This window comes from Hyalella azteca, unplaced genomic scaffold (genome assembly GCF_000764305.2).
Source record: "Hyalella azteca isolate HAZT.00-mixed unplaced genomic scaffold, Hazt_2.0.2 contig39, whole genome shotgun sequence".
Taxonomy (NCBI): Eukaryota; Metazoa; Arthropoda; class Malacostraca; order Amphipoda; family Hyalellidae; genus Hyalella; species Hyalella azteca.
Genome location: NW_025930401.1, coordinates 1 through 144179, shown reverse-complemented (window position 1 = coordinate 144179; position 144179 = coordinate 1). Strand labels below are relative to the sequence as shown.

Here is a 144179-nt window from a genome sequence, read left to right as displayed (position 1 = left end):
TGTTGATGATCGTGATTTATAAAACACGAGCTGCTCGAATAAAGATCCCAAAAAATTCGGGACGCAAGATTAGCTTGGAAATATTCAAATTAATTGAGTCAGTCAGCAAGCTAATTCCAGGTTTGAGATTACTCGGTTAAATAAGAAAATAGCTGGATCGTCAAGAGTTTTGCACTACGTGGACAAGTGTAGAGAAATGCTTTTCAGGACGCGGTGAACTGGCAATCGAGAACGCAGCCCAAGTCATCACGTCTGCGCAGGCGCTGGTGCGGCAGCAGCGGGAACTTCTTCGGCCTTCTTCTCTTCACCAGTCACCAAACTCTGCACGGGACAAAAAATTTGTGGTAAAAGTAACAAAACAATAAACGCCAAGACAACACTTCAGCAAAAGCAGCGACATTCGAACGCTGACATTTTTTTTTCTTATGTTATCTTTGCATGGACGGAAATATAATATTTAATGAAAACAAAATAAGGAATTAAAATCAGTCGTTTGCTTAAATCGCAAGTTAACCAGAAATTTAAAAGCAAAGGAAATAACACAAAAATTAACCACTTCTTTATAAGAGAAAACAGTGAAAATTTTCACTGTTCCCTCTATCACGTTTTATACTGGACTGAACTTCTTTTTAACTCAACATTGTGTTATGAACTGACGATGGAGCTGGACTCCGAAACGTTTTCTCTTATAAAGAAATGGCGAATTCTTGTGGTATTGTCAATTAATTAAAAATAAGAAATTAGCACAGATGTTGGAAAAACGATGAGGCTGAGCACGAGAACTTACGAGAGCAGCAAGGTGGTCCTCGAGCTTGATATCAGTTTGACAGAGCGAGACATCGAGAGGCAGGCCAGTTATCCGCTGAGGTCCATCAGCGGTGATGAGGACGGTGTATTTGAACTGGGCTACGAGCTCGCCTGGCTTCTCCCACAGCACGGGATACGGTGTCACCAGCTTATGGGTCACGCACTCCATTACGCCCATGCGGGCTTTCTTCTCGTCATCAAATACGCGCAGATTGAAGGGCATATGACCGAGCTCTTTGCTCACCTAAAAAACACAAGCATTTTCACTATAAAAAGAATTTTAATGTTGACTGTTGGAAAATTCAACAATAACTTTAGCAGTGGGGGATGGGATTAGCAGTGGTGATGGAAGAAACTACTAAGAATACAAGTTTCATGAAGTTATTAGTGCCTGCATTTCAATTTAAATCTTACGAAACTAGGTAACTGCCTGTACCGATAAATTTGAGAAGATTGAAGTTTAGAAGTATTCACTGAAAGCATTAGCAAACTTTAAGCGTCGGAGCGTGTGACACGACTGTAAGCACCTCAATAAACGATTTTCTTGAGTATAGATCTGAAGACGGATTTTCTTAAGGTAATTTGATCACAATACAAACAGGCTTATCACGCACCTTTCTGAAGAATTCTCGAGAACACTTAAGTTTGAGGCTGTATACTTCATCAGTTTTCTTGTAAATAGAAACTCTGGTGTCCATTTCCTTTCCCTGCAAAAGAAGGGATCATGAAGCATGAATCAACAACCATGAATCATTGATGGAAAAAGGAGACATCAGCTGGCCCCTGGCGCTTGTGGCTCATCATGGGGCATCAGGATGAGATAGCTTGCGCTCTCATCATTGCAGTTAACAACTTAACAGGTGCATTTAGGACACGAAATTCACAAAATAAGTAGAAATTCATAGATATATCAGACGACTGAGATGAATATTATTCCCTAAGCTTGTTGGAATGGGAGACTTGTCAGTATCCAACTGTAGGATTATTCAGAAGTGAGAATTTAACGGCAGAAAAAACTTTGAAACAAGAGAAAAATAAGCATGCTCAAATTTTCTTCTTTCCCTATGAGACTAGAAATCAGCAATGGTTTCCTATACTATACTTTCCCAAGGATGTAAATTTTGGAGCGAATTAAAAAATAAGAAAGAAATGTAATTGAGACAATTGTGCTGATCATGAAGAACAACAATAATAACATTTACGAACACACAAAAAAAAAAAAACGCAGTGAAACATACCTGTCCCTTGCCTGTAGAGATTACGACATCAATAGCATAGACCTCATTCAGTTCGATGGTCGCTCGCTCCACATCTTTGCGTACACTGCCAACAGGTAACTGCTGAATCATCTTGTCTCCATCTATGCGGTTCTAGAAAGGAGTAGCATGAAAAATTCTAGATAAATGTTTTCCAATGGAACTTATGGAAGTAAATATTTAATAACCGTTCACTACAAATAAACATCCCTCAAAAATGAAAAAAGCTAATATACATCACCATTAAATGAATTTCTAATGAAGCCACAAATTTCTTTGAGCATCCAGGGACAAAAAATAAACAGATCAAAATCTATAGCAGATCTGTAAAGTTACCTGTTGCAACTGGAAGGATAGCATTCCTTCAATAGGATTGCATTTGTACACATCAGCGATTTTTGTAACAGCGCTGGTGATGGCCGAGTTCTCTGTGCCAGGCTTCATTAGTTTAAGTGCTGCCTCTGCTGCATAGTGAGCTGCAAGCATCACTTCAGCCTTCCGGCCAGTTATCTGTTGGCAGAAAAAATTGGTAACACCTACTCAACGGCTGTAATCTGTACTTAAATAGGTGATCATTAAATAAATTAAGTATAAAACTCTAAAAAAGTAATCAACTTCATCCTATTTAATTTCTTGGTAATTTTGAAACCACTTTCTTTACAAAACTTCTCTTTAACATTGCTTCTTGTTGTTTGTCTGCTACAAATCTTATAATCGATATTTAACACACTTCTACCTGTCCAATTGACCAGAAATTTTGCACACTTGCGTAAAGTCGGAGACATTGCATGAATCAATTGACGGAATAAATTATTTTAAATTGTAATAATATGCGTTTAAAAATTGTTTTTTTAAAGACAACACTTCTGAACAATCCAGTATCTTGGATGTTACACATGTACAATGAATTTCTAATTTCATTTTCATATATTGAAAAAAAAATTATTCTTCAAATTTTTTTAAGATATCAAAATTTTGTAAATTTTCAAAATTATTCATTCTGTCAATTGATTCATGCATTGTCTCTGACTTTATGCAATTGTGCAAAATTTCAGATCAACTCGACAGGTCAAATCGTGTCATATATGGATTATAAGATTTGTAGCAGACAAAATAATTTTTTCAATTTTGAATTTTTTTTTATTTATAAAATTATTTATTCTGTCAATTGATTCATGCATTGTCTCCAACTTTATGAAAGTGTGTCAAATTTCAGATCGATTGGACAGGTAGAAGTGTGTTAAATATCGATTACATACAAGATTTGTCGCAGACAGACAGACAAACAAACAAGAAGTGAAGTTAAAGAGAAGTGTTGTAAAAAAATTCTAGAAATACAAAAAAATCATAATTTTTCAATATTTAAACATAAAGTTAGAAATTCATTCTACATGTGTAACATCAGTGACACTCGCCTCTTTAGAAGCGTTGTCTTTAAAAAGTAATTTTTAAATGAATATTATTTGGGTTTAAGCTACCTGCAAGATACTTGCAATAACAAAATGAGAAGCAGGAATAAAAGCTAAGGAAATCTGTGATGTATAATTTTGTGGATTGCAGTATCACACTCAAATTTGAAACAATAATAAGTTTTCTAAGCAAAAACACAAGAAAAGAGATTAGAACTTACTTTATTATCCTTGTTTGCCCCCACAACAAGACTGTGCGCCACAACCGAGATGAAACCATCAATGTGGGCTCCAAGGTCCAGCTTGACCAAATCCCCATCCTTGATGGCAACATCGTCCTCAGACTTGGGAGGTGAGAAGTGATTGATGCAGTTGTTGATGGAGACGCATACTGGGAAAGCTATACCTTTACTTAGGTCCTTATCTTTCCTGTAAACCTGGCAACATGATACAAACATTAGATTTTCAGCAATCCTATTGTAGATCAGTAGTTAGCATATTAATGTTGATCAACATGATTTTTTTTAGTTTTAAAATATCTAATCAATTATTATGATCAACTTCCCCATTTGCATCAACTTCTACCTTGAAATATTTCCTGCAGCAATCAAGTGACTATTGCTATTTGTACAGTGACTAGTGCCGAGTGTGAGAAAATAGTAGAGAAAAATCAGAATCTCTTACTGATATACCATGCACTACCTATAGCTTCAATGGATCCTAACAAAATTGACATTAGCATCTTCAGATTGAAAATCCAATTCAGGGCATATATATATAGTTCTGAAGAAGCATTTCTAGCATTACAGAAAACTATGAATTAATTGTTCATAATTTAAAGAGTCTCAATTAATGTGGCAGCTTGATACAAAACATACAAAGTACTCAGAAAGTAGTGTTCAATAAAATCAAATACCATTAACACCAAGATTGAAGGTTTGGTCTAACTGTTCACTTTGAATTAAGCATTCATGAATCACTGAAAGTCTACAATTTTCTTTCTGAAAATAAACTTGGCTAATTTCTTCACACAACAACTGATAACTACCTACTCAAGATAATATATATACACCTTATCATAGTATAAAAAATTATTTAAACTTTAGAATAGGAGCCAATTTGAAGGCAAGCTAGCTAATAAAACTTTCAGCCACCAAAATAACTAAATTTGAGAACATGGTGGCAGTGCACAGGTGCAGTAATTATCTTTATTTTGATTTGCAAAAAAGCAAAATAGTTTTTTTTTTGAGCAGTGCCAACTGAAAAGAAAAATCATGCAGAAAGTAAGCTTACCTATGCTTTATTGAAGAAAATCACACCAGCATTACAAAAATATCTGCATACATGATACAGATGGACATCAAATGATCTTCAGAAAGAGGTTAGTACATTAAAAAAAAAGACAGCAACAGCACTTGACAAGTTGACATTCTGGAAGGGTGGCCGGAGCCTGGTGAAACTAAGCTACGGGGCTGCTCTTAATGAAAAAGTCATGCCTAAGTCCAGTTTACTCAAGTGCCCAGTCCAATAGTCTGTCAACTTTGTAAAGGTAGGTATAGAAGAGAATTCTACTTTGAGCCATTTTGTGATTTTTTTTTATCAACGTTATGGTGGCAATGTAGCCAGGGCAAGTTTTCACATATTACCTCACTCAAATTCCACATTGATTGCCTTGCTTGCAAGCCACCCTTCCATTAATAACAGGATTCCAGAAAAATTTAAAATAAGTTGAATCCAAAGTTGATATGAATTATAATATATAAAAACAAATAGGCTAGTAGATGTTGAATATGGTTGGTAACAATTTCAAAAAGCTTAAAATAAGATTGATAATAACCTTTTTGAGTTCATCCTGAATAAGCTTTTCTCCTTCTCTGCAAATGGCTTGTACAGATGCACCATCAACACAGCTGGTAATGAGTTTTTCTAGTACTCCTGTAAAAAAAGTTAACATTAACCATTCATTCATAATTTCATGTAATTCACAAATAGGCTATCCATAATAAATCCTCATAGTAAAGTTACTGACTTGAAATTAACAATCAGCGTAGTGAGCATACTAGTACTGAACGCAATACTTTCATGTCTACAAAATCACCCGGTATGCGTACGCAGCGTACCAGCCACACTCACATCAGCAATTTATCCACATTATTAATTTAACAACAGGCGCAACATTTAGCCAATACTTACTATTTACAATTTCAGCTCCAGTTTTGTACTTAGTTAGAACGCTATTTTGAGCGATAGTCGGCTCCTCGGTGTCACTCATGTTGAATATATTTTCGATAACTTCAAGCCTTCTACCACAGAAAGTGCACGTGCTGTCATGGCGGGAAACAAAACATTGCCATAAAGGAATTTTGTTGTGTTGCCAAACAATTCGGGAATTTCCTTGATTGGCGAAATTGATCTCAGGAAAAATATATAAATAAGCAAAATATGCATTATTGGTTTGCCATAAGCTACTGTGAAATTATTAGAAAATCATTAGAATATATTAAGATATCAAAAGATAATGGACGAATTGAATTTCGACTCGGATTGGTTGAAAAAAATGACAAAAGAAAGTGAACCTGTCGCAAAATAACCCAAGTTAATACAAGGTTTGAGAAGAAATTATTATTTTCATTGTAAAGTAAATTTACAATACATATCTTGCAAAATAGCTCCGTAGTGGCCTAGGCGGTCCGGCCGTAAATTTGTCCGAAGCCTGGCGGTTATAAGAAAATTTTTATTATAATTTATTATTATTTATTTTATACACCCGATAAATTTAATATAATGTGGCTTAAAAAAGACGCAATAAACAAACAGTAATTTCTGTGGTTCTTTTTGAACAGTACTCATGATATTGCTAATTGTTTGTGTAATTGAACATTCGCTGACATCCTGTGCATCCAGGGAGGGATGAGCCGCCTGTCCTTAAAATCTAGTGACGACCCCAGGACTATCACGTTGGCAAAGTTCATGACATTATTGTATAACAGATGTAATCTCGTAATTGAAAGCGTAGCCAATGTAGGCGCGAAGGCCGCNTATATCCGCCTACAAGATGATTTACACCATGTAACCCATTTTACCGAATTTTCCAATAAAAAGCACTAACATTCATCGTTTGATTGACCTTGAGATTAGGCCGAGCCTAGTAGCGAATTCCAAACGGACCTACTGCAAAACCCCAGCATCTTCCGTGTAGTACAACAACAAACACCTGTTACACAAGAATGTCTGATGCATCAACAACATATTCAGGCCATATTTTATAGAATTTCATGCATTTAAAAATGACGATAATAATAATTTATATACACGAACATAAAATTATTAGGAGTGATTTCAAAGGCACGGCAGGTACCCCTCAATAAAACGTCCACGGAACGACGAGCGCGAGTACACCGCATAACCTCGGCTCAAAACGATTGCCACCAAAATCTAAGGATCTATACCTAATGGAAGAATCGAATTTGAGCTACTTGCTTTCGCCTCTTGAGCAGTTTGTTGAATGTTTACCTATATGTGAGTTTTTCTGTCGCACCCTGTACTCTGCACAGGCCATCATTCGGGTATTCTAATATGTTACATGTACCGTGCATGTTCCAATTTTTATTTTTAACGAGTTACCATGTGAAAAAAAAAATAAACCAGCTCCTACAAAACTGAATAAAGTGTATAAATATCTCTGCATAATTTAGACGCTCTAAAATTTCAACGTTTTCATTCAAGTCGGAAGCAGTGCAGGTGAATGAAAGTTTGAGTGAATAATACGTAGCTTGTGCGTTTTGTAGCTAGCGTATCAAACGGCAATTGAGTAACATTTCATTTGCTAGGTATGATTACAACAGACAACCGGTTCGGCCGACTCTGCCGAACCAATCTTCCATGACCACCGACATGAGTTGCTGCAGGCTGATTATCCTTGTCAAGAAGTTGCTAACAGTATTTTATAATCCATCTGAATGTTTATCATTTAAGACTTTTAGTATTTTACATTCATTCCATTCAGAAGGGTTTGACTAATGGATTATCGTAGTTCACGCAGGTGAACGAAGTTAGTTTTCATCTTCAATTTTATTATTATTATTATTATTATTATCTTATTATTATTTTATATATTTTATATATTTTATATTATATATTATTCTTATTTTATATCTTAAACTTTATATATTTTACCATATTCTAAATTTAGGACACGTTGTAGATTTTAGCGTTGGGTCCGTTGTTTATGGATTTATGGTGTACTGTAAGTAATGTAGTCACCGGTACCACGCAACGCTATATACCTCATCGTACAAGTAGTGATGATATTATCCCTGAGTATTTGAAGTTTTAGTCAGTAACGGAATATATCTTGAAAACTGTATGATTATTGCCTAATTACAGTTAGTACCATGAATTCATAATTGCGGAAGAATCTAAAATATTAAGCATAGAGAAATATGGACTAGAACTAGATTATTGCAAAAAATGCATCATTCACTTCATGTCTTCAACTTTATTATATCGTGATTTTAAAATGCAATATGCTTAATTAATTACATAAAATCTATGTATAATTTCGAAAATAAAAGTGGACGAGTTGCGTGGATGAGAATCCAAATTGATCACTAAATTAAATTTTTCATCTATAAAAACATAGTTACTGCTTACAATCGCAAGTAAGTTAAAGTCAAGACGTTTCATTATAACATAACATAACATAGTGATCTAGGCGCTGAAGTGTAGGCCTGATGTGGCCTGTCGCCGATTCCTTTCCTTTTCGTGCCTTGTTTATAGATCTAATATCGTTTCATTTGACCGGATCTTTTCATGACNTGGCTGTGTTGTGCAAAGCGGATTTACTGTTAGCCGGAGTTGCCCACAGCTCATTGATCTGAGGCTATGTGTAGCTATTGCATGCTGATGGTTGGCGTTGCGCCCAGGGCCTGTTAACGAGTCAATTTTGTTACCCACGGCTGCGCTCCCGTCCAGACCAGGGAACAAAGAATGTACTCTGAAGTTATCCGCTGGTGCGGATTATAAAAATATTGCCAAGTACACGTAGCGATAAATTTTAGATCACGAAAACCAATATATAACTAAACTGCATATAAAGAAACGCTTGCAAAAAAAACTGCCGCTGACGGCTAGCTATTATTGCAGAGAAGCTGATAAGTGCATGCCCAAATTGTGGGTTGATTTTCATATTAATTTGTATCGAATTGGCATAGAAGTGATTTTCCATTCACTTTTTCAGTCTGAATTTTACCTCTACCATAATTCCATTCCATTATTATGTCTGTTATTTATTATTTCAAGAGAAAACCTCACCCAAATTTTTTCATGAACCGAGTACTGCTTTTGATGCGCACAATGATGGCGATGTAGCCCACTAGGATTAGAGCGCACGGAATGGGCGCCTCCATCAGAAAGAAGAAATCACGCATCCCGAAACTTTGACCTTCGGAGCTGACGAAGTCGCACTTAATTGTGTCTACGTTGTAGCCAAACTTGCCAAAAAACGCACCAACCTGTCAAATGGTTTAGTTATGTTACTCCAAAGTAAATCGAATTACAAGAATAAGTACGAGTGCTATCAGACCATCTCAAAATGCACCTTATGTAAAAATTACACGATTACTCTCGAATTAATGAATCTAGGACTAAAAATAAGGAGAAGGAAGATATTTTCGAATAATGTACGAGGTCATGAAAATTGACAATTTTCATTTTTTTAGCGAAGTTCGACAATGTCTCAGTGACGAATATATTCTTTACCTGCCCTTATATGAGAATTTCAGAAATGTTTGAGCTGTGTTAAGTTCCGTATAAGTTTTTAACTCAAATCAAGAGAAACTTGCGGCAACACAAAATATTTATGGAAAACCTGGCACTGCAGTTAAGAAGGCGCCTGCCTATCCGTAAGGTTAGGTGCCACAGCGTGTTCATCCTACTCTCATAAAGTATGGTCCGGAAGACGTCGGAGTTAAAAGGAATTACTTCTACTTCATCTGTGTAGAATAATTATATCGAGAGCGCAGCCGTGCACCACCAATTTTGTGCACCAATAAGCCCTGAATCGAACGCCTTGGACCTCTCCGGACATCCACCATCAGCCGTGAACCACTCGGCTTTGTCTTCCTCCGGCCTCGCATAGAACCTGCCGTGCACCACCAGGCCGCGGATCGAATCTGACTTCCGGGCATCGTTAAATTACGTAATTTTACGTTCACCGCATCTGAGGTTAGGTTTCAGATAGTATAGTTCTGTTCTAAAATTTATCGTCCTTCGACAAGTGGCCGTTCGACCGAGGGCTGGTTCGACCCACGGCCTAGATACGGACGGCTTGAAGTGTTGAAGGCTACGTTCCGGAAGGCAGGAATCATGATGGTCCATTACATCCAGGGCAGTGGTGGTCTTCGGCAGGCGACCAATTATATCTAATTAATGAATAGCAGGTAAAGTTCTGGTCGAAAATTTATAATTGTTTCATTCCAATATTCATATTGTTGACTGTTGTAGCGATTGCTCATCCACGATCGTCAATGAGAAAGCTGAAAGGGAAACTTTTTACTAAATGTGTTCAACCGCTAGTTTAGAAAGTTACGTAGTTGGTGCTGTTGAAACTGCTTATATTAATTATTTCACTGCAGAAGCTATATCGAAGTGGGCTATACTAATTTCACCTCGAGGAGCGTGGGCATCTGCATGCAAATGCTCAGAATCCATATCAAGAGGCAGTAACACGCAGACTTTTTGGGAGTGAACCAGCGGTAGCCGCCTTTCTGCCAGCGAGCATATCGACTGATCGTGATGAACCTAAAGGGAAGAAAACGGTTACTTTCTTTTGGGAAAATTTCATAATAATGTAAGGTTGTTCTCAAAGTTTTTGAAGCTAGAAATGAAGTTACCTCACGCTACAGAGCCTTGCTGTAGTTTCTCGACTCTGAAAATACAAACTTGGATATTTTTTAAACAAAATAAGGCTTGCAAGTAATTTTAACTCGTTCAAATTCTAACCACATATCGAGGTTTTATTAATTTCAATTGCATGTTCCGTTAAACGGCAATTGAGTGTTGATAATCTGACTCAACGAAGCTCGAGTTCAGAGCACGGAGCGTTGCAATTTACGTTGCTAAGAGTTGGTGAAACTTGAAAGAATCGTCATATAAAACAAATTATTATGTTAAACATATATAATATTTTTGTGATACTATTAGATATTTAAAATATTAGTATTTTTTATAATTTATCTTATTATCGTTATATTATACATATGTTATATTGTACATTATATACACGCAACAGACGTTATTGAAATGCACTGATAATATAATATACTCTCATTATATATACGAAGAGGCACAATTTTCAACACTGATGATCGATTTTCCTGAACTAAAGATACTCAACTTTCGAGAGCCATTAGCCCGATGGTGGTCCACTCGGAAATGCAGGTTGTGTAGCGGAAGAAAGCTGAAAATTGACACTTGTTCTCAAATCCATGTGCTAGAGGAGCTTCGAGATCCTGTGGATGTTTGACACTACATAGTTTTTAGCAAGATTTATTTGTTTCGTTTCTTCAGTTAAAATTGAAGAAACAAATTCAGAGTACAACTTCGTTACAAATACTTTCTACAAGCCCGGGGCTGCAGACCTTCAAATTGTTGAAAATTATTTCATTTTATCAGAATATTTTTAATTGAAATCTATGAAGCCCAACAAACTTAGAAAACGAATTTTAATGACGAAATGTCAAAGTTTGTCATGACATCGCATCGGAAAACACTTTAACTTACCAGATCTGATCGGAATATGATGAGGTATATTGTGAAAATAAAAGGCAGACACAAGACGCTGTAGAACAAGTCAGCAATGGCAAGATTCAACACAAGAACCGACGATGCTGTCGTTCGAATTTGTTGCTGACGCAATCCCAGACTCATTTGATGAATAAGTATGAGAATTGTGATTCCATTGCCAATCCCGCCAACGGCGATGACTATCATAGTCATACACATTCCAAACAGAAGAGTGGTTCGCAGTAAACCATCTCCGGAACACTTCACGTCCTCTTCGATGGAGCTGTTATGTGAAGTACAGTTCATGTTCAACGTCTGGTTCATTCCATCACAATCTTGATCGTAGGGACCATACGTGGACGTCACGCCACTTTTGGAAGTCGCATTTGGTTCTTTGGTTTCAAATCTTTGTAGTCCGGCATTATCGGTACCAAATTGATGAGTTAGGTATCGGTACTGAGTTAATTTTGATGTTAATATTGAATGATTATTGTGAATTTGGGCATTTTCGTCGATTCTAATATGATCGTTCAAAATGTCGGTACTTTGTGGATGAATAAAAATATCACTGATAATGAGAACAGCAGATTGGTTTGAAGAAGATACCTGATGTGCTTTTGGAAAAGTCCATAACAAAGCTAAAAACACATACACAAACCACTGCATGGCGTATGCAATAGGAAATATACGAGCTACAGATTTTGGAAGCCAGCTTGGGAAATTCTGTTTCGGAGTGCGCTCGACGAGTGCTGAAACTGGCAATTAATGGACAATATTTTATTAGGGCAAATTGAATACTCCATTTCAAATGGACGATTCTCGGACAGAACTACCTTTTATTTATCTAAAGGGTTTCATTTATAGAGTATAGCATATGATTAATGGTGTAGCAATTGTATTATTTACTGTAATGATTCCACCTTCTCGCTGCACGTGCTGAATGAGAGCCCTCTTAGAACACAGATTTCGTTCGACTGCACTAGAGATAACCATCGGACTCAACAACATTCGTCAAGCCATCAACTGATTCATATCAGTTGTCAAATGACTTATCTAAAGTGGAGATTAAATAAGTTAAATAAGATTGAAGTGTCGTTTAAAACTCATCGATAATTGGCCAATGTGTTTTAAAATTAGATATAATGTTTCGTTCTCTTGAGGCTTAATGTGACAGCCATGATATTCGAGATTACTCCTACATGTAAAACGAACACATGGACGAGTTTATAAAAAAATTCCACTCAGCCTTTTTCATACTTTTTTTAACACTTCTATGTCCGGATAAATACCGTTTTTAGAATATAAGGTCATCAAAGTTGAATAATATTCTCTAAAGACCCATCTAAAAGTAATCAATAAAATTTTTTTATTGATGTTCTGGTTTTGTTTTTCCTTTATTTATTTCTTAAATGTTTAAAAGCTTATCTTCGACAAATTAAAATTTGCTCTTTAAATTTATGTAGGTAGGTGGCATATGGCAACTGTGGCATATCGTTGACAAAATTTTTCGAAATGAAGAAAAAATTTTTAAAACAAGTATCGCAACCGGGCTTCCAACGTCAAAAATATCAAAATTCGTCACTTATAATAAATTTTTTTGAACATTCATGATAACCACGTAAGATGAGAGGCGATATTAGTAGAGCAGATTCGTTGTTCAAAAATGCATGCACAAACTTGTGTGGGGTCTCGAAAAGGGCACCTGATCAAGACTAACATTTCAAATAGATTTTGTTAATGACAGACGCCGTAAATCTCTACGATAATTCTATCTCAGAAATATGAAGTTTCAATTTTGAGCATTAGAGCACTTGTCACCTCATCAAATTCCATAAGCTCAAAACTCTGTAGTTGTTTCTCTTTTTTAATAAAAATATTTCACTACTCAATACTTCAATTAAACCTTCTTAGAAAGAATACTCCCAGTCGTTGTAAAGGTGGATTTTATAGCGAAAATGGTACTAATACTATATTTACATAAAAATTCACATAAGCTTTTCCGCTTCATAATTCTTGATTAGGTTTATTTACCACTATATATTATAAGCACTGAGCTTTGATTATTTAGCTGTCCTTTTTGAGCTATTTATTTTATGGGCGTCGAAATCACTGAAAACTTGTGGAGTTGGTAAAGAAATTAGTGGAGAAACTGAAAATAGGAAGCGTCCTCTAATAATTCAGTTCTCGCCTATAACGTTGATTTTTGCAACTGCACAATTTAATAAACCATAATATGATGTTTTTATTCTCAGTTTCCAGCTGATATGCTGAGATGAACTCTGATTCGCTGTTTTGCAGGCTGCATCAATTTGCCTAATTTGTTAATTTGCTTGACTCTTGAGCAGTGGTCAGAGAACCTTCAAGCAGTAATTAATTACTTGTTGAGCAGGCGCATTCGTAAATGCCATCGGGTATGAAAGTGAAATTTTACAACGAGTGAAGATACGTCGCAGGTCATCGTGCTCCATTATACGAGCGATAACAGCAATTCTCGGTTTCACGGAATCAACTCGGTGTCGCCGTGAAAGTTAAAACCGGTCGAAAAACGGTGAAAAAGCTGTCTGTCCGCGTTCTAGTGGACGGCAGTCCCGTGAAAAGAAACCATTTTGCTTTTTTTCAATGTGGTAGAGGTTTTTCGAGTTAAATTAAAAAAAAAATAAAGTGGCGCACAGTGTTTTTCAGGCTGGCCGGCCACTGAAATGCCGGTAAGACCGTTTTACTGCGATTTCTCGAACTGCTTGCTCTCTGAAGGAACTCTCGCAACATCTAAAATGAGGGTCTAACAGGGGCTTTATGAAGGTGAGGTCACGTTTGCTACCGTGCTCCCGGACCCTGCAGTGTTCGATGAAACTTGATCTAACTTGTGAACTTTGAATCGAAGTATACTTGTTTGAACGATTTCTCCTCATTTTCAGGAACACTCAACGTGCAACAGATATTCAAGACATCATTCGGCAGGAATGATGTATAACAAACGGGAATAACTATGCTCTATTGATAGATAAATTAATTAATAATTGCTATCATGGAAAAACAGCAATATTATGAATAGATGATTGCAGCCACGAGACACATATACTGCTCGTCGAGCTCAGTGTGTTATCTCTTCGACCCACCGGACCTGCATGGGAGCGAACTGAATGAAAAATACTACAATGCGAACTTCCTAGCACGACGTCCCTTGAGCCTCTAAACTTCGAACGAAAAATATATCTAAGTAAATTCTAGTAAAGTAAGTAAAAATTCTAAGTTTGGAAAGCGAATTCAAATTTTTAGCTCAAAATCACATCCGTGAATAAGAGTGTAAGAACTAATTTGTAGTTGTGAAACTAATTCCGAATAATTCTGCGAAATTACATAGACGTTTTCAGGCATAAAAAAAAATTTACTCAAACCGAGCAGAAATTGTACTAAGGTGTTTGCACACGGATCGATCATTCAGGCGTGGGCGCTCTACTTGAGTTGCTGATGTCTGTCCGGAAGAGGAACAGTTCCAACGAGGTGGTATCTAAGATACCCAGTGCAATGAATTGCAGCACATGCACGGTTTCAAAGAAATATTATAGATTAATTATAGTTATGAATTGATGAGTGGAGTTTCCTACATCAAACTGTGCCGCATATTGAGTGGTCAGACAAGGACGAGGATGGCGGGTTAATTATACATGTTTGTTATCAGGCTTTGACGTCATGAGATAGGCGCACTCTGGTTCGATTGTATGTGTGTTCTAAATGTGTTCACATTTTAAAGATAATATTTATAGGTTTGTCACTGTGAATTTAAGCGGAGGCATATGATATCGAATAGGCTTCCATTGATGTAAAAATATGTACAGCACAGGAATTGAGAGGTAGAGCGTCGAGAAAAAGTGTTCAGTGTAAAAATAAATTTAAAATAGCTTTGATAATTATACAGGAAACCCATCGAAAATACGATAATGAGGGAACTGTGTAACTTTATTTATTATCTTCATAAAACAGCGGTGCATGCATGGTAGTATTTACTAATTTTTCAATTGAATGATCGGAAAAATGCACGACGATTGAAACCGTCAGTCAATGATAACATGTCCCTTTGGTTATTATTAAGTGAATGCTGCTGCTGAGGCCTCTCGTTTGTGACTCGGTCCATCTTTAAAGTTTTATCTGGAGTATTTTTGAATACCAGAAATTCTCACGTAATATAATTTTCATTATTAGTAATTTAATTTTTCTCTAATGCCGAAACCGTATTTAAAATAAAATAAGTTCAATTCATCATCACGTCAATTAAACCTTACCGGAATGAAGCTAGTGTTCCCAGCAGTAGTATATAAGTAGTTGGTATAATGCATTGTTGTCAAAATTAATTTAGCCTTCAATGTTCATTATAGTCCATTATAATAGATTTCTTTCTAGTAGAAATTTCTATATATAGTTTCTAGTAGAAATTTCAACCTTTATACTCATTCACGAGTCCGTTCACAGCTTACAATAAAAGTTTAAAAGCGTATATATATATATATATATATGTTCTAAAAAGCACGGAATAGGCTTTACTGACTGTATTCTATGCTGCCAAAACCCCTTTCACTTCGTGCCAGCAGTCGAATTTGTTTAGCTGAATTATTACCATATATGATTTTAAGATCATCAAATGTATTGAATAGTATATCAAACATACTATGATATTAGTTGAAAACATTTTATTCACTAATTCCTGTATGTCGCTTAATCATTTCGGCAGATAATTCTATCGAGTAAAATAGCAAAATGAACAAGGAGGAATATCATGTCCCGTTTCATTTAATTCTATGTCTGCATTGCGTAGCTACTGAAAAACAGGAGATATTCGGTTACCAAGAACAGTGCATGTTATCTGCAACATTTCAGTCGTATTAGTGGTTACAAAAATAGAGATACCATTGAACTACATTATCTCCGCTTCGATTCCCACTGTGAACGATTGAAAATCGCTCACGATATTTTTATACGTTTTTATTATTGCTTATTTCAATATTTTTATCGATGTGACAAATTGTACATATTGGTGTTAATGAAATCCCAGTGAGGCCGGTTGCTTCACAAAGACTTCCTACCTTCTCTGCTTCAGAGAGAAGTGACGAGGGCAGGCACATGCATGGCGCTGTATAAGTCCGTTCAGAAACATTCAACCGAAAGCTTCGGCATTAGTCCGTTTCTACAGTTAGTGGAGGTTTATAGTTTGTCGGAATTGTCGCTAAGGCAGTGCATGATGCACGGCTGCGTACCCAATACTGTCGTGTACCACCAGACGGTCACTTTTAGCTCACAGCATCTGCAGGGGGTTAGCTTTCAGATAGAATAATCCTTTGTCATTTTACAACACTTCACCTTAAATTCAGTTCTTGTTTGTTTGTTTGTCTGCTACAAATCTTATAATCTATATTTAAGACACTCCTACCCGTGGTTGAACTAATACATATAGTTCAACCATATGTTTACTGTCTACCTTTATATATAAGTGAGTTTTTATGACGCACCCTTTATTCTGCACAGGCCAATGAGGCCGAGGCCATCACTCGGATATTTGTTAAAAGTACAGTGCATGTTCCAATTTTCATTTCTAGCTAGATGTCATGCAAAAATAGATCAGATGTATACCTCCGTGATAATATCGTGCAAAACTGAATAAAATATATTGATATCTCTGCAGCATTTTGTTATTTTAGATGCTCTAAAATTGCAACGTTTGCTTTCAAACGGAAGCGGTGCAGACAAAAGTGAAAGGTTGAGTGAATAATAAGTAGCTTGTGCATCATGTGGCTAGCGTATGAACCGGCCATCAAGTTAGATTTCATTTGCACGTCTCGGACAAACTTACGGCTATAATTACAATAGGCGACCGGTTGGACCGAGTCTACTGAACCAATCTTCCAACCACCAACATGAGTTGCTGCAGGCTGATTATCCTTGCCAAGTAGTTATAGTTGCCACCAGTATTTTATGATCCGTCTGAATGATCATCAATTTAGACTTTTGGTATTTTACATTAACTCCCTCTAGAAGGATTTGACTAATGGATTGTCGTAATGCACGCTGGTGAACGAAATCCATTTTATTGTTATTTGTTTTGCAATTAAAACGTGTAAATATGAATTTAAGAAACCAATTCGCCCAATCCCCTAATCAACAAACCTCTTCCTTACTTATCTCTCCTGATGAACTTTCGCCTGCTTCTATACTCTTATTCCAAACAATTAATAGCCCATTAATAGCTCAAAGATCAAATTATCCCAATACTATTTACTCTTTATCGTAGGTAACAGTAAGTCATTTACGCGTTCAGTAAATTCGTCACTTGGCAGCATCACGCGAGACAGGCTAGAGATTCATTGAACTATATAAGTTTGACCCACGACGATGACGATTTTTCGCCGTTCTGCGCATCTCTGGAGTGACGTCACTGTGGGCACAAAATGTGAATAGTGTAGATCAACACATTGTTTTCAAGTCATCTTTGAAAACATTAAAAAATGGACCTCATCGAAATGGCCCAAAACATTATTTACTGCATGCAACTAGACTTGTTTAAGCAAAACCGGTGTTACAAATCAGTTTGACGTCACGAGGTGACGTCACAACGACCAAGATGTCTTCACAGTTGGAATAACAAATGACATCCGCAAGGCGCAGCTGCACGTGGGAAAAACTTGTATTAGTTCAACCATGAAAAAATTTACCTAATTAAAATGGCATACGAGTCTCGATCATAGTAATTATAAATCTTAATATAATTTCCAAAATAAAAGTGCATGAGCTGCGTAGATGAAGGCCAAAATTTATTACAAAATTAAATTTTTGAGTTATAAAAACATAGTGACTGCTTACAATTATAAATAAGTTAAAGCCGAGACGTTTATTTATGACACGATAGAAGCATAAGATGTTGTTAGCGCCATGATCTACGCGTACACGATACGCGACAGATTTTACCGTGGCATTTAGCAAGAAAGTGTCCGCTGGACCTTTTTAGAGGAATGATCGCGCTGCTCACAATCAGAAAAACTTCTTTTACGGCTAGGGGAGGTGAGGAATAGGTAGTCATTTCCAGGACCGCGCACCGAACGATCACTCGTAAACGACCATTCAGAGTAGACAGACCGTTTCGGGCGTAGTTGGCAGGACAAAACATAACTATGCTGAGTCGCTTCGTTGTCAGGGATTCCGGTGAAAACGCGTGACTCGTTGACGCATATATCGTGCCGAGTGTGAGTATGGAATAAGTGTGAAATGAAGAAATTAGATGAAAACTCGCTATCGCTTGTCACTGCGTCACAACTCTGTGCAGGCAACGATATTTCGATGACGGATCTCTTTTCATCGCACCGCTCCACGGAAATAACACTCACCACAAGTTCTCTCTTATCTGCCTTGTTTAGATTGATGTTATGCTCATGTGGCCGAAAATAGCAAGGTGTCAACGCGTGCAATAATTGTTTAGCAGCTTTGCTGTACCGAGGCATAGATTGGGCGTAAATAAAGTTGTTGGCGGCATACTGGATCCAGTAGAAACAGTAAATGTAGATCCCTATAATTTGATTGCATGGTTTGCCGAGTTCTTCTTCTGGAACGGCCACGTTCCACACGCACACTGTGCCGACACACACGAGGTAAACGATGATCAGCCTGAAGCACATGCCCGTTGTTTTGCTGTTGCGCATGGCGATCTTCATGCGGCTCTCACTAGTCCTGAAATGTAAGAGGCGTGGGTCAAACGAATGTGTCTATGTGGATTCACGGATTTCAGCCAAAGGGCAAAGTTAGGTTTTAGGTGACCATCTCTTTTCCCGCCTTCGCTACGGTACCAATCCAGACGGGTGGATAGCTAGAGGTCAGCATAGCCCAAGTCCACAGTGCGAGAATGTACCTTCCCGAGGTACACTTTCGGAAGGTACAAAGAATGTACCTTCCCGAGCGTAACGCTGCCGGGCATCTTCACGGCTTTTGACACAAAGCGCCCACCACAACAGCGCCGTTCAGTCATAGCACTCACAGGCCACTGGTTCACAGCGCCGGAGCAACTCTGGCCGGAGCGCAACAGGCCCTACCGCAACAGGCTGCTACAAAGTTTGGCAAAGCTGGCCTCCGGCATGCGCCCCCTACCAGGGAAGGTGGGAATAAATAATGTACTCTGAAGTCGTCCGCTGGTGCTGATAATATAAACGTCGCCAAGTACACGTCGCGATAAATTTTATATCACGAAAACCAAGATATAACTAAACTGCATATAAAGAAACGCTTGCAAAAAAACCTGCCGCTGACGGCTATTATTGCAGAGAAGCTGGTAAGTGCATACCCAAATTGTGGGTTGATTTTCCTATTAATTTTTATCGCATTGGCATAGAAGTGATGATCCGTTCACTTTTTTAGTCTGAATTCTACCTGAATTCCATTCCATTATTATGTCTGTTAAAAATGGAATTCAGGAAATGTCAATCCTTTCTGTAAAGGAATAAAAGAATGATGTCATGAGATGGCGTTCAGTAAACTTAAGGCTCATCAACCAAAGGTAATTCAGGAACGAAACCTTGTAACTGAGTTTCAAGAAAAGAATCTCACCCAAATTTTTTCATGAACCGAGTACTGCTTTTGATGCGCACAATGATGGCGATGTAGCCCACTAGGATTAGAGCGCACGGAATGGGCGCCTCCATCAGAAAGAAGAAATCACGCATCCCGAAACTTTGACCTTCGGAGCTGACGAAGTCGCACTTAATTGTGTCTACGTTGTAGCCAAACTTGCCAAAAAACGCACCAACCTGTCAAATGGTTTAGTTATGTTACTCCAAAGTAAATCGAATTACANTATTGTAATTTTAGAGAGGTTTGAACGTGTGTTACGTACTTTACAACTCAAATTGAAAGAAACCAACGGCGTCACAAGGTATTTCTGCAACAACATTGCTGGAAAACCTGGCACTGCAGTTAAGGGGACGCCTATCCGTAAGGTTAGGTGCACGCAGCGTGCTCATCCAACTCTCATTAAGTATGGAAGACGTCGGAGTTAGAAAGAATTACTTCTACTTCATCTCTGTAGAATAATTATATCTAATTAATGAGTACCAGGTGAAACTCTGGTCTGAAGTTTATAATTCTTTCATCAAATATTCATATTGTAGACTATTGTAGCGATTGCTCATCCATGATCGTCAATGAGGAAGCTGAAAGAGAAACTACAGTATTTAGTAAACGAGTTCACCCGCTATTGGAAATTTACTTAATTGGTGCTGTTGAAACTGCTCATAGTAGTTAATTCAATGCAGAAGCTATATCGAAGTGGGCTATACTAATTTCACCTCAAGGAGCGTGGGCATCTGCATGCAAATGCTCAAAATCCATATCAGTAGGCAGTAACACGCAGACTTTTTGGGAGTGAACCAGCGGTACCCGCCTTTCTGCCACCGAGCATATCGACTGATCGTAATGAACCTAGGGAGAAAACAAATCTTTAGATTATAGAACACCGTCACGAAAATGAACGATCGTGCTGAAAATTATCACATGAATTTTATTTAGAACACTCGTAGTATTATTTAGTATATCTTTTTATTCAAAAAGATAAATTTTAGCTATAAAACGACTCTTCTCAGACTTTATGAACTGCAATAGAAGTGGTAAATGGTAAGTTCACAACAATCATAATAAGATGGAAAAAGTTGAAGTTTAAATAGTTTTTCTACATGAGTTACAATAATCTCTGAACACATACAGCTTACAAATTAAGGGGAGCGCAGCTATGCACCACCAATTATGTGCACCAATAAGCCCTGAATCGAACGCCTTGGATCTCTCCGAACATCCACCAATCAACCGTGAAACACTCTGCTTTGTCCTCCGCCGGCCTTGCATAGAACCTGCCGTGCACCACCAGGCCGCGGATCGAATAATTTTCATAAAGAAATATTGTTACATAAACATAGAGATGGACTGATGAAGCATAAAGCACTGCAAGACTGATAGATCCCAGCAGTAAAAAGCGCCTCGTGTGAAAGATTGCGCAGTAAATACTGCCGCGGCATTTTTGACGCGGCAGTATCTACTGCCCTGTGTGAAAGGGGCCTTACGACTGATCGTGATGAACCTAGGGAGAAAACAAAACTTTGGATTGTGGAACACCGTCACGACAATGAACGATCGTGCTGAAAATAATCATATGAATATTATTTAGAACACTCGTATTATTTAGTATATCTCTGCTTTTGATTCAAAAGGATACATTTCAACTATAAAACGACTCTTCTCAGACTTTATGAACTGTAATAGAAGTGGTAAATGGGAAGTGAACAACATTCATAATAAGTTGGAAAAAGTTGAAGTCTAAATAGTTTTTCTACGTGAGTTACAATAATCTCTGAACACATACAGCTGACAAATTAAGGGGAGCGCAGCCGTGCACCACCAATTTTGTGCACCAATCGAACGCCTTGGACCTCTCCGAACATCCACCAATCAGCCGTGAACCACTCGGCTTTGTCCTCCTCCGGCCTTGCATAGAACCTGCCGTGCACCACCAGGCCGCGGAACGAATATGACTTCCGGGCATCGTCAAATTACGTAATTTTACATTCACGGCATCTAAGGTTAGGTTCCAGTTAGTCTATCTCTGTTCCAAAATTTATCGTCCTTCGATGAGTGGCCGTTCGACCGAGGGCTGGTTCGACGCACGGCCTAGATATATGATTGTCCAGAAGTGTTGAAGGCTACGTTACGGAATGCAGGAATCATGATGGTCCATTACATCCAGGGCAGTGGTGGTTTTCGGCAGGCGACCCAAATTAAGAGTTATTTATTTCAGAGTAGTACGTGCTTCAACTTGAAAATCGGCTATAGCCTGTACGAAATCCCTTAATTCAAAGTTCAGATTTATAACATAAAACAGTCTTTTGACGAATAAATGGCGCGGAGGAAATTTTTGGACACCATAAATCGTTTTACTTGGTCCCGTAGACATATGGGACTTTACCGTTGCACCCTAGGCGCGTAATATTATTGCGAAAAATGGCTAGTGCACAATATTGACGGCTATCACTGATTACTTGCCAAAGATGTCAGCATTCAGATTATAAAATTTATATTGCATCCAGCTTTATGAATTGATTCGTTTAATATAAAATACGATTTAAAAAATTTAAATTCAATAAGGATTAGCTGATTGACTTAATAATTAAATAATGTGGTGCTGAAATTCATATTCAAGTCAGCAGTATAATGAAATGTTATGATCGATAACAATACCCTGAGTCCCTGACTTGAAACTCGCCTTTCGAGAGCCATAAGTCCGATCGTAGTCCACTCGGAGATGGCGCTCGTGTAGCGGAAGAAAGCCGAGAATTGACAAATATTGGTCTCAGATCCGTGTGAGAGCGGGGCTTCAAGATCCTGAGGACGTGCGAAAACTTTATTCAGTCGTTTGTTATTACCAATGGCGCAATTTTGCTGCGAATGATGGCATCACGTATGCACCTGCGGATGTTCAAGATGTGAACATGCTGATTATAACAAATTCTTTTCGTACGTTAAATTCGCGAGATGCAATTAAGTTATAATACATGGAACGAAATGCCGTAAAAAAATTTCATATTGGCACAACAACTTACTAGACCTGATCTGAATATGATGAGGTAAATTGAGAAGACGAAGGGCAGACACAAGACGCTGTAGCACAAGTCAGCAATGGCAAGGTTTAGCACAAGAACCGACGATGCTGTCGTTCGAATCTGTTGCTGTCTCTGTCCTAGAATCATTTGATGAATAAGTATGAGAATTGTGATTCCATTGCCAATCCCGCCAACAAGGATGACTGTCATAGTCAATTCATGCCCAACGTCTGGTTCTTCTCACAACCACCAGCGCATGGATCGGGTTGGGACATCGCGTCAGTGTTCATATTTGCACTTGAGTTTTTGAATTCAATTCTCTGTAGTTCAGTTCTTTCAGAACCATTATTTCGAGTTGTAAATTGAAGAGGCCCCAGGGTAGTTATTGCTAAACTCTTTGTTGTTCTTTGGCTATGCTGGAAGATTATAATATATTTATTAAGTGTAGTGAGGAGATTTTGCTTCAGGATGATAGTATCTCCGGGGATGAGAGAATTACCTTCTGACGGAGGATAGGCGATCATGAATGCGTTTGTGGACACCTGCATTAGCGCTATAGAAATACGAAGGTGACCCACTGCATCACGCCTGCTGTTGGAGATGCTACGAGCTGAGGGCGGTAGAAGGTAAGGGGAATTTCTGCGTAAAAACCGCGTTTGACGAGAGTCGTACTTGGAAATTTTACAGCATTGCTTTTTCAGTCCGAGGGAAATTATTTCTGCATCTCCTCTTACCTGATATCTTGAATTTATTAATACCGCTAAAGGGAATTGCAAAACAATGAAAATTTAGAAATTGAAAAATGATTCGTCTTTCCTGATAAATAGAAAAGAATAAATAAAAATATTTCGAAATGCAGTCTGCCCAAACAATCAATCACTTTAATAAAAAAACTTCCCTTTACATCCTATGGGAGTGTGACGGCAGTGCGTTTAAATTACTATATTTCACACACATAGTAGCTTTAGCACCCTTAGCACAACACTTATTAGCTTTCACTAATAAGTGTTGTGCTATGCAATGATCCGAACTCAATATATGCAGCCTTCTAATCCACAAAATCCCTAATTTTGGTAATTTTTTGGAACTGCGACGATCTCGGAAAGGTTTCTTGCACAAGCATTTTCGCATCAAACAATAAAACAGATACCAAACTTTATCATTTTAAACAACATGCAGGATACCCTAAATTTTATCACTATCAAGTTCAGCCAAGTGGACATATTCTCATCTATACTTTAGGCAAAGGATGAATCCATTACAATATTTTCAGCATCGTGATTGAAATTACTTACTTTCACGTTGAAATTTATGCATTTTCAGTAACATTATTCAACTTAACAGAGCGTTTTTGAGTGACCATTTCAACTCAAGGCGGATAATTTCCTCTCAAAAGCTATTTGAAACAAATTTTTGACCAAGTTGATCTGTATGAGCGTCTGGTAAACTTATATTAAATGTGAAAGAACCTCCGAACATAGAAATGTTTCAGGACAATCGTAATAGTTAATGTCAGACGTTGTATAATTTTACAGGTCTAATTGACGGCTTCATTTATAACGGTGAGACAGTTATCAGAAATACTTACAGCGAGATTTATTTAACTCTTAGCATCAAATGGTAAATAAATAGTTCATCGTTGATGGCCTACTAATCACCCAATTTAAATATAAGTTTCCCAAATCGCTGAACGTGTTAACGGATAGACCTCTTATAACAGAGTTAGCGCCAGACTGCATCCGAGATAACCTGAGCATTTGATTGCCCTCATCATCAAGTCTTATCAGCTGAGAGATGTCTTATCTCAAGTGGAGATTGAATAAGATTGAAGTGCCGTTAAATAATTTGAATAACCGGCCAATGTGCGCTCCATGCGCAGAAATTAATGCTTTAAATCTGATATTAAATAAGAGGCTGGATATGAACATTGGGAGCCTTCAAGATACCTTTACGATACATACATCTTAAATATTTTATTTCTGAGGTTCATTTATTTGTGAGATCAATTATCGATTGTGTTGTTTTGGTGTAATCGTTTCTAATCCTGAATTTTCATTTAGGATTCAAATCCGCTTCACCTGAAATCTAATTAAAAAATATAACGCAGTACTCACTGCAGTGAGTGACATCTAGAGAACTTATTTTCTCGTCGACGAAAACGTGAACCAGACGTACGGACGGACAGACAGACATGACGAGCACAATAGGGCCTTTTTCCATAAATGAGAAAATGCGCTAAAAATGGACCTGTGATCACATTTTATAGTTAGAAGGCCTCTCGACCTACCCCGACATCCCGATTGGAATAATAAGGCAGAGAATTTAATTTAGAATTTGTGTACTGAGTTTTCTGTACGAACGCCATAGGTAAAAAAATGTTGATATCATAAATAATAATAAAAAAGAGTCTCATGGTCACATATGCTGTGAAATGACGAGCGTTTAGCATCGCCGTGTTCTTTTCCTACTTTTAAATTGACTAATCACTTAACTCCTCACGAGCTATCATATCAAGTCATAAGCATAACCATTTCTCATTCCTACTTATTTGTGCATTTATTGTACGCTTGAAAAGCCTATGAAAAATATTTATTTGTATGACCAGAAGGAGGTTCGTGGCGTATATGGAGTTTGGCAGACATATGGAAATCCTATAAAAAAATCCTCAATTCATCGCAACCGAGGTTAATTATAGCTCGCTGCCCGCACTGAAGCGATTAAATAGATTATTCCCGCTAGCTTTGTATGGACGTGCTTAGCAAACATGAAAAAATATCAAGTAAACGTTAGGAAAGGGATATTAAATACATCAATTAAAACGATTGAAAGTCATTGGAAAATTTACCCATTTACATTACCATATATTTTTGACCGTAACGATCGATAACGGCGAGAAGGAATGTGTTTTTGTTGAGGACATGGCAAATTTCATCGTGGAAATCCAATCAAAGACGAATTTACCAAAGCACCAGAATAAGAAACTTCGTCGGCCATTGAGATGTACTTTTAAAGGAATATTCCAGGATTATTTCTTATTAAACAGTCTTAGTCTGAAACTTACGAAAGTTCACCAAATTATGAAATTTTTCCTGTGAGATTTTTCCATATATTTCTTTTGTGTACAAACGTTCTAGACCCTCAATGTAGGCCAGATCTATATATCTGAGCGAAGGCCAAATACCTTCCGAAGCCAGCAATCGCCCTAGGTTCTTCAGTAATTTAGTACGTTATTAATTATTTAAGTTTATTTTTTATAATGTTCTGCAATATTGTTTAAAACTTAGATTACTTTAACAACTCTATATGATATTATTGTTATTATTTAGAGAGAAATCATTGCAAATTTGCAAGACACTTTCTCATTGAGAATAACCTTACGAACAAGCTATATTTATATATATTTCAACAAAAGTCAAATTTAGCATATTCGCAAAAGTCAACATTTGCCAATTCAACGGAGATATTTGTCAATTCCCTGATTTTGCTTCTTCAAATGATATTCATTTAATCTTCTTTTGTTCTTGGATAACAATATTCTTCTAGGATAACATTTGATAGTGATAACATCGACAAGTGGTGTCTCTAGCCCATCGTCTCCTCGTGACGAAGCTCTTCTGCCATTAATAGTTCAGTAGTAAATATCAGGTTCAAAACATTTAGAGTCAGTCATCACACCCCTATATGGTGGGATGGCTTGGTTCCGAGTTTAACCGTAAAAATGAAATTTACGGACGCCGTGAAAGGGATGCAGGGTGATTCGCTTCTCGAGGGGACAATTTATCTGTCCAGTCTATATGGGGGTGATTAAATTCAACGTGCACGGATATAAACATATCATAATATCATCACATTCAGCCCTTCTCTTCGCCGTTCTGCAGCCTCTGATTGAACTTAAATGCAGGTCTGGAGAGGTTGACCTATAGTGTCGGCGTCGGTATTATTGAGGAGGTACGTCCATGCTAGGTTTAATAATAAGTCCAGCAGCTATCTCAATCAATCGTCAGCTATAGAAAGATCGGGTTCCATAGGCCGGATCCCTTGTGAATCAAGTCACGAAAAGTTCAAGAATCGGCAACAGGCCATGGGCCTATTTCTTCAACGCCGACACTTCTATTCTATTCTATAAATCCTGAAAGACTGATTGTGTACTGACGGCTCTTTGGTGTACTGAGATTTCTCTCGTGAATAGGTTCGGTTATGTGCAATATAAATATGCTGCACCGTTATGATTGGCCTCGGTAATTGTTTTGACGACTTGTTGCTATTGGGCTGGGTGATTTACTACCATGCAGGAAATATGTGCCAAAGGCTTCAATCGAGCTCAGAATTCTATAAGCTTTGTAGCGCATTTTCTCATTTATGGAAAAAAGGCGCTATTGTGCTCGTCATGTCCGTCCGTCCGTCTGTCTGTCCGTGATTTTACGGACGGACGGACGAGAAAATGCGCTCTCTGTCACTGCAGTGAGTACTGAGTTACATTTTTCTTCTATGTCTGTCAGCGAAAAGGAATACGAAGTGATGGGGGAATTTGGTATTGCTGGCCTCCAACGCGCACCCCGTCGATATGAGATAGAAGCTCAGAAATCATATTAGTATGAACCTTTAGCTGCCTCTAACATATTTAACCACGCCATTATGATCGAATAGAGTGGTGCCTCAGGATTTTATTAATCAATGGCAAATGCCTATATAGCAAAAACTACTGAAAAAAGCTTTTGATTGAACATTTACTCGCCAAGGTAATATACTGTACATACAGAATTATATCAGTATTAAATCTATAACATTGATTTTCAGCAAGGATTCTCATAGAGAGCATAGTGTACTAATTTCAAACTCACCAAAGTAAAAATATTAGGACAGAGCAAGTGCTAGCTTGGAAGAAGTATAATTTGTATTTCAAACGTTAGGCCATCATGCCTGAGAATTCTGACAGGAAATCCTAAGTCACGGCGTCACTGCCCTACGTTGGCGAAGACATCAATTTACAATGATTTCTATTTACAATGATTTATTATATATTTGCATGGAAATAACATTCACCATGTGCCCTTTCTTCAGCTCCGTTTTCATGATAAGGTTTTGCTCGTCTGGCCGATAATAGCAAGGTATGAGAGCGTGTAACATTTGTTTGAAGGCTTTATTGTATGGAGGCATCGATCGGGCGTAAATAAAGATGTTTGCAGCATACTGGATCCAGTACAGACAGTAAATGTAGATTCCCATGATTTGATTGCACGGTTTACCAAACTCATTTTCTGGAACCACCGTATTCCACACGCAGACAGGGACAACGCACAAGAAGTAAACGGCTATCCGGCTGTAGTAGAAATTCATTGTTTTTCTGTTTCGCTTGGCGATCTTCTTGTTGAACTCACTAGTCCTGAAGTGAAAAATTCGTGGGTCAGATCAAATCTTGCTATCCAAACGAGCTTAGTTTAGAAATACTACACTGAAATAAAAATACATTGTTTTAAGTCTTGTACGTAGTGAATCGAGCAAAGATGCTCAACGAGAACTTAAAAAAAAGATGATTGCTGTTAAAATTATGATTTAGTGAATCGAGCAAAGATGCTCAACGAGAACTTAAAAAAAAAGATGATTGCTGTAAAAATTATGATTGCGTGAACGATTATTGCCTCAATAAAAAAAGATGATTGCTGTAAAAATTATGATTGCGTGAACGATTATTGCCTCAATTTTGTTAGAATTTGACAATCAATCTCAACTTGATTTCAGTAAAACAAGAGAAAAATTGTACAAAATAGAGCACCATTTCCTGAATGTTCAAAAATTATCGCCTTGCATTTTGCTGGAGCTAACGAATAAAATTTTCCCCCTGCTAGGTCATTTATCTCGTAGTTAATAATTTATGATAACATTGACATATAAGTTGATACCTGGCAGGTTCTGATTTGGTACTAAATCAAGTACAGACCGTGAGAATGTCGGGTGTTTATATAAATAACATGTTGCAGAAAAATAAGCTCATGTTCACGAAGCCTACGCAATATGCATAACAATAAATTGTCGTGATCAAGTGGTGACAGAAGCTGCTGGAGGCGATCCATCGTGGTCTAGCTGGGACTTCTACGTCCGAAACAAATCCTAGAGATACTAAGAATACCAAGGATACTAAGGATCGCAATGTGACCGTTACACGGTCCTCTTTTTAACCCAATGAGTGTTTGCAAGTGTTCCAAAAAATATTTTTAAAATTTACAAAAAACTTAAAAAAATTAATGAGCCAAAATGTGTTTAATAAACTGCTCAAGAAGTTTAAAAAGTCAAAAGAGTTATCAGCCGTTCCGCTACTGCGGTAACCTTGCGGGAACCCAGGCATTCGGTGTACATATGTTGCGCGTTTCTGTTCAACGATAAATATTGTTGAAAAATTTAGCAGCATCAGTATAATATTCAATAAATTTCAAATAAAAATTGCTGTTTACGCCTAAATAGAAAGTCACTTGATTTGCTATGTCAACCATGCACTTAGTTTCTCACCCAAACTGTCGCATGAACTTTGCCCTGCTCTTGATGCGCACGATGCTGGCGCTGTAGCCCACGAGTATTAGAACACACGAAACAGGAGCCTCCATCAGAAAGAAGACGTCACGCATTCCGAAATTTTCAGGTTGGTCACTGACAAAGTCGCACTTTACAGTGTCAGTGTTGTAGCCGAATTTTCCGAAAAACGGGCCAGCCTGTTCAAGTAATAACGTACAGGGGTAAGTCATAATATGGGAAATACCCGAGAAATCAAAAATATATTTTAGTATGGTGTCGGTCCACCTTTTGCGGCAATTACATCCTCAATTCTACAAGGTATTGATTCATACAAATTGTGAATTTTTTCCAAAGGAATTTTAACCCTTTCTTCAGACAAAATTCCGTCCAGCTCTTTAAAAACGATGCCGGCGGGAATAGGCTTCTGACTTGCATCTCTAAATTCGACCATAAATGCTCGATAATATTCAGGTTTGGTGATTGTGGTGGCCAAATGAGACGCTCAACTTCATTAGAATCTTTCACGTGAGGCTGTCTCGAATTAAACGTAAACTCGGCCAGAGGTTGAAAATTAAGGTAAACAATGATTTGTCAGAGAAGCTTACATTTTCCACAGCTTGAATAACAAATTCTGGAGGTTTTTACATCACTCTGAACGCATTGAAGCAATTGTATTTGAAACCATAGCTTTTCTAATTGCAGGTCTCGCATAGAATCCAGATCTGGGCAGCTGTCGACGGACAGTCTTTATGGAAACTGGGTTCAGTAGGTGCCCATTGAGGTGCAGTAATTTTAAGAGCCGTGGTTTTTCGATTGTCCCTCACAATTCGATATAGGTAATGACGGTCTCTCTCAGAAAACTTTGACTTTCAGCCAGACCTGTGCTTTGCTGAGGACGTTTTTCCTTCTCTTACAAAAGTAGTCATTACTTTTGAGAAAGCACCTCTAGAAACGTCAAGCATTCGGGAAGTTTCTGTCACACTAGCACCTGCCATATGGGTACCAACAATTTGGCCTCTTTGAAAGGCAGAGAGATTTGCCATTTATAGGTTGTAGGTTATGTAATAGACATGGAAATTTACTAGAAATATCTTTGCAGGGATAAAGTATTGATTAGCATGCAGCAATAAACAATAAAACGTAAAAATATGTCACGATTTTACTGTTGATAACATGTTCGAAAATTACGATATCAAAATGTCAGGTGTTTCCCTTATTTTGTCCAACACCTGCAGTTATTTTCCGTCGCAGTGCAAATGGCGTATATAATTGACCTGAAACATTGGTTAAATGTATTTCAAAAGTCTCACAATGACAAAAGATAAAGGTTATATTGTGCAAGTAAGATCATTATTACCGATTTTTCACCGAGGAAAGAAAAAAAAATCGGAGGGTGAAGCGTATTTCACCTCGAGAAGCGTTGGCAGCTGCAAGCCGACACCCACTATCCATATCAGGAGGCAGTAACACGCAGACTTTTTGGGAGTGAACCAGCGATAGCCGCCTTTCTGCCACCGAGCATATCGACTGATCGTGATGAACCTGCGGAGACAAGCAAATCTTTGGATGATGGGACACCGTCACGACAGTAAACGATTCCGCTGAAAATTATCGAAAGGATATTGTTTAGAACACTCAAATGGATAGTATTTCTACTTCTGAATCATGAATCAATAAGATAAATTTTGACTATAAAACGACTCTTGTCTGATTTAATGAACTGCAATAGAAGTAGCAAATGAGAAGCAAACAACGTTCACGATAAGTTGGAAAAAATTGAAGACCAAACAGTTTTTTCGATCCATGTGAGTTACAATTATCTCTGAACCCGTACAGCTTACAAATTTAGAGTTATTTAATTCAGAGTAGGACGTGCTTCAACTTAAAAATAGACTTTCGCCTATACAAAAACCCTTAATATTATTGTCAAAGTTAAGATTTATAACATAATACAGCTTTTGAACTAATAGAGGGCGTGAATACAGTCATTGGAGACATCAATCGTTTAACCTGGTACCGTAGACCAGTTACCGTTTCATCTAGGCACCCAATATTATTGCGGAAAATAGCTAGTGCACAATATTGACGGCTATCCCTGATTACTTGCCAAAGATGTGAGCATTCAGATTATCAAAGTTATATCCCATCCAGCTTCATGAATTTATTCGTTCAATATAAAATATTATTTCAAAAATTAAAATTCAATAAGAATTATCCGATTGACTTGTTAATTAAATTATGTGGTGCTGAACTCCATATTCAAGAACGCAGTATCCTGAAATGCCATGATCGATAAGTATACCCTGACTTGAAACTCGCCTTTCAAGAGCCATAAGCCCGATCGTAGTCCACTCGGAGATGGCGTTCGTGTAGCGGAAGAAAGCCGAGAACTGACACTTGGTATCAAATCCATGTGAGAGCGGAGCTTCGAGATCCTGAGGACGTGCGAAAACTTATGCGTAAAAACAGCGTGTGACGAGAGTCGTACTTGAAAGATTTACAGCATTGCTTTTTCAGTCCGAGGGAAATTATTTTTGCATTCTCCTCTCACTTGATATCTTGAGCGGTGAGAGATATCCCTCTGAGATATCTTGATATCACACTTGATATCTCCTCTCACTTGATATCTTTTTAGCATTAAATTATTTAAAGATTCAGTCGGCCCAAACAATCAATCAGGTTAATAAATCAATCCCCTTTTCATATACTGTGTTTGTGTTGACGGCGGTGCATTTATTAATTATGATATTTTACACGCAGAGTAGCTTTAGCACCCTTCTAAATTAACTATCTTTAGCTTTCACTAATAAGCGTTGTGCTAAGCAATGATCCGAGCTCTATACATGCACCCTTATAATTTCATAGAACCAAAAATTATCGTGAAGATAACCTGCTGTGAAATAATTTTAGTCAAAAATATATCGAAACAAAATTGGGCATATAAAAAAGATGAGAGAAATTAAAATCTGTCTCGAATCATTCAATATGAGCTTCATGCCTATCCTTAATCAGGATTTACAATTCAAATTTCGCTGTATTCCGCAAAATCCCTAATTCTGTTCAGTTTTTGGAGCTGCGCCGATGACGGAAAGATCAGTTGCATGTGTATTTTCACATGAAACAATAATAAAACAGATACCAAACTTTATTTATAATTTCAGACAACTGGATACCCGTAATTTGATCACTATCGAGTTAAGCCAAGTGGACATATCCACGTCTATACTTTAGCATGGATCCTTCTCATGCAAAGGATGATTCCAATACAATATTTTCAGCATCATAATGGGAATTACTTACTTTCGCGTCAAAATTTACATATTTCCAGTAACATTATTCATCTTAACAACGCTTTCTTGAGTGACCATTAACTCAAGGCGGATCATAATTTCCTCTCACAAGCTGTTTGAAACACAGTTTCGACCACGTTGATCTGTATGGGAGTCTGGTAAACTTCTATAAAAATGTGGAAGAACCTTCAAAGACAGAAATGTTTGAGGGCAATCGTAAATGCAACAACCATGATCAAAATAGTTTAATTACTAAAGTAATGCATAATTTTACAGCTCCAATTGACGGCTTCATTTATAACTGTGAGACAGTTATCTGAAATACTTACAGCGAGACTTATTTAACTCTTTGCATCAAATGACAAATAAATAGTTCATCGTTGATGGCCTACTAATCACCCAATTTAAATATAAGTTCCCCAATCGCTGAACGTGTTAACGGATAGACCTCTTATAACAGAGTTAGCGCCAGACTGCATCAGAGATAACCTGAGCATTTTATTGCCCTCATCATCAAGTCTTATCAGCTGAGAGATGTCTTATCTCAAGTGGAGATTGAATAAGATTGAAAAGCTGTTAAATAATTTGAATAACCGGTAAATGTGCGTTTTATGAGCAGAAATTAATGCTTTAAATCTGATATTAAATAAGATGCTGGTTATGAACATTGGGAGCCTTCAAGATACATTTACGATACATACATCTTAAATATTTTATATTTAAGGTTAATTTATTTTGTGAGATCAATTATCGATTGTGTTGTTTCGGTGCGATCGTTTCTAGTCCTGAATTTTCATTCAGGATTTAGATCCGCTACTCCTGAAATCTCATTAAAAAGTGGACACGTGACCACATTTTTATAGTTGAAGGCCTCTCGACCAACGTCGACATCCTGATTGCAAAATTAAGGCAGAAAATATAATTACAATTTGTATGCTGAGTGTATGTACGAAAGCCATAGGTAAACAAATTTTGATATCATAAATAATAATGAAAAAGTGTTAGGTACATTTGCTCACATATTCTGTGAAACGACGAGCGTTTAGCATCGCCGCGTACTTTTTTCTACTAATAAATTGACAAATCATAGAACTCCTCACGAGTTATCACTTATCATATCAAGTCAAATAGCATAACAATTTCCCATTCCTACTTATTTGTGGCGTATTGCGTACATTTATTGTACGCTTGAAAAGCCTATGAAAAATATTTATTTGTATGGCCAGAAGATGGGTCGCGGCGTATAGGATATGGCAGACATGGAAATCCTTTATCAATAAAAATCCTCAATTCATCGCAACCGAGGTTGTAGCTCGCTGCCCGCACTTGAAACGATTAAATAGATTATTCCCGCTAGTTTGTATGAACGTGCTTAGTAAGCATGAAAAAATATCAAGTAAACCTTGAATAACGGATATGAACATCAATTAAAACGATTGAAAATCATAGGAATTTTTGCTCATTTATATTTACATAGATTTCTGACCGTCACGATAACGGCGAGAAGGAATGTGTTTTAGTTGAGGACGTAGTAGCAAATTTCATCGTGGAAATCCAATCAGTCAAAGACGAATTTACCAAAGCTTCAGCATAAGAATATTCGTCTCGTCGGTCAATGAGATTTACTTAAAAGTAATATTCCAGGATTATTTCTTACTATAAACAGTCTTAGTCTGAAGTTTACAAACGTTCACCAAATTATAAATTTTTACCTGTGAGATTTTTCCATATACTTCTTAATATTTTGTGTACAAACGATCTAGAGTTCTAGACTCTCTATGTAGGCCAGAGCTTTATTACTGAGCGAAGGCCGAATACTTTCCGAAACCAGCAATCGCCCTAGGGTCTTCAGTAATTTAGTACGTTAATAATTATTTATCTTTATTTTTATAATGTTCTGCAATATTGATTAGAACTTAGATTACTTTAACAACCCTTTATGATATTATTAGTATTTAGAGCAATCATTGCAAATTTGCAAGACACTTTCTCATTGAGAACAACCTTACGAACAAGTTTTATTTATATATTTAAACAAAAGTCATACATGTATATGGCATATTCACAAAGTCAACATTTGCCAATTCAACGGAGATATTTGTCAATTCTCTGATTTTGCTTCTTCAAATGATATTCATTTAATCTTCTTTTGTTCTTGGATAACAATATTCTTCTAGGATAACATTTGATAGTGATAACATCGACAAGTGGTGTCTCTAGCCCATCGTCTCCTCGTGACGAAGCTCTTCTGCCATTAATAGTTCAGTAGTAAATATCAGGTTCAAAACATTTAGAGTCGGTCATCCCACCCCTATATGGTGGGATGGCTTGGTTCCGAGTTTAACCGTAAAAATGAAATTTACGGACGCCGTGAAAGGGATGCAGGGTGATTCGCTTCTCGAGGGGACAATTTATCTGTCCAGTCTATATGGGGGTGATTAAATTCAACGTGCACGGATATAAACATATCATAATATCATCACATTCAGCCCTTCTCTTCGCCGTTCTGCAGCCTCTGATTGAACTTAAATGCAGGTCTGGAGAGGTTGACCTATAGTGTCGGCGTCGGTATTATTGAGGAGGTACGTCCATGCTAGGTTTAATAATAAGTCCAGCAGCTATCTCAATCAATCGTCAGCTATAGAAAGATCGGGTTCCATAGGCCGGATCCCTTGTGAATCAAGTCACGAAAAGTTCAAGAATCGGCAACNGGTGTTTCCTTTATTTTGTCCAACACCTGCAGTTATTTTTCCGTCGAAGTGCAAATGGCGTATATAATTGACCTGAAACAATGGTTAAATGTATTTCAAAAGTTTCACAATGACGAAATATAAAGGTTATATTGTGCAAGAAAGATCATTATTGCCGATTTTTCACCGAGGAAAGAAATATATATTTCACCTCGAGAAGCGTTGGCAGCTGCAAGCCGACACCCACTATCCAAATCATGAGGCAGTAACACGCAGACTTTTTGGGAGTGAACCAGCGGTAGCCGCCTTTCTGCCACCGAGCATATCGACTGATCGTGATGAACCTGCGGAGACAAGCAAAACTTTGGATGGTGGAACACCGTCACGACAGTAAACGATTGTGCTGATAATAATCAAAGGAATATAATTTAGAACAATTGTATTTATAGCATATCTCTACTTTTGATTCAAAAAGATAAATTTTGACTAAAAAACGACTCATGTCTGATTTGATGAACTGCAATAGAAGTAGCGAATGGGAAGTTAACTTTATTTATTTATTTATCTTTATCGTGTTCACGATAAGTTGGAAACAGACCAAACAGTTCTTTTTCGATCCAATTGAGTTATAGCTTACAAATTTAGAGTTATTTATTTCAGAGTAGTACGTGCTTAACTTAAAAAATAGACTTTCGCCTATACGAAAATCCTTCATATTATTATCAAAGTTAAGATTTATAACATGATACAGGTTTTTGACTAATAGAGAGTGTGAAGTCAGTCTTTGAAGACATCAATCGTTTTACCTGGTACCGTAGACCTGTTATTGTTTCACCCTAGACGCCCAATATTATTGCAGAAAATGGCTTGTGCACAATATTGACGGCTACCCCTGATTACTTGCCAAAGATGTGAGCATTCAGATTATCAAAGTTCAAAGTTATATCCCATCCAGCTTCATGAATATATTTGTTTAATATAAAATCTTATTTCAAAAATTAAAACTCAAGAAGGATTATCTGATTGACTTATTAATTAAATGAGGATAGTGCTGAACTTCATATGCAATTAGGCAGAATCATGAAATGCCATGATTGATAAATAAACCCTGACTTGAAACTCGCCTTTCAAGAGCCATAAGCCCGATCGTAGTCCACTCGGAGATGGCGTTCGTGTAGCGGAAGAAAGCCGAGAACTGACACTTGGTATCAAATCCATGTGAGAGCGGAGCTTCGAGATCCTGAGGACGTGCGAAAACTTCACTCAGTAATCTTTTATTATCACAAATGGCACAATTTTGATCCGAACGCCAGGCTCAAGCTAGCACGCACCTCCATGATGATATTCAAGCGATAACAAATTCTTTTCGCTGGTATTTTAACATGTACATTTGTGAGTATCAATTAAGTCATAAAACAATTCAAGGAACAAAATTTAGCAGCAAAGTACACCTGGGCGCAATAACTTACTAGACCTGATCTGAATATGATGAGGTAAATTGCGAAGACGAAGGGCAGACACAAGACGCTGTAGCACAAGTCAGCAATGGCAAGGTTTAGCACAAGAACCGACGAAGCCTTCGTTCGAATCTGTTGTTGCCTCTGTCCTAGAATCATCTGATGAATAAGAATGAGTATTGTGATTCCATTGCCAATCCCGCCAACAAGGATGACTGTCATAGTCAAACACATTCCAAACAGAAGAGTGGCTCGCAGTAAACCTTCTCCGGAACACTTCAAGTCTTCTTCGCTGGAGCTGTTATGAGAAGTGCAGTTCATGTCCAACGTCTGGTTCATTCTATCAAAATCTTTATCATACCCAACGTCTTGATCATGCCCAACGTCTTTATCATGCCCAACGTTCATGCCCAACGTCTGGTTCTTCTCACAACCACCAGCGCATGGATCGGGTGGGGACGTCGCGTCAGTTTTCATATTTGCACTCGAGTTTTCGAATTCAATTCTCTGTAGTTCGGCATTTTCAGAACCATTATTTTGAGTGGTAAGTTGAAGAGGCACCAGGGTAGTTATTGCTAAACTCTTTGCTGTTCTTTGGCTACGCTGGAAGATTATAATCCATTTATTAACTGTAGTGAGGAGATTGTGCTTCAGGATGATAGTATCTCCGAGGATGAGAGAATTACCTTCTGACGGAGGATAGGCGATCATGAATGCGTTTGTGGACACCTGCATTAGCGCTAGACATACGAAGGTGACCCACGGCATCGCGCCTGCTGCTGGGGACGCTAGACCTGAGGGCTGTAGAAGGTAAGGGGAAAGTTGCGTAAAAACAGCGTGTGACGAGAGTCGTACTTGAAAGATTTACAGCATTGCTTTTTCAGTCCGAGGGAAATTATTTCTGCATTCTCCTCTCATTTGATATCATAACAAAGCTATCTTGAGTGACCATTAACTCAAGGCGGATCATAATTTCCTCTCACAAGCTTTTTGAAACACAGTTTCGACCACGTTGATCTGTATGGGAGTCTGGTAAACTTCTATAAAAATGTGGAAGAACCTTCAAAGACAGAAATGTTTGAGGGCAATCGTAAATGCAACAACCATGATCAAAATAGTTTATTACTGAAGTAATGCATAATTTTACAGGTCCAATTGCATGACCACTGTTAGAAAAATGACCGTTAACGGTATTACCGGCGTTTCAGTGGCCGGTCGGCACTTGAAAAGAAACACCGTGCCACCGTTTTTATTCCAATTTAACACCAGAAATTCGTAAAACATCTGATAAAAACGGCGAAACAGTTTATTTTCACGGGGCGACCGGCCACTATAAAGGACGCCGGTGGGACCGTTTTTTCACCGTTTTTTCTTAACAGTGACGGCTTCATTTATAACGGTGAGACAGTTATCTGAAATACTTACAGCGAGATTTATTTAACTCTTTGCATCAAATGACAAATAAATAGTTCATCGTTGATGGCCTACTAATCACCCAATTTAAATATAAGTTTCCCCAATCGCTGAACGTGTTGACGGATAGACCTCTTATAACAGAGTTAGCGCCAGACTGCATCAGAGATAACTTGTGCATTTTATTGCCCTCATCATCAAGTCTTATCAGCTGAGAGATGTCTTATCTCAAGTGGAGATTGAATAAGATTGAAGTGCCATTAAATAGTTTGAATGACCGGCCAATGTGCGATCCAGGCGCAGATATTAATGCTTTAAATTTGATATTAAATAAGATGCTGGATATGAACATTGGGAGCCTTCAAGATACATTTACGATACATACATCTTAAATATTTTATTTTTAAGGTTCATTTATTTTGTGAATAAATGAAATCGCATTAAAAAAGTTCGCTACACCTGAAATCGCATTAAAAAGTGGACACGTGACCACATTTTTATAGTTGAAGGCCTCTCGACCAACGTCGACATCCTGATTGCAAAATTAAGGTAGAAAATTTAATTACAATTTGTATGCTGAGTGTATGTACGAAAGCCATAGGTAAACAAATTTTGATATCATAAAAAATAATGAAAAAGTGTTAGGTACATATGCTCACATATTCTGTGAAATGACGAGCGTTTAGCATCGCCGCGTACTTTTTTCTACTAATAAATTGACAAATCATAGAACTCCTCACGAGCTATCATATCAAGTCAAATAGCATAACAATTTCCCATTCCTACTTATATGTGGCGTATTGCGTGCATTTATTGTGCGTTTGAAAAGCCTATGAAAAATAATTATTTGTATGACCAGAAGAAGGTTCGCGGCGTATAGGATATGGCAGACATATATAAAAATCCCCAAAGGTGAGCAGTAGCGCGCTACATGTAGCGGCCGCTACATTTTCAGTAGCGGTAGCACACGGATATAAACATATCATAATATCATCACATTCAGCCCTTCTCTTCGCCGTTCTGCAGCCTCTGATTGGATTTAAATGCAGGTCTGGATAGGTTGACCTATAGTGCACATGTCGGTAGTCGGCCCAGGGTGGCCCAGTGGTTAAAGTTCAGAGTACCAGGATTGGTGCAGAGAGGCGCGGGTTCGTTCCCAGCTCTGTGCTCCAGTTTCTGGTCAGAATCGGCGAGGAGGCCGGGCGGTTAAGCACAGCAGAATTGTAGCAGTGAGTTGCGAGTTATAGACCGCAAAATACTGTGAATGTTCTGCGATGTTAAGAATCGGCGACAGGCCTACGGCCTACTAAACGCTGAAACCGCTATTATTGAAGAGGTACGTCCATGTTCGGTTTAAATCCTGAAAGACTGACTGTGTACTGACGGCTCTTTGGTGTACTGAGATTTCTCTCATGAATAGGTTAGGCTATGTGCAATATAAATATACTGCACCGTTATGATTGGCCGCGGTAATTGTTTTGACGATTTGTTGCTATTGGGCAGGGTGATTTACTACCATGCAAGGAATACGTGCCATAGGCTTCAATCAAGCTCAGAATTCCATAAGCTTTATAGCGCATTTTCTCATTTATGGAAAAAGGCGCTATTGTGCTCGTCATGTCCGTCCGTCCGTCTGTCTGTCCGTGACTTTACGGACGGACGGACGAGAAAATGCGCTCTCTGCCACTGCAGTGAGTACTGAGTTACAATTTTTCTTCTATGTCTGTCAACGAAAAAGAATACGAAGTGATTGGGTAATTTGGTATTGCTGGCCTCCAACACGCACCCCGTCGATATGAGATAGAAGCTCAGAAATCATATTAGTATTAACCTTAAGCTGCCTCTAACATATTTAACCACGCCATAGCGAGGATATGATCTGTCTCTTATACACATCTAGATGTGTATAAGAGACAGGATGATCCTTTTTCACGGCAACACAGTTCAACCAAACACACGGCCGCTTCTCGAATTTCATCATCGCTGACATTTTCTCGTGAAATTGGAAATCCAAAAAAAAACGCAGAAATGAAATGACGTAATCTATCATGGTTAATTCCTCGTTAGTAATGGTCACGAATATTTTTGGAAGGTTTTCGGCGCTCTTTTTGACGAATTCTCGTATGAATAGGGTGCTAGCACGTTCAGCAGAATTGCGTTAAATGATATTGGTAATTAATTTAGATNTACGTCTAAATAGGAAGTCACTTGATGTGCTATGTCAACCATGCACTTAGTTCCTCACCCAAACTGTCGCATGAACTTTGCCCTGCTCTTGATGCGCACGATGCTGGCGCTGTAGCCCACGAGTATTAGAACACACGAAACAGGAGCCTCCATCAGAAAGAAGACGTCACGCATTCCGAAATTTTCAGGTTGGTCACTGACAAAATCGCACTTTACAGTGTTAGTGTTGTAGCCGAATTTTCCGAAAAACGCGCCAGCCTGTTCAAGTAATAACGTACATGGGTTAGAAAAAATATGGGGAATACCTGAGAAATCCACAAAATATATTTTAGTATTGTGTAGGTCCACCTTTTGCGGCAATTACATCTTCAATTCTACAAGGTATTGATTCATACAAATTGTGAATTTTTTCCAAAGGAATTTTAAGGCAGGGTGGAAAGGAAAAGGCAGGGTGGCCCAGTGGTTAAAGTTCAGAGTACCAAGATTGGCGCAGAGAGGCGCGGGTTCGATCCCAGCTCTGTGCGCCAGTTCCTGGTCAGAATCGGCAAGGAGGCCGGGCGGTTAAGCATAGCAGAATTGTAGCAGTGAGTTGCGAGTTCGAGACCGCAAAATGCTGTGAATGTTCTGTGATGTTAAGAATCGGCGACAGGCCTACGGCCTAATAACGCTGAAACCGCTATTATTATTATTATTATTAACCCTTTCTTCAGTCAAAATTCCGTCCAGCTCTTTGAAAACGATGCCGGCGGGAATAGACTTCTGACTTGCATCTCTAAATTCGACCATAAATGCTCGATAATATTCAGGTTTGGTGATTGTGCACGGTGGCCAAATGAGACGCTCAACTTCATTAGAATGTTTCACGTGCCATTTTTTTAACAATTTCAGCTGTATAGATCGGGGCATTATTATCTTTGAAGAAGGCGTTCCCCTCCGGAAACAGTGCTTGAACCATTGGTTGAATTAGTCCTCCAAAATTCCTAAATAGTCACGGTTGTTGATTCTTCCATGAAATAGAAATCATTGGTCCACCGGATTTTCGAGAAATAATACCCCAGATCATGACAGATTCCCCACCATGTTTTGCGGTTGGGAGGAGGCAGTCGGGATGACTCTTTCGGCTGTCTCCAAACGTGAACTCGGCCAGAGGTTGAAAAATAAGGTAAACAATGATTTGTCAGAGAAAATTACATTTTCCACAGCTCGAGTAACCAATTCTGGAGGTTTTTACATCACTCTGAACGCATTGAAGTATTTGTATTTGAAACCATAGCTTTTTTAACTGCAGATCTAGCATAGAATCCAGATCTGGGCAGCTGTCGGCAGACAGTCTTTATGGAAACTGGGTTCTGTAGGTGTCCATTGAGCTCTGCAGTAATTTTAACAGTCGTGGCCTTCCGATTGTCCCTCACAATTCGATTTAGGTAACGACGATCTCTATCAGAAAACTTCGACTTGCATTTGAGAAGTTTCTGTCACACTAGCACCTGCCATACGGGCACCTTCAATTTGGCCTCTTTGAAAGTCAGAGAGATTTACTATTTATTTACTAGAAATATCTTTGCAGGGATAAGGTATTGATTAGCATGCAGCAATAAACAATAACATGTTCATAACATGTTCAAAAATTACGATATCAAAATGTCAGGTGTTTCCTTTATTTTGTCCAACACCTGCAGTTATTTTTCCGTCGAAGTGCAAATGGCGTATATAATTGACCTGAAACAATGGTTAAATGTATTTCAAAAGTTTCACAATGACGAAATATAAAGGTTATATTGTGCAAGAAAGATCATTATTGCCGATTTTTCACCGAGGAAAGAAATATATATTTCACCTCGAGAAGCGTTGGCAGCTGCAAGCCGACACCCACTATCCAAATCATGAGGCAGTAACACGCAGACTTTTTGGGAGTGAACCAGCGTCATGCGAAAAGAAGTGGAATGTGCCTAACAACAAGTTGTCAACGAAGAAATTAGTCTGAGCGAATCGGAATAGAAAATTAGAGCTATCGATGGGATCTTGAGGAACATCCAGGAGCAAAGTTCCACCAAGACTGCGAAAAAGATGCTTGTCGAGGAAACGATTGCCGACTTGGCGGGAACCCGTAAAAAGTTTCTTGCTGAGTAATCAAAACTTGAATCCCAAACCCGCGAACTGATTGCATCTGCTCAGGAGAAGGAAACGAAGATCGAGGGCATCAAGAACAAGACTGAAAATATAACAAATGAAGCGGAGTTTCAGTCCAAAACTTTAGCATCAGTTACAGGAGCATTGATAAATTTGAACTCAAACGTATTGTCTACTTGGATGCTATGTGATGACTGCAAACTCAAGCCCGAACACCGGTCTTCGTGGATAAGCGACAACGAAGATGATACCGATAAAAAGCTTCAGAAGTGTTGAATGAGTAGTATACGTTTCGAGTCGCTTTCTTTATAGTTCTTTCTCTGATAAGATGGAGGTACAAAATTGGAATTGCGCTGCCGAAATGTGATATTTACTGAAATTCTAGAAATTATTATTTCGCTTGAGGATAAGTGACAACGGATGTGATTCACATAAAATATTGCAGAAGATTTGAATGATTCGTAAACCGTTTAATGTCCTTTTTATTTGCTCTTTCTCTGTTTAAGTTTTATACATAAAAAGATGTACAAAAATATAAATCGTTTGTACAAAATATAAATCGTTTTAGCAAAATGTGATTTTTATTGCAGAATAGAGAAATTGCGGGATTTTATTTTGTTTTTATGCACTTGTTCTTATATAGTCATTATATTAATATAGTCAGTGTAATATTGCCCATTTCGGAGGCTAAATTTTTTATGCATCGGTTAACACAATTTGACTTCAGTGATCCAGAGACAGACCACATCAATCTAGTAGCTAGTTGAAAAAAATAGTACCTATAGTACAGTAGGTAGTTGAAAAAATTAGTACCTACCTATGTGCAATGCAATATCGAGTAACTACAGTAAAACTATGCATTTTCTAAGCTATGTCGGAATATCAACATTAACCTTTCAGGAAACATTAAATTGTCTGTTAGAATTGTGTATCGTCATAAATTAAGTGTTTTCTGCAATCATAGTATTTACTAAAAACATATATTAGCTTATTAGCTTGCCATTCATTATCTGCTATTTTTATTTTCATTTTAATAAGCTATTTCCGACAGAGTTCCACTGTTTAGCACATGCAGATTCTATATCGCAATCGAGAATTAAAATCATAAAAGTGTGTCAAATATCAGTTATAAGATTTGTAGCTGACAAAATTATTTTTTCAATTTTTTTAATATTGAAAAAAAAATTTTTTATTAATTTTTAAAATCATTTATTTTGACATTTGATTCATGCATTGTCTTCAACTTTACACAAATGTGCAAAATTTCAGATCGATAGGATAAGTAGAAGTGTGTCTAATTTCGATTATAAGATTTGTAGCAGACAGACAGCTAGACAGACAGACAGACAGACAAACAAGAAGTGAAGTTAAAGAGAAGTGTTGTAATAATAAAAATAACTGTAACTTTTATTTACTGTATCTAACCCGTACTAGTTCGGTTAGGTTAATTGCTATAAAGTTGCATTGATATGTTTTGAAAATGTTTTACTGTCATTAAATGTTTATGAGTAAATCCCAATAGCAGAACAATAAATATTTAGAGATTTCCAATAATTTTGGCCATTGTAGCGGCGCTACATTTTACTGTAGCGGTAGCGGTAGCGCTCGCTACAATCTAGTGGGTGTAGCGGTAGCGGTAGCGCCCGCTACATCTAGAGCATGTAGCGGTTGCGGTAGCGCCGCTACATTTCAAAGTAGCGCTGCCCAGCTCTGAAAATCCTTTATCAAAAGAAATCTAATTTATCGCAACCGAGGTTATAGCGCGCTGCCCGCACTTGAAGCGATTAAATAAATTATTCCCGCAAGCTTTTTATGGACGTGCTTAGCAAGCATGAAAAAATATCAAGTAAACGTTAGAAAAGGGATATTAAAAACATCAATTAAAACGATTGAAAGTCATAGGAATTTTTGCTCATTTATATATTTAAAGTTCAGGGCCTATACCTTCAAAAAAAGTTAAGAGATCGTAAGTTCATCAGCCAATCATTGACGGCCTTTCAAGCCAAATCCACCAATCATAGACTCAGTACCAAGATTGGCGCAGAGAGGCGCGGGTTCGATCCCAGCTCTGTGCGCCAGTTTCTGGTCAGAATCGGCAAGGAGGCCGGGCGGTTAAACACTGCAGAATTGTAGCAGTGAGTTGCGAGTTCGAGACCGCAAAATGCTGTGAATGTTCTGCGATGTTAAGAATCGGCGACAAGCCTGCGACCTACTAAACGCTGAAACCGCTATTATATTATTATTATCACAACGACACGCGACTATACTCGAGGTTAGATAGACGGAGCGGCAGACTACATATATTGACTGTCTTTGAATAATAATTGAATGCTTAACTTACATGCGTTTCCGATTATTAATAAATGCAATGAATCTTTGCAATGAGTTAATTCATAATTTGAGCAACTAGTGTGCCATGCAGCAGCGAACGTTTTTCTTGGCCACGCGAGAAAGATATTTTAATTGGGAAGAAGAGTTGAATTTAAGAGAGTCGAAGTTATTTGCACTCACTTGCAAGCATTTTTAGCACAGCAGAATTGGAGCAGTGAGTTGTGAGTTCGAGACCGCAACAAGCTGTGAATGTTCTGCGATGTTAAGAATCGGCGACAGGCCTACGGCCAAATAAACGCTGAAACCGCTATTATTATATTTACATAGATTTCTGACCGTCACGATCGATAACGGCGAGAAGAAGGAATGTGTTTTAGTTGAGGACATGGCAAATTTCATCGTGGAAATTCAATCAATCCCAGACGAATTTACCAAAGCACCATAATAAGAATCTTCGTCTGCCATTGAGATGTACTTTAAAGGAATATTCCAGGATTATTTCTTACTAAACAGTCTTAGTCTGAAGTTTACAAAAGTGTACCAAATTTTAATTTTTTTCCTGTGAGATTTTTCCATATACTTCTTTTGTGATACAAACGTTCTAGACCCTCTATATATGTAGGCCAGATCTATATAACTGAGCGAAGGCCAAATACCTTCCGAAGCCAGCAATCGCCCTTGGTTCTTCAGTAATTTAGTACGTTATAAATTATTTATCTTCATTTTTTATAATGCTCTGCAATATTGATTAAAACTTAGATTATTTTAACAACTCTTTATTATATTATTGTTATTATTTAGAGAGAAATCATTGCAAATTTGCAAGACACTTTCTCATTTCTCACCTTACGAACAAGCTATATTTATATATATTTCAATAAAGGTAATATATGGCATTTTCACAAAGTCAACATTTGCCAATTCAACGGAGATATTAGTCAATTCCCTGATTTTGTTTCTTCAAATGATTTTCATTTAATATTATTTTGTTCTAGGAAAACTGGCTTTCAATCAGTACAAATTGAACACATTCTTTTCTACAAAAAATAAAAAAAAATATTCACACACAAGACCAGGAAACATGAAAGAAATTATGTCCTGAATGAGTTTAGCAGCTATAAGCAGATGGTTTGCATAAATGAAGCCTAAAAAAGCCCTATACACTCATATGAAAATCAGCATTAAACCTCTAATAGTAACGAGTTATTGGGGTAACCGCCTGAAGTGAACACCTTACATTCTTTTATTTACTGTATCTAACCCGTACTAGTTCGGTTAGGTTAGTAACCCGTAACTGTATGTATAATGTACATACAGTGAAAATCTTTCGATCACGTTACAGTACAATCATTCGATCATGTTACAGTACAATCATTCGATCACATTGCAGTATCATGTTCCGGTAATCTATTTCCGTAGAATCTGATTCCTCAGGTTCGACAAAATATGGCCTTCAGAACAATAAATTCAACACATTTTCCATGAAAATAGAAATTAAGAAAAGGTTGTAAGAAAATATTTTATTTGTAAATCCCACGAGGATTGCGCGTTGGAGTTGCTGAATGCTATGAGAAGTCTGGACGTGTTTTTGAGAGTATGCAAAACTATTGAAGCCCTGTCTCCGATGATAGCGTACTAATATTGCTGACAACGGTTAATGTATGCGTGGAGCAAGAGATAAAACTATGATATCCATGATTATTTTTATGAAAATCTTTAAATTAGAGTCTCAGTCTCAATTAAAGAAAGTAAAAGCTAAATGGGCATTCTTATAATAAAAAAGCCGGGAGAGACCGATACATTTTGGCCTATTGACTCTTCTGTAATCGAACTAGAATCGATCAGCTATGCAAAAATAGACATCTGCATGCTGATATTGTCTTTAAATGCTCTGGTCTCATCAACCAATAACTCTACTGTTTCCGCTGCCAGATCTTCCATGCAGTAGAGCAAAGGCAGGGTGTTCCCCATACATATGCCTCAATTTATCAATAATGTTTCGTATTTGCGAAAATTTTCATTTGAGAAGCACGTCCTATTTCTACATTACGCTTTCAACTTTGATATATTGAGCTCTCCGGCCCCATCCAGCGTGGACACCTGCTTTGAATTACGTGCTGAGAAATAAAATTTACGTTAATCTGAGTAATTCAGTCGCCATGTAAATGTAAGTCAATGGCTCAGCAATCAAACGGATGAAAATTCCACATTCGTACTATATTTTATTGAGATTAAACAGTCAGACAATGCCATCACATTTATAACTGTACTAACAAGTGGCTTCTATGATAATTGTTTCATGNAGTTTTGTACAGCAAATCATTAAACACATCAGCTATGTTTATTTAACAAAAATAAAAATCTCAAAAGTCGGACATTCATCCGTCTTAACCTAATCTTATCCATATAGAGATAACATTGATCGCTAAACCTAGAATATTTTGATTTTGAATAATATATTAGGTTCAAATCGATCTCTAAAATACAGGTAACTTGGTCTAAAATATCGCAAGCCTTGATGTGCAGCAAGTAGTCCTGATACGGAAGGTTATATTTCATGCACATTCAGAGATTAAATCATCACAATTCAGCAAATCGAGACGAAATTCAACATGGATGTTAATCAATTTCAATTGTCGACAAATATTACGTGGCGAAGAATTTTTTATACTATTTTCATTTATCGGTAGTATGCATGTAATGAATAATATTAATCATGGCATTCAAAATGAAATTTTCCGCTGGAAGTTTCTAGCGGAGTCAGCGACCTGTCCAGCATCCGAAGAGCTTCTTTTGCGACGTGGAAGCGTTGGTACGAGCGAGTTATTCCCTGGACGAGATCCCGGGCGGTCGCCTGTAAAGGACCATTCAGAGTAGACGGAATGTTTCGGGCGTAGTTGGCATGTCATCAAGTAACTTTGCAGAGTTGAGTCATCATCAGTGAAGCCAGTCGAAATGCGTGAGTCATTGACACATTCGTCACGAAGTGAAGGCGATGAGAATAATAGTGTAATGTAATAGTTAGATGAAAATTCGCAATCGCTTGTCATTTCGTCACTGTTCTTCACAGACGAAGACATTTTTACGACGGAATCTTGGTTATGACACTTCTCCATTGAAATAACACTCACTACAAGTTCCCTCTTCGGAGCCTTTTTCAGATTGAAACTATGTTCATCTGGCCGAAAATAGCAAGGTATCACGGCGTGCAACAATTGCTTGGCAGCTTTGCTGTACCGAGGTATCGATCGGGCGTAAATAAAATTATTGGCTGCATACTGGATCCAGTAAAAACAGTAAATGTAGATCCCCAAGATTTGGTTGCACGGTTTGCCAAGCTCATCTTCGGGAATCGCCCCATTCCACACGCATACAGGGACAACGCACACGAGGTAAACGAAGATCAGTTTGAAGCACAAACCCGTAGTTTTGCTGTTGCGCATGGCGATCTTCATGTGACACGCAGTAGTCCTGGAATGAAGAGGGCAAATTGTCACTTGAATATACAATTTCAGCTTCCTTCCTATAGGTCAGCTAACATACATCAATTGATGGAAGTAATGCTAAATTATCATTAGGAGGATATTGGATGAACTATTCAGAACGAGCGAGTGGCGAGAAAAACAAACAAATGATATGTGGTTAAGCAGGATCAGATATTAGAAAGCATATCCATTAATTTATTCTTATTACATACTTTAATGGTAATGATTCTGATAACCGAACATTGATAAGAATGATAGGGTCATGAAGTGAATCGACTCATTCGAGTGAATTTCGCCTCCAGGTTTTTCTCAGTGCGAACGCCCAGTTATTCTTTCATCACTTAACAATGACTGTAATTCACGATTTTGTAAACTGTACATTACGTATAGAAGCTGATCGAGAATTTTATCGTAAGAAAAATGACTACTTGAACGGTTTCCATCGACCTTTTCCTTAAACCTGGTTCACACCATATACTGCCGGGAACGTGTCAGTCATATGCCGGTCACGGTCCACTCAGGTCCAGTCCAATATTCTTTAATGCATTTCTGCTCAAGCATTCACACCAGCCGTGCAATTAAGACCAGGCACGATCCGCCCACGATCGAGGTAAAAAATAATTTGACCGGGACGTCAGAAAATCTGAAAATAAAAACTTTCAATGCACTTACAGGGAACGGACCGAGACTGGCATTTGTCTGGCACGTGCTCGTCAGTATATTGTGAATGAGGTTTCAATGAATTTCTATAGAAGCATTCACACATACAAGTCGTGCATGGCACCTGCCATGCCTGCGGTGTGTATGCCTCTGTAGAAATGCACCCAAGAATATCAGACTGGACCGTGACCGGTCATATGCCTGGCACATGCTCGGCAGTATGGTGTGAGTCCGGCCCAAGTAAATCTCTCAAATACAGAAATATTTCTGCAAAAACTAAATCAGTGAAAATTAGTGTCCGTGTACAATTTTGAAAAAGGTATTAAATACTTTGATTTGAGCTTAAAGAGCAGACCTCACCCAAATTTCTTCATGAACCGAGTACTGCTTTTGATGCGTACAATGATGGCGATGTAACCCACGAGTATCAGAACACACGGAACGGGAGCCTCCATCAGAAAGAAGACGTCACGCATTCCGAAATTTTCAGGTTGATCACTGACAAAGTCGCACTTTACAGTGTCAGTGTTGTAGCCGAATTTTCCAAAAAACGGGCCAGCCTGTTCAAGTAATGTAGGTAGTTATTTTACTGTCGAAGTGCAAATGGTGTATATAATTGTCCTGAAACAATGGTTACATTTATTTCAAATGTCTCACAATGACGAAGGATAAAGGTTATATTGAGTAAGAAAGATTATTATTTCAAAATTTTCATCGAGGAAAGAAATAATCGGAGGGTGAAGCGTATTTCACCTCGAGAAGCGTTGGCAGCTGCAAGCCGACACCCACTATCCAAATCATGAGGCAGTAACACGCAGACTTTTTGGGAGTGAACCAGCGGTAGCCGCCTTTCTGCCACCGAGCATATCGACTGATCGTGATGAACCTGCGGATGTTCAGGCGATGTAATGAAGATGTGAAGCGACGATTCGATGTAATGATCTTTGGGGACGATCATCACACTCTGGGCTATTCGCTTCAGAATAAGGTTAGCGTAAACCGCTACATATTTAAAACAATAAGATGTTATGGGCTGGTTACTGACGGCAGGATCAATACGCGGCTGATAGATGGTATTACGGAAATATGCAGGGCGTTCGATTCAGGACGGATAGGTGCACAAAATTGGTGATGCACGGCTGCGCTCTCTTTTTGGACGACATCAATCGTATTACCTGGTGCCGAAGACCTGATACCTGATACTTTACCGTTTCAACCTAGACGCCCAATATTATTGCGTAAAATGGCTAGTGCACAATATTAATTGGTGTCTATTCCTGATTACTTGCCGAAGATGTTAGCATTCAGATTATCAAAGTTATATCCCATCCAGCTTCATGAATTGATTCCTTTAATATAAAATCTAATTTCAAAAATTAAAATTCAATAAGGATTATCCGATTGACTTATTAATTAAATTAGGTGGTGCTGAACTCCATATTACCCTGACTTGAAACTCGCCTTTCAAGAGCCATAAGCCCGATCGTAGTCCACTCGGAGATGGCGTTCGTGTAGCGGAAGAAAGCCGAGAACTGACACTTGGTATCAAATCCATGTGAGAGCGGAGCTTCGAGATCCTGAGGACGTGCGAAAACTTCATTCAGTAATCTTTTATTATCACAAATGGCACAATTTTGCTCCAAACGATGTGATCAAGTATGCACCCTCTGATGTTCAAGCGATAACCAATTCTTTTCGTACGTTAAATTCGCGAGATGCAATTAAGTTATAATACATTACAAGGAACGAAATTCCGTAAAAAATTTCATATTGGCACAACAACTTACTAGACCTGATCTGAATATGATGAGGTAAATTGAGAAGACGAAGGGCAGACACAAGACGCTGTAGCACAAGTCAGCAATGGCAAGGTTTAGCACAAGAACCGACGATGCTGTCGTTCGAATCTGTTGCTGTCTTTGTCCTAGAATCATTTGATGAATAAGTATGAGAATTGTGATTCCATTGCCAATCCCGCCTACAAGGATGACTGTCATAGTCAGACACATTCCAAACAGAAGAGTGGTTCGCAGTAAACCTTCTCCGGAACACTTCAAGACCTCTTCGCTGGAGCTGTTATACGGAGTGCATTTCATGCCCAACGTCTGGTTCTTCTCACAACCAACATCGCTTGGATCGGCTGGGGACGTCGCGTCGGTGTTCGTATTTGTAGTTGAGTTTTCGAATTCAATTCTTTGTAGTTCGGCGTTTTCAGAAGCATTATCACGAGTGGTTTCGGTCGTTGAAGCTAAATTCACTGAGGGATTTGTGCTAAGCCGCTCTATTACAATATGGTGGTTTAAAGAACTGATGATATTTTGCTTCAGGTTGAGAGCATCACTGAGTATGATATTATTTTGTGGCGGAAGATAAGAGATCATAAATGCGTTTGGAGTAACCGGCAACAACAAGAAACACAGCATTGCGAACCAGTGCATGACGCCTGCAGGCGATGAAATGCAAGAAATAAACTGGCATGCAGTTCTTAGAAGCTGTGGTAAATGCTCTTCAGGAACAGAATTCGTAGAGAGCCATGCTTGGACGGCGTTTCTTTCACATGAGAAGTTTAACGATTACTGCATGCTTTGTTATTAATATTATAATTATTGCATTAAAATGAGTAATGGATCTGAAAGATAGATTTGCCAAATAATGACACTTAAGAATGGGAACCAAGTGGGAAAATTAATTTTTTGTCTGATGAAGAATTCAATTTCGAAGTCCAGTTCAGATACACAAAAAATTACAGCAACAAATTATCCAATATGACATACTAACAATTATGATAGACAATTTGCTCAAGTCATGCTATTCCTGCAGCGGCCCATGAAACAAATGTCAGCGGCAATGATGAAATTTGAAGCAATTAACAACGGGAATGGAATTATGTAACAACTTTGCCTTCCGTTGATACATGAAGGTCCTTGTTCATTACAGTGATATAATAACTATAGAAATCCATTATTAAAGCTTGGATAATTTCTACACTACTTCTACTTGATATTATTACAATGACTATAGCTTCGTAAGAAGTTAGAATTTGGTGATGTTTGAAAGACGTTGAGCAAATAGAGGCAGGATATGGCCTTGACAACAGAAATTCGCTGAAAAATATCCTGTGCAACGATACTTTGTAGTCTTGCCCGGGAAATACTATATTCGGCAAAAAATTAGGCTTTCGAGTAACAAAGTAACTTAAGGCCGACTGCTACCTGGAAATATGAGGACAGTCTAGTAACCTAGTTCGGTCGAGTAATGAATATCAAAGAATTTGGATCGACTAAAGAAAAGAAAACATTATAGGTTGAGCGAAGAAGAATAACTAATTTCGGCTCTGAAAAGAAGAGATACCAAATGCGATAGAAGAGATACCAAATGCGATAAAAATGAAGAACAGCCAAGTTCGGTTGAAAGGTAAACAACAGCCATGTTTGCTTAAATGGGGGAAATCGAGCAAGCACGAAATTTTTGTCACTCTCAAGGACCCCACCAGGGATCAGAGTACAAAGTTTACTCCTCAATTTTTTCAGAAACTGTATTTCTCTCATGCAATGGGTGATATGACGGCACTATTTCTTTCAACATACTGCAAATTTTTTTAATTATATACTTTATGTTACACAATAATCCTGTTAATAACAATAAGTCACTCCGGAGCGTTTAGCTCAACTGACTGTCGATATACTCCCAATTCACGGAGCCTGCGTTATGCACAAAGTTACATCAATAAGGAAAGCCAGCAGGTATCGATTGTGAAAGAACCAATCTACACATATCACTCGTAACCTTGCATACAAGGGGATTATCGGAATGAAAAGTTAATTTCATTTATAATGAACAACAATAATAATTATTGCACTTCTCTGTACCGAGAGGAAAATTCTCTGCGGCTATTTTTGAGGGTGAAATGATTAAGAGATGGGGCGTGATTAATGGCCTAACAATAGTTAATTCACTGCAATATTTAGCCTGGTGCTGAAGGTGTTGACGGGTAGCCGTCTTGACACACAGATCGCGCTCGACTGAATTACAGATAACTAGAAACTTAATAACCCGCATCGTAAACTCGTTCATATCAGCTGAGGAATTTCTTATCATAAGTGAAGATTGAAAAGATTGAAAGTGTCTTCATAAGAAACGCTGGTCAAGGTGCATTTGCATGTTGGCCATGAATTCAGTATCGTGCTCGTCTAGCTGGTATGTGAATGAAATGTGAACGAAAGGAAGTTTACAAATAAAGATTAATTATTGATATTAAGAGATCTCCAAGCTAATGACTTACATCATCGATCACTTTCAAATTATATCACTGTCAAATGAATGGCACCCACATACACCTGGTAATGAAACATAGCTTCAATTGCTGGCTGACGGCTCATACAGCTGTGGCAATTTTATTCTATTGGTGTTTAAAATAAGGCTTCGGAGGCAATTTTTTTGGTCCTAATATATGATGGGTCAATATAAATGAGACTATTTCGTTTTTATAGCATTTAGATCGATAAAGATCTGTGCTTTCCTTCAATAAAGTCGATTGAAGTGAGAAAAATTACAATCTATTTTCGTTCGCGCATCAATAATCAAATGATATTTTAAATTACATTACGAATTCTTCATTACTTGAATGATCTACAGTATAGTAAATGAGTCATTTGGTTGAATGCTTACATAAATTCAGCAGGATGCTAGAAGATGCATGTGAAACATTTTTTAATAGAAGTAATAGTTTGGAGGACTCACAATTCCAAACTCCTCTCGAGCCAAACTCTTTCTGCTATGAATAATTATAACCAAAAAGTTGAGGTTTCACTTGATAACCAACGAATTAAATTATTGCGTAATTGAATTCCACCTATAATGACGGTCCCACTTCCCTTCATATTGATAACGTGTCCCATCACACAGACAACGCTATCAAGTTGTCGGCACTATAGTATTATAATTCTTATCTCCTAACACTCAAGAGCCTTGTTGCCAAATAAGTATTTTCAAAGACCACTTGAGATTGAAGATGCCTGTGAAAAGAATACAATTTCCGACGCAACTGCAATTAAACCAGCAACAGAGAGCTGTTGTCTCCTCTGCCGACTCCTCATAAGACTGCAATAATATCAGTTGTGTTTACTCCCTTGGCTGAGATAATCTATTTTGATGGCAGTAGGAAAGGTAGACCTTGCTTGATTTACTAAGTAAGATAACAGAAAAAAATTTGAAGGAAATCACGTCAAAATTCACGTCGGCCGCGCTATTGTCGAACTTCGCCTCAATGTCGGTCTCAGTATCAAGTCTCTGCATGATAATCAGCATAAATTGACACTAAATGTGCAGAATGTGATGTTAATTGATGATATGGGGAGCTACTGTTTTCATAAATTTAACAAATCATATACAACAAAACGGCCTGTGGGGCCTAAAAGCCAGCTTATTATTAAATTTTTTTGACGGCAACTTATTGTATAACCATCGCGCCTGAGCTTTCCGCAAAATCGGCTCACAAAGAACTATTTGCAAAGCACATCGTCTCAGATTTAAAAAAAATTAGTGAATTCTTTCACTGTGTACGATTGCATACTCGTATTTTCTACTAAATTCGAAGTGGTTTCGACTACGTTGTTGCATTTATTTTGTTCAATTCTTCTAAAACTTAGGGTCGAATTCATTGAACAATTTTATTCCGAATTAAATTTAATATGAATCACAATCCAGCTCATTATTTGAAAAGAAATTAATGAGTAGTACTGCATATCAACTGAGCCAGGACCACTTGGCCAGTTGATGTTGCTGCACTTCTGTCGTCTTGAGGTCATTTGTGGTAGTTGCATTAAACCCTGTGAATTGATCTCTTCATGCAATATATCCCCAGAAAGTTATTTTGTTTTGATTAGTGAGATACGATATTAATTAAGCATAAGCTGTAGATGTGGACTAAATTACTTGTGATATTATTTGGTTCCTGTGATCGGGTCCAGCAGAAGCCTGTGTTCCATGACTTAACTCCTGAGATAAGAGGGCAGAAGCAACATATCTAGTATTCTGTGCTATTCATTCACTTCGCTGCATTATCCTTATAAGCATCATATATTTCATAGCGAGTGATTCGGTAAAACAATATTTCCAAGCGAACGCCCATTTCAAGTGCTTATTACATTGTGTAGAAATGTTTTCACCATTTCAAACTTATCACACACATACAATGCTGACAGGCTTTAACTCCAACAATACATGGCATAAGGAATACAGAATTGCGACTAAACATTGACCATATAAACTAATTCCATTTAAACAATTTATTTCGCTCGATATTTTGCATGCTTTTCTGAACTCGTAATATTCGGCGAAGGAAACAATTTATACGCTTCTATAAGTTATTAATTATCAATGTCGACAAAAACCTTACGTGATATAGAGAAGGCAAACTCATCATGATATAATGTACATAATGTACATAATGTACATGTAATGTACATATAATGTACATTCTCTTGCTTATAGCAAGAGAATGTTATTAGGTATTGCATTAAGAATGAGATTCTGTAATTATTGAGGGGAAGTATGAATTTGTGACGTGGTTAATAATTATTGTCAACGTTACCATTCACGACTGAGATAAACATTGCAAGCAAAAGAATTGAGTATATAATTGGCTGTGGGAAGGCCGGAGGGCCTATACCGAGAGCCCATTAAAAATTATTAAATGTTTCAGGGCATCAACGTCGGCGTCAAGTGAGTCGAGTCTAGAATTGAAACTTAACTAAAAATTTAAAAGCACGGAAAATATTTACAAGCCGGTGTTTTTGACCAACGAATTTTAAAATCCGTGCATGTTTTGTTTTGATTAGAAACATAGTGTAAATGTCGCATTCAGTTCCGATCCCTTGGAATTGTAAATAGATGGGCATGTCTGCTCTTGTTTATTTGTCTTTTCATTCTTAAATTTAGTGTTTTATTATCTTCATTTATTATCTTAGATGTGAATTTTAGTTTACTAATTGATTATGCTTGTTTCTTAGGATTTTGAACTGACGATGGAGCTGGACTTCGAAACATTTTATCATAAAAAGAAATGGTAAATTTTGTGGCAATTTTATTCGCTTTTAATTTTTTGTGAATTTATGATCTTGGCAGGCAAGTGATCTTGATACGAAACTTAACTATAACTATACTGGAGCTCGTCTGGGCGTTCAATTCTCTTATTTTTCCATTTAGGTTTCGTTAAAAAATAATATTTCTGGGCAGGTGCATATATTGCAGGCAGTCATTGCATGACTATAAGCAATCTTAATAAACGTTCCCAAGCATATGACAATATCGACGTAAATTTGAATGTTCATTACTTTCATAAAATTGGACACTGTGCGGGTTCAGGCGGCAAGATAGAGCATGTCGAATCATATTTACAACCATGCATCCAAATCCGGCGTTGCTCGGAACTCAATTTTTGCAGCGAGGCAAACTAATGTTATCAGAAGTACCATTCATAGGCTCACTCTTCCAAAAAATTGCGCAGATAGTAACACCGATAACCGGCACATTGTATTCATTGGCATTCTTGACGTCAAACTACCGCAAAAACAAGGGTTGTAAAATATAATATAAATTATTTTATCGTCAAAATACGATAGCGTTCCCATACAGCAAACTTCGCCGCTTAGGTTATCAGACTTTGACGTCATGATATGGACTGGTCGATTATAGATATGAAAGATGTAGAAGTCAAAATTTGTGCGAAGTTATTGAAGGTTTAATTAAAGATTAAGATTTTTAAATCTGCAATAAGTTATTGCAGATTTAGAAGGGCCCAGGATTTTAATAGTCTGATCCTGATTTGGAAACCTAGTTTTCGATCTATCAACGCCAAAAAATACCATCCGACTTATTAAAAAAAAAACAATAAAATTGTTAACATAACTCATTCTTTTGTGTTCCATCCAACTTTTTTCATAAATACATAATAGTAGATAATGATTCATAAAACCGAAATTGAATCATATTAATATAAATAAATGTCACAATCCGACCATTATTCGGAGATGGTTGATCGTTAATTGAACGCTGATGCGAGAAATTCATTCAACCCTTGCCGTTTCCAACAAAATTTGATTAAAAAGGTTAAAGATTCTTGTGCCTTAAAAGATTAGAGATTCTTCTTAGAGATTACTGATTCTCTTCTTGTGATTCTTCTGTTAAATGTAAATGTTGCAGGAGACAAATTACTGAGTTTAAGGTTAAATAATGTGAAATATCGTTGCTTGATGTGGTAATTTCGGCAATTTAAATTCATCAGAAAATAACAACGTACGCATGTGCAATGCACGGCAAACTATGTAGAAAGGACGAAGTTAGCATACCGAGTTTTGTACTCCTAACCAATAGGGTAATATGGAACAGGCCGGACAGAGGGCCCCTTATTTTTAAAACTAAATTTTTAATAAAGTCCAATTCATACGAGGTAGTTCTTTGTTTTATTTTAAGGTACAACTAATGAGGAATGTATGATGTGAATTAGACGCCTATAGAGTTATTCAATTTTCAATCAATCGCTAATTTATAAAAAGTGTCAAAATGGGCCCATTGCCCCACCCTGGGACAATGGGCCCATGGGCTTGGAGCAAGGCGCCCACACCTGCATGATCCTTCTACCACACTTGCATATTTTTTGTTTAAAAATGATAAAGCAACACTTTACAGTTCAAAATAAGAAAATGTAATAAAAATATTACATTTATTAAAACCTAAAAAATCATATCCTTGACATGAAAAAATGTTTCCTTGACATGAAAAAATGTTTCCTTGACATGAAAAAATGTATCCTTGACTAGAAAAAATATATTTACTAGATCAGAAAAAACTTTGTTCCAGTTTCGTCCATAATCCAGATATTATGTGCAGGGAATTCGTACTTAATCGTGATTTCAGCTAACACCATAAAAACTCATCAACTTTTGGCTCATTGGTGATGGCTGAAATCAACTTTCAGCAAGGCATAAGTCAATAACTCGATAGGTGGTAAAATATGCATAGTTAGAAACTAGAACCTGCTGCCTTGAGGCGGCCATAAAAAATCACACAATATGAAGTGTAATTTGTAATTCGAAAAGCTGGTCATAGCTTTGAAGAGCTCATTGAGACAATTCTAATGATGTATAGCACAAAACTTCACCGAGGGATATTGAGCCCACCATGGGCTCTTTGCCCCGTGACACGCACGGACCCGTTGCCCCACTAGGTATCATTTCAATTTATATCGTGTCAACATTTTATTTTAGAAGCTTTAATAGTCTAAACTTGAACTCAAATTATCCCTATAAATTTTACTTTCAAAATATAATTCACAGTAATTTCAGAAGCTTCATATACAGTAATTGAAACAGTTTTATTTAGCAGAGGAAAAAAAATTTATTATTCAAGCTATGTTCCAGTTATTTGCGAGTAACTTATCAACGCAAACTCTCAGCAAAACGTAGAGCCTCACACTTCAGCCCAGTGAAACTGTCGACCGGCGGTAGAGAACACGGCCCAATATCTGCCATACTTAGCGAGAAACCCGCTATGGGCCCATGACCCGCAGTGGTCACTTTGCCCCATGTTACCCCATGTTTGTTCGATTATCCCAGTAATTTCCCGATAGTGCGTGGGCTAAAGACGGCATTTCGAACCGCCGCAGAAATCCTTTTTACACTGCAGCATGACACGAAAAAGAATAGAATGCTAACAAAATTTCCATCATCTTTATATGAATACAAAATATTTGAACGCATGAAGCAGCATCATGCATCATATATACAAGCTCATTTGCTACATATAGAAATGAATAATTGGAACAATAGTGTTAGTCCTCGAGAAATACCACTATAATAATGTAATGCTTACACTTCGAATTTTGAGCAACAAACTTCCGAAAATAAATCCAACAAAAAAGAAAGTTTGTAACGGTTAACAACGTCGGCGATGAAACATGAAGATAGTGGTTTTGAGTCCGACATAACAATGTAACCATAAAAAAATACTATCTAGGATTTAACACAATTAAACAATCGTAATTGAATCATGATTAACCATAAATTAAATGGTTTTTCCTCCTGAATTGTACGAGTGTAACATTGAATCTTTTAAACCGAAATTCAATGAAGACTGGTATATATCAATCACAATCAAGGTTCGCGAATCAAATGTCGATCATTGATCTCGTAATTATATAATGTTTCCAAAACTACAAATAATTGCAACATTATATTGACCAAATTATTGTGGTCAAATTTTCAAAACCCCCAATTATCAAGAAAGCCATGCAACTGCAAGACATGTTTAAATCCTTCCACATGTAGTTATCGCATTAAAATTATTCTTTTCACAAAGTTAGCCGGATCATATTTAGCTGCCTGCATGTTCCAACACTAGGCGAGCTATATAGGCTATCACAGTACAACGACTGGTGCCTTCACCATCACAGGAATTCTGAAAATTACTGGGCGTAACCTTTTCCCGCGTGACGGAACCTCTTTACTCTAAGCTACTCCGATTACGCTGATCGTCGAAGTGTTAGCTCGACCGGAACTTGCTCATTAGTACTCTGGTATCTGTTGGATACATTCGGGAAGTTTGTTAGCATGTTTTTTTTAAAGTGAAGCCTGGCATCGGAAATACATTACAGAAAGTGATTGAGCGCGTTTCCCTGATCGATGAAAGACTCACGTGGTTATAGTACTCGTAAATGAATATCGGATACATTCATGAAATCATATCTGATGAAATGAAAAACATCGGGACACATGAATGTACATGCTCGTATGTATCGACTGCACAGGCTCGTATCAATTAATGAACAAGTAACGCAGCGACTGGACCTCCGACACTTATATAGATATATAGAGACCGGCCAGGAGATCCTGTATCCTCAATATGCTATTCTGACAAAACGAAATCTCAAAATATCATGTAAATCACCAATTTAATGAATTGCTCCTACAGTGTTGGAAATAACCGNATAGACGGAGCGGCAGACTACATATATTGACTGTCTTTGAATAATAATTGAATGCTTAACTTACATGCGTTTCCGATTATTAATAAATGCAATGAATCTTTGCAATGAGTTAATTCATAATTTGAGCAACTAGTGTGCCATGCAGCAGCGAACGTTTTTCTTGGCCACGCGAGAAAGATATTTTAATTGGGAAGAAGAGTTGAATTTAAGAGAGTCGAAGTTATTTGCACTCACTTGCAAGCATTTTAAAACAATGACACAAATTTATTGCAGAGTGAAGCGTATGTTGATTGGCTTGTACAATTAATGTACACATTCTGTGGGAGATCAAGAACATGAGACATAACTTTGTCTATTAAAATGCACGACGTGTGCGCCTAAAATTATAAAACGATAACTTCTTGCTTGTATAGTACCAAGTAGGTTCAACTATAAGATAATGAGAAAAAAATAATAATATTTTTATTATCAGTGATATTTGTGAGGGGGGGGGGCGTCACCTGTAAGTATTAATCAGCCGTTTTGGGCGCCACTGTGCTTTTATGTTTAGTAATTAAGTATGACCTGAGGGTTTGTTCGGTAGTAGCGTGATTGAAAGATATTGAGGAGGAACAGCGTAAACGATTATATTATAGAATATTATTTGGGAATAAAGTTCGGCTCACAGTTTAGGATGGTACAGGGGTATATTTTGGAGCTTTAACACTGATGTCTTCGGCGTCCAGTTGAAGTAAGAATAAGTCTAGAGTATATTCGAGGGGCGTTCTCTACTCTGACTTTGATTTAGCAGTACTGTCCTATTTGACATGGACAGAAGCAATGGGGTATACCGACAGCGCTCCTCGCCCAAGACTGAGGTGTTCGTGCTTAGGCAGAGCTCATATAGATTTGCTACCAAGTTGATAAGCCACATACCGGGTTGGATAAGAGAAGGTTAATTAACACAAGGATATGTTTACGGACATATCGCAATCAATGCAATTATCTTCTAACAAGGAAGATACTAATAAGGAAATGCCTAAAGTCGAATGGTATTAAACATTACCACCTGACTCACTTTAATGGACCGCGCATTTATATTAATCCTTAATGTACAGCTTTCTAAATTATGATTTTGATCATGATAATTTGGGTTCGGCAACGCCTAATTCGCCACACCTGCACATAGAGATCAAGAGCCTCGAACTGATTTGTACGTAATTTCTCGCATCAGTTGTATGGTTTGCAGAGAGTCGTAAATTTAGACATTTTAATAAAACGTATGAATTCGCATTCTATATTTATCTTCGAGAAGCAGACTCCTTGGAAATTTGAAAATTATTGACCTGTTTTTAAATTTTCTGCTCAATTCCTAATACCCAAGATTAGACAATTTAGTAAAAGCAGAATCACTGAAATTACTGATCAGGTTGGAAACTTATATTTAAATCTACGACCTAATAAGCAGAAAATTTTAATAGTTTGACATTGGATGTGATTCCAATGAAGCAACTGCAGAGAGCCGCTTGCTGCATGAAGATGATATTCAAAATCAAGTCTTTTTTTATCGTGAATCCATGACAAAAATGATTTGCTGAAATGCAGACGCGGAAGTTCTTGTGAATCTCTGATGTGGGAGTGATTTATTGCAGATAACATGAACTGCTATCGGCAATAAAGTGTCTTTTCGTATTCAGTTACTGTCCAATGCAGATACGTCTATAACGAATCAATGAAACGAAGCAGGATATTCTTCCTGTTTTTGTTATCCATTTTTATTTTATAAATTCTAATTGTCACGAAAATTACTTAGACTTATTTATCATTCACAAGTCCGAATACTTTTAAACGAATTTGATTTAAAATTGATCGTATTTTGAAATATTGCTAGCATCGAACACATAGTAGAGGATAAAGCTAGTTTATAAATATTTTCACGACTTTCGCTTTAACATCTTTTACGTGAGGGCGCAGCCGTGGGCCACAAACTGAACTCTTCAGGTGCAAATGTTCAGTATAAACATACACACTGTGCACAGTTACAAGGAGCGCAGCCATGCTATACGGTTGCTGAACACAATCGCCCTTGCATGAAAGTGGTTGAAACGCCTAGCATTTTTCCATAATTTCGTCTATCAGCCGCGCATAGGGTCAGTCATGCATGGTTGAACTAATTATTAGTTCAACTATGTTAGTTCTACTAGTCCAGTTATTAGTTCAACCAAGGGGTCTGCCGTCAGTAACCAGCCTACGTCATCGTTATGTATTGAAAATTACGAGCTTTACACCTAATAATACTGGAGCAAATAGCCTAAGAGTGTAGGGACTGTCCACCAATAAATGTTTCATTGTAGCATAACTGCACAATCTTCCCCGCGCTCGAACTGTAACTATCGCACGCAATGCAACCAATCATGCATCAGTTAAGTTCTCCTTGGCAGTTGCATCAAACTTGCCTAGTCCGATCAGCCGCTGATCAAATATGACTTATGTCACAGCGTTAAATTATGTTACTTTTAGATTTCAGAATCTGACGTTTGGTTTTACACAGCAAAGTTAGGTGACCCTACGTCCCATAGTTGAACCATGGTACGTCAAATGCCTGTTAGGCATTGTCTGGGGACCGTACGTTTGATGCCAAGCGGCAGCTGCGGCTGTGCGATGACGCAATCGTTGCCTCTCATTGGGCACATTTGCGCGGTTGATTAGAGACTGCACATAAACGTTTAATGCCTGCTTTTGCCGAAAGCAGTGGAACCTGTGGATGTGCGATGACGTGATCGTATCCTCTCACGTACGTCTATGAACGTACACGTACATCCGTTCAATGCCAGCAGCTACTACAACAGTGGCAGCTCCGCGATGTCACAATAGTCTCAGTACCTAATTATTAGGTGGAAGCTTAGTCAATGCACGCGTTCTATAACCTGCATACGTCTTCGAGACATATCTATGTAACTGTATTTGTTTAGTCTAAATCAGTGGTTCCCAAAGTGGGCGATATCGCCCCCCTAGGGGCGATGGGAAGATTTTGGGGGGCGGTAAAGAAGAAGAGGGTGGTAGGGGGGCGATAGGGGGGCGGTAGTCCGAAGTCGAAGTTCGAACGTTAGTTTGACTATTTGTACACAACACGTGCAGCACATGCATGACTCGACTCCCAGCGATGTTTTTTTCACCCAGATCTGTTTATAGCCCATTTTCTCATTTATGGAAAAAATGCACTATTGTGCTCGCCATGTCCGTCCGTCTGTCTGTCCGCCTGTCTGTCCGTCCGTGACTTCACGTTTTCGTTGACGAGAAAATGCGCGCTCTGTCACTCACTGCAGTGAGTGCTGAGTTATATTTTTTTAACCTCTCCTGGGTTTACGTCTCCGACAAATTAACGGCCGGACTCGCGGCCGGTCTCACGGCCAAGTTCCAAATTCAATGATCAAGGAATTTCTCTCAAACTAATAAACTTAACTCGATGAAACTTGGTACACGTATTAATTAGGACCTAACGGTAATGTGAAGCTTGTGAAAAATTTTTGAATTTTGCCTTCAATTGTTTTTGCCATACTTATATGACAATACGGGCCGAATTCACAGTGATCAAGGAATTTCTTCCAAACTACCGAACAGATTCGAACGAAATTTTGAATTTACAGTCCTAACTACTGAACGGTGATGTTTAGCTCGTGAAAATTTTTTCGATTGTGCCTTCGTTCGCGAGTTTCATTTGTGATTTAAACAGCAATACGTGCTTAAATTCACAGTAATCAAGAAATTTCTTGCAAACTACCGAACAGATTTGAACGAAATTTAGTATTTTAATACCTAACCTCAGCAACGGTGATGTTTAGTTCGTTACAATTTTTTCGTTTTGCCTTCGTTTGTGAGTTATACGGCTATACGTAAACGGCTCTTGGTTAAACCAGCCGGTAGAAAAGCCGGTCGTTAACTCGTTCCTCCTATATCTGTGTAACTTTCGAACGAAAGCGAATAAGGAAGTGTGAAATCAAGAATGACGGTGAAATGAAACAAAATCTCGCAAACGACGGTAAAATCAATTTTTTAATATTAAAAGCACCATTTGGTAGTTAGGAATGTATATTCAAAATTTCGTTCAAATCTGTTTGGTAGTTTGGAAGAAATTCTTTGATAACTCCGAATTTCGGCACGTATCGCAATATAACACAGGAATGAAGGTGATATTTAAAAATTTTTTCGCAAGCTAAACGTCACCGTTAAGTTCTGATGAATACATGTTCCAAGTTTTATTGAGCTGCGTTAATTAGTTTGGGTGATATTCTTTGATAATTGAATTTGGAGATTGGTCGTGAGATCGGCTGAAAAACACATTGGTTCACTAAAAGGGGTCCTATTTGTGAAATACACATTTGTGTTTAGCCTTTATCTTTTAAAATTGCAGCGAACTAAATTTTATAGAAAGAGGGGCATGATTTTATATGTGTCTGTGGTGGGCGCTAGAAAGTCACGAGGGAGCCAAAGGGGGCGCCAGCCTGAAAAAGTTTGGGAACCACTGGTCTAAATGTTCCGCTCATCTTGCAAACCTTATGAGAAAAAAAAATGTATAGCATCGACGTTAGTTGAAATAGATTTCTTCATGAAATCAGTCTTTAAGCCTTCTAGAGATAATCACAAATTTACAAGATGTTAACTAAGAAGTTAGAGTTAGATATTTCGTTAAGTTTGAAGAAGTCTTAACTCTAGAGCCTATATAAGATTTATTTTAAATTTATAACTTATAACTGACGCTTTATATCATGCATTTTAAATTTGTCCCAATCTTGAACGCTGACACTACTACCAAGACTGATGTGAAATGAAATTGAAACTGACCTAGGTAGTCATATCCGAGTGTAACTTGTTTCCAGCTCTCGGACAAATTTTTGGCCGGAACCGCGGGCCAGTGTTGCCAGATGGGCCTTTTACAGGCCAAATTTCGCAAATGTGTCCTTTTTTGAATGCATTGGCATGAAAAAAATTTGTTTGGCCTTTTTGTCCGTTTGGGGCCTTTTTTTTGAAAATTTTATTTTTGGGTTTTTTTGTGATAATTTGATCCTTCAATTTTATCCAAGACGAGTACACCCAAATTTAGTTTTGCCCAAGACGAGTACACTCAAATTCTAACCCGTAAATGTGTCAACACTTCGGTTTAGGTGGCAACACTAGCGAGTGCCGCCTAATCTGGGCAACACTTTGATTGAACCATGGGACTAAATCCAGTTGCCGACTCGTAGCCTATTAATAAATAATAACCATGGATGGCAGAGCTGACGGCGCGCATAATCGAGTATAGTTTTCACTCCTAAAGAGTAGTAAATTCAGCATTAATTTTTGAGATTACAGCGCTGCTTCTTCATACATTCAGCCTTCTGGTGTGAGTCACTACCAAATTTCACTTTGAATAAATATACCTAATTACACTTCCACGAATTATGATAGGCAATATTTTTTCTGCGTATTCCAAAGTTGTGATAAATTTATAGGATAGACTACTAATATATACCTTAGTCTTGCAAGGACCACATTATCTTTATACCGCAGATATGAGTTTACATTTATTTTCATTTCCGCATAGAAATAAATATTCTACCATCAATACCAAAACACTTCGCCACATCAATAATGTCGCCGGCCACTTCACTATCTATTTTGTTAGCAAACTGAGCCAAAATTCTCTAACACTATCGAAAAGCTTTATAGATGTAAGGTGGCAATCGATTCCTAAATATCATAGTTCTGCAGGACCTTTATTATACTGTTTTATTTACGGTCAGCGAGTAACGTGCAATTCGCTGCAGGCTTTTGTTGCATTGACGGTTAATTCAGCTCATACACATGGTGAAATTGGAGTATTTTTGCTGTCTGAAAGCCTTGAGATTAAATGCATGCACTACAAATGGTTAGAACTACCTTAAATTTGAAATTTTTTATTAATTTCAAATGTGGCCTTTTGTGGCCTTTTTCACTCGGCTCCATCTATGATCTGGCAACCCTTTCCGCGGCTCATGGTCCCGCGGCCGGTCATGCGGCAAGTCTCCAAATTCAATAACCAAGGAGTATCTCCCAAAATAATGAACGTAGCTCGATGAGAGCTCGTGTTTCCTGACTATAAATTATTATAATCCGTTCAACATCTAAAGCATGTTGGTGATAAACAACTGCATAACTTGCATTTTCTTTCGGATATTATGACTGCCATATTGTTTATATCATGGTTCTTATTATTATAACAATATATTATATAATTATCACATTATTATATCTATATCTGGTTCTATCATTATATCATTCTTATCATTATATCTAGACTCTAGTTACCATGGTTTATTTGTTTTTTTTTTGTTTTAATTTGACAAGGTGCGGATCCCGCCATTCGTCGATTTCGTCGTGAAACTGAGAACTCGAGTGCTAATACCTAAACGTATAGTTGCCGTTCACAGACTGCGTACAGACGGTACAGTATATTTCACGACCGATAGCGTACTGCGTACAGTATAATTATGCCAGGTTGAATTGTTTGAAACACATACCGTGTGCGTGTCCAGCTTCCAGGTAGCACATGTGAACTGTGTTAAGTCATTTATGGCACCTTACGGCTTACGAAGTCTGAATCAATCAGATGCGAAATAGTATCTCTGTATCTGAGTGTATCATAGTAGATCGTTGAGAAACTAAACGATAATGGCATTCATCGAAGGCAATATAGTTCGTATCTACATGAAGGATTTCTTGTAAGTATTTATTGCTATTAAGTTCATATTATTCTGAAATATAAGCAATATTTTTCTAATTATTGTTCCTGCAAACAATCTAAGTCAGTGAGCAGTGAGCTGTCAGTGTCAGACAGACACTCTTGTCGTAGCTAACTCGTAAGTACCTATTAAAAGTTAAAACCCACACTAATTATTCTATACTGGTAAGTTAGTAACTATTAATGTCAATTGTCAATAATCATTGTTACCGATGGCAGGTGATGGGCAAATCTCAGTTTTGCCAGTTTGAACTAGATCTTGGAATAAAAAATGAATTCCTAAAATTTGTCATTTGCATAGATGTAGGCCCTAACTAGAAGAGTTCTACTACAATGCATCAAAAGTCAAAACCTGGAGTTGTTTTACCAAAAAATAAAAAAATTGGAGGGGGTACTCTGACAGGCTTTAAATAATACTAGCTTTTTTTCGTGGGTCACAGTTTTAATTTTTAAACCTATTAGATAGCTATGCAAACTTTTTAAATCTTTCTATTGTGTTATGTAGGCTAGCCTCAGTAGTCAGTATTTAGGCCTTTAATGCCCATTGACAAAATTTTTCTAGGTATGTCAAATAGTTTTTGAGTTTTGGGGGTTTTTGTTAAAAAGACGAAAAGTGATCTAAGACTCTAAGTTACCCCGCCGGTCTAAGTTACCCCGCCGGTCTAAGTTACCCCATTTTACGGTACTAGGCACTAGTTGTGAAAAATCTTATTTAATACTATGCTGGGTCATTTCCTAATTTCCTTGGCAGAATGAAATTCTAGGAATGGCCTACTTAACTCTTAACAAATTGGAAAATTGTGCAGAAGCTACCTGTGAATTGGACAAAATCACCTATTAATCTGGTCTGTCTAATCTGTTCTGTCTTAATCTAACAAATTGCTATATCACTGAACATGCTTTCTTCAACTTTAACTCTTTACCACCAAATGTAAACTGCGGCTGTTATACATACGAAATGTAAACAGATGGTGTTCAGTGTTGCCATATGACTTTGGAGAAAATTTCTTCTAAAATAAAGATGGCCGGGATTGCGCGAACACGTGCGCGAAGATAATCAATTTTCATTACATTGCACCAACTGTGCACAGCAATAGCTTAAAAAAAGTGAAAATACGCGGGAAAATTCACCGAAAACATACATCATCCTGAGTGTGGAAGTCGCCTTTAAAAAACACCGGTTTTCTAAGAATTTCACGTTTTCTTTCATTTTTTTGAAAAATTCACACAAACAAAAAAGTCTTCGATTTATTTTTTTACATATGTGTACCAAGTTTCAAAGTTATTTGTCTGTAAATAACTGAAATAAAATTTCCAATTTCCAATGGAAATTTCCAATTTCTTGTTTAAATTTTATTTAGGTTATTTACTGATGGATCACTCTGAAACTTGGTGCACATATGTAAAAAAAATAAATCTAAGACTTTTTTGTACATGTAAATTTTTCAAGAAAAATGAAAGGAAATGTGAAATTCTTAGAAAACAGCCAAAAAGGGGGTACTGTAGAAGAAATCTATCTCCTCCTAGGACTTTCAAGCTACAGCATCAAGACGCAAATCATTCGATGCATAAGGACCATATCTATTGATTGGTCCTTGCTGTTTTTCAAAATTCTAATTTTTGTGGGTGGGGTGGGCATTTAAAAAAAATTTATTTCCTCCCCCCACCCTTTCAAACTTCCCCCTCCTTTTTTCAAAATATTTTCAAAACTATAGCGAAGTTGAAAAAAAAAGCTACAACCAATCTCTAGATCTTTTATTTGCAAATCAATCAGTATATCTCTCATTGCTGTAGCTTAAAAACTCTAGGAGGAGATAGGTTTGCAGTGACAATAAGTGTAAATGTTCAGTAGAGCGTGTGAAAGTCCCAAGCGCCTCGAAATAGGCATTCAAGGTGGCATGGATACAAGACAAGATGCTACTGGAGCTGAAATTCAGTCAAGGATGGTGGGAACGATTGCATGAGCACCATCCCACATGACAGCAGCCGGGTAACTAAAGATCAGCGTCTTCAGACCGTCTATTTATGTGACCGGCTGGTAATTTTTGCCTGTCTTAAATGTGTGTGAAAGAACTCCCCCACCCCTAACCCTTTCACAAGGTTGTCAAGGCATAAATCAATGTACAGAGATGATTTTGGTACCGTTGGATAGGTCAGAATGTCAGCTTTAAGGTGAGACTAAAAACTGGAAAAGTGAAATTTGCGATTCTCTACCTAGAAAATCAGGCGGTAAAGGGTTAACAGATGTTGATGTTCCTCTAAGGTTGTGCCAGTGTTAGTGAATAGTGAAGCATATATTTGTGACCAAGTGCTCCAAATATGTAGCTTGGGGCTGAGTAATTAATTGATCTAATCAAATTTTTCTTAAATCAAATGAATTAATTTGGTTCCTGGACCACTTTCAATATAGATTATGAACCAATCAGGACCCCAGCAATTTTAGAACCACTATGTTCAATTCAAAGTGTTGCATAAATGATGATCTAAACTCATTAATTAAGGAGATTGGACCTCATAATTTGTATGTAAACTGAATTTTGTTTGAAAATATGTGCTATTTTCTCCAGTGTAGTAATTACAATATTTATAAAATATCAGTCATATTTAACACTTCTCTATAAACAGGTTTATTTGTGTTTTGTGAGGTTACAATATCATGCCTTAGCCAACCATAAATTGATTATTGTCACACTTGTATTTTAATCCCCTACCATGCTCATGATTTGATGATTACTGCTTGTAAAATGTATGTCTTTGACTATTTGACATAATATTATGCATGTGCATTTTCAAAAAATGATTGAAATAGCACACTTGAATTAATTTCAGTGTCCTAATTATGTCAAATCAAATTACAGTTGGATAGTTTTGCTCTATATTTGTATGATCAATATTAAAATTGATTTTTAACTTAAACAATTTAACAAATTATAAGTTTATACAGAATTTTTGCTATTTATGTATAGAAATTTTATTGTCTGATCCCAAGTTCTAGCTTCAAATTAAATACAAATTCAATCTATACAATATCTGTTGACTGTAAATTATCTTCCAGGACATTTGATGAGATGGAGTTATGCCCAAAGCCCCATCTCAATGTTATTATTGGTCCAAACGGCACTGGGAAATCGACCATCATGTGTGGACTGGCTCTGGTGCTGAGTAACAAGACTACTGTTACAGGAAGAGGAAAGGAGGTGCTCTTTAGTTGTAGCTGAACTTTGTGCTTGGAATCCTTTGATTTTGAAATATCCAATTTTCCTATCATTTCTTGCATATTTTGGAACTAGTGTGTGGTTGCATGCATGCTGTCTCTTTTAGGCATCTTGTGCAAAAGCCCTATTTATAGCACATTTTTTTCATTTATGAAAGAAAGGTGCTATTGTGCTCGTCATGTCCATCCATCTGTGATTTCACAGACGGATGCATAAGAATATGTGTGCTCTGTTACTCACTGCAGTGAGTACTGATCCAATTTTTTAAGCATCAATTTGGCCCGTATATACATCATTTCTTGTTGATGGAAGGAGAAACTACCCTTAAATGTCCTGTCTACACTGGATTGTTTCAGTGGCACTTGTACACAGATTTAGAAGTTGATTAGTAAGTCACAAATGACTTATCATTTGCAACTTCATGATCCCATTAAAAAGTAATTAAAAAAATTTCAAGATGATAAATTTTGGAAGAGAGCATTTTAAACTTACCACCTAAGAGTGAAATTAAATTTATCATATTCGTGGCAGGTCAGCGAGTATGTCAAGCATGGGAAAGAAATGGCTGTCATTGAAGTTGAAATCTTCAGAGGACAGAGTCGCAAGTATGCAATATTTAAACATTTGATTAAGCTTAACAGTAGTTTGTTTAAGGAATAAGTTTTCCTAGATTTGTTTTAATTAATTCATGATTGCCTATTTCATTTTTCTCTGAATATTAGTTTTTTCAAAAATATTTCACACGTCTTTTTGAAAGTATGTATTAAGAGGAGCATGTCAGTCAACAAAAATTTTTTTGTTTATGGGCGGATCACTGTGAAACTTTTATACGTAGTATATACAATAGAAATTGATGACTTTTTTTGTTCATGTCAATTTTTTGAAAAATGAAAGAAAAAGTGAAATTCTTAGAAAATGGCAAAAAAGGCAGACTGTAAAAATCTATCTCTGCCTAGGATTTTCAAGCTACAACATTGAGAGACATAGAGACATATCATTTGATGCATAAGACCCATTTCTAAATATCATTGGTCATTTTTTAAAACTTTTTGGTTATTTTTTTCCTATAATTTTTTTCCAATTTTGACCCCTCTTTTTGTCAAAATATGATCAAAACAAAAAAGAAATTTAAAAAATGATCAGATGATCTCTAGATATTTTTTCTTACAAATTGAATGGTATGTCTCTGACTGAATGCTGTTGCTTGAAAATCATAGGAGGAGATAGATTTTTAAGATGAAATCAAAACTTTTCAGGAGAGCCAAAAAACTCTTGAAGCGCAGTTTCTGATCTTTAAAATGAGACCAAAAACAGGAAAAGCCAAAATTTTCTATTTTTGACAGACATGCTCCCCTTGAATGTGTTCAAAGAACACTGATCATTTTTTCGTAATAATTTATCATCTTATTGGTGTAATTTAGTCTCCTCTTGGTTTGTTTCAATTTTTTTACAATTATTTTAGCTCTAATCTAGTTAATCATGTTCAACATAAAAATTTAAAACTTGTGTGTTTATGGAAAATGTCACTCCTCATTAAAATTGCAATCTTCCATATTCCTGCTGTCCTATGTAGGTATAATTTAAAAGACAATCAAATTACTGCATTATCGTTCAAACTTACTTTTATGTTTCACTGTAAAAATTTACAAATTACCAAGTAGCCATGAAATAAATAAAAATTTATATCAATTTATACAATATTCTAATATATTTAGCTGAAAAATACTATTGCTTATATATATGATGGGCCTTGACCTAGGTGTACTGTTGATTTGTTGCAAATTTTTGCTTGAAGATCTTGGGTCTTATAACCATTATTTTGATCAAGATGTAACTTGATTATCCATTGTTGTCAGAGGTGGTAATTTGGTGGTGCGCCGAGAGTTCAACAAAGCCAATGCCAATCAATTCTACCTGCAGGGACAAAGTGTCTCCTTCAAAGAGGTCAGTGAAATATTGCAATAGAGTACCTAGAGTAGAACCCTCTAAAATCCCATGGTTTTATTTCTAGCCTATATGGGGAAATTTGATTTGTTGATTGCTCTGGGAATCAATGGTGATTGCTCGGCTTTATCACAATTTCAAATAATGTTTTATATTTGTTAAATCCTTGGTCAAGCATTCTGTATTTCCTGGAAATCATTTCAAAAATTTTGCAGTTTTTCGTTTTGTCTGTAAATCATTTTTGTGAGTTTGCATTTAAATTTTTCCATTCATCTCAGGTGGACTCAAATTTGAAGAAGCTAGGGATCCAAGTGGACAACTTGTGCCAGTTCCTGCCTCAAGATCGAGTTGTAGAGTTTGCCAAAATGAACAGCATGCAGCTCCTGGAGAACACAGAAAAAACTGTTGGTAAGCATCACAATTTGGGTTAAATTTATATTGGTCCTATTAAACATGATTTTCTTCTGTAATTTTGTTTAATATATGAATTAAAAGACATTATTGCATCAAGTGTGTTTCAGGTTATTCAATAGAAGTAATGAAAATGCGATAGAAGTCTTACGAGTAATATAACATTCCATTTTAATTGCTTTTTCTCTTTACTTGGTTACATTATTAAAAATATCCTGAGATATCAAACTAAAGTATTATATACTGAGAATCATACTTCTGTGTCTGCCTTCTACTGCACAGTACCTATTACAAGCAGTGCTATTTACGCATATGTCAAGGTTTCAGGTTCTTCTCAATTAGTTGGGGTAGTATGCAGAATAAATATAAATAAATGAATTTGTATTGTTTGATTAAGTGTAATTATTTAACAGTATAAATTAAATTATTACTTGATTTTGACAATATTACAAATTCAAACAAAGATAATTTTAAAGATATGGATCCTAATTAAGATAAGAACTTTTGGGAAACAGGTGCTGCCATATGGGTCTGACCTGTGAAAAGAAGCATGCTAAATAAGTGTGTCTAATAAAGTAAAGTTTTATTGATTTCACGTAATGTACAAGACACACCACTCATGGTAACGCAAGATATAAAGTATAACATACAAAAAAGCTAATTAATCTCGGGTGTTACTAGGCTCACCTGTTGGGAGCTGGAGGACGTAAAATCAATGAAATTGTCTATCTGCTATCAATGAAATGCTAACAGAAATGAACTAAGGTGTGGGAAGAATAGGGCGCTAAGTAAGGTGAACGTTTCTCCTACAGCCTGGCACTGAAATCAAAACCAAAGTATGAAACTTATCTCATGTTTTTAACTATTTTATATCTATGGAATCAGGTGGTCAGCAGCTATACAATCAACACATGCAGCTGTGCTCGCGGGGGGGAGATTTACAGCAGCTGCGTCAACGCCAGCAGCAAATACGGGAGCAGCACCAGACAGAAGTCGATAAGAATCAAAGGTCTGTGCTTGACATAGATATTTTGCACTTTGGCTTTGTCATTTTTTTGCCCACTCAGCCCTAAGTCCTCTTATTTTTAAAGTCTCGATAATGTACTGCAGCATATGTGATTCACTAAAAAAAGAATTCATCTCTATTCTCCACACTGTGTTTGTTAACTATGTTAATTAGATGACAATATCACGAAAACTGCTATAGTAATAGAAACTTTAATTAAGGAATTGTTTTATCCCACAGAGTTGATGCCGAAGTACAAAACCACCATAAGCGGGCACAACTTCAACGTGAAATTGAAAAACTTCAACAACGGCGACTGTGGTTCCTGTATACCAAACTCCGCGTCGATCACATTGAACGAAAGAAAAATAGAGATGCTTTAGTAGCTGAACTAAAAGCGTATGTTTAGGAACTTGCTGGAATCTTGTAACATTGAAATCCATTAGATGAATCTAGTATCTCTAATGAAATTATTATTTGTGAGCTCCAGACCTCAATCTTTACATATCTTTCTTTCTGATTCTTAATTTCTGTGATTATCAAATTCAGCTCATTTATTTTGACAGATCAAATCTGGGCCATTGCCTTCAACCTTACTTTCAGGTCCTATCAAAGCGGCCTTAATATAGGTATTGACTAAGGAACTAGTTTTAAATTTATATTGGTTTGTTGTACTAACGATATGGCTTTCGGAGAGAAGTTAGAAGGTTAAATTTAAAGATTTATTAATGGACATAGCTGAAGAAGAAACCATTCGCGGTTTTCTGGCAGTTTCCATTTATATTATTGCTGGTTTTACGTATTATCCTTTCTACAAATCCTGCAGACTCAAAGATCGCTGGCAGCCTGATGTGGATCGAATAACAGCAGTCAAAAATGATTCCGAGGACATGAAAAAGAAAATATTGATTGAGGTGAGATTTTTATGCCACTTTTCTGGTATTCCTAATACCAATGGCTTGATCTTGGTAGGCATTCAAATATGCAAGGTTGATTTTTCTTGCGTATGATATTTATCTTTTTAAATTTTTTTTGAAAGGGTTCATCAGAATGTGAGGAATTTAATCAATTTCTTTGTTTTGATATCTTACAATAGGCTGAAAAATTAATTAAGTTCTACCATTATTGTTGTTCCCATTGATGATCAGGAGCGCGTGGTGTCAAATATTAGTTCAGAGGCAACAAGTCTTGAGAGCCGCTTGAATGACTTCGTGGAGCAGCGGCAAGACGCCGTGCGTGATTACGAAAACAAGGAAAAAGTCCACCACCAGCAGCAGCGGCAACTGCAGGACCTCCACAAGCAGCTTGCCACCATCGAGTCACAGATAGAAACTCTTGATGAACAAGAGGGCAAGATTGGTGTGATGGACGGTAATTTTATCTTGTGCTTGTTTCATCGTTTGATCAACTCTTTAATGAGAAGCTAAGCTCTTGATGAACAAGAGGGCAAGATTGGTGTGATGGACGGTAATTTTATCTTGTGCTTGTTTCATCGTTTGATCAACTCTTTAATGAGAAGCCGGATCTGACCGGACTTATGGGATGCTATTATCACATTTTCATACATTAATGACGAATTTCGTATAAAAATGACAAGATTAGGGAAAAATTAATCAGTGTCTAGGACAAGTTTCCTGTTGGACGTTCAGGAACTCCTCATTCAGCATTAACAACGCTTAACAGCACTATTGTATGTTACTTCATATAACACTATTGTATATTACTTCAAATAACACTATTGTACATTACTTCAAATAACACACTATTGAATGTTACTTCAAATAACACACTATTGAACGTTACTTCAAATAACACACTATTGAACGTTACTTCAAATAACACATTATTGAACGTTACTTCGAATAACACTATTGTACGTTACTTCAAATAACACATTATTGAACGTTACTTCAAATAACACACTATTGAACGTTACTTCAAATAACACACTATTGAACGTTACTTCAAATAACACACTATTGAACGTTACTTCAAATAACCTACTATTGTACGTTACTTCAAATAACACACTATTGAACATTACTTCAAATAACACACTATTGAACATTACTTCAAATAACACACTATTGTACGTTACTTCAAATAACCTACTATTGAACGTTATAACAATCCGCAACCTCTTGGTCACAGAAGAGACTCTGACGCGCGCCATCAACGAGCTCACGCTCGAAGGGCAGGGTTTGTCCAGACGCCTGGCGGGCGTGCAGGAAGAAGCTCTCGAGGTTCAGGACACGCGTCGCAACCACCTGGCCACCGCCCGCGACCTCAAGCAGCGTATAGACAATCTCAACGACACCTCCCAGGTAATATGCTACCCCAATCATGGCATTGTTCTTTGTGAGTTTAAGTTATTTCAGTTAATTTATAATCAATTTTATTATACTTACTCTCACGATCTGTTGATTGAAATATATGGATCTAATGTACTGATTTCACTGGGACTGACAGTTCCATTGCATCAAGGTTAGTACAGTGACTCGTCTTTACTCAAAACTTTGTAATTTTATAGTTAATTGTGCTCGTGTTACAGCGGCGTCTTCAGCTCCTTCAACAACGTCACCGCGATGCATACCAGGCAGCAATTTGGCTGCAGCAGAACACCAATCGATTCAAGGACGTTGTTTATCCTCCTATTTGTACTTTGGTAAGAGCGTCATAGCCTCATATATTTCATAGTATCACATGTCGCATAGTGGCAGACATTTAAATATCTTAACCTTGAAGGTTTTCATGCTGACTCAGGTTGCCTGCTGTGAAAGACTTGATGCTGTTCAATGAAATTTTTATTTCAGCTCAACGTGCTGAGCCCTGAGTACGCGCAGTACGTCGAGGACAGAGTGCCAAGAGCAGATCTCATTGCCTTTGTGTGTCGCGATAAAGACGACGTCAATTTACTGAAGCGTTTCACGGACGAGAAAAGATGGACCATCAACATAGTTCACTCTGGCAGTGACGACCTCAGCCAGTTCAGACCTGACAAGCCTGAGCATTACATCAAGTACGGCTTCCCAATCCATCCCACTTCTGAATAAGTCATTAATGATACCTACATTACTAGTATAAAACATGCATTTAATAGCGAAGGAAATGCCAAGTAATTCCACCATAATTTCATTAAACAAAGTAATGGTGAATTTGCTTGGCAGTGTTTTTTATTTTCTCTCGTACTTTTTGAAGTTTTAGTTTTTTAGATGCAATGGTATGAACTTCGCAACATGCTCTCTTTATTGTTCGTGTAGGACTGAAGCAATTTCACCACATATTTCTGTAAAGACTGATAAAATACTTGTGCAATAAAATTTGATTTGTTGGGTATTGCTAGGCAAGTTGTTTAACTAGTTATAGCCTGATTATGAATTATTTTTTAATGCAAGTAGCCACGGTTATCTGGCTTTTTAAAGTTTTGTCACCATATTTTTTTTGATGCTTAAGGGCCTGACCGCTTTTCACTGAATTCTATTCCGATTTTTAAGGAGTGGATACTTCGTCTTAGCCTCATGTTACTCTACTGGGCAGGAATTTGGGGTTCGACACGTACCTGCTCCAGACAATTGAAGGACCTGGTGCTGTGCTGCATTACCTCTGCAAGACATACAAGTTGCACAACATTCCCGTTGCTCTGGGCGACAAAGTCAACGTTCAACGAGTTCTCAAAGATTTCATGTCGTTTTATATCGGTGAGTTGTTCCTTACAACTGCACCTTCATTTATTGCAACTTTTGATTTTTCTCTAAACCTTTTAATATTGTGCCTTTGGCAGTTGCTCCCTACTTTTTTTTGCAATCGAGAACGCATGCCGCATGGAGGGTCCATATAGTTACCGAGGCGCCAAAACCTACCTACCTTTAATGTTGCTAATAATGAATCTTATAAGTTAGATTTCCAGTTAATGAGTGCGCTCATAATTTGTAATTGCTCATTTCGTTTGAGTACAGTTTGAATTTAAACGTGGGCCTCTGGGACCTCCGTTGGGAGACGAGTACCAAGAGTTGTTAATCGTTCTCTGTTCATCTTGCTTAATTTAGGCAGTAGACGTGGTTTTGAAGTAAAAAAAAGTTCAACTCTACCCCTTTGTTTTTTCATTATTTATTTATTTACATGTAATGACAATGGGGTTCGTGATGATTAAGAGCACATTTGTTTTGAGGTACACGTGCGAACACTATTATTATCCTCTAGTCTTTGTGCAGCCGATTCCCGGTATACCCAAAGTCGTTCGCGTTACTCCAACGACGTAATGACGAACCTGAGTCAGGTGCAGAAGCCTATGCTGCTCACGCAGAACCTGCAGCACGACAGGCTTAATGCTCTCAACGAACAGCTCCGGCAACTCCAGCAGGAGTGAGTTCATCTTCGAATCTCAGTGTGGCTATCGCCGTTGCCTGGCTTGTATTATCTAGTTAACATCATTACATTTTTGTTTCTTTGGCCGTTCTTCTCTTTTGCCATATTCAGGATATATAATTCCTATATATCCTGAAAGTTGTTTGAGCATATAATAAACTCCCTGTGCAATTAATTCTGTTCTTACGATTCAAGTTCTATAAAATTTATCAGACAGATTTTTATTACCGTCATAAATGTACAGGGTTGGCTATGCTATGCAAGTACTCTACGAGCATACAAAAAAAAAAATGCTGGTTATTGTAGAGTATAGACTAATAAAATAAAAAAAATTATCAGGCTATTTTTTGTACTGAAAACTCTGTATTTTGTTCATTTTTACAGAATAAATTCGAAAGAGGAACGCTTGAAGTGTCTGCACGCCAGCGAGACGGAGCTTAGTCGCGCTATTGAGGAGAAGCGACGCCAGAAGCAGCAAATGCTTCAGCAGCGCAATAACAGGTTAATTTTTCACAGAACAAGCTTCCACAATTTTTTTCCTCGTGTATGTTAACAAAAGCTTTTCTTATTTCTTGGAAGTTGATGATGAGAAAGCATTGGTCGTCTGTCTACTGATGTTAAATTAGAATTAGTTTTTCTTCTGGTTGGTATATGACAATTTTTGATCCCAATGTTAGTAGTTCGCATCCACTATGTTGCAATTGTTCGCCTCTAATATTACTGCTTGTCTTGGTGGTCGTAAAATAGTGCCTTTTTTATTCAATGCTCACTTTTATGCTGCAAACTTGAACTATTAATGATCTATCGTATTAATCCATGCAAGATATCTGAAGCTGATTATAAGTTTCCCTGCATACAGGATAACATCCACAACCATTTGCGAAAATGCCATCAGAAATTGGAATTTCTGTATTCTTTCTTTTTGCATTTTGATTAAATAAATTGGAGTGAAGATTTGCTTTATTTCTTCTTTTGATTTAATTAGACACCTAGCAGCATTTCTGTGCCACTCTCTTTATCCCCAGTCATCAGCTCCTTTCTCCGACATTTGCAGCCAAATTCAATTTTTTTGCTAATTGTATATGAATGTGAAGATGAAATAATACTTATTTACAATAACATTCACAATCTAGGTATAGCAGAATCAGCCACGAGTTTGTTTAGTCTAGTCTTCAACTTGATTTACTGTACGCACCAGCAGGATGTGTACCAGTATTTATATTATCTTTATTAAATCCTTCCACAAACAACAGGAAGACGTTACTGGCGCGGCGGGACCATAAGCAGGAACAAATCAATCGCACTGCTCAGGATCAAGTTAACCTCGCTGATGCCCTCGCACTTAAAGAACATAAAATGCAGGTGCGTCAGTTTAAAATTTAAACCCATAGGTGACCACCGTCCATCCAAAAATGACTGAAACCGTAGTAGTTTAAAGTACAACAATAGCGGTTAATTTAACAGATGAGATAGTCCTCAGTTGAAGTCTGTTCTTTATCTCAGAATAGGATATTAGGTTTGTTGATCCACAGGAACTAGGTGGCTGGTTCCACCAAAAAATTTTTGTCTCTTTATGAAGCTGTTTCCCCAACCGACCACAGCATTACGTTGCTCTGATTGGTCGTATTTGTCATCCACCAATCGCCGTCGATGCTGTCATAGATGATGCAGGGATGTGATAGTGGAGAAGCAAACAGATTCATTCTGCAATTGTTTAGTCGTATTTTAATCATTAAAGGAAGGAATTCTATTAGAAATATTATTTATAATTCGAAATATAATGAGCGCATTGTATTAGAGATATAAAATACTGGAAATTTCTTGCTTCATTGAGTTTACCAAACATGTCTGGTCCGTTGAAGCAACGTGCGGCTTACCCTGTGATGATAAGACTGTAGCTCATCTACTAACTAAAGAGCCTTAATTTCTTGAGTAGTCCTTCAGTACCTGTATTCTGCATTATATTTTATATGATTTTATAAGAGATGCAATTTAAATTGAAAAATCAGGTGCGAAATCAGGTGATCATTTAAGTGCGAAAACAGCGTTCCCGAAATGTTCATTTTCCAAATTGCAAGTAGAAAATACATATATGCTTCTAATTTTCGTTAAAGTTGCACATTCTAAAAGATCATAGCTCACTGCACTTAGAAATTAATGTCTGTTTCATCGAGATAATCACTGTTTGTGTTAGGTATTTTTATTTATCCTGTATGACATTTTCATTGCAAGATTTCCGTGTGGCCTGGGAGCAAATTTGAATGTGAGAAACTGTTGATATTGACTGGCGTGATTTTATCGGAAGGTTGTCTGTGTTCACAGTTAGCCTCGCGTGATGCTTTGAAGGCGGCTGAAGGTTTGTGCGAACTGAGACAGCGACATTGCTCTGCTAAGCATAACTTGGTTATCATGCGCGCATACTACAAGTATCAATGTGATTCCGTCACCGAACTCACAAACGCCTTCCAGGAGATGGAAGAAACTGTCGCTCTAAAGAAGGTAATGTTTTTAATTTTAGAATTCTTATGACTCTTGCAAAAGTGGCCAAATGAACCACCCTTATCTAATACTACTCATTTAATATTTTTAGAATGAAGAACTAGAGGAGCTTCTTCTTGTCATTTCTGTTAATTGAGCAAACGAGAGTGAAATGAATAGTGTGAAAAATTTTCCTGCTCAAACGTTGTAAAAAAATACTGACAATATAGCTAGAATTTCTTATCATAGAACTCCAATGAATAAGTGTCAATGAATAGTTATATATTTTTCAACAGACACTTCGTTGCTGTTGTGCGACAGTTCCCTCAAAAAATTTGACCCAAATATCCATACAATATTAATTATTACTTTGTTTTAACATGACAGCAAGAAGTAAACGATGCTACGATGCGAGTGAGGGAGTCAATGAGATCCGGCCAAGATACGTTGGCTGAACTTTTGAGATCCCTTGGGCTTGAAAAACCTACGGAAATCGACGAAGAGGTGAAATTATTAATACTACCATTGAGTAGTTTTTTTCCAAAACGAAAATGGATTAAAAATAGAGCATGTTGTAAATCGTTTGCAGTACCTAAGGGGTTATTGTATTCTGATTTTAACTTATGATTTACAGTCCCAAAAGTTAATATTTGTAGACTGGATGGATGTTGCAGGTACGCAGCCGTTTCAACGCTGGCATCCAAGGCCTGGAAGCAACAGAAGAAGAGCTCAACAAGATCGAGGCTCACAGAGACTGTCTTGTCACGGCTGATTCTCAGGTCCGTTGTTGACATTTGTGTTCTTGTTGCGCTTGTATTTAACAGAAATTCTTTCTTACCATGTAGGAGTGATGTTAACCTTTCATATCTGGTCTTTAAAACCTATGTTCAGCCTAATTTGCTGTAACATTAACTTTCCATCAGTTATTCACTTACTCGTAAATCTATTTCATTGGAATGTTGGTGTGACTGAGGTGAAAAATTCCATTTTTGTTGTTTATTGACAGGGAAAAACCCTGTGTCACATTGGGGTGAACATATTTCCCGATCAAGTGAAGGGGGAGATTTTAATTTCTTCGACTACTTAACGCATGCCAGTGCCTAGAAATTTCAAGGGCATAGTTCTTTATTCTACAACTGTATTTTCTCTGAGTTTTTTTTGCGTCTTGGTTGAGAGTCAAATCGTTCAAGTTATCACATGTAAGTTTGTTATAGCAGATGGTCGGTCAATCAATGTACTATAATTTTTTTAATTGACTATTCTTCGATCAGGTGGTAGCTGAATTCAATCAACGGAAGAAAAACATCGAGAATTTAGCGCTTCAGCTGGAGAAATTGACTACAGAGGAGCAACGAGGCACGTCAGACCTGATGGCAATGCGAGCAGAATGGCTGAACAGCATAAACAAACTCACCGAGACTATCAGTGCCAGCTTCAGCCGCCTCATGGCCAGGATGAAGTGCGCTGGAGAAGTCAAGCTCAGCACTCCTGATAATGAAGTGAGGAGCTTAACTACCTGCACGCCAGTGATGTTCTCTTAATGTGTTTACTCAGCTACAGGCAACGTAGATTTTTGTAACTTCGAGCTTTACTCGTTTAGCTTTACTCTTTTCACCCCTGTATGCATTTCTTTGGAATTAGATATGATTTTCCAGATCAACAATAGATTGTAAAAACTATTACAAGAAAGAAATCGAAGAGAGTAAGCTGGAATTTATCTTGATTTTGTTATAAACCTCAAACTAAGGCGCCATTTTATCATCATCATTGTTTAGTCTTATACTTGTGCTTAATAATCATTTCTCCTCATGTGAAGAGCAATCGTTCATTTGCAGTTAACTTGTTTCAACTGAAAAAATTCTTCCTCCAGGACGATCTCTCAAAGTACGGTTTGACAATCTGGGTGCGCTTCCGCGGCAGCGAAAAGCTGCGGGAGCTGACAGCTATGCAGCAGAGCGGTGGCGAGAGGGCCGTGTCCACAGCGCTGTACCTGCTAGCTCTCCAGACCATGTCTACCGTGCCATTCAGATGTGCTGATGAAATTAATCAGGTGCTGCGCTAGATGACGGGCTCTTCATATCGACATGAATTTATCTATGCAAGATTTCGTCTTATCCAGTAGCTTTCTATGATTTTGCCTGCCTTTTTTTGCCTCTATGTTTCTATTTACGCGCGTGGATCACATAAGACCGAATTTTAATAGCGAGCTTGCTTTTTGTAATCATTGATGAAAAAACCTTTTGCTCGTGCAGGGAATGGATGCCGAGAACGAACGACAGATGATCACCATGCTTGTCGAGCACATGACGGATCTCAATGCTTCACAATATTTCTTGGTCACTCCAAAGGTAATACTATTGTCAGTAGACGCCATAGTGACGTTATATTTGTGAGGTTTTGAGATCTAGGCTCCAACATCAATGTGTATAATCGTGAATAATTCACCTGGAATTCATTTGTAATTTTGTTAATTTTTTACTTGGATATTTTGCTGGTTCATCTTACCTATGCACACGGGCTGATATGTAATCATGACCTTTGTTTGCAGTGATAAGGTGCGTATTTGAGGTTAAAATTGCTGATCGTGTGATCCAATTTTTGTTTAGTTCGTAAAACAATTGTTTTCCATCGACAGCTGCTGCCAAATTTTCCCTACAACGATCGGGTCAACGTCATCTGCGTTATCAACGGTCCTAAAGTTGCCTGCAAAATACCTGTTGAGGCTGCCATTAAAAGAAAAAAGAAGCTGAATAGTAAAGGCAAATAACCATAGATCTAGTGTACCCTTTTGGAACAATGCCTTAAAGGAGTATTTTTTTACAAATACGTAACAATAAGTGGAAACTACAGAAATCATTTTTTTTTCAGTAAATATTTTTCAGTATTTTGTATATTAAAAAAATTATGTGCACAGCTGTGCCTAAGACTATAAGTTATCGCAACCTTGGTTATTTCCGACTGGTTACTATTCCGTATTTCCGACCACTCTAACGTAGAATACATGTTTGGTATTTAGTATTAATTGATGTGGCAATCCCAGCTGCTGATGGCAACACTAGCACAATCCTGTCATTTCTGTCGATTTTTTCTATGTAGATTAAGGATTTGATCGGAAGCGCCAGTAATGGTTTTCATTAGATTGCATTTCGCGTACAAGAGTAGAGAGGAAATTTACGTATTAGTAAATTCCCTTCACATCCGTTTCCGTTGTAAATCCCCTGGTGTTAGCCTCATTCCGTTCGAATCACTTTTTTTACTGACATCACGGCTACATAGTTTGGAAAGGATCAAGGAAATTACTTTTTTAGTGTATAATAGTTCGGACACAATATAGGCGTTACGTTATATGCATTTAATTTCTTTATGTTGATTAATTTTGCTACAATCGAAATACGTACTAAAAGTTTGATTAGCATTGCTGATTCTCATGTGGTCAAGTTCGTTGAAATGCGACTACATTTGTGCCCTGTCTCTCTAAGCCAATTGACAAACGACGGAGGCATCAGCTACTCCGACCGCATCTCCGGCGCTGAAGTACAGGAACCTGTCTTTGTTGAGGTAAACGTACTGAGCCTCCGCGGACTCCATCGGCTCCTGTGTGATTTAAGCAGTACGTTAGCAAGGTCCTAATCTGATTCCCGTCACAATCCCCGTATGCTAAATTTAGTTTTCTCTGATTATATTGTCAACTTTATCACCTGTATATCATGGCTCTGATTGTAATGAATAGTAGTTCGCCAAATCGGTTGCTTTCTTACGCTGTTGACCCGAAACGCTTAGAAAACGAAAAATTTTGTTAAGTACGTCGTTGTAGGCCTCTGAGTTGTGACTCTGATCTGACCAAATCTAGTTCGATCAGTTTAAAGTTGAACATTCTTAAGTTCTTCACTTCAATTTAAATTTCTCGCTGCTGGTATTACTTTTTGACTAAGTCTGTTGAGATTTTTGATTTGTTAGATTAGTTACCTGGGAATAATCACCAGTCGACGACCCGGAATCGTACACGGCCCAAAAAGGACTTCCCATAGCAATGAAGGTTCCTGTTGTGTTCCAGACGTAAGACGATTCCAACCCTGCTGGTTTTTGGCCTCCAATCCAGAAATTTTTGGTATTCGAAGCTGAAATATCAGGATTCAGTCATTTGTGTTTACTCTTATGAGGTATTCGCTATTGAAAGCGAGTTTATTGTTTGATAGAACTTATAACATCGATAGTAAAGGATTCAATTGTTTGATGGTAATCATATTCCCTTTATAATTTAACTCATTAAAACTTTGTTGTTGAAACCTACCAAATTGTTGCTTCAATACGTTGACGAGATCGTAGAAGAAGTTGGCGTCGTCAACTTCTACCATTACTCCGCCGATCTCCCTGCAACGATAGTGCATTTCGAACCAAGTTCCCGTCACAATGTCGATATGCAGACATCGCCCTGACACGTTAGTGTACAGGGGAGGGCACTCTTCCATGTCAATTTGCGCACACCTCGTTTCATCTGAATTGTCAGAACAATGTTGCACTCCATCGCACACGTTTGTGATGGAAATGCACTGGCCGTTGCTGCACGCGAAGTCTTCCGCCGAGCAAGCTGTCAAAACATATAAAAATATTATTAGGTTGTTTATTGCTTAGTTGTTTATACTAATAGGAAAGAACAAGCTCTATGGGTTCTGATTATCTTCTGAAGTATTTTCCTTTATATTTTTGGTTTACCTTCAAATCCGTTTTTTTATTTCATTATTAGTTTATAAAATTATTAACATCTTGGAAGAGTAATAACCTTGAGCAGAAGTCGTCTTGAGCGCGACCAACATCAGCAATACGGTACTCAAGATCTCCATCGTCGTATCTTGTTTTTTAGCACAAAAAATTACACTGCTAACTAGGGTCGAGTCGAGAGGTATCTGTGGAAAATAATCTTCTCAGTATGAAGAAATTGAGGGGCCGAATGGTTAGGAAATTCGGCGTACTAGATTAATACGAGAAACTGTTTTCATACAAGACGTGCAAATGCGTAGATCTTCTCTATTGTTGCAACGCAGTACAATATTTGGATGCAAGTCTCATGTGTAGCTATAATAATATCATGGAAAAATAGTTAAAGACTGAATGGCAAAAATGTTGAGAGCTCATGGGAGGGCTTCTCATGGGCCCTTAAATGTTGAAGGCTTCTCGTGGGCCCAACACAATCTAGAATAGGTTACTCAAAAGTGGAAGGACAAAGTGTGTACTTGGTATAATTTATAGCCAACCCACTGTTATCGTCAGTTGTGTGTTTTCTCACGCTTGAAGAGCCGTCTTCTGAAGAATGTTTTTCGTCTGAAATACGGCTATAATCTTTTTCTGTGAATACATGTCCTCGATAGTCGATTATCTAAGCTAAGACATGCCAAAGGTAAGCCACATACTAAGTTGTTGACCGTATTAGCACACATTCAAGTCGGTTTTATTGCAAAACAGGCCGTTTGCTCTAATGCCACTTTCAAAACCTAGCTCTGATACACTTACTTTTTTCGGATTTTTCAATACGACCTAATCACGTCACTCTGATTTACAGCTGACCTCTATCTCACATTTTCTGTTGACTCATCGTGTTCTCTGTAACCGCTTTTATGTCATCATGACTTTCCGAATAAAAGCTCTCAAACAAACTTTATCGGTGATTCCCCGTAGGAGATATTTTAGTAATTATATATTCATCTTATTACTTATATATGTGGTCTTATTAACACTCTTTGGAAAAATTATAGCTTTTTGCTTTGATAATTTAAGATGGATTTGAACTATTTTTGATAAAACCCGTAAAAAGACAATTCTATGGAGTCATTTTGAAAATTTTTGTCGATTCATTTTATTTATTTAGCTCCGTGGCGTCCGAAACTGCTGTCACGGAGCTAAGCCTTCAGTTCCCTATTGCGTGTCGAATGAAAGAAAATCAAGTTGAGAATACGGTGAAATAAAATCAAGGCTGCGGTGGGTGCGGCTTGATTCTGCGACCGGCGACTACCACCTCTTCCAGTGTGAAGACTGAGGAGCTGCACTTGTCACTTACAACAGGTTAACTAATTTAACATCACATCGGGCGAGATGGAAATATACGCAGTTGCCATTACTGACTGGTCATTTTAAGCGGTGTGCGAAACTGACGCCACAGAGACAACATTGCTATAAGATAGTCAAATGATTACTAATTGGGTTGAAAAACGGAGAAATAAAACCGGGCAAGTAATAAGTTGTATTATTACTTTCTTATTCACTATAAATAAGTTTGCGCGATGAGCAGCAAATGTTTTCGATCGACTGGAACGGTGAACATGTCTTAGTTGCTTACAAATACTAATTAGTGGATTTAAAGGATGACCTACTAAATCATTTTCTACAGTAAAAAAAAATAGAGAAAAAGCAAAATTATCACGTGTAAAAATTAGAGTCAAAGTTAAATAATTAGAGAAAACAAAATTATCATGTATATTGGTGGCGTTTTATTAATTCATGTATATTATTAATAATAATATTATTAATCATGTTATTTATTCATGTATATTGGTGGCGTTTAAGTTTTTATTCACAATGAAGTTAATTATTCCAGACAATTAATAGAAGAATAATTTACTATAGCGTGCAGGATTGTTGAAAATTTTATTCAATGTTTGTCGGTGTGTAAACTTTCGTACGTAATACACATAAGAAACGATAAAATTGTGCTGGATGCTATTTCCGGCTTAATTTTGTGAGATTCTCATCATAAAACGGAGTTTACATTAATCTTAATGTATGAATCAACCATTTACTCATTTTTCTATATTATTTGAGGACTGACTATAGATAGACGAACTTTTCGAAGCGAACGTTACTTATCCATATCTTCGCCTAGAATTTGACAAATCCCATGAAATATATTATCTATAAATTCGGTATTTTTTACCCTGACTTGACTTTCCAACTTCTGAATTGTACATCAAGTAATTTGCTAATTTTAGTCATTTAAAATCTTTGTAGGCATGCTGCATGCTGGCATCCAAAGTTTTCTCCATTGATCGCTCGTTTATAAATAATAAATCGAATTAAGCAAGTTGTTCACTACTTCTATCAACGTACTACTCTCCTTGGATAAATGTGAACATGGATGAAATTTTTCACGTGAACTGTGCCCCATGATATATGTACAAGTCTGCCGACGCTGAATACTGATCTGACATCAGAGGCATATATCATAGTTACTGCTCAAACCTTATCATGAATTTAGTGTATATTCAGTAAATAGTTATATGAAAAATCTAACATATGCCCTGAGTAAGTAAAGTTATTCTAAAAAAAGATGGTGACTTTTTCTCTACAATAACTAGCAAACGGTGTTTTGTAGCTTCTACTGCTTCTCGTTTTGCCTTCGTTAGCGCGTTTTAGTAATTTCACCGTCATTCTTGATTCCACACTTCCTCATTTTCAGCCCGTATCGACGGGTAATTTGTCGCTTAAAATCACAGCGATAAAAAAATTTCTTCTAAACTACTGAGCAGATTTCAACGAAACTTTGAATTTATATACCTAACCTCCCAACGGTGATGTTTAGCTCGGGACAATTTTTTTATTTTGCTTTCATTCGCGAGTTATACAGATATAGGAGGAACGACCGGCTTTTCTACTGGCCGGTTTAACCAAGAGCCGTTTACGAATAGCCGTATAACTCGCAAACGAAGGCAAAACGAAAAAAAAGTAACAAGCTAAACATCACAGTTGCTGAGGTTAGGTATTTAAATAATAAGTTTCGTTCAAATGTGTTCAGTAGTTTGGAATAAATTTCCTTATTATGGCGAATTTAAGCACTTATTGCTGTTTAAATCACGAATGAAAGTGAAAAAAAAACTCGCGAACGAAGGCATAATCGAAAAAATTTTCACGAGCTAAACATTACCTCTTGGTTTTTAGGACTGATAATTCAAAATTTCGTTCGAATTTGTTCAGTAGTTTGGGAGAAATTGATCACAGTGAATTTCGGCCCGTATTGCCATTTAACTATGGCAAAAACAAGTGAAGGCAAAATTCAAAAAATTTTCACCAGCTAAACATTGCCGTTAGGTCCTAATGAATACATGTACCAAGTTTCATCGAGTCAAGTTCATTAGTTTGAGAGATATTCCTTGATCATTGAATTTGGAAATTGGCCGTGAGACCGGCCACGAGTCCGATCGTTAATCTGTTCGAAACGTAAACCCAGGAGAGGTTAAAAAAAGATCTAGGTGAAAAAAACATCGCTGGGAGTCTTGTACTGCACGTGTTATGTACAAATCGTCAAACAAACGTTCGAACTTCTGACTTCGCCTTCGGACTGCCGCCCCCTTACCGCCCTCTACTTCCTTACCACCCCCCAAAATCTTTCCACCGCCCCTAGGGGGGCGATATCGCCCACTTTGGGAATCACTCCTTTTACCCATTAAAGCCTATTGGCAACTTTAGTTGCCACCTCAAAAAAATGGTAGTATTATCCATAATGTAACGTAAATTTAAGTTTTGTAGTACCACACCGCATCATACATGTTCCATACGAATACTGAACAAGAATAATTATTGTTCACCTTGGTTGCTCCCCCTTCAGTCAGTTGACCTTCCAACTACAGGCGGTCACTATGTTTTTGATCAGGCCTGTACCGGCCCACAGTAAAGGCTATGTTAAAATTGTTTATAAGTAAATATTTTATAATTCTAAGTTTTGAAATGATGGATTAGGAGTNCATAGCAAGCTCAGTTTGTCACTCAGCGAGCGCACCATCTCACTCAAGGAGTTTACTACATCATTCAACAATTTCGACTCATTGCCGTGCTCTTCCACCAATTCCTCTCTTTTTCGAGCACCAAGAGTTGGTTTTTCGCAATCACGGCAAAACCAATGAAGCAATTTAGATTTCTGGAGAAAATGAGTACTCCTTAGAGCTCAACTTAATTCGAACAGCTGATACAAATGAGATCTTCGCATCGTTCACAGGTGACCGTCTGGACTTCGCTCAGGAGAGATCACCTTGCAGTACTTGCAGACTTTCGTCTCTATAGCTCGGCTGATGGTTTCATTTTTTTCCTAGAGGCCGTAGAGGGCTTTTCGACTATCTTTTTTTCTGTCCAGCCATTATAAAATGCACGAACTAGATCTCTTGAACGGAGAGAAGGACGGAGGAATAACAAATATTCAGCAAATTACAAATATTTATAACAAATATTTATTCAGCATTAGTTTGGGGTTCAGGTTAAGCTGATATACGGTGTACGAGGTTTTTGCAGCCAAATTGAAATGTGATGCAACGATCTAGGAGCAACCATGGAATATATAATTACGCTACGTAAATGATGCTTGCATAAGAAAAATAAACGACGTTGTATGATGTGTTGATGTTCAAGCATTTCTCACACCGCGTACAAGCAATTGATTTTTAGCTGGTATACCGTATATGTAGAAATTGGTTGTAACTTATCTTACTTAAAGCACAAATAATTTGGGAATTAAGTAAATGCACGGTTTGAATTTAATAGTGCGCAGCAGGAAGTAGGTGGATGGCATCTGACTACTGGCAGGCGACATGGCTGCCGTGCGACCCTTGGCGCACAAATCCTTATAGGCTGATTTAACATGGATTCCAGCATTCCCTCAATTTGCGTCCTCGCTACGACAACGCGTCAAAATATCTGATGACATATAAAAACAATATTCATTACTGCTAATCTCACTTATACGATTGTTTATACTGTTATAGCATTAGTCTTACTGAACATATCAAGCATACTTGTAGCAATAACTACGCTATTCTAACTTATCAGGCGTCAAGTTCTAGGCTGACCCGGTATCATGGCTATGCAGTCAAAATGGGTCATTCGTAACAATCATTCTTGCAAGGTACGGCGTGAAGAAACGAAGTTATTATTTTCCCAATATCAACCTACAATGTTGAAGCAGGCGATTCCTCTGACCGTGACCATACCATCAAAAAGCACTCAATTACAAGTGGCCGCTAAGTACACGTAGCGACCGATATTTTTCTCGCCTTGAGTTTAGCTTGATAAGCCGTCAGTGATTGGCTGCCAGAGTTTCGAACTCTCAACTATTTCTGAACGTATTTCCCCTGACATCGGGTCACCAGCATGAGGCTGATAGCAAGCAGCAAATTAGCTCCTCGCATTAAACTTTAATTGAAATTAGAAAATTAAAAATTGATTTTTTCATGAAACCTAAATTTGTCCCCGTAGATATCTTCAGCCTATTTTAACTTATACATAAACATTTTAGTAACGAAGTTTCAAGATATTATTTGTATACTATTATTATAGTATTTAAAAATAAATGTGAAATTTTTATTCACATTCGTACTTTTTAGCGCATTGACAACTTATTTCTTAATATCAATCAGTCCTGCATGTTTAATTTAGTCATGCCGGTTATCCGGAATTTACTTAGAAGTCGCCTGCCAACTAACTTCCGATGAGCTAAAGGGAGAAGCTGTTCACTGGGTCTACATGGGTACTCACTGCACACCATTGATAAATGGTAATTGTTACACATGATCTCTTTTTTATACTGTGTTACTAAACGCACTGCCTAAGACATTAATGCTTAATTTCATTCATATTGTCTAAACATTCATAATATACAAGTCTGCCGACGCCGAGTGCTCAACTAGAGCTTATAGGGAGAAAAACGCAGCTATCGCTCACAGTTTTTATTATCAGTTCAGTATGAACAATATGGTCACATATCACATCGTCTTGAACTTGCGCATTGTATAGAGATATCAACAATTAAAATATTTTAAATGTCGCGTTTACGGCGATAAAATCGAGGATAAACTCCTATAAACACTGAGCTAGTGCATCAATTCAGCGTCGTCGCGTAGGGATCGAAAATTTTTGTGGCAAATGCAGATGGAATCTTTAAATAATAAACATAGCTCGTTTTAAAACATTAAATTGAGTCATTTGGCGCGACCGAATTTAGACGAAATGAAGGTTTACTGGAACGCAATCACCACCTAGTTACCTGCAGGCTGTGCATAAATATTAGCAATCAAATTTTTAATTGCCACAGACAAGTGTAGAAAATTTACCCTACGCAAAAGACAAACTTCTGTTAAGGTTGTATATGTTTGTCAAACCTCTAACGCCGCTAGCAGAATGAAAGGAAGGGAGTTATTAATAGACTCTCTCTTGTTCATGGTAGTGGAATATCCGGAGAATAATAGTTGTATATATGCGGTCGAAATATCTTGTAGTGAATGCATGGATTACATCTCGCCGCCACCACTTCGTAACATTCTTCAGTTTTATTCCGAGTGTAAGTACTTAAGAGTGTAATACGAGAAGTAACAGAGCGCACTCTTAGGTATCAATACACAGAATCATATTCACGTGTAAGTAAACTCGTGAACTTCTTTGCCGAACTGTTGTCTTTCAGTTTTGAATGTCATAATTTCTCATAACAGAGTCGCAGAATTCTACTCACGTTTAAAATTTTCACGCAGTGTGTAAATCGGCTTGATTAATATTCGGTACACGTCTTTGCCGAATTGATGTCCTTCAGACTTGATCGAATGCCACAATTTTTTACAACAGTATAGCAGAATTTTACTTACGTATAAAATGTTGGCGCAGAGTGCCGATCGGCTTGATTTACATGCAACAGCGCCACTTCACATGCGACCACATGACACCGATGTTGGAAAACCACAGCAGATCTTTGATCAGCTTGTTAAACCATCAGTCAAGTAAGTCAGTACCTTCAGCGTATACCAAAACCTTGGTGCTCAGTGTGCCCATAAGGCTTGAACGAGGACCGATAATAGTTAAGGATATTTTGGAGGAAATATTAGTTCTGAAGTTTATTTATACAGGCAAATCTTTCTTATATTTACTTTGGCTTCATATATTCACTTAAATTTCTTGGCAGGATTCATAACGTAAGAATGAACCAGTTTGTAATACAAGCCTCTCTAATGAACTGGGTGAGTTGAGTTTTGTTTTAAATTACACATTTCAGCCCCGAGTAACCAAAACTTTTTCCAAACCAGAACGGTTAAAATCGATAGACTGCATGGGCCTGAATACTCGTGTCAACCACTTTTGAGGCGACATTTTTTCTGAGGTAACTATCGTAACTATACGTCACTAATATTAGCTAATAAGTTTTCAATTGCGTAATAAAGTACCGTACTAAGACCAAATCAAAAAGCTATTTCAAGTTCAACCAATTATTTTATTGTTACTAATTGTATGTGTAGGCATTCTAATTTCTAGGGGAAAATACTTCCGAACTTCATTTTGGTTAATCATACAAGGCTTTAATGCGGTCTACCCTCAAAAATAGCAGATAAATTGTGTGCTCATTAGAGATTTGAATGAATTATAATGTTGTTCATTAGAAAAAGAAGTGGTAGATAATTCAATAATTAGAACTAATGGAATTGAAGCTCGTGGGGTGGTTGAGCTATCGCCTAGCATGTCGGCCAACCTGGGACGAGACCCAGAAGGCTGATTGAGCTGTGCAGCCACGGAACCTCTTGTACTTATATTACCAGCAACGACATCTTTCAATTTTTCAATTTTTTGCGATTGTCGAAATGACGGGAGTCTCCAAAGAACTGCAACTTACAACTGTCGAGTAGTGCGAGAGTTGCCGTTCTTTTGTTTTGGTTTGGATGCAGGCATTCGCGTGCAAATAAATTCAATGTAAAAAGTACTGCCTCATGTAACGACTCATTTCAATTGTCGTTCGATTAATATACACATTGTTATGTATGCGTCTGCCCGCCTTGAAGCTCGTAATCTTGTTGAGGTTCCTCGCAGGTTAAGGACGACGAGGCTGGAGGCGATGAAAAGTGGTTTGCTTGTCTTTGACTCTTTGATAATCACAAAGATCATTGCAAATATCTATTCACTGCATGTGTTTGGGGAGAAACGATGTCAACGCTCAACAGCGCCACATAACATCGGCCAGCCAAACCAGTTTTATTTTTTTTTTGCTACGGGATGTGATAAGTTCCTGATACAAGTCTCTGAAATAAACTTGGTGAGGCAAGTTCCTAAGTTTACTTATAGATTTTTGGACCAAAGTACCCACATATTTTTTCATTTTTCATACTAGTTCAAAAATCAAAGCGAAAAGTTCTTTCGAGTCTGCAAAACTTTTCATTGACAATAACTGTATATACAAGTATTCTAATTTCTTAGGAGAAGATACATACAATGTATGAACTACCTTACAGATAATTACATGCGGTTTTACTGCGGTTTGCCATCAAATAAAGCAGATAAATCGTGATCGCAGAAGAAATTTACATGAATTAATATTCTCCTTAACATGAAGTGATCCTACACGCTTTTCCTCGTGTTGAATATTTTTTAATTTTATTTTTTCATTCCTCTTCCGCTGCACGTGGTTCACTTTGCACTCATTAAATTTCTGCTGAGTACATAGTTCATCAGCAAGATTTCAGGACTGACCAGAGTATAGCCAAGTATGCTGATGGTAAGTCTCGGCACCAGCCTCTTGGTAAGAATAGCGTTGACAACGGTTCATGTGTCCGTAGACATAGGGGCTTAACGCATGCACGAAGAAGTTACCTAACGGGCATCCCGGCAATAGTGTCCTTCAGTTAAGCACCTCAAGTTTTGCAATAAAATCTGATACTTAACTCACGTTTACAATAATATCCATGGAATATAAACGTGGCATGTCGTTTCTTTCCAAAATCTTTATTCATTGTTAAGCAATATTGTTCCCAGGATCCCAGCGTATAACAAGAAAGCTTCAAGCTATCTAATCTGGCACCATTATCTTAGTGCTCCCTGTCTCTAGCAAATTAAAAATTGGTTAGAGTGTTCACACATTTTATCAGAGTTTCGCCCAGGCAATACAATCAATGATGAGAACTTTCACTATGATAAAAGCGTGGCCAATTCTATCACTCATAACAACGAAGAAGTTTCCAGGCGTACGTTGCAAGCCCTAAAACATGTTTAGTTTGTAGCCGCAAGAATGGTTCACAGTATCAATTGATAGGTCCTCAGCTTACGGTCATACGTTTAAGCCAGGTGTACACATCACATTACAACTGTCTTCCAATTGTAGCCCGGTCTCCAGCCATGATTATCGTCATAGATACACATCGGTGTGTAAACTCTCGTACGTAATACACATAAAGAACGATAAAATTGTGCTGGATGCTACTTCCGGCTTAATTTTGTGAGATTCTCATCATAAAATGGAGTTGACATTAATCTTAATGTATGAAGCAACCATATACTCATTTTTCTATATTATTTGAGGACTGACTATAGATAGACGAATTTTTCGAAGCGAACGTTACTTATCCATATCTTCGCCTAGAATTTGACAAATCCCATGAAATATATTATCTATAAATTCGGTATCTTTTACCCTGATTTGACTTTTTAATTTCTGAATTGTACTTCAAGTAATTTGCTAATTTTAGTCATTTAAAATCTATGTAGGCATGCTGCATGCTGGTCATCCAAAGTTTTCTGCGTTAATCGCTCGTTTAAAAATAATGAATCGAATTAAGCAAGTTGTTCACCACATCTATCAACACACTACTCTCCTTGGATAAATGTGAACATGGATGAAATTTTTCATGTGAACTGTGCCATGATATACAAGTCTGCCGAAGCTGAATGCTCATCTGACATCAGAGGCATATATCATAGTTACCACTCAAACATTATCATGATTGTAGTGTATGTTCAGTAAATATGTATATGAACAGTTTAACATCCTTTTCAGAGATTATTAAATATTATTGTAGAAAAAAATTTTCACAATTAGCTCGACCATTATGGGAGTATGTTGTAAAGTAAAAAGTGTTGCTGAATTTATTATCATGGAGAAGAAATGACTTTATTATGGAATATACTTTCTTGAAGGTACTCATGGCTGTTGGTTCCTATGATTTCTGAAAATCCAAAAATATTGCTACCCCAACACTAGCGTATAAGTTACCACCGTCTGAAAATTAGAGACATAGAGGGATACTAGCCTTGGTCATGCTTTAACCCATTAAAGCCTATTGGCAACTTTAGTTGCCACCTCAAAAAATGGTTGTATAATCCATAATGTAACGTAAATTTCATTTTTTTAGTCCCACACCGCATCATACATGCATGTTCCATACGATTACTGAACAAGAATTGTTCACCTTGGTTGCTCCCCCTTCAGTCAATTGACCATCCAACTGCAGGCGGTCACTGTGTTTTGATCAGGCCTGTACCGGCCCACAGTAAAGGCTATGTTAAAATTGTTTATAAGTAAATATTTTATAATTCTAAGTTTTGAAATGATGGATTAGGAGTCTAACAATCAGACAAAATTCATAAATGGCATTAAACATTGACATTAAAGACAATATAAGCTAAATCATACATAGTGGCAACTGAAGTTGCCACTCGGCATTCATGACATGCAAACTGTATTTGCGCATGAATGTGGAGATAAAAGGCTACCTCATGTCCTACATGTATTATAACAAAATAAGTTAGCATCCAGTTGATAGAAAAGTATTTTAATGAAGTTTGATAGTGATATTTATAACATATTTACAGAGCTGGACAGCGCTACTTTGAAATGTAGCGGCCGCTACCGCTACCGCTACATGCTCTGAATGTAGCGGGCGCTACCGCTACCGCTACACACACTAGATTGTAGCGGTCGCTACCGTTACCGCTACAGTAAAATGTAGCGCCGCAACATTAGCCGCTACAATGGCCAAAAATAATGTAAATATATAAATATTTATTGTTCTGCTATTGGGATTTACTCATAAACATCTAATGATAATAAAACATTTTCAAAACATATAAATGCAACTTTATTGCAATTAACCTAACCGAACTAGTATGGGTTAGATACAGTAAATAAAAATTACAGTTATTTTTATGTTTTACCATCCCTACATGGATGTATACTTTAATCTACCAATCTCAAAAATTATCCACATATAAAAAATCAGTCGTTTATTTGTATCTATATATGGATAATTTTTGAGATTGGTAGATTGAAGTAGACATCCATGTAGGGAAAGTGAAACATAAAAATAACTGTAAACAAACTGAAACATGAAAAAATATAACTCAGTTCTCACTGCAGTGAGTGACAGAGAGCGCATTTTCTCATCGACGAAAACTTGAGGTCGCGGACGGACGGACAGACGGACAGGCGGACGGACAGACAGACGGACATGGCGAGCACAATATCACCGCAGCACTAGAAGGGATTGGAGTGACAGGAGCGTTGTATACTCAACAAAAATCTCAAGGAACGGGTTACAAGGAAATGATTCAGGAGCAGGTAAAGCGGTGCTTAGCGGACTTTCCAAATAATTGTTCACAAGTCGATCTCCTTCATTGACGTGACTGTGATTTCGTGTTTTCTGGAGTTCATTAAAGAACGAATCAGCATTCTCCTCGTCATCATTGCTGCTGCTGGTAGCTTGTGTAATCGTGTCAGAAAGCTTCACATCAACCAGAGAGATTATTTTCTGCCTGACCTCTCTCAGTTTAGATTCGTAAAATCTATCAAGTAAAATCTAGTAATCTAAAAATTAATTAAAGTAAAATCTAAAAAGTACTATTTAAGTAAAATCTAAAGGCTTTATCTATAAATTTAGCGGCAGCGCTGTAGCGGCAAAACCTCGTATCGCTACTTAAATAAGTAGCGGGCGCTACCGCTACCGCTACATTGCCTTAAATGTAGCGCCGCTACCGCTACTGAAAAATAGCGGCCGATAGTAGCGGCCGCTACATGTAGCGCGCTACTGCCCACCTCTGCATATTTACATATATTCATATGCAAGTCAACTTTACCAGAAGTTTACGATATATTGGTAGATTGGGGTAACAAATCAGCTGTCTTGTTCTTTACTTCCATTTCTTCCGTATTTTTCAGCTGAGCCTTCACTTCAGTCAGCTCATTGCATAGCGAGCTCAGTTTGTCACTCAGCGAGCGCACCATCTCACTCAAGGAGTTTACTACATCATTCAACAATTTCGACTCATTGCCGTGCTCTTCCACCAACTCCTCTCTTTTTCGAGCACCAAGAGTTGGTTTTTCGCAATCACGGCGAAACCAATGAAGCAATTTAGATTTCTGGAGAAAAGTAGTACTCCTTAGATCTCAACTTCGAACAGCTGATACAAATGAGGTCTTCGCATCGTTCACAGGTGACCGTGTGGACTTCGCTCAGAGTGATCACTTTGCAGTACTTGCAGACTTTCGTCTCTAGCTCGGTTGATTTGGTTTCATTTTTTTCCTAGAGGCTGTAGAGGGCTTTTCTTTAGAGGCCGTAGAGGGCTTTTCGACTATCTTTTTTATTTTCTGTCCAGCCATTATAAAATGCACGAACTAGATCTCTTGAACGGAGAAAAGGACGGAGAAATAACACATTCAGCAAATAACAAATATTTATAACAAATATTTATTCAGCATTAGTTTGGGTTGAGGGCTGATATACGGTGTACGAGGTTTTTGCAGCCAAATTGAAATGTGATGCAACGATCTAGGAGCAACCACGGAACATATAATTACGCTACGTAAATCATGCTTGCATAAAAAAAATAAACGACGTTGTATGATGTGTTGATGTTCAAGCATTTCTCACACCGCGTACAAGCAATAGATTTTAGCTGGTATACCGAATATGTAGAAATTGGTTGTAACTTTTCTTACTTAAAGCACAAATAATTTGGGAATTAAGTAAATGCACGGTTTGAATTTAATAGTGCGCAGCAGGAAGTAGGTGGATGGCATCTGACTACGGGTACAAATATTTGCCAGTTATCGCCAGATTAGAATCATACTATTATAACCAACCGATATCATGTTATAGGAACATTCCGTATGTGTTTGCGTACGAAGCGGTAACAGTAGTTTAAATATTCACATTTATTTTAACGCTAGAAATTATAAGATAAATTATCATTAAAAAAACGTTGTAAAAAGCGGCAGAATATCATGACATCAGCCAATTTGATTTGAAACTCGCTTGTTGAATACTGCCCGTTAAAATTTTTGATAAATTCTTAAGGGTTTAAGAAAATGTTGACAGTGAACTCGTACTTCAATCGATAAGTGTAGTTTTATTGTTTTGCCAGATTTAAAATAAATACATAAGGCTGGTGAAGTAATTCCGACTGCCGCTCCCCAACGAGAGATTCTCGACATCGAATTATGTCGGACTGTTCATAAATTCTTTACAAAAGACGTAATATAATAATCAATTTAGAAGACTAATTTATTGCAAACTATCTTACTTGTACTGAACAAACAATTTCAACTCTAGGCCATAACTACTCGGATAGGTGAACGGTTGTCAATACGGAGTTTGAAAAAATTGTTACTTGAATTTAGTGCGAATTAATTATTTTTTCGGATGTGAAATTTGTTATTCTGGATTTGTACCTTTCTAGTATCAGTCATTCAATTTATTATTATTCAACTATTAACATTTGTTTGCTTAATATCAGTCATTCTTGCAAGGTTAATTCAGCTATACCGGTAATTTGGAATTCGCTCAAAAGTCGCTTATTACGATGCGCTGAAGGGAGATAGGTGTTCACTTAGTCTGTGAACTCACTGCTAACCTTCGATAAATGTTCATCGCTATTCATGTTTTCTGTGTTGTCACGAAGTAAATCTGCCTATACTAGGTACCCGTACACCTTATAAGAGAAAACTTATTTCCTGCTTGCTTTCAATCATATACAGGCTCGATGTTTCTACTCAGATAATCCTATGAATGGTCAGAAAAAGTCGCTTGCTTCGTTATTGTACGTTGTTAATACAATAGTATTGAATGCGTTTCTGAACGCACTGCTTAGCAAAATTAATGTTTGAATCATTTGGCTGTGCAGCCATGATAGTCTGCCGGCGCTTAGTGCTCAGATGGTGTACAGTCTGAATAGCGTAGTTATCGGTCAAATTTCGCGTCATCTGTTCAGAAGAAGCAATATGGGGGTCAATAATTCCTAATTTATTTAGCTGCAGTATAATAATTATTGAATGAAAATTTTTTTTTGAAATGTCGCCCTCGCGGTGACGCTTATGTAGAGAAGTTATCTCGTATAAATTATTTATCGCAATATTATTGATCAGCCAACTTGCTTGTTATTTTTTCTTGTTTATTAATAAGTAAGGCTGGTCAGTAAATTAACAGTGTTTGTAGCGCTTCATATTTGTGTGCGACGAGTTCAAGTGAGGTTGTCGTTTTTGTTGTTAGGATAGGAGCGCTTTGTCAGTAATTGTGCTGTGCGGAGCTGTGGAGTCGGTGCGCGCAGTGCGTCGATGATGCTAGGTGGGAAATGACTTCATGTCAATATTATTAGTTGTGGATTCATTATTTGTTATACTGGCATCATATTTACTCAGATATATGCTTATTTACTAATTATTAATAGAGATTACTTATGTTATAATTTTTTATAGCTTTGCGATTATCAAAATGACGGGAGTCTACAAAGAACTGTTACTCACGGCTGTCGAGTAGTGCGGGAGTTGCCGTTCTTGGTAAATAGTAATGGCTGACCATTTCAATTGTCGTTCGATTAATATCCACATAGTTATGTTTGCGTCTGCCCGCTTTGAAGCTCGTGATCTTGTTGAGGTTCCTCGCAGGTTAAGGACGACGAGGCTGGAGGCGATGAAAAGTGGTTTGCTTGTCTTTGACCCTTTGATAATCACAAAGATCATTGCAAATATCTATTCACTGCATGTGTGCTGCAAGACAGATTCACAGTATCAGTTGATACTGTGAATCGTATAGTGTAACGCCAGTGCTGGAGGAGAGTTGTTTAGAAAAAACTGGGGATTAACGATAAAGTATTGAATTTCGAGTAGCACGTAGCACTAGCAGCCTAAAGGGCAAATAGGTACTCGGATAGCATTAATTAGGCACACATTTGACTTACTTAATCGCCGAGAAAGTTGTATTTAGAAATGGAAGAGTCTACGACTCCTACGTTTGTCTTTATGTTCATTCCAAAATTGGAATAATGTTCAGAAGTTGCCCATTTTGCGTGTGCAAGGAAACAATTTAGGGTGTTAACATTTGAAATTTTACGAACTTGCACTTACTGAATAAAAGTAACTCTTGCTCTTAAGATAAATGGAGAAGATTCGGCTCTATGGGCAGAATGGCTTTGAGCTCGTCCTAACTCTAAGAAATATATTTGACTTGTAAATAAGTTGGTTCATCAAAAGGTTTCTAATTTCTGGGCATGACTTTGTCTTATGCTAATCGATGATAAACAAATTGTAATCGATAAACAGGGTCTCAGAATATTGCGGTACACCGCTCATAAACAGTGCAACAGTATTTTCATGCCACTCCTACTTTGATCGGTATCATGATAATGCAGAACAAGATCTCATCACGCCAGTTCCCATGAGTGTTAATTGAAACTATTTCTAATTTTTATTCAATCAAGAACTACCTTATTATAACTCCTGAATTCTCTCCCAAGTCCACTGATTACCTGAAGCATCGGCTTTATTTGAGGACTGACTGATATAAACGATAAACCATGGATGAGTCATGAGGATCATCGGTGCCTACACCCATGTGAGTTTGACAAGCCTGATATTTTCATTTAATTTGTATGAATTTTATTTTTAAAGCGTGACATTCCATATCATTGCTGACAACCTTTATGTCAATATCCATCATTGACATTCGGTTATTGTGGCCATGCCGGTTAACCGAAGTTTATTCTGCAACATGTATAATTTTTCTAGTGTATTTTGCACCATACAATGAAAACAAACGACATGAACGTATCGAAATGACAGCACAATCAAGTGCGTCTTAATGCGTCTCGCGCGTGCAGGTAGCATAACTACACATCACCAGGACGATGCCGCAACCTGCGCCTTTCCTCATATTTCTCATATTACTCTTGGGATAGCAACATTTTTAGAACTACTAGGAGTATAAGTAATAGAAGCAAGTTAGTTTATGTTATCAATTACTGTAGCAATAACTACCTCATAAGCGAACATTTGAATACCAGTGAACGTAAGCTCATCTTCAATGTCGCTGCGAGAGCGGCAGTTCAAATTTTACTGATGGAATATAATTTACAACTTTCGCATGAAAAAAGGAAGAGTTTAAGGATAAGCTATTACTGAACAGAGGGAGAGTTCAGTCAGCTATTACTGAACAAACACTAGAAACTGTGAGCCCTAACCAAAGGTGGGCAGTAGCGCGCTACATGTAGCGGCCGCCGCATTTTCAGTAGCGGTAGCGGCGCTACATTTAAGGCAAAGTAGCGGCAGCGGTAGCGCCCGCTACATATTTAAGTAGCGATAATGCGATACGAGGATTTGCCGCTACAGCGCTACCGCTACATTTATAGAGAAGCCTTTAGATTTTATTATTATTATTAGATTTTTTAAAAACCAGCATGACACATACATAATATAAATTACAGAATAAACTGTACGAAAGATTTCNACATACTTCACGTATGTAGCCTCCTACATACTTCACGTATGTAGCCTCCTACATACTTCACGTATGTAGCCTCCTACATACTTCACGTATGTAGCCTCTTACATACTTCACGTATGTAGCCTCCTACACACTTCACGTATGTAGCCTCCTACATACTTCACGTGCACCGCCATCGTCGTGAGGTACGTTAACCTGCTACTACGTAGCCTCCTACTTAGATAGGAGGCTGACCGGTTTCAATAATCCTATGATTTGTGAACACATTGCCAAAATAACATTGAATAAATAACATTTTAAAGCTCGTAATCGTCCTCAAGCTGAGTGCGTGGAGGCTGGGGACGTCGAATGATGGTTTGCTTGTCTTTGATGATCATAAATGTTATGACAGATATTTATATACGGCCTGTATGCTACTCGGTAACGATTGTGTTCAAGTAATCTTCTACTGCGTCACTATTCTTTGATCTCGGTTTATTACTTAGTTTAATTGTGTTGAATTTGATCCTGACTATAAAGATTATCATATTATGTTTCAGAGGCTCCGTCAGATATCAAATAGATTTTAGAAACGTTTCATCTACCGTTTGCGACACGTGAGTCGCCACGCGGCGGATACTGGATCAACTCGCCGCTCGTTAATAAAAACCGTGTAGTACTGGTCAAAACTGCGATTAGTATGGTTCGATAAATAAGTGATAAGAAATAACTACAAAGCTGAGCTGATCCCGCAAAAAACTGTTATTCAGTTTTATGTATAGAGTAGATCGTTTCTATTGGAGGCAGGCGACATGGCTGCCGTGCGACCCTTGGCGCACAAATCCTTATAGGCAGATTTGACATGGATTCCAGCATTCCCTCAATTTGCGTCCTCGCTACGACAACGCGTCAAAATACCTGATGACATATAAAAACAATATTAATTACTGCTAATCTCACTTATATGATTGGTTATCGCATTAGTCTTACTTGACATATGAAGCATACTTGTAGCAATAACTACGCTATTCTAACTTATCAGGAGTCAAGTTCTAGGCTGACCCGGTATCATGGCTATGCAGTCAAAATGGGTCATTCGTAACAATCATTCTTGCAATGTACGGCGTGAAGAAACGCAGTTATTATTTTTCCAATATCAACCTACAATGTTGAAGCAAGCGATTCCGTTGACCGTGGACCATACCATCAAAATGCACTCAATTACAAGTGGCTGCTAAGTACACGTAGCGAGCGATATTTTTCTCGCCTTGAGTTTAGCTTGAAAAGCCGTCAATGATTGGCTGCCAGAGTTTCGAACTCTCAACTATTTCTGAAAGTATTTCCCCTGACATCGGTTCACCAGCATGAGGCTGATAGCAAGCAGCAAATTAGCTCCTCTCATTAAACTTTAATTGAAATTAGAAAATTAAAAATGGATTTATTCATGAAACCTAAATTTATCCCCGTAGATATCTTCAGCCTATGTTAACTTATACATAAACATTTTAGTGACTAAGTTTCAAGATATTATTTATATACTATTATTATAGTATATAAATAATAAATGTAAAATTTTTATTCTCATTCGTGCTTTTTAGCGCATTGACAACTTATTTCTTAATATCAATCAGTCCTGGGAGAAGCTAAAGGGAGAAGCTGTTCGCTGGGTCTGCATGGGAACTCACTGCACACCATTGATAAATGGTATATAATGGTTACACATGATCTCTTTTTAGCGCATTTTCTCGTTTATGGAAAATATGCACTATTGTGCTCGCCATGTCCGTCTGTCTGTCCGTCCGTCTGTGACCAAGTTTACGTCGACGAGAAGATGCGCTCTCTGTCACTCACTACAGTGAGTACCGAGTTATATTTTTATACTTTTTACTGAATGCACTGCCTAAAATATTGATGCTTAAATTTATCCATATTGTCTGAACATTCATGATATACAAGTCTGCCGACGCCGAGTGTTCAACTAGAGCTTAGGGAGAAAAACGCAGCTATCGATCGCAGTTTTTATTGTCAGTTCAGTAAGAACAATATGGTCACATATCATATCGTCTTGAACATGCGCATTGTATTGATATATAAAAAATTAAAATATTTTAAAAGTCGCCCTTACGGCGATAAAATCGAGGATAAACTCCTATAAACACTGAGCTAGTGCATCAATTCAGCGTCGTCGCGTAGGGATCGAAAATTTTTGTGGCAAATGCAGATGGAATCTTTAAATAATAAACATAGCTCGTTTTAAAACATTAAATTGAGTCATTTGGCGCGACCGAATTTAGACGAAATGAAGGTTTACTCGAACGCAATCACCACCAAGTTACCTGCAGGCTGTGCATAAATATTAGTAATTGCCACAGACAAGTGTAGAATATTTTCCCTACGCAAAAGACAAACTTCTGTTAAGGTTGTATATGTTTGTCAAACCTCTAACGCCGCTAACAGAATGAAAGGAAGGGAGTTATTAATAGACTCTCTATTGTTCATGGTAGTAGAATATCCGGAGAATAATAGTTGTATGTATGCGGTCGAAATATTTTGTAGTGAATGCATGGATTACATCTCGCCGCCAACACTTCGTAACATTCTTCAGGTTTATGTCCGAGTGTAAGTACTTATAAAGAGTGTAATACGAGAAGTAACAGAGCGCACTCTTAGGTATCAATACACAGAATCATATTCACGTGTAAGTAAACATGTGAACTTCTTTGCCGAACTGTTGTCTTTCAGTTTTGAATGCCATAATTTCTCATAACAGAATCACAGAATTCTACTCACGTTTAAAATTTTCACGCAGTGTGTAAATCGGCTTGATTTATATTCGAAACACGTCTTTGCCGAATTGATGTCCTTCAGACTCGAATGCCACAATTTTTTACAACAGTATAGCAAAATTTTACTTACGTATAAAATGTTGGCGCATAGTTGATTTACATGCAACAGCGCCACATCACATGCGACCACATGACCTCATCGAACCCGGTGGAAGTCTAATATAGCTACTTGAAACTATCGTCAGTCATGAAAAGATCCGGTCAAATGAAACGATATTAGATCTTCTGTGAAGAAGGCAAGAAAAGGAAAAGAATCGGCGACAGGCCACATCAGGCCTACACTTCAGCGCCGAAATTAATATGTTATGTTATGTTATGACACCGATGTTGGAAAACCAAAGCAGATCATTGATCAGCTTGTTAAATTTGTTAAACCATCAGTCAAGTAAGTCAGTACCTTCAGCGTACACCAAAACCTTCGTGCCCAGTGTGCCCATAAGGCTTGGACGAGGACCGTTAATAGTTAAGAATTTTGGAGGAAATATTAGTTCTGAAGTTCATTTATACAGGCAAATCTTTCTTATATTTACTCTGGTTTCATATATTCATTTCAATTTCTTGGCATGATTCATAACGTAAGAATGAACCAATTTGTAATACAAGCCTCTCTAATGAACTGGGTGAGTTGAGTTTTGCGTTAAATTATACATTTCAGCCCCGAGTAACCAAAACTTTTTCCAAACCAGAACGGTTAAAATCGATAGACTGCATGGGCCTGAATACTCGTGTCAACCACTTTTGAGGCGACATTTTTTCTGAGGTAACTATCGTAACTATACGTCACTAATATTAGCTAATAAGTTTTCAATTGCGTAATAAAGTACTAAGACCAAATCAAAAAGTTATTTTAAGTTCAACCAATTATTTTATTGTTACTAATTGTATGTGCAAGCATTCTAATTTCTCAGGGGAAAATACTTCCGAACTTCATTTTGATTAATCATACAAGGCTTTAATGCGGTATACCCTCAAAAATAGCAAATAAATTGTGTGCTCAGTAGAGATTTGGATGAATTATTATGTTGTCCATCAGAAAAGAAGTGGTAGATAATTTAATAATTAGAAGTAATGTAATTGAAGCTCTTGAGGTGGTTGAGCTATCGCCTAGCATGTCGGCCAACCGGGACGAGACCCAGAAGGCTGATTGAGCTGTGCAGCCACGGAACCTCTTGTACTTATATTACCAGCAACGACATCTTTCAATTTTTTGCGATTGTCGAAATGACGGGAGTCTCCAAAGAACTGCAACTTACAACTGTCGAGTAGTGCGAGAGTTGCCGTTCTTTTGTTTTGGTTTGGATGCAGGCATTCACGTGCAAATAAATTCAATGTAAATAGTACTGCCTCATGTAACGACTCATTTCAATTGTCGTTCGATTAATATACACATTGTTATGTATGCGTCTGCCCGCCTTGAAGCTCGTAATCTGGTTGAGGTTCCTCGCAGGTTAAGGACGACGAGGCTGGAGGCGATGAAAAGTGGTTTGCTTGTCTTTGACTCTTTGATAATCACAAAGATCATTGCAAATATCTATTCACTGCATGTGTGCTGCAAGACAGATTCACAGTATCAGTTGATACTGTGAATCGTATAGGTAGCTCACGGTCATACGTTTAAGCCAGGTGTACACATCACATTACAACTGTCTTCCAATTCTAGCTAGGTCTCCAGCCATGATTATCGTCATAGATACACATCGGTGTGTAAACTCTAGTACGTAATACACATAAAGAACGGCAAAGTTGTACTGGATGCCACTTGCGGATTAATTTTCTGAGATTTTTATTAGAAAATGGACTTGACTTAATCTTTATGTACGAGTCATCCAGATACTCATTTTCTTCTATATTATTTGAGGACTGACTATACTATAGACGAATTTTTAGAAGCGTAAGCTACTCATCCAAATCTTCGCATAGAATTTGATAAATCCTATGAAATATATTTATTGTTTACTGAATATTTCTCCAATTCCGGCTTAGTGTTTTATTACCTGACTTTTACTTTGACTAATTTGCTGATTTTAGTCATTTAAATTCTTTGTAGTCACGTTGCATGCCGGTCATCCGGTGTTTGCTCCGTGAAAATCGCTTGTTGATTGTAATGAATCGAAGTAAGCAAGTTTTTCAATACATCTCTTAACATACTACTGTCTTTAGATAGATGTGAACATATATAAATTTATTCATGTGAACTGTGCAGCCATGATATACATCTCTATGATGCTGAGTGCTCGAATTACATTCAGGAGCATTCAAGAAATATATATTAGTTAGTGCACTAAAATGATGTCGATTTAATTGTGTTTTCGGTAAAAGTTTATATATGTTTTTTCTAATCGTGATTTTTTCTATATTTTTTGTTTTTCTTTTTTTTTATTTTTTTTTTGTCCGTCCTGGGTGTGTGTCTTTGTTTGAGTGCAGTTGGTTGTGTGTATGTATTCCTTGTGCCTGTATTTATTTTTGTTTGTTTGCGTTGTTTTTTTTCTCTCGCTCGTGTTTGTTGCTTTTCATTAATGACTTCCAAAAATGCTGTGTCCCCAACAATGCATAAAAGGCAACAGAACAAGTAGCAGTAGAGATACGAGTAACAGTAACGCTTTTCCGACCCAGAATTGCGTTCAACTGCACGCGCGAGACGCACTAAGATGCGTCAGGTGCGTCTGGCGGCGCACTGCAGAAACGCGCTCGATTGATCTATTCTATTCCTTTGAGCGGCTGATGGAGTCTTGGGCGGCTCGTAGGTTGTGCTTGAAAGTCAAGGTGGATTTTACAGAGCTAATCCGCTAATTTATTACGCCTACTCTACCATTCTATTACCTTGGGACTGACGATGCGTTTAGATACTGAACCGTTTTCATATAAGATGGTGGGAAATTTTTACCATTTTTTTCATAGCAATTGTGGCGACTGTGTTGATTATGCTAGATCTGGGGTGTCGTCGATTCTAAACTTCCTATATTGCTTTTGCAGCTTGCCAAGGATTTGAGCCCAGACCCTAGCAACCCTTCGCCCTTGAGTATATAACGCCAGTGCTGGAGGAGAGTTGATTAGAAATATACTGGGAAGTAACGATGTCAACGCTCATCAACAGCGCCACATAACATCGGCCAGCCAAGCCAGTTTTATTTTTTTTCCTACGGGATGTGATAAGTTCCTGATACAAGTCTCTGAAATAAACTTGGTGAGGCAAGTTCCTGAGTTTACTTATAGATTTTTGGACCAAAGTACCCACATATTTTTTTTCATTTTTCATACTAGTTCAAAAATCAAAGCGAAAAGTTCTTTCGAGTCTGAAAAACTTTTCATTGACAATAACTGTATACCGGTATACAAGTATTCTAATTTCTTAGGAGAAGATATGTATGAACTACGGTACCTTACAGATAATTACATGCGGCTTTACTGCGGTTTGCCATCAAATAAAGCAGATATATCTTGATCTCAGAAGAAATTCACATGAATTAATATTCTCTTCAACATGAAGTGATCCTACTCGCTTTTCCTCGTGTTGAATTTTTTCTAATTCAATTTTTTTATTCTTCTTCCGCTGCGTGTAGTTCACTATACACTCAATAAATTTCTACTGAGTACATAGTTCAACAGCAAGATTTCAGGACTGACCAAAGTATAGCCACGTATGATGATGGTAAGTCTCGGCACCAGGCCTCTTGGTAGGAATAGCGTTGACAACGGTTCATGTGTCCGTAGACATAGGGGCTTAACGCAGGCACGGAGAAGTTACCAAACGGGCATCCCGGCAATAGTGTCCTTCAGTTAAGCACCTCAAGTTTTTGCAATAAAATCTGATGCTTAACTCACGTTTACAATAATATCTATGGAATATGAACGTGGCATGTCATTTCCTTCCAAAATCTTTATTCATTGTTAAGCAATATTGTTCCCAGCGTATAACAAGGAAGCTTCGCGCTATCTAATCTCGCACCAGTATCTTAGTGCTCCCTGTCTCTAGCAAATTAAAAATGGGTTAGAATGATTACACATTTTTTCAGAGTTTCGCACAGGCAATACAATCAATGATAAGAACTTTCACTTTGATCAAAGCGTGGCAAAGTCTATCACTCATAACAACGAAGTTTCCAGGCGTACGTTGCAAGCCCTAAAACATGTTTACTTTGTAGCCGCAAGACAGATTCACAGTATCAGTTGATAGGCCCTCCGCTTACGCTTAAGCCAGGTGTACACATCACCTTACAACTGTCTTCCAATTGTAGCCCGGTCTCCAGCCATGATTATCGTCATACTCATAGATACACATCGGAGTGTGAACTCTCGTACGTCATACACATAAAGAGCGATAAAATTGTGCTGGATGCTACTTCCGGCTTAATTTTGTGAGATTCACCTTAACTTTATCTACATCTTATCTTATCTAAACCTTATCTACAAATTGAGAATGTTCAAAGACGTGCAACAAGGATAATTCCAGGCTTGAAAGACAAGTCCTATGAAGAAAGATTGAAGATTATGAAGCTTCCAAGCCTCAGTTATCGACGTCTGCGTGGGGACCTCTTTGAAGTATACAAGTATACTCATGGTTTATACAAGATCCCCGAAGGATTACTAGAATTTGAAACAAGAACCAACAACAAGGACCACGGCTATGAACTTAAAAAACTGCGCTGCAACTTCTCCACGCGACAAAATTTCTTCTCGCGCTTCGAATCACCGACATGTGGAACAGCCTCCCCGATGACATCGTTGGCGCTCCAAGTATGAACGCGTTCAAGAACAGACTAGATAAAGCTATGGAAAAATATATGTTCAGATTTGAAATGCCTAGCACTATATCGAACCCGGTGGAAGTCTAGTAGCTACTTTAAACTACCGTCAGTCATGAAAATATCCGGTCAAATGAAACGATATTAGATCTTCTATGAACAAGGCACGAAAAGGAAATGAATCGGCAACAGGCCACATCAGGCCTACAATTCAGCGCCGAGATCATTATGTTATGTTATATTATAAAATGGAGTTGACATTAATCTTAATGTATGAATCAACCATATACTCATTTTTCTATATTATTTGAGGACTGACTATAGATGATAGAATAGAATAGAAGTGTCGGCGCTGAAAAAATAGGCCCATGGCCTGTTGCCGATTCTTGAACTTTTCGTGACTTGATTCACAAGGGATCCGGCCTTTGGAACCCGATCTTTCCATAGCTGACGATTGATTGAGATAGCTGCTGGACTTATTGCCTGGTCCGTAATTTGCTAGGCTGCACGACAGCAACAAACAACTGCTTCATCGTTCCTGCATCTAGGAACTCGAAAGAGCGTTTGATCAGTCCAAGTCGTTTATTGGCTTTATTAACTTGACCTTCAATATGCTTAGAAAATTTCAACTCATTGTCGATGTTAACTCCTAAATCCTTTTCCGTTGTCGACTCCGACATCATCACTCTGTCGTTGCAACCGTGTCTTCTCATACTGTAATCTTGATGTTCATTATTCTTGCCAAGGTTTCAAGACGAATTCAAGACGAATTTTTCGAAGCGAACGTTACTTTCCATATCTTCGCCTAGAATTTGACAAATCCCATGAAATATATTATCTATAAATTCGGTATTTTTTTACCCTGACTTGACTTTTCAATTTCTGAATTGTACTTCCAGTAATTTGCTAATTTTAGTTATTTAAAATCTTTGCAGGCATGCTGCATGCTGTCATCCAAAGTTTTCTCCGTTAATCGCTCGTTTGAAAATAATGAATCGAATTAAGCAAGTCGTTCACTACATCTATCAACACACTACTCTTCTTGGATAAATGTGAACATGGATGAAATTTTTCATGTGAACTGTGCCCCATGATATACAAGTCTGCCGACGCTGAATCATCATACATCAGAGGCATATATCATAGTTACTACTCAAACCTTATCATGATTTTAGTTTATGTTCAGTAAATATGTATATGAATAGACCTACATCTATTCAAGATATGAATATATTCTGAAAAAGTGCAAATTGTTCACTTTTTGGTCGTCCCGTATGGAATGATGTTGGAAATTAATAAGTGTTGCTGAATTATTATCATAGGCAAGAAAAGACTTTGTGGAATTCATTTTCTTATAGGAACTCGTGGCTGTTAGTTCCTATTGATGATTTCTGAAAATCCAAAAATATCGCGTCCCCAACACTAGCGTATTAAATAAGTTACCACCGTCTGAAAATTAGAGACAGAGAGGGATATAGCCTTGGTCATGCTTTAACTTTTAAGGAGAGGATCATGGAAACTGCAGTACTGCACATATAAAATTCAGATTGAGGCATGTTGGCCTCAACTCTCAAGTAGCACTTGCCTAGGATTAATTCAACTAGGTAGCCTCCCTTTAGTAGTGAGAGAGTATCCGCTCAAAATTCTACATGAAATTTTGCAATATGTGTCATTTTTCTGGCATTAACTGAAAAATTGGAGGAATTTTAATAGTCAAACTTTAGAACTGACCATTAACTTAGATTCTGAGGAGCTTATTGGCCATTGACTCCAAGCACCTGTCCTGCAAATGCATACAGGACATGCAAGTATATCACCTGTAAATGGAAACTGCTGGAAGTGTGTGTTCCTGTCCCTAAGACAAGTTTTTGAATGGACAAATAATGTAACAATTTCCACCCATGCCTGGACGGTGGACCAGTGGGCCTGGTAGTGGTACTGTGGTAGAGACCGTAGAGTAGTTGTAGTGGGCTTCTTGGCTTGCTTACAAGTTACAACTACAAGCCTCTCATACCCAAAAAGCAATAGATACTCCAGTCCAGGCATGGACCATCATCTGGCCCCAGTAGTAGCTCATGTGTCAAGAAGACAAGCCTAGACTTGAGTCAGGGCTTGCAACCAGACATGGGACGTGAGAAGAAAAAGACGAGCGGACTGCGGTACCTTTGATAATTGAAATTCAAAGGGATTTTTTTTTCAATCCTGCATACCAAGACTGCTTCATAGAATCATAGTTTATCCAATTTTGAAAGCTGAGGGCAGTTACTGTACCAAAAGCTCAGGAAAGTCCCCCAAGAAGGAAAATTCCAATCCTGCAGTTAGGCTGGCTAATTTATTCCTATTAGGTAGCCGGTAGGTATAGAGCACTGAGCAGAAGATAGTGATAGGCCTATAATACTGGAGGAAGACATTTAACCTCATTATTTTACTTTTTTTATAAAAACATAATGACAGTCATTGTTGTTTTTTAATGTGACTAACTTTTTACATTTACTGTACCATGTTTTTTTATTCAGAGCAGTATTTTTTGCCACATCACCTGTAATAGTATTTATAGTTTAATGTAAATAATAAATAATTTTGAATTATTTATTTCCTTTGTAAAATATTGTAATATAATATATTGTTACTTTTTTATTGTTGTTTAATGATTAAACTTTAATGATTTTAATCTATACCTGCAAATACTTGAGATGTATTTATTTCTGTTTAATACAGTGCAGATATCAAGAAGTCTTCAGGGCAGAAATTAATTAAATCTATGAAGTTGAATATCTGATGTAATTGTTTTTCATCAATATTGTATATCTCCACAGTACTGTTTAGCTCTAAATAATTTTTTCATCCGGAGGAGAAAACTTCAGTCATGCCAACTGTCATATTGCTAGACGTGTCATTTTCAATGTGCCGACCAGTGCCTAATATTGGAGGGCAAGACGAGGCTGAGAACAGCTCTCCTCTTTTGAGGAAAGACTTGGCTGCACTTGCATGTTGTCAACTGCTTGATCACCTCACACTAACCAACAAACTGGAATTTGTGTCTCTGGTATGGTATAAATGTATTTATACACTTTGCATTAGGTTTTAGTATTTCACATTCATATTGTCGGCCATTTCTAATCAGTCATTAAACTTTATAGATGAATAGAATCATACTGTGAAATACTGTGTGTAGAATATCTGATGTCAAGACTGTATTGAATAACTCTTACTTCTTATTCAAATTACGTGGCTTTAAAAATGTTGAGTTGATTTTCCCATGTGCATTAAACAATGAAATATAGATTGGTAAGGATCATTTTTATATTACTATTTCAATACTTTTCAACAATGCCTAATTGCCTTTAAATTTATAAAAATATTCTAATTTTATGTCCATCATTAAATTGGGAAGTTTGACTCTTAAATTGGGACCCATAGCTGACAAATGAGTCTACCATATTAATTTTTTTCATCTTATCTGGGAAATGGGTTTATGGCTTTTAATAATGACTGAAAATAATTACACAGCCACTAAATTGATTAAATTGGAAATTCATAAATCCAATGTAGGCTCAAAAATTATAGTATAGAATTTCCAATTGCACTTAGAATTGATGACTATTTACCATCATTAGGGATACTGATTATTAATCTATATTGTCTGATGCTTCAGGATCCATGCAACTAAATACGTTATTAGTTAATGTTTCATAATTTTTTCTAAGTTAATCAATATATGTTCCAGGTTATATATTCATCTCTATATGAGGTAGTTGTGGGCTTCACACGAGACTACAACAGCATCAGAAAAGCAGTGATGCAAGTGGGTGACTATGACAAGACCTGTCTCCATGGTGCTCTACAGGGCACTGTTCTCTATTGTAAGGAGGAATGGGGCAATAACATGCCATGCCAAGTAAGCTATAGCTATGCATAATATTTATTTGACAATATTTATATTACTTGAAATACCTAAAACAATTGTATGCCAAGCCAAGCAATTTTTTTTCAACCTTTACGTAGTTGTCTATGTTGTCATATTTTTGTACCTATATTTTAATGCAAAAAGATTTCCTTGAAAAGGTTTCTTGTTTTCAATAATCATCTTGCAAACTCTTTGCTTGCAGATACTGGTAATTACTGATGGTGCTGCTGGAGTGGGGCAAAGTGGCTACCTGAGATCCCTTACAGGACCCCGAGCTGCTCAAAACTTTCCTTTACCTCTCACTGTGCCAGCTACTCTTGACATTGTGTGTCTTGCCTCCCCTGACGACCCCGCTCTTCTGGTAAGATCTTCGTTTGTTCAGGAATTTCTTGGTTTGTATGATTGATGAATATTAGTGGTAAATGAAATTAATGTGATATCTGTCGACATTGAATTTATCACAATAAAACGTATTGATTAGAGCATTTCAATAGAATCCGATGGTGTTTTTCATCAACCACTTATGATTTTTATAACCTACCTATGACTGAGTTCTGTGATCATTGGTTAGAAATATTTAAAATCATCTTTTGGCTCCTTCTTTATAAATAGAGATGCACATAGCCAAGACCTATATACATTTTAGACAATTTGACGAAATACATTTTTGACAATTTATTTGAGGACAAAAAGCAAGTTGTCAACAGATGGGATAAAAATCAATCAAAGGAAATGTTTGTGGCAAATTTAAGCAAACATCCACTGTTCTATTATTAAGAAAGGGAATACTGTACTACCCTGTACGTATATTTTGAAATAAAGCATCACAGGAATGAGGAAATTGCAACACAGTTTTTTTGTTTTTGCTGCTTCTGCTTCTTTATTCTCTCTGTGACATTTGCTGCTGCATAATTGTTGTCCATTATTGAGGTTTTGTCACAGGTTTGTGTATTTACTACAAACTATGATATTGAGCTCATCATATTAAGCTCTACCTGAGGATCGGGTTACGTTGACTAAGGTAGTGAGGGATAAGTAAGACACATAAGTCCAGATAACGTATCTTGTATACGGGGTGGTAATACAGAGTTGCGATACAGAGGAATAGCTACGGCATCGCCCGTAAGGTCGGAGAACTCTACCGACACGCTACATATCGCGGAGTGCTCATCAGCTACTGGGGGGTTTGCTTAAGGTTGCTAGACCTTTTATTAGCTTTGCTTCCGCTCACTACTGAGGTCTTGATCGCGTGATCTATCACGTGTCTATCAGATGTTGACTCGTGGACTCAATAGCTAACTAGGTCTGTTGGCAAACACATTAGGACTTGTTTCCCCGACTTACTCTCGGACAGTTTCATTCAACACACATTTAAAAATTTTCTAGCACACTGTGCCTGTCGAAACTAAAATTGAGAATCTTGCTTAGTTTTTTACTTTAAATGTACCAAAATTATATTTTCAGGCATCATTGCCGCTTTACCAGCGCTATGTGGAACTTAACGGTGACGGCAGCGTCCACGTCCCTCAAGGCAAACTGTCAAAGAAGGTACATTTTAGATCAACATTTGTTTAGTGCTTAATGGCATAGCCTTGCTACGCTCAACTACTGGATGGGTCAGTATTGGACGTTGCATGTATTGTAAATAACATGTTATTTTAATTTCATAAACGAAAAGAGTTCAAGTCAAACTCTAGCCATTATGAACTATATTAGTACCTAATCAAAGTATTTATCGCATCCGAGTGTTTGATTGGTTAATTTTAGATGGGTAATCTAACCTGGTTTGTTTGAAGTTGATATATCTAAAATATGTTAACCTTTTATTCATGTATTTGATTGTATTTACAAAATATTAACTTTGCAGAGCACCAGGGATTTAATGTCAGAAGTATTGTCCTCACAATTCAGTCCATACCACGGAGTGCTGCGCTGCGGCAACCTGTCAACCAACATCACACTGGCTCCTCCTCCACAGGTGCCCTCACAACCAATCCTCTCTCGTTTACGGTCCTGCTTATGTTTGGTTCCATGTTTATACAGCTCCATAGAGGTTGTGATTTTTATAGCCCTGTTTAGTGTATGATTTATACAGCCCTGTATAGGTTATGATTTATACAGCCCAGTGTAGGTTATGATTTTAATCATACAGCCCCCCATATAGTTTATCATTTATACAGTCCCTTATAGGTTATGATTTATGCTGCCTCATATAGTTTATGATTTATACAGTCCCGTATAGGTTATGATTTATACAGCCCTGTATAGGTTATGATTTATACAGCCCCGTGTAGGTTATGATTTTAATCATACAGCCCTCCCTATAGTTTATCATTCATACAGTCCCGTATAGGTTATGATTTATACAGCCCCGTATAGGTTATGATTTATTCAGCCCTGTATAGGTTATGATTTATTCAGCCCTGTATAGGTTATGATTTATACAGCCCATATAGGTTATGATTTATACAGCCCATATAGGTTATGATTTTTACAGCCCCATATAGGTTATGATTACTGTTTCCATGATTATTTTCTCTTCCAATTACAGTGGTTCTTCTACACATCCGTGCGCTCTTCATAGTGATAATGGAACTGATGATAACAAGTAACATTATTGGCTCATGTCCCCCGTGTACAGTGGGGGGAAATAAATATTCGTACACTTGAAAAATTGTATTTTGATGTATGTAAGTACACAAACTTAACAGGAAAAGTGATTTAAATTATGTATAGAGACGCATAGTATTCAAAAATACTATCAAAAGAAATTAAATCTCTAAAGTGAACATGTTGCATTATTTTTTGTTGCATTGAGATTTAATTTCTTTTGATAGTATTTTTGAATACTATGCGTCTCTATACATAATTTAAATCACTTTTTCTTTTGAGTTTGTGTACTTACATACATTAAAATACGATTTTTCAAGTGTACGAATATTTATTTCCCCCCACTGTATGTACAAAGCCAATTGTTCACTCACTACACAGAGCTCATAGTCTTCAATATCAGAGAACACGAATGATTATAGGGCTGTTCTTATAGGACTATTCTTATGACCCAAAATCACACATTGAGGCGGTGATGGAACTCACTAAGCAATACAACTGTCATTCTAAACTTCACTGGAGACCTGGTTACGCCTGTACGTAAATTAAATTAGTCACACACAGCCTGACACCAACACTGACCCTTGTATCTCTGCAAGTGTCCTTTACCTGCAAGTGTCCTTTTCTATTATCTAAGAATGACAAGATGTTTAGACGCGTAAACCTCGATACAAGTAGAAAACTTATAAGCTCTTCCTGTAAGCGCGAGAATATCACTAATTCTTGCCCATATGCACATTGATAACAGGATGAAACGTTTTCCTGGGCTCGTGCAGATAACATACTACATTTTATTGGGCACATGAAGACAACATAAGGGGACTCCTGGATCACCTAACGATGGCGCTCTTATAACGTGCAGCCGTACCAGCCATACCGCGAAGTCGGCGTGACCAACGTGCGAGAGACGATGTCTAAGGAGTTGCTGGTGCTGGGTTTCCTATCTATTGTGGACGTGTCGTCTCCCCCAGCGTCGTCCCGACACCTTCTCCTGCCTTTACAACACAAAGGTGCCACTCCAAGTTGCCAGCTAGAGACAATTATTCCAGCAAATCGATAGCTTGTTTTTAGCGCATTTTCTCATTTATGGAAAAAAATTCACTATTGTGCTCGTCATGTCCGTCCGTCCGACTGTGTGTCCGTGAATTCACGGACGGACGGACGAGAAAATGCGCTCTCTGTCACTCACTGCAGTGAGTACTGAGTTACATTTTTTTAATTAATATTGCATGTTGTCTTCTGGAATACACAAATTCAGTTTATGCTACAAGGTTGGGGGCATCGGCCTCATAGAACTGGCCATATGCTCTCTGAATAAATTATTTGCAGTCGTTAATCAGTTGGTTCTCTAAAATTGAATATTCGCAATGTTACTCTCCTCGAATCTTGGCATCTTTTTGCTTGGTGTTGAGCCCTAACTCACTCGTCTTTTGAAGATTCAATCAAAGTTTTTTTTAACACGTTGACTACAATTGCTTCTTCTTGTACTTTTGTTTCATTTTTCTAGTACTATTATGGAACAGGGTTGCCAGACTTTCATTTTTTACCGGACAAATTCCGCCATTTAGTTTTTTCAATTTCGTTGGTTGGCTAAAATTTATGATAGTGGTTTTAAGGGGCACTTCCTAATTAAATAAAAAAATTGAATTTTTACACCGGATCCTACAAATATACTAGTACATATTGAGTTATTGGCCTATTTGGCCTTTTTGTTCACGGACTTAATTGGCCGTTTTTTAGGCCATCTGGCAACCCTGAATTATGTACCAGGAGAAATACATTTCGTGGTACGCATATGTACCAATACGTAGTCAACGTGTTAATTTTCACATTTTTCCGGCTACAGCAAAATATTTTCCAAAAAAATTTCTTCTCTGTATTTATCTCTTTCAATTCACTAATCCTCGCACAAAACTCTGTAAAATCACGCAGAAATAAAATAAGTGATTGCTTGAAGTAACCAAAGATGCCTAGGTGTGTATTCGAAACCTTGATCTATATCAAAGTTTCCAAGAGATATATCAATGGTCGTCACTTGTGTAATTTTGATTACAGTAATTGATATTATAATAATACGTTCGTACTTTATGCCAGCATTAATTTAGACATATAAATTTTTCATTAAAAATCTATTGTAATCAAACTAGGCCAGGATGAAAAATATCATTCTTTCATTTATTTTTGTCGGCGAAGAAAGGATCTCTACCACCGTCAAATTCCATTGTTATCGTTTGGTCACAGCTCGTAGGCATATCAACAACTGTTGATGAACACGTATTACGTACACTACGTGTACATGAACATCCTGCAACGAGAAACAATCTCTCGTCTGTATGGCTGTAACTCACACGTGTGATGAATGAGTGCATCACAAAGCGACCTCCTGCATTGTTGGCCGTAGTTATCCTCTGATCACAATTCTTAGGCATATCAACAACTGTTGATAAACACGTATTACGTAAACTACGTGTACATAAACATCATGCAACGAAAAACAATCTCTCGTCTGTATGGCTGTAACTCACACGTGTGATGAATGAGTGCACCACATAGCGTCCCCCTGCATCATTGGCTCGTCGCTAATTACTTGAGTGTTGCAGGTGAAGGTAATTCCACGTCATCACCTGACGGCGCAGGCTCTGGCGACGAGGAGGTCTCCGCCGACGAGGGCAAAATTCCCTCGCTCTGTGTCGTCCTGCACGGCGGACTCAAGGTTACACTTTTATTCACAGATAAAAACATGGAATATTCGTTACTTTTTCAGTGTTGTGAAACCACATTAAGTGTACTCGGCCCAAAAGTAAATGGTACCTGAAATCACTTTCTTTCCTACCAAAATTTATCATCTGTTAATATGCGTTTTTGGTGATGGAAAAGACTGTTGGTTTCATTGAAGAAATTTGAATTCGTAATGAGTTAAAAATCTTTGTGAATACTTTTTGTAATCAAGCGGAAGTGCTTATGCTCTAATTGTCCGATGTAAAGGAATTTAAACGTTTGTTCTCAATTAATAGATATTTTTTTTACATGCCACTTCAGTTGCAAGAATCAGAAACTACAAAGCTATGATACTTTATTGACTATGCAAAATTTATTGATTTATTTTAAAAATCCCAATTTTTCGTTTTTAAATGTAAACTTTTTGAATAAAAATCTATCATGTTTCAATCGCCTCCTTCTATTGATGCATCTCTTACTTATTTATATATTTATATTTACGCATTGTAGTCTACTTTCCCCCAATTAAATAACGGTCGATCTCAACACAGAAAGAAGGCAAGGTCGCGCTGTGCCAAGTAGCGCCCAACTGGTACGGCATCCTCTACTCGTGGTCCGACAATAAGAAGAAGTCAAATCTTTTACTTTCTATTTTCCACCCGGGTGAGTTGTAGCTCCCGCACTCTGCAACGAAAAGTTCGTCAAGAATTTAAAAGCAAATAAAATTCCAAGCGAGTTCAACGTATCTTCAATAAAACTTCCATTTGCTCGGCGTTTTCATTGCTACGAAATTCTTGTTGAACTTGCGATTTAAGCAGACTAATGTTATAAGGACTGATAAGCAAAAAGTTAGAAAGGTACCAATAAGTATGGTAAAAGTATTATGCTATTAATCTGGTATGTTGTAAGTATTCGTTGCAGTTGTATGATGTAAACATTAATGAATGAAGGGTATTAAGTTCATAAAAAATGTAACTCAGTACTCACTGCAGTGAGTGACAGAGAGCGCATTTTCTCGTTGACGAAAGCGTGAAGTCACGGACGGACAGACAGATGGACGGACATGATGATTACAATTGGCCATTTTTTCCATAAATGAGAAAATACGCTAAAAACACTGGCGCTATCTTCAGGCTTCGGATTTTTCATCTAAACATCAATTATATTTTCAAAAAACGATTTTATGGTTCATGATACTCTATGGCAAGAAAAGAATATAATTGTTGACACCACAGGAACGGACGTTATTCCTTGGCTGGGCAAGCTTGATGAACTTGGCCCCGCTTCGTGCCTCCCCGAGAACCCCTACACTGACCCCGATGCTCTGCCGCCCTTCCCTGTCAAGGTAGCTGTCTAATTCTCTCGTATTTTTATTATTTATTTTTATCTCTCTCTGTAATTATTTGTTTACTTATTGTCAGCTCATTGATCGCTTTACTTATTCCTACTCCATTGATCGCCTTGCTTTTGTCACTGCTAAATACTACTTCATTAGTCACTTTACTTATTGCAATATCAATAATTGCTTCGCTTGCTGTCACCAAATTGATTATTTATAAACATTTAATCGATATCTTACCTTATTCACTCTATTCATAATTTTTTTAATTTTGTTGACTCTTAAGTTATTTAAAGTTAGATTGTTGTTACTCCTCTGTAATTTCCACTTTACCAGTTATCATCTATATTATTATTATAATTTTTCATTATTTTTCTCCAAATGACATCGATAGGTAACATCAATCAATTTTTTAGATAGATTCATCATTGAAGATCAAAGTTTTCGTTACTTAAGTTCACATTTCTTTATTGCACATAAAAAACAGAGGATTAAAGCTCGACAAACTCTTCTTTTGAAGAGCGCCTTTTCGTTAATACACAAGCATTCGTGTGTGTGTTAGGACTTGTGATATCACGAGCGAAGTCGATTGCACCACGTTTCTGTTTAGACCTAATTTCGATAGTCAAATATCTTGCATTTTTCGTAATTATTGCAGTTTCAGAATATGTTCCGCACAGTGCAATAACATTAATCAATTATGCCAATAATCTTCATGAATATTCAATCGCTGTAATTGAAACACATTATTCATATTGTTAATATCACTCTTTTTCTCTAGCCAACCATGAAAAAATACAGAAGCCCAAAATAATACTTTATACTTAATGGCTTAATAATACTATAATTTTAAAGTAAATTAATTATTTATGTATCTCATTAGGCGGTCAAATGCTTACGATAAGAACTAAGAAGAAGAAGTAAAGCACCACATTCTCACACGAGTTCAAAGACTACTTGACAAAGTCTGATGAGGTGGTCAAACATTTAGCCACAGAACGGGAACCCAGAATTACTCTCTTCCCGGCATTGCACCCGAAAATACGTTCTGGTGTCAAAGGAGAATATGCCATTAGAATTTGACTCAAATTATTTGAATCAACTTGCTAAATGTGATAAATTATTCGTGTTGTTGGCAGAGTGGCGAGAAGCGCAGCTACAACCAGGCCTGCGTTGTGTGGGTCAGAGCGGGAGGGCTTCAGTCTGACGTCCAGAAAATACTACGACACGCGCGTAAACTCCCTGACAAAACTAACAGCTTCTACAAGGCAAGTCTCTTGATCATCAATAAAATATTAAAATTAGTTCGTGTTTAGTTTTCGCTATGTCCACTGGCTCTCCCATTATCTTTCAACTTCATATTTTTATCTTGATCCGTAGTTAGACGATAATCTTTTAACTTCAATTGTGGCATTAGCTCTTGCTAAAGCTAAAATAATTGCTATTTTCTTATCGTAACAACCTGTAATCTGGTACGTGACAGGAGTAGCTGACATTTTTACTCGTTTAGAAGCCAACGGAATCACGGAAATTGGCCAGAATGAACATACTAGAGCGTTCGCGCTGTGTCTTAACTAAAGCTCTTGATGGTTGTCAAGTCATAACGAACTGTAATCAGGAAGAGGTCTACATTCGATCCACTGGCTTTATTTTTCAAGCGTTAGCTGTGCAAAATCGCTCCGTGAGCGAGACTGTCACACCAAAACTTCTTGTCTCCCTATTGGCCAGTAGTAAACTATGTGGGCAATAAACTGATTATTTAATAATTTATTTATCTCATATACTTACACAGGAGCTGAACCGCGTACGGCGAGCTGCTCTTCAGTACGGCTTCCCCTCACTCCTGCATGGCCTGAGCGCCATCCTGGAGCGCGAGGTGTTATCGGTGCCGGCGCAGGCTGAGGCGGCCATACAGCTGCAGCACGCCTGTGCTGCTCTCATGGCTTGCGCTCATAGTGCCATGGATCCTAATGTTACCGATAATAAACATCATTCCAACATAGTGCCGCTCAAAACTAATTATGCTTCGCATGACTAAGAGTATTTCGGTAAATTTTTTTTTATAGTTCTGACATATGTGATAAAGATTTTTCATCGTATCATTCGCATACATTCATGCTATAGCTGAACATCATTTCACTTGTAATTTTTACACTGGAAGATTAAGTAAATATATTTTTTCGTATGTGACATTTTTATTTGGAATGATTTAACATAGGTTATGAACCACAACGCCCGTAAAAATGTTCTTAAGCGGTATGCTATCACCGTTAACCATATAAGCTAGAAAAAATCCTTACTACAAGACATAAAATAAACGATAGAAGGGGCAGAATTCCGTGTAGATTCCAAGTTACACTCAGAAATTGTTTGAGACGTATTCATGTTTTAACTGGTTTATTCTGTGTCTGTATATTCTCTTAATTTATTGAAGCTCGCAATTTTGTTATTTACTTGTTTTTTTTTTACGATGAGATATTCAATTTTAATGCATTTATATGAAAGGTGAATTTCAACATCTACGTCCTCTGATGATTATGTCTATCGCAGCTACAATAATTATTAATGTACCTGAAGTTGAATTATGTCACAACAGTGAATGTATAAAAAAATGAAAGTATTATGAGAAAATCTTTTTGAATCATGATGTTTTTATATGATATACAAAAGCGTATCCCAGCCTGTGGTGCACGTGGACCTCTGGCGGTAAGAGAAGTCATGCGTCTATTCTCGTAGAAGTCTGATGAGATTGGGCGTTAAGCAATGAACGATTTGAGTAATTTCCTATAATTGAGACAGTTTGCAACGTATGAAATGTTTATTAGTGTCATCCAGAGCTGAACAGCTGAAGCACTAGTAAACCATGCGGCCAAAAAACTAACATTAAAATATAACTCGGTACTCACTGCAGTGAGTGACAGAGAGCGCGTTTTCTCGTCGACGAAAACGTGAAGTCACGGACTGACAGACAGACGGACATGGCAAGCCCAATAGTGCATTTTTTTCATAAATGAGAAAATGCGCTAAAAACTGGGAACGATGCAATTGCTTTTAATTTAAATGCTACTCAACACTAGTCAACAGAGGTCTCGGCAGCTGCATGTTAAATTCAAGCAGAACGCTTACTTTATGCGCATATTATTAGCTCAACATGGTAAACAAAAGTGCAATTCATCCCGTTTATTAGCTGTTAATACATAAAATATTTTGCTATTGACAGTACAAGTACGATAACTAGAAGTGCTACTCGATCTCTAAAAGTTTCGATCTTGTGACGGCGGCTCGTGAGGGTTACAATTTATCAAGAGCTGTTGCACGTTGAGTCACTGCCACTGACTTGAAATGAGAATATACCTATACCTAGTCTAGTGGAACAACTAACTTACTAAGGTGACTGCGCCCTGCGCAGTGCGTAGACAGCTCACAGCAGTGTAATAAAATAAAGAAAAAATAACCGTACGTGTCTAATAAACGTGAGTAAAAGATTCTACTTGTTTATTTTTCTATTGATGATATTAGGCTAGCCTCAATAATTTTGAAAATAGCTAATTGAAGAAGATACCATCATCCATGCATGGTGTCATTGGTGTGGACTGTGGTCTGTGGGTGTGTCAAAGCAGACTTTCTTTAGAGTTTAGACTCATCGTCGACCTCAAGTCCTCACCTCCTCAAGGTTGTTTTTGACTCTTGAGTCCTATAAGTATTAGTATACCTACCTGTATATCAGTATATGTATAGTGTACCAAGTGTAGCCTATATTACCAGTAGCCAGTATAAGTACCTAGGTAGACCAGCAAAGTATCATGGATACCACTATCTTACCAGCATTATCAAATTCAAACATATGATAAGATATTGGCTTGAATTTTGAGTAAAAAAGGAAATTGAAAAAAGAGCTGATTGTAAATACCTAATGTGTGGTTTGATACTATCTATCATATAGGCCTAATCTATGTGACTGTGACATTGCATGATTGTGACAAATTTTAAACAACTTAGAGCAGATCTTTATGAACTCATTACTATCTGGTTAACAGTTAACACATTAGGTGCAGCCGTGCAGGTAGGTGCGGCTATTGGGCTGTCATAGTCAGAGAATATTTCCTACCGCCTACCGGTGATACAGGATTACAGGTACCTATAACCCACCGGTGGCCTGTGAGTCTGTGACTGTGAGTCATACTGCGTTACTGCCTTGAGAAAAAGTAGGAATTTTACCAAATAGTGTACAGTGAAGAGTCAAGAGTGTAGATGGTAGACTTCAACTGTCTTCAAGTGTGGAAAACATCTACCCTTAGGGCCGCAACTAGAGCATTTCCGCTATTTCCAGAACCGTGAGATTTTCAGCAGATGAATTACTTCCTGTCTAATTGTTAACAAAAGTGCACAATCAGGCTGCAAGATTCCAATTGTATTAAAAATTCGACATTTTAGAGCCGCGAGATTTCAGAAACCAGTAAGAAAATTCCAATTTAGGTCTACTAGACTTAAAACCAGATATCTGACTGACAGGGTGGAATTATAAAATTAGTGGTTACTGGTTCACTTAAAAAGTGTTCTGCCTTAAAAAAAATGTTCCAGGCAACTAGAAATAGGTTTGTAGGCTGTCATAAATCAGCCTCGGCATTGTTGGCAATCAGCATGAACGTTACGTCAAGCAACACAGTGACAGTGAACTGAGTGAAGGTCCCAAGATTGTTAATTGTGCGCTTCACTAGTCACTCATGGTCATGGATAAGCAAGAGGTATCTACAGAAGGAAATACTATTTACTCTTAACATAATGGTTTCAAATTAAATAAAGAAAAACATTTATTGCACCTATTCTTTACGTCAGCTTTCAAATTGAGGATAAACTTATTGGCAATCAGAGGAACTTCTCAAAGAAAAGGCAATGCACAACATGACACTTCACTCAGTTGACTGATTAGAATAGAGTACAGCAATCTCTTGATTAGCAAGGTTTTGAATACCGCGGTTTTGATTAACGCGGAAAAAAAAATTTGCAACCTACCCTTAATCTACGCGGTGCCAGTTTTTCTTAGCGTGACTTTTTTTCACAACGCATCATTTTCCCGCCTCTAGCCAGAGGTGTTACGTTCGTAACAAAAGTGTTACTTTTTGCTTATTAGATCTTATGTTGTTACTTTTGTTACGACTTTTGGAAAAATTCGCCAAATGTTGTTACTTTATGAATTTCATTCTCGTGCAGGTAGGTGCGGCTATTGGGCTGTCATAGTCAGAGAATATTTCCTACCGCCTACCGGTGATACAGGATTACAGGTACCTATAACCCACCGCCGCCGGTGGCCTGTGAGTCTGTGACTGTGAGTCATACTGCGTTACTGCCTTGAGAAAAAGTAGGAATTTTACCAAATAGTGTACAGTGAAGAGTCAAGAGTGTAGATGGTAGACTTCAACTGTCTTCAAGTGTGGAAAACATCTACCCTTAGGGCCGCAACTAGAGCATTTCCGCTATTTCCAGAACCGTGAGATTTTCAGCAGATGAATTACTTCCTGTCTAATTGTTAACAAAAGTGCACAATCAGGCTGCAAGATTCCAATTGTATTAAAAATTCGACATTTTAGAGCCGCGAGATTTCAGAAACCAGTAAGAAAATTCCAATTTAGGTCTACTAGACTTAAAACCAGATATCTGACTGACAGGGTGGAATTATAAAATTAGTGGTTACTGGTTCACTTAAAAAGTGTTCTGCCTTAAAAAAAATGTTCCAGGCAACTAGAAATAGGTTTGTAGGCTGTCATAAATCAGCCTCGGCATTGTTGGCAATCAGCATGAACGTTACGTCAAGCAACACAGTGACAGTGAACTGAGTGAAGGTCCCAAGATTGTTAATTGTGCGCTTCACTAGTCACTCATGGTCATGGATAAGCAAGAGGTATCTACAGAAGGAAATACTATTTACTCTTAACATAATGGTTTCAAATTAAATAAAGAAAAACATTTATTGCACCTATTCTTTACGTCAGCTTTCAAATTGAGGATAAACTTATTGGCAATCAGAGGAACTTCTCAAAGAAAAGGCAATGCACAACATGACACTTCACTCAGTTGACTGATTAGAATAGAGTACAGCAATCTCTTGATTAGCAAGGTTTTGAATACCGCGGTTTTGATTAACGCGGAAAAAAAAATTTGCAACCTACCCTTAATCTACGCGGTGCCAGTTTTTATTAGCGTGACTTTTTTTCACAACGCATCATTTTCCCGCCTCTAGCCAGAGGTGTTACGTTCGTAACAAAAGTGTTACTTTTTGCTTATTAGATCTTATGTTGTTACTTTTTTTACGACTTTTGGAAAAATTCGCCAAATGTTGTTACTTTATGAATTTCATTCAATAATTCTTTAAATAAGGTCCCGCTCCGTAGGCACTCGTGCTGACTACAGAGTTGGTTTAACCGCGCCTTGTCTCGTTCATAACTCAAATGGTCGAGTTTGGCAACATTCGCCGGTAAGTGCGCCATGCCGGTGCTCTAGTTATTCGTTAGCCTTCAACTGGTCAAGATCGCTGCCATATCTACTGCTCATTTTTATCAAACTACATAATTTTCCTTGATAAATTACCGTCATAATTATGGACATAAAGGGAACGCTTGAACGTAAAAATATCACTTTGAAGACTAATTAACTGCACAATTATGCAGGAGAGAAAGAAATCTAATACTACTGTGCAATTGAAATTGGATTCGTTTTTCAGTAAAAAATAAATGTTAATTTATTTGCTTTTCTTTTATTTATTTACCCTATTATTTATAAAAAAATATGATGAATTTTAGTGGAAAAAAAATTATTATGTAACTTTGCTATTTTCGAGGATTCATTATAATTATTCCCATATATTCTTAAGTTTGATTAGCGCGGTTTTGCTTAACACGGTAAAACTTGGGGATTTATTAACCGCGTTAATCAAGGGATTGCTGTACCGTAATCAAAACCTTTAGATTCTGTAAACCTTGTGATTTCTTCATCATTAAAACTTTGGAAGGTTCACAATATATCAAGTAAAGTTTTCACTCACTTTTTGATAATCCCAAATCTCTAAGTTTGGGATTATCAATTATCATCTGCAGTTAATGCGCTGTAATTACCTCACCCACTGATTGCGTAACGAGAACTAACAAGTAAACACTAACCATCATTAGAGTCCTGCCAACTTGGCTGTTGCACATGATTGATTCTGCATGTATAACATTTACAAAGGTTATTAAACCATTCTGTTAAATGTCAGTTACTGATAAATTTGTAATATAGAAGAATTCATATTATTTTTTCACACCAGTATATTGATAGTTGGTATCCCTGCTACCTTCTTTGTTATTATCTTTTATTTGGTTGGTATTCCTGATCGCAACAGAAGGAGTTTCCACATCTCAGCTTATTGCATCAGTGGTCAGTTTTGTATTTGTGGATTGAATCATGGCCACTTTTTCATGTATTTGTGAGTGAATGTACATAGTGAAGATGTTATTCTTTTCAATTTCCATCAATAGTGACATAACTACATTATTTTATTACACACTTGAAATAAGAAGTGTAGCATTATGCATTAAATTAGCATCAGTGCAGTAACATATGTGCATTTGGGCAGTCCATTCTAGCTTTCTAATGCTGATTGGATTCCAGTGGCTGTGACGTTGCACACGTTCTGATGCTAATTGGATTCTTGTGACTGTGACTTTGCACACGTTCCAGCAATGATTGGATTCATGTGACTATGACATTGGACGCGTTCAAGCGTTGATTGGATTCTTGTTACTGTGATGATGCAAGCGCTGTTTTTTCAATGAAACAGCTGTGGCATCTTGCAGAGCCTTGTCAGTGATGATGATGGACTGAAAGTGGAAGTATGCTGGCCTTTCCAGATTTTTAGGTCATGCTTTCCAATTTGCTATGTTTACCAGTTAATATATTACCCCTCTGCAATTCCACACTGTAATGACTGACCCAAGTTAGGAATTTGAATAATTTAAGAGATACTATCNTTAAATATTGCAAATATTTTTTACTACAGATTTAAGCATAAGTACTTTTCCAAAATATAATTTTTTAAAGATTTTTGGGGATATATTTACACCACTATTTTTAGTTTTGCAATATTCCAATGAGTTTTGCTACTATAAGGACTGTCCCAATTTACTCCACCAGTCTCTTATTACTCCATTTAATGGTATCTTCAGAGAGCAGCAAGAGACAATCCAAGCATACCTTGAACTGACAATTCCTCCCTAATATCACTCTCATTTATGAGTATGTTAACCGATAATTTTGACAGCTCCATAAATTTTTTAAATGGATATTCCACCCAATGGAAAGACTTTTACTAACTTCAATATCAAGTTAAGAGTCAATAGGTTGATTGCTATAAATGGATGATAATATCTGATAATTACATTGCTTTTAGTTACAGATTGGTGATTTAATGTTATCTTGACTACTACAAAATTCTATCTTTAAAAAGAATAATTTTATCACAGCAGAATAATTTTATCAACAGGGGTCTTTAAAATTGGATGTGTGTTTAATTTTCACCCTCTCATTTATTTACTTCATATTTTGTTTCAGGTCTAAGAAATACTTCAAGATGGATTTTTTATTTGGACGCAAGATGAGTCCAGAAGAAATGTTAAGGAAAAATCAGAGAGCTTTAACAAAAGCTATGAGAGATTTGGACAGAGAACGTGCCAAGATGGAGCAGCAAGAGAAAAAAATTATCGCAGACATCAAGAAGATGGCCAAAATGGGACAAATGGTTAGAAAATCACTGAAATGTAGTTTGCCAAGTTGAATCTTGTAAAATACTGTGTAATGAAATTAAGTAACTCAAGTAATTGTGAATTTTGTGGCTGTTTGCTAACTTCATTAGAATATTAGTCCTGACTGAGATGATTGGCACCAACTATTAAAGTTTTCATTCCATCAATAGAATAAAGATTGTTCATTCTCTTGCTTAAAATCTGCCAAATTTTGGCATGTTGCATTTATAGAAAAAGGTTTCCTATGGTTTTCTTGAAAGAAATTAGAATAAAATTAAAAATCATAATGTAAATATTCTTGCTAATGAGTTTGTTCTAATATATGTTACAGTATTCAATTATTTGTAAATTGCAGAGCCCCTCATGATTACTTCGATAGGCTAGCTGAACAAGGGGTTTCAAGATATTATTTATATATATTGGTTCCTGCTTATCTAAGTATTACGATTTATTTTCGTCATAAATTTGATTTTGCCAGATTATAGCAACTTATAATCTAAGCCTCATATTACAGGATGCAGTTAAAGTGATGGCAAAAGACTTGGTTCGAACACGACGCTACGTTAAGAAGTTCATCATGATGCGCGCACAGATTCAGGCCGTGTCATTAAAGATCACAACTCTGAAGAGCCAGAATGCAATGGCACAGGCTATGAAGGGTGTAACAAAAGCCATGATGAACATGAACAAGTGAGTATACCCTCCCCTCAGCCTGAGCTGCTACATGAGACTCTTTGATGCCTCAACTAATAAAAGAATATATGGAGCTGTCATTTTATTACTGCACTGTAACTTAGATAATTAAAATTTTACTCTATATGTATTAGTGAAATGTTAAAAGTAATTTGTATTTATGCTTGATCATCAGACAACTTCAGCTGCCTCAGATACAACACATCATGCAAGAATTCGAGAAGCAGACGGAGATCATGAATATGAAAGAAGAAATGATGAACGATGTCATTGATGATGCCATGGAAGGAGAAGATGATGAAGACGAGAGGTTAGTGAGCATTTCTCTGCAGTTTAACATCTTGAGGAATGTCTGGGCCTAGTTAACAAATCATTTATCTCAGAAAAAATTTTTAATTCCATTTGTATGCATGCTTACAAAACATTTACCTTGATTATATAATATTGTGATTACGGTTAACTGTTACTTATTGGTTTTCTGTGTCATTATGCTCCTGCAGGTAAAGATTTTCTTACTTTCCTACTAGGCAAGCAATTGTTTTCACTAAATATAGGTACTGTTTCTTGATAATTATTATATAGTACCATATAAAAAGTACCTATAAATTAATACATAGTATAAAATTAAATGTTAGTAGTTGTGCATTAAGTTATAATAAACGATGCATTTTTTGCCTTGATCGTCCTTTGACTGATCAAAAAGTTTTCCAGTAACCATGAATCTCTATTTTATTTAGGGAGTAAAATGTATCATTTAGCATGGTTATAGGTTTTGTAGTTTTCAGCTTCGTGTTTCAACATGATTTTATGCTTTAACCTCACGCTGGTTTTTTTATGACATTGTATCGTTTTTTTTTTTTCACTAAATATAGGTACTGTTTTTTTATAATTATTATATAGTATAAAAAGTATAAATTAATACGTAGTATAAAATTAAATGTTAGTAGTTGTGCATTAAGTTGTAGGTAATAAGCGATGCATTTTTGCCTTGATCGTCCTTTGACTGATCAAAATGTTTTCCAGAAACCATGAATTTCTATTTTATTTAGGGAGTAAAAACTATCATTTAGCATAGTTCTAGGTTTTGTAGTTTTCAGTTTCGTGTTCCAATCATGATTTTATGCTTTAACCTCAAGCTGGTTTTTTATGACATTGTACTGTTCGTTTTTCATAACGCCCCTTTTGCCCTCCCCAGCGACGCGATCGTTTCGCAGGTTCTGGACGAGCTGGGGCTACAGATGACTGAAGGTCTGGGCGATCTACCGTCCACGGGCGCCACGCTTGCCTCCACCACGGGACCGTCCAAGGCACCAGCAGTTGCTGTAGGGGACGACGGCGATGATGACATTCAGGCTAGACTTGACAATCTCCGGCGCGAGTGAAGCTGCGTCTTGTCCTTTTATTTACGTATGCAGATTCATTTTGTACTCGACACGTGTCTGTGATTAGCCCCTGATTAGTATAAAATTAAGGAAGGTAGCCTTGTGTGTGCACTGGTAATAATTTCGGGGCTGGAGTACTATCATATAACGAACGACGTTCTTGATCATATTCTACATTCAAATCACGTTCGGCAATGTTACGTTACGAAGCAAAGCTGTTTAGGTGAAAACAAACGTTTTTGGTGAATCCTGACACCACACTCATGATTGAGTTAGAAGTCAACGTTTTTACGTATTAAGGGGTTGATTGTTTACTAACCAAGCCTTACGTTAGAAACTTTTAGGCAATTATCTTAATTGTTAACAAGAACTACCGAAAGTGGCTGATTATCTGTAGATGCTGAAAAATTGGTTCCAAAGTCTTAATTATACTCAACATTTTTTTGCCTAAATTTTTTTTGCAAGGTTTTGGCATCTCTCGAAACTATGCGCTTGTACTTTATTGATAGATCCCCTGTTGTGGGTCACAAGTTAGAAGATATATATATTAAAAGATAACCTTATGCATGTTTTCGAGTTAGTTGCCAGTAGACATTCGAGTTTTTTTTTTTTGCTGGAGAAAGGAATATTTCTTGAATACCAAGCTTTAATCCGCGCGAAATATTAATCTACAACATGTTGAAGAAAACGCTTCAGGTTTGGCTGCAAATAAATCCTTCCGTTCAGCCCACATTTCGTTTATTTTACAATAAATGCTAATTCACTAAGATATCAAAATAACATTATTCCGGTCTTAGGAGAATAACTGCGAAGGTCATTTACGTTTGGATACCTGATTTTCAAATTGAGTTCGGTGTTTAAATACTTCATCAACAATATTTTAAAAAACCTTAAGATATAAGCACGCTTACAAAGTGATTCTAATTGTTTTGAATATGGATTTCTGTCCATTGTAGAAAAGACCGATAAAAAAAGAGCTATGGTATTCACGTGACATATGGAGGTAGAAAGTACCATGTTCAATGGTCATGAGATATATTTTAATAAACCCGATCTTTGCAAGTAAATGCTTCACAATTCAGTCAAGTGACCTGCGAACGTTGAAACTAGTATTTATTGATAAATCGTCTTCTTGATAATCTTAGACTAACTGCAAGCTCGTCCTTACGTCTGAACCCATTTCAGTTCGTCGAATTAATCTTGTCCTTGAAGGAAGATTGGAACACCCGACAGAACTCCATCAGATGATCTCGAGACGATCGCTGCTGAGTACTTATTTTTCTAAACAAATACCGCGAACTGTGCAAGATAATCTAGGTTCCTCTTGGCTTAAACGTAGGCGTTTAGTCACTTCTGTGAGTTTGTTGCGTAGCATTTATATTTTATAGACGTGTATACTATGAAATAATGTTATTTAGAACTCTTCTTTGTGCTGTAATTTAATAACAATAAAATCCCGTTATTTGAAAGTTTGTATCATTAAGGATTTCTTTAGAATTCTATTTGGGTATTAAGATTCAGATCAAGACACAATTTTATAATGATTTAGATTTAAAGTAATTTATAACTTATTCAGCTTTGTACTACTTACATCTATACGAAATATGAAGCTGCAGTGAACTGAAGAGTTTTAGGTAAAGCTTTCTGATTGAATGAATACAGACGAACTCCATTGAGAGCGTTGACAGCGAATGAAACTAATATCGCCTAAATGATCTTATTTTAGATGTAGCAATTTAAAATTTACATATATTTCCAGTAACCCAACACGAGATCTGGTTCAGGACAACTAATCCTTTAAATGCGGATCGCTTCACCTAACGGAGAAGAAAGGCAGAGGGTGAAACGCTGTCATATTTCAGAGCCAGGCATGTAGCGTTATAGCATTACCAACTTCAACGACAAAAAAGGAATGAAAATCGAAGCACGCGGAGCGATATGTTATAAATCGAATGACTTCTTCAAGGGAAAAAACAAGCATATCATATAATACTATAGATATGGCATAAACCTAACCCCAAATATAAATTTTTGACGCGCTGACGGGGATTTTGCATACCCTCAACACAACGCCATTTGAACTGCCTAAAGACTTTCAAATTACAAATAAATCACCCTTCTATGTCAAAACCTAATACACGCGTGTTTAATTTGAAAGTGATTTTTCAAAAAGCGCGCGAATAATATCATCCTTAAACAATGGAGAGCTTTCATAAAAATCTAAGACCAAGCCACACATACCAGCTCAGAATCGAGAAGACAATAAAGAAAACGCATGCTACAAGCAATTGGTGCAAGCATCACATAAATTGAAATATTCTCATCCACGTTGCAAATTAATTTATGTGTACAGGAATAGATTTAGTGGCGCATAAAGCTGCAGCATCCTCGAAAACGTCGGTGTGGCAACATAAAATTTCCGTTAAAAGACAGGTCAAAATCGTTCGTTTCGGCTGATACAACGTATTAAAAATATGAATATAATCTAATGTCACAAGCATGCGTGACATTTTGAAATAATTATTCTTAACGATAACGTATCAAGATTTACTAAAGCCGCCTCCACTTGATAATTTCCTGCTGTGCAATGGTCAGTATGTGCTTGAAAGGAACATTGATCTGAGAGCGCCAAATCCTCCTGACGCGGCCCCACACGCTAGCGGGAAAGTTGGGCGACTGGATGCCGTGTAAGACGCGGGCCACGGCGCGTGCGGTCCAAGTGTGGTCGGTGTGTGTGCTCAACAGAGACCTCACTTCCTGTCTCACTGTCCCCTCTACACTCGTCGTGAGCTCAGGTTCCTTCTCGAGGACAACTTTCTCCAATTCTGAGCTGCTGGGCGCAAAGTAGCGGCCGATGGCATCCTTCAGGTTGGAGCAGCGCTTATCGTCCACCTGATCACAGCACAGCAATATGGATGCGTGGGATGCCGCACGAAGAGTTTGGTGCGTGTACTGAAGTTGTTTCAACTGGTCGGTTTCTTGCTGGGTAGCTCGAGCATGAAGCTCATCTAGTATACGGTCACGATCATCATCTGTCAGGTTACCTCTAACCATCAAATGGAAAGCTAAATCGGAAAATTCCACTTTAACGCCGGAAGGTCTCACTGAACCAGCGGATGAAGTCCACTCCAGAGCCTTGAGTTCCCGCTTCACTATCCCGCTATTCCAGCCCATTTCTGAGGCTATTTGCACCACTGGAAACGAAATTGTGTTGCTCGTCTGGTGACTAATTCCTCGTTGGTTATCTTTAGCTATCGCGACGGCCAATGGTGGACACAATTTGCTGGCAGAGCAGAGCTGAGCAGCTCCACCGTAGCATATTACAGTACACGAGCTATACACACTCGGCAGCAGCTGAATCAAGTTGTCCTCTCGTAATTCCAGGTAACAAAATAATGTTAGAATATTTTCTTCTGGTAAATCTAAAAATTCTACCAATTCTGCCACCGGAAGAGCAACTTCATGCTTTGGGCACGACATGTCGTTTCTCTGAGAGGAAGATTCGATAGGCTCCAAATTTTGAAATTTAGTGCAAATGCACGGAACGAACAACTTGTCGAGGAGTTTTCTCACCGTGATACGATCCACTGAGTTGACAAATATGAAACGTTTTAATTCTTGAACGTCTCTGCCGTCAGAAGAATCCAAAAACAAGTGACATTGTGAAGGTAGGCCGTCACGACCAGCTCGTCCGATCTCCTGCACGTAGCTTTCCAAGTTCTTAGGCATATTATAGTGGATAATAGCACGAACGTCAGATTTATCGATTCCCATGCCAAATGCAACGGTGGCAACCACAATGCGTAGTTTTCCAGACATGAATTTGTTTTGGATATTTCTGCGCCTAGATGCTGACAATCCAGCATGGTATGCTTCAGCATCAAGAGATACTCCTCGATTGCGCTTCAGGTTAGCTTTAACATCAATTCTATCAGCCGTGAGGAGTTGAGATCGCAGCAAAGTCGCAACGCGCTCGCACTCGTCGCGACGAGTGCAATACACGATGATCGACTCGCAGGTAGAGAAACGGTCACCGTGCAATAACTGCACCAGAGCTTCATTCCTGTTGGCATCACGCGACACCGAGAGTAGCAGGTTCGGAGGCACGCTGCTCCCTCTAATCACACCCTCGTCTATATCCTCAACTTGCAAATGTTGTGCAATGCTCAGTGTTGTTTCGTATCGAGCTGTTGCAGTCAAACCAAGAATAGTGCGAACTCCCAGCAGGTCGCGTAGCACACTACAAACTCTCAGGTACGAAGGACGAAAGTTGTGTGACCATTGTGAAACGCAATGAGCTTCGTCAACACAGGCAAACGCAATGGGTGGCAAGTCTTTCATGAGGGTCCCTAGGACGCCACCGGCGCCACTCGACACCACAGCCTCCGGAGAAACTAGCAGGATGTGAGCCTGACCACTTCTGACCGCCTCGAGAGCCTTGGTACGTTGCTGGGGAGTCTGATTTGTGTGGAGGCATACAGCTCGGAGGAAAGAAGGCAAGCCCGTTACCTGGTCTTCCATCAGTGACACTAAGGGCGAGACACACAAAGTAATACAGGTCTGCTTTTGAGCGTACAAATAAGCAGGCAATTGGTAACACAGGCTCTTGCCAGAACCAGTGGAGAGCACCAACAAGGTACTCCTGCCTTGCAATATCCTCAGGATCGCAGTCTCTTGGCCAGGACGGAAACTGGAGTGACCGAACATCAGTAGAGTGTCGCGTACTTCACGAGGGCACTCGGAAACACTGCTGCTCAACACAGGCTCGGCAATCTTCCGGTGATGGGCCTTGAAACATTTTTCATTTTGCGACAAATTTCCGACTGAAGACGTGCTTTGTGATGCATCTTGGCTAAGGGCCATAGCTTCTAAGTCATCCATATCATCAGCATTTAAGGAATCGTCCAGTTCCTCATATGGATCGTCCTTCGAGTCAAGTATTGTTGCATCTTCATCGTCGCTTCCATCCAATTCTATATTTTCTTCATCTAAATTATTGTCTTCGCATCCGGTGTCATTTATCGACTTTTCTGTACGAGGTTTAGAGTTTGTATCTTTCTCAAAGAGAGAAATACTTTTGTCACTACATTGTTTCGAGTCACTAAAAGCTTGGCTGACAGACGACGATGGGAGTGAAAATAATTTAGTAGTTGTGCTAGCTTGGGATGTTTTTATGCCTCTGGCCATTTCTTCGGCTTGTTGAAGTGTGAGGAAATCAACATTGCCGCGCTCATATACATCAGTATAGTCACTTTTAGTGCTCTTGCCAGGACAGCGAGCGGCCCAATGACCGAAGTCGCCGCATTTGTAGCAAGTCAGATTCTTGGCCTTCCTTTCACCTGAAGACGCTGAGCCATTAGAGCTCTTCAAACCTTGCTTACGTTTCCATTCCATCCTCCGGAACTTGCCACCTGTCATATTCTTCTTTCCGCGAGCATAAGTTTTCTTTTTGAGGTCTATTCTGACAAAATTTTCATTTAGTGTTCCTCGTTTCACTTTGTCTGTGAGCTTATCTTCTTTTTTAAGGAACTTTCGGCGAACTGAGGTGTTCGTTTTCTCCAGTTCTATTAGTTCATCATACTCTGGAACCACTCCATCACCGGCTGCACTAGCATCGTTGGGTACGTCAATAACTTCGTCGCACACCCTCTCAGTAACTACGGAACTGGTCACCAATCTCTCACTATTCGTTCCACTGTCAGAAATTATTCTCGGCGATTCTCCTGTATTATCTTTTTTTCGACGACGCCCTCGAACGGTAGTGGGGCTACTACATTTTCCACCCACAGATTCGACCTTAAGTCTTTGAGCTTTTATCGTGAGTTTATGTCGTGTGATTTCTTCTACGCTGTTTTTGATAATACGAGAGCGTCGTTTTTTCTTAGGGGCAGGCCAAACTGATACGATTTTTCCAGATTCTTCAAGTTCTTCAAGCGAATCCGCCGCTTTCCTTTTTAATCCCCGAGCAGGAATGCTTGGCAGCTCTTCTGAAGTGTTGGTGGAAGCTTCTGGAAGAAACTCAAATGGTGAAGATGCGTCTGACAACTCGTTAGGTTCATGAATAGCACGCGAGGAACTACTGGTGAGACCATCAACTTCCACATCGAGTTCACTGGCGTGGTTTACTGATAATTGTGCGGGCTGGTCGTCAATTTTGCCGTCATTTTTGTTCATAACTTCATGGCACTTATTTGTTTCGTAGGGCGAGAACGAGCGATGTTGGCTATCGTTAGCTGAAAAACGAGATAAACTTGCGGATCTTTCACCAGAAGCTGACTGAGTTTCATTTTTGTTATTATCGGGCGTTGATGATGTTGAAAAATGATCTGGCACTGACACTTGAGTGATATCTTCACTGAAGTCATAAATTACATTTTCTTCTTCATTTGTAGATCCAACACATCTATTCACCCAGGCTGAGTTAATTTTACCATTCAAACGGCTTGAACTAACAGCTGCACCCGGTAGTAAACAAACCGCAAAAGCTGTGTTTCGCTTTGGAGCCGCTGTAATTTTGAATGCATTTGGTTCGAATAAGTGACCAGAATTTTCAGCGTCATTATCAGACTTTTGAGAGAGCGTAGACAGCGTACAGTTCTCAGTCGAAGACACACCAGTCTCGTTTTCCTGACTTGTAGGTCTCTTCAAGACGTCTTTAACAACAGATTTTCTTACAGACGAAACATTCGAGTCATTTAATGATTCAATTTTACCCACACCGGAACCTTCATCATAGTTTATTTTTAAATCATTTTCGAGCTTTTTAGTCTTCGAAGGTTTTCTCTTTAAGGATAACTTAGCGTATGGCATGGAAGGCGATGAAAGAATACTGTCACGCATGTTTTGAGCAAGCTTCGAGTACAGGTCAGAAAGAGGAGCTCGATTAACAATCTTTGCAGGAACTTCTTTAGGCTTGTTAAGAAATTTGCCAAATACTTCTGGTTTTGTCGTAAGTTCTCCACCTGAATCAGTTTGATCTACATCCTGATCGGGACTCTTGGTTCCATTAGAGCTACAAGGTGTAGAGGACTTGCGTGAATTCTCATCAGATGCAGGCAGGTTGCCGTTAGATGATTTATCTTTTCCATCAATGGCTTTTGTGGCGGGAATCGAAGCTAGGCCATGAGAATTGTGTCCCAATTTTTTAATTGGGTGGGTTAAGCTACTTTGACCCGATCTGCTTCCTGTGACAGCAGTCGCAGTACTGAGGCAGCAAGGATCCTGCTCCGAGATGCTGCCATATCTATTGCAGGATAGGCTCCCATTGTTATCTACAGGCAGAGTGTCTTGTCGTGTCAATGGCGAGTTAGCATTGAATGCTTTGGTACAGGCAACAACTGCGTTTGTTGAAGAATTTTCGATAGTGACGGATGCATCATTGTTAGCCGTGGAAGGGTCTCGAGTATCGATGTCTTGAGCGCTGCTGTCAGGGTCACGGGAAGAGAAGGCTTTGCTGAGTTTGTAGTAGAGGCTGTACGCTGCCTGCACCTCTGATGACGCGGCCGACAGCGCTCGGCGATCAGGCCGCACGTTGTTCTGTAGGCGATACTCTCGCTCCCATGCCTGGAAACCAATGGTTAGATAGGAGTATTACTTTCAAAGTGGTGATAATTCATTGCTGCTGTCATAAAAAACGGTAGGTAAGTCAAGGTAATGTGAAAAACATGATTATTGAGTGTACATCAGCAACAACTTCAGGAAAATTACATAAAATGTATTTGTTGCTACAATTTCTCACCTCAGCCGCTAGGTGCATAAACTTGATCTAGAACTTACTTTTGAATGTTAAAAAAACACCTGAATGAGACAAATAAATGCTTACCTTGACAGCACGCTTGGCTGCTTGATATTCTCTAAATGATGGCTTCTCCATGGCTTGCTAGAGAATTTCTAGGTCCGTATGGAGTGCAAATTTCATGCCCAGGCAGTGACTGCAAGAAGGAACAATTAATTAATTCATTAATCTGCTGGCATTATTAAATAGTTTTAATATGAAGAAATTTAGAGTGTAAAAATGATTTTGAACTTTGGCCAAATGATTTTGAATTTCAACATTCTTATAATCACACAGATTTATGAAGCTGAAACTCAAATATAATATTCTTCAACAGTGCCTTCACATGCAAACGGTGCCAATTTCCATACACTAATCATTGAGTCGGAGATTCTTGGGCCAGCAATAGAGCAGTTGTCATGTGACAGGAATTTAGAATAAAATTATGGATGAAATGTTTTCAACCACTATGGACTTCTATTTCTAGTACATTTTCTTCAAGGGCTATGTAAACAAGAACTTGTCATGCACTGATCTGCACAAGAATGAAGTAGCTTATATGTTTTTTGTGTGAAGGATCAAAATCTGGAGACCAATATCTGCATGAGTCAACAATAATGTACACATGACCTCTGCCTAAGCATATATTCAGCTGTCAAACAGGAGTGACAGCTCATGCAAATTGGTTTGTTTATACAAAGTTAGTCATACTGTCAAACAGGATAATAAGGGACAGGCGGGGTAAATCGGGACAGTCGTGTCACATTTCCTCAGAGTCGGCAGAGCAATACAATACAATGCACACAAATTGCAATCCACGAAATAAAAAATTAGGAATTGAATAGTAAAATATCTTGCTTCCTTCCATAGGTAGCAAAATCATACAATGACTGACATAATGACAATAACCTACTTTCATAGGTTGTGCAGCTACAGGTATGATTTCAACTCAAGAACACATGACTCCTTTGTTCATATTCCAAGCTTCACAGCTCATGCCACCAGTGCTAGTGACGTTAGAACTGTGTATTGCAAGACCTTAGATCTACAATGTTTCACAATTGAAAATATTCTCAATATCATAATCAAATATATTCACAATTTCACAATAAAACATTTTCACAATATCTGGGAAATTGAAGACATGCTGGCAAAAACTCAGGCCTGAATGTGACTGAAGAGTTGGAGGTGGGAGCTGCAGGTAATGTCACAAGCAACACGTATGGCATGCAACGTCACACACCATAAATCATAAAGCAATTATTTTTAGAAACATTTTTTTGTCCATTTTTGACTTAATATGTGCTTTAATTCTTATTAAATTTGATAAAACTCTATAATTAATGCTTGTTATTGTTGAATATAAACAAATAAACTTGAAGCAAAGTAACTCAAGTCTACAATAATTTTCTCTGATTACTGTAGCTTCTGGAAAAATTTTCACTGATAGACTTTATTTTGCAAAGTTGTAGAAAGGGAATTCATGTGACGTTAGTTTTCACATTTTGCTTGAAAATTCTGATTTCAGATAATGAATTTTACTTGTAAGATAGACTGACAATATGGAGATACAACTTTTATGATAAATTAGTTGCATAAACAGATATCTAGTTCATCACATTGGCAATCAATATCAATGGACTTTTGTAAACCATACCGTCAAACGGGATAATAAGGGATGGTTTGAGCGTTTTCTGTTAATAACTTCTTACCATGGAACATTTCATTTACAAGTTTGGGCTTATTTTAAAGTTCTTTGCGAGGGCTAATGTACGGCATCTCTGAAAAAATTCCATATGTTATTCGTAAGGTGCAAGGCGCAAAAAAAAGCATCCCTAATTACCCCTGGGAACTAGTCAACACAGAGACACAGTCACTCTAAACAACACCACCATACCACACACACATGAAACCAAGATTCTAGGTGTCACTTACAACACTTCTATGTCTTTCAGGCCACACACACAGAGCATAAAAACAAAATGCATACCTAAGTTAAACACACTCAGAGCCCTCACAGGAACAACATACGGTCAGAACAAGGAAACCCTCACACTAGTGTACAAACAATACATAGGCTCAGAGCTGGACTATGCAAATCCAGCCTGGGCACCCATAATTTCACCCACACTTAACAAACACCTACAAACCATACAAAACATAGCACTCAGAATTGCACTTGGCAGCACCCAAACCACACCATTCAGTCACATTCATGCAGAAACCAAAGTCCACTCTCTGAAAGAACACCTAGACATGAGAGGCGCCCAATTCCTTGCATCAGCACTCCACAACCCCCTCAGTCCCAGCCATCACTTTCAGTACCTACCCCCTACACCCAGACAAATTCCCAACACTCTATACAAGTACTATCTCACAATAATTATTTCCATACTGGCCCACAGACCCAGCCAACTTCATTAAACACATACACACACACCTAACCTGAAACGCACTCTTAAATCTACCAATCAACAGCATTATTGACAACACACCACCAGACATCAGCCATACGGAACAGCAGTTGAGCAGAGCAGATAGGGTGCACCTCAGCAGACTCAGCTGTGGTCACGATCTCTCACTAAACTCTTACAAACACTGCCTGGATAACACTCACTCGGACCTATGCCTCCAATGCCATGCACTCCCCCATACCGTCAAGCACTGCGCCTGAGTGCCCGGAGCTGGCAGCACCCATGCTCTGGGCAGGCATAACATCCGTCATGCAGCTATGGTCTGAGCTGGCTTGGGTGGCAGCTTTCCTGCGCAGCATGGGCTTCCTGGCATGACCGGGGCTTGGGGAACATCATCAACAACCCCTAGGAACTGGGTAATCTGGGATTCTAGAAATAAAACTTAATTTCAAAACGTTGAAGCATGCAAAGGGTAATCATCCATAACTAACAGCACTCTGAAGTCCTCCTCTTCCTTTTTAGATGATGTAGATGCAGAATAAATGGCATTTTTTGCAATTTTTAATTGTTTTTCATTTATTGATATCATATTACCATTTCCATACATTACCATATTATTGATGTGATATTACCGTATCCAAGGACATGCCATTGAGCATTTACAAGGACCTTGCCCACTGCAAGCTTTCATATCAGCAGCCATATAGCATTTCTTCTGCATCTGTAAGCTTACAGGATGGCTTGTAATTTCACACCATTTTAATTGGGTCAAGTGAATTCACTACAACAAAAAAGATTGTAAAAAACATATCTTAAATAAAAAAGGAGAATATTTCAATGACAACCATCATATTTTTTTGAGAAATGANATTTTTTAAACGCATATTTTAATCAACAAGATACTCAAATTCTGTCAATCAGGTTTTAAAGCCAACACCTGTATGCAACTTTTATGTAAGTAACATTTTTTAATACAGCAAATATATTTTTGCTACAGACCTTAGCAGAGGTACTTTTCCAAAATCTCACTTTCCACACTTTTTTCCAGGGATTTTTTAGAGGTAGTAAATGTATGATTTCTTAACTTGCTTTAAGCTACATAGATAGTAAAAATGTTCAACTCTATACCACTAATTTTAGTTTTGCAATATTTTGATTAGTTTAGTGACTGATTAGTGGGATGACAGTCCTGATTTACCCCCCCTGTCCTTTTTTACCCTGTTTGATGGTAATTTGATTGGATCAAGTGGACTGATCAGAAAAACACAGAAAATGTCATTTATTTTACATCTACATCATCTACAATGAAAGAGGAGGACTTCAGAGTACTGTTAGTAATAGACAAGTACACTCAAGTTTTATTTCAAGTGTCCCGGATTACCCCGTTCCCAGGGGTAATTTGGGACAGTTTTATTTTGCATCTGGCACCTTACGAATAGCATTATTAGCATATAGAATTTTTTTGAAGATGCCATTTGATAACCCTTGCAAAGAGCTATAAAATGAGCCTAAACTTGTTTATGAAATGTTTCATGGTAAGAAGTAATTGATGAAAAACACTCAAAACTGTCCCTTATTATCCCGTTTGATGGTAATGCTGGTATCCAAGATACTTACCAGTCACCCAGTGACTAGTCTACTCTACCTATAGGACTCAAAAATGAACTTTACAGAGGGCAACAAAAAATTTTCTCCTTTCACCTTATCCACTATGTTAGTATGTTTTGACCAGTATAGCAAATCGCAGTAGCAGTATTATTTGGTTTTTAGTAACATAGTGCATTCTATAGTATACAGGAAAGAACATGAACTTTTGGGAAATTGGAGTGCTCTATCATAATCTGGAGTGCTCAGTGCCACAGGTCACGACACCTTCCCCCACAAATTCCATTTCCAGTCAACCACTGCGGGCTGTGGTTGATTGAATCTCCGCAGGAGAGAATCCCCAGCTCTGATTGGATGCGGCTTCATGCCCAGCACTAATTGCTCAAAATTTCGAAGCAGTCTGTCAGTGTCCAATGAGAAGGCTAGCATTGCACTGTCTGAGATAAAAAGCTTGTCTAAAACAAAAGATTATCAAGTGATTCCCTATGAACGTAAATCTTAAGAAATGGTTGTGAACTGTATTACTTGCACTTCTGTTCATCTATATGTGTGAAATTAATTATAGGAGATCTGAAAATGCAATTAATTTTTAACATGGAGAAAGTCAAGAAGAGTACCTTTGGCAACCGGATGAGCTAGCTGCAGCCAGCAGCCTGTGCTCCAAGAAGTCAAAGAGTTGGTGATGGTTTGTGGTCTGACAACAAGCTCTCAACTCCTTTGTTGTGATATTCACTTGTGAATTATAGATCTGATTGTGGCATTGTGCCTATTTTTCATTGTGATACTATCAACATTCTTTGCCAATGGTGGCATGAACCTCAAAGCTTGAAAGAGAAACCAAGCACAAAACTCAGGGAAGGGGGCCTGGGCCTGGAAAGATGACTCAACAACCGATGAAAGTAAGTCATCATCATTTTTTCCATCATTGATTGGCAATTTGCAACCAACAGAAGTCAGTAAGCAATTTTACAGTTAAATCTTATTTTTTTTCATTAAAATCAATTTCAAAACTCCACTGGGAGAGACTAAGCTGGGTTTAGACCAGGCTGGGTTTAGACTGGGCTGGGTTTGACCAGCCTTGCAAGTTGTGACGGGTTTAGACTGCCGCAAGTTGCCCCTTGCTGGAGCATGCGACAAAGAGGCAGAGTGCCATAAGTACTTCCCATCCTAGAATTTTACTAATATACTATGCAGTTAAAATTTCACTATGTGCTCATTGACAAATTATCAATGAGCGGCAAGGTAAATGATCTGGCTATCTGTTGAGCTAAGCTGCAATGAAATGAATGAATGTCACTGATTGTCAGTAATATTGAAATTTTCAGCAATTATAGTTCACTGACTTCTATAATCACAAAAAATTACAAAGCTGTTTAGCTGGTTAGACCTTCTCAAAAAGCTTTGGTCTCAAACTGTTTTTGTGGAATTGATTATTTCTATTGGAATTTTACTTGAGGCATCTTCTGGCTGGCAGCTTCCACTGTCCTGGTCTGTCCACACAGCTCACAGCCTCACAGCCCCTTTGTTGGGTGAGCATTGAGCATTGAGCAATGTAGTTTGAGTAGAGTTTCTACCTAGACTATTAGACTTTATAGATTTAGAGTGAAGAGACTAAAGTAAAATATATAAGTCACTAGCAATTCTGGATCAGAGAATGCATTTATTATAATATCTTGTTAATAAAGATGATTGATAATAACACTTAACAAATACTAAGTTAAGTAAAGACTGCAAATTG

General features: G+C 37.7%; 9 protein-coding genes across 14 annotated transcripts in view; 3 read left to right on the top strand and 6 right to left on the bottom strand.

Moving 5' to 3' along the window:
• LOC108665105 (proliferation-associated protein 2G4) overlaps positions 1-5825 on the bottom strand; it is a 6653-nt gene extending 828 nt beyond the window's left edge. Inside the window, exons 1-8 of the mRNA XM_018151827.2 lie at positions 5666-5825; positions 5310-5407; positions 3694-3909; positions 2400-2573; positions 2046-2177; positions 1422-1514; positions 788-1051; positions 1-321 (exon numbers count right to left, since the gene is read on the bottom strand). The exon at positions 1-321 is cut by the window's left edge and continues 828 nt beyond it. Coding sequence (XP_018007316.1) covers positions 247-321; positions 788-1051; positions 1422-1514; positions 2046-2177; positions 2400-2573; positions 3694-3909; positions 5310-5407; positions 5666-5744 — 1131 coding nt within the window. The 5' untranslated portion in view covers positions 5745-5825 and the 3' untranslated portion in view covers positions 1-246. The remainder of the gene's footprint in view (positions 322-787; positions 1052-1421; positions 1515-2045; positions 2178-2399; positions 2574-3693; positions 3910-5309; positions 5408-5665) is intronic.
• A 2956-nt stretch (positions 5826-8781) lies between these two features.
• Positions 8782-11401, bottom strand: LOC125179499 (allatostatin-A receptor-like). The gene is made up of 4 exons (XM_047885521.1): positions 11255-11401; positions 10869-10983; positions 10141-10298; positions 8782-8985 (listed from the first exon to the last, which is right to left on the bottom strand). Exons 1-4 carry the CDS (start codon positions 11399-11401, stop codon positions 8782-8784), a joined length of 624 nt encoding a protein of 207 aa, XP_047741477.1.
• Positions 11402-18104: 6703 nt separating this feature from the next.
• Positions 18105-37296, bottom strand: LOC125179474. Its single transcript, XM_047885487.1, has 11 exons — positions 36832-37296; positions 36487-36602; positions 35574-35706; positions 31702-31817; positions 30792-30924; positions 29380-29579; positions 22876-22933; positions 22539-22657; positions 20575-20707; positions 19838-20037; positions 18105-18967 (listed from the first exon to the last, which is right to left on the bottom strand). The coding sequence occupies exons 1-11, from the start codon at positions 37294-37296 to the stop codon at positions 18220-18222; spliced, it is 2421 nt and encodes an 806-aa protein (XP_047741443.1). The 3' UTR covers positions 18105-18219.
• Positions 37297-47427: 10131 nt separating this feature from the next.
• LOC108665098 lies at positions 47428-51654 on the bottom strand. Its single transcript, XM_018151820.1, has 5 exons — positions 50813-51654; positions 50487-50602; positions 49779-49911; positions 49386-49585; positions 47428-48351 (listed from the first exon to the last, which is right to left on the bottom strand). Exons 1-5 carry the CDS (start codon positions 51461-51463, stop codon positions 47604-47606), a joined length of 1848 nt encoding a protein of 615 aa, XP_018007309.1. The 5' UTR covers positions 51464-51654; the 3' UTR covers positions 47428-47603.
• Positions 51655-66399: 14745 nt separating this feature from the next.
• LOC108665102 (structural maintenance of chromosomes protein 5) lies at positions 66400-84398 on the top strand. The gene is made up of 23 exons (XM_018151825.2): positions 66400-66728; positions 69804-69945; positions 70495-70568; positions 71820-71907; positions 72186-72315; positions 73204-73327; positions 73565-73723; positions 74151-74238; positions 74473-74695; positions 75476-75648; positions 75876-75989; positions 76138-76343; positions 76862-77022; positions 77536-77686; positions 78074-78190; positions 78943-79051; positions 80012-80188; positions 80555-80671; positions 80842-80946; positions 81439-81666; positions 82038-82217; positions 82420-82515; positions 82803-84398. Exons 1-23 carry the CDS (start codon positions 66679-66681, stop codon positions 82932-82934), a joined length of 3144 nt encoding a protein of 1047 aa, XP_018007314.1. The 5' UTR covers positions 66400-66678; the 3' UTR covers positions 82935-84398.
• Positions 83220-85372, bottom strand: LOC108665104 (low-density lipoprotein receptor-related protein 2). Its single transcript, XM_018151826.2, has 4 exons — positions 84948-85372; positions 84459-84755; positions 84134-84285; positions 83220-83761 (listed from the first exon to the last, which is right to left on the bottom strand). The coding sequence occupies exons 1-4, from the start codon at positions 85006-85008 to the stop codon at positions 83642-83644; spliced, it is 630 nt and encodes a 209-aa protein (XP_018007315.1). The 5' UTR covers positions 85009-85372; the 3' UTR covers positions 83220-83641.
• Positions 85373-111904: 26532 nt separating this feature from the next.
• On the top strand, positions 111905-121984 carry LOC108665097 (integrator complex subunit 14). Its single transcript, XM_018151819.2, has 11 exons — positions 111905-112271; positions 112953-113123; positions 113335-113493; positions 114597-114680; positions 115000-115110; positions 116605-116752; positions 118343-118455; positions 119012-119123; positions 119696-119805; positions 120939-121067; positions 121592-121984. Exons 1-11 carry the CDS (start codon positions 112092-112094, stop codon positions 121835-121837), a joined length of 1563 nt encoding a protein of 520 aa, XP_018007308.1. The 5' UTR covers positions 111905-112091; the 3' UTR covers positions 121838-121984.
• A 1014-nt stretch (positions 121985-122998) lies between these two features.
• On the top strand, positions 122999-131378 carry LOC108665101 (charged multivesicular body protein 2a). 2 transcript variants are annotated; one of them, XM_018151824.2, is made up of 5 exons: positions 122999-123189; positions 128383-128569; positions 129088-129263; positions 129442-129576; positions 130462-131378. In XM_018151824.2, the coding sequence occupies exons 2-5, from the start codon at positions 128402-128404 to the stop codon at positions 130646-130648; spliced, it is 666 nt and encodes a 221-aa protein (XP_018007313.1). In that variant the 5' UTR covers positions 122999-123189; positions 128383-128401; the 3' UTR covers positions 130649-131378. The 2 variants fall into 2 exon arrangements, with proteins under 2 accessions (XP_018007313.1, XP_018007312.1); XM_018151823.2 differs by having other exon boundaries at positions 123000-123272.
• Positions 131379-131935: 557 nt separating this feature from the next.
• Positions 131936-143302, bottom strand: LOC108665100. Of its 5 annotated transcripts, none has more exons than XM_047885576.1 (3): positions 143059-143302; positions 138471-138579; positions 131936-138211 (listed from the first exon to the last, which is right to left on the bottom strand). In XM_047885576.1, the coding sequence occupies exons 2-3, from the start codon at positions 138519-138521 to the stop codon at positions 133199-133201; spliced, it is 5064 nt and encodes a 1687-aa protein (XP_047741532.1). In that variant the 5' UTR covers positions 138522-138579; positions 143059-143302; the 3' UTR covers positions 131936-133198. The 5 variants fall into 5 exon arrangements, with proteins under 5 accessions (XP_047741532.1, XP_018007311.1, XP_047741548.1 ...); XM_018151822.2 differs by lacking the exon at positions 143059-143302 and adding an exon at positions 142709-142726; XM_047885592.1 differs by lacking the exon at positions 143059-143302 and adding an exon at positions 141078-141325.
• Positions 143303-144179: the final 877 nt, after the last annotated feature.

Coding starts and splice junctions, on each gene's coding strand:
- LOC125179499 (XM_047885521.1), bottom strand. CDS start 11,401: ATGAGTCTGGGATTGCGTCAGCAACAAATTCGAACGACAGCATCGTCG. Junction 10,299..10,868: donor CGGGCTAATGGCTCTCGAAA/GTTGAGTATCTT, acceptor TTTTCCCAAAAG/AAAGTAACCGTTTTCTTCCC. Junction 8,986..10,140: donor AGATGCCCACGCTCCTCGAG/GTGAAATTAGTA, acceptor ACCATTTGACAG/GTTGGTGCGTTTTTTGGCAA.
- LOC125179474 (XM_047885487.1), bottom strand. CDS start 37,296: ATGAAAACTGACGCGACGTCCCCACCCGATCCATGCGCTGGTGGTTGT. Junction 35,707..36,486: donor GGGCTTATGGCTCTTGAAAG/GCGAGTTTCAAG, acceptor TTGTCTCCGCAG/GTTCATCACGATCAGTCGAT. Junction 20,038..20,574: donor AGATGCCCACGCTCCTTGAG/GTGAAATTAGTA, acceptor ACCATTTGACAG/GTTGGTGCGTTTTTTGGCAA.
- LOC108665098 (XM_018151820.1), bottom strand. CDS start 51,463: ATGCACTGGTTCGCAATGCTGTGTTTCTTGTTGTTGCCGGTTACTCCA. Junction 50,603..50,812: donor TCATATTCAGATCAGGTCTA/GTAAGTTGTTGT, acceptor GCACGTCCTCAG/GATCTCGAAGCTCCGCTCTC. Junction 48,352..49,385: donor CGGTTCATGAAGAAATTTGG/GTGAGGTCTGCT, acceptor TCTTCATTCCAG/GACTACTGCGTGTCACATGA.
- LOC108665102 (XM_018151825.2), top strand. CDS start 66,679: ATGGCATTCATCGAAGGCAATATAGTTCGTATCTACATGAAGGATTTC. Junction 70,569..71,819: donor TTCAGAGGACAGAGTCGCAA/GTATGCAATATT, acceptor CATTGTTGTCAG/AGGTGGTAATTTGGTGGTGC. Junction 72,316..73,203: donor GAACACAGAAAAAACTGTTG/GTAAGCATCACA, acceptor CTATGGAATCAG/GTGGTCAGCAGCTATACAAT.
- LOC108665104 (XM_018151826.2), bottom strand. CDS start 85,008: ATGGAGATCTTGAGTACCGTATTGCTGATGTTGGTCGCGCTCAAGACG. Junction 84,286..84,458: donor CGTATTGAAGCAACAATTTG/GTAGGTTTCAAC, acceptor CTGATATTTCAG/CTTCGAATACCAAAAATTTC. Junction 83,762..84,133: donor CGACTGGTGATTATTCCCAG/GTAACTAATCTA, acceptor TAAATCACACAG/GAGCCGATGGAGTCCGCGGA.
- LOC108665097 (XM_018151819.2), top strand. CDS start 112,092: ATGCCAACTGTCATATTGCTAGACGTGTCATTTTCAATGTGCCGACCA. Junction 114,681..114,999: donor AAGGCAAACTGTCAAAGAAG/GTACATTTTAGA, acceptor TTAACTTTGCAG/AGCACCAGGGATTTAATGTC. Junction 115,111..116,604: donor CACTGGCTCCTCCTCCACAG/GTGCCCTCACAA, acceptor TATAACGTGCAG/CCGTACCAGCCATACCGCGA.
- LOC108665101 (XM_018151824.2), top strand. CDS start 128,402: ATGGATTTTTTATTTGGACGCAAGATGAGTCCAGAAGAAATGTTAAGG. Junction 128,570..129,087: donor TGGCCAAAATGGGACAAATG/GTTAGAAAATCA, acceptor CTCATATTACAG/GATGCAGTTAAAGTGATGGC. Junction 129,577..130,461: donor GAAGATGATGAAGACGAGAG/GTTAGTGAGCAT, acceptor TGCCCTCCCCAG/CGACGCGATCGTTTCGCAGG.
- LOC108665100 (XM_047885576.1), bottom strand. CDS start 138,521: ATGGAGAAGCCATCATTTAGAGAATATCAAGCAGCCAAGCGTGCTGTC. Junction 138,212..138,470: donor CAGCCAAGCGTGCTGTCAAG/GTAAGCATTTAT, acceptor ATTGGTTTCCAG/GCATGGGAGCGAGAGTATCG.